We start from the raw sequence: 144,179 nt of genomic DNA, 5'->3' as shown, positions 1-144,179 counted from the left end.
ATTGATGTGTGTATATACACACACACACACACCCCCCCCATACTATATATACCCCCATAACCATATATTGTTTTTTTAAGTGAATTTATAGTTTAATTTTACAACCTCTACAACAAATATTTTGCTTGTATAATTAGGTAGCTGGTATTTTATTTGAAGGAAAATTATATTCTAATGATGTATCAGGAAACCAATTATACTGCAAACAATTGAATTCTCATCCGCGTAGTTTTACGATATCATTGTAAATTTTAATTACAGCAGACAATTGCTTGTTAAGTCATAAAAAATTGCAAATTATATAAAAACGAGTCTAAAATTAAAAAAAAATTCAATTTCTCATCAAATTTTGATGTAGAAGATGGCGAAAATATTTTATTTTTGTTGTTTTTCATTTGGAGCCAATTTCTGAAACTAAAAGTTTTAAGGATTAAAAACGTATTATTATTTTTTTTTTTTTTAAAGCGATTTTTTTTTACTGAAGTCAGTTTTATTAATTTTTATAAATTTATTTTATTCTGCATTTCTTCGCTTTATTTAAACTAGCAGTAAAGCTAGCTCCATGAATAAATATGACAGGTTTTAAAAATTCAATTATTTCATTAAAATTGCAAAATGCGGAAATATTAACAGAATATTCTCTTCCAGGGAAAAGGACGTGATTTCTTTTCTTCTAGTTTTTTATATCTTTTAATGGATTTTTCAGATTTTTGTAGTTATGGTTTTAAAGTGTTTTGTTGGTTTTTATTATTTCTTAGCATACATTATTTATACTAAATAGTTTTTGAAATATATAAGTTGAATCATTCCTTTATAAACAATGTTTTTTTTTTTATATATATATAAAAATTCTATCTGAATTAGGAAGTAATTTTCCTCCTTTGGGTTCATGAACAAATTGAACATTTAACATCTATGACCAGTAATGCAAAATAAAGGAAAAGATTAAAGTGTTTAATAATTTTTTAATAAAATTTTCCGTTTCAAATAGTTGCAGCTGATTTTCTTAAAACAACTATGGATTGTTTCTTAGATTTAGTTATGTTTTTCATTGTTAAGAAGGATCGGCCATCAACAGCTATGTTTATTAGCCCGATGGAAATTATTAGCCTATAATAAGATGCCGTGCCTGACGGGGATTCAAACTCGGGACCTCTGCACGAAATGACGAGAAGCTACCACCTGCTCAGTAGATTTAGTTATGTAGAAATGTGACGGAGAGGAAGTCTCAACTACTAAGACTGGGAGATTCTAGAAACTGCTTTCTGATTGGTATAAAAAACTATGATAAATATAAGTGCCAAGCCTACTTCAATTTATTCAATAAAAGTGCTGATTAAAAATGCCCGTAAATAATATTTTAAGTACGAAAAAATATATAAAAATTTCACGCTTTAGTAAAAAAATAAATTAAAAATTTCAAGAAGATTAATTATAATAAGTAATAATTATTAAATAGTGAAAAAACTTTTAATTTTTTTATTAATAAGAAAAAATGTTACATCGTAGTTTAAACTTAATATTTTCAAGGCGTAGGAATATGATTAGAAGAAGGTCAGAATTTATTTACACAGACCGAAGTTATTCAATGCCTGCACGATAAGAATATTAATAAAGCATGTATATGTATAAAATCAAATAAAATCACAAATATTAACATATGGTAAGTGCGTATCCTAATTGAAAATCATGGTCAGCGAAAAAGCTTTAAATTGTTGAGAGACCGACCAACTAACAAAGGATGGTAGCAGTACTACAGTGAATAATCAGTAAAATATCTGATTACTTGCCTAGATTACTGCAATTAAATCGATACAAGTTTAAAGTGAATATAATAATTATTTTTATAACACAAAGCCGATGTCCGGGGCGGATTGGTAGCGTCTCGGCCTTTCATGAGGGGTACCGGGTCCGAATCCGGTCAGGCATAGCTTTTCGCAAACGCTACAAAATCCTATTCTAGTATTCCCATCTACAAGCTTTAAAAGCTTCTGGGGTAAATTAATGAATTATAAAATAAAGCAAAAGCAAAATCTCAAAAAAATCATCTTTTTTTTACACCACTGTTTTAAATGAAACTATTAAATTCTTAAAATTTTAGTATAGGTATATTTTACTTTCTTACAGGTTACATGAATTACCTTATATTTACCTTCAATAAAAAAAAGAAAGATAAAATAAGATTTCATTTTAAATTTAGAACTCATAAAAAATAAAAAAAAGTAGCTATTCTAAACGATTGCTGGAATAAAATAAGAGGCAGAAGGTTCAATTAACTGTCCACAAAACTATAATTTTAGATGTAAATTTGTATTTCAACTGCTATATATCAGTAATTACACAAAAATTATTAAAAAATAAACATAAGGAATAAATAATGCTAAAGGACTTAATTTTCACAGAAAAATTTTGTTGGATTTTAGGTGTCACTGTTTGTTTTATTTTATAAATATAGAAATAATTTTCTCTTTATTATTTTGTAAATTTTGATTTTTTTTTGTTTTAATTATTTATTCATGCAGCCAAGGGATCACTGGTATAACTGAATCACCCTTATACCAAGTGCCAACAGCCGCCGAGGAGTATGTTGTGTCCTGACACTCTACTGTCCTGGGAGTGAGAAATTGCTATTGAAGACAGAGGAACTGTATGGTCAACAGCATTAGAATGCCCAAAACAACAGGAAACTACTGCATTAAAATTACATGGGGAATCCTTAGTAGTTAATGGTACTGTATGGACCTTAATGTAAAAGTATCCAGAGATAAAGCCCCTCAATCGGATCTCCGGGAGTTTCATAAATACACATTGCAATAGAGTTTCATGCATATGAAGAAGTTCTAAGGAACTAAGGAGAGAAAAGGAAAATTTTTTGGAGGGAAGATAAAAAACCATTATGAATCGGAACATGGAATGTCTTAACACTACTACAGTATGGAAAACTTGAGAATGCAAGGAATGAGATGGTCAAAAATAAATTAGATATACTCAGTATGAATGAAGTGAGATGGAAAGGAAATGAAGAGTTATCAAGCGGGGATTTCCATTTTTACTTTTTAGGGGCAGAAAGGTGTGCTAGTAATGGAATAGGTATAATGATAAATAAGAAACTGCTAGGAAATGTATTAAAGGTTGAGTATGATGATGAAAGGGTGATGATGATGATAAGGATAAAGGGAGAAGATAAAGAAGATATTGTAATAATTCAAGTGTACGTGCCAACCACTCAGCACACAGATGAGGAAGTAGAGCAGTGTTACTAAAAGATAGAAGAGTTAATTGTGAAAGAAAAGAAGGGGGAATGTATAGTTATGCTAGAGATGATTGGAATGCTGTGGTTGGAGAGGGAATGGAAAACAAGGCAGTAAGAAAATAAGTCTAGGATTAAAAATGAAAGAGGAAAAAGACAGGTTAGATTTTGCATGGTGAAAAAATTAGTACAGGGAAATACCAGGTTTAAAAAACATAAATAAAGAATAAATACTGGAGTATCACGAATCAACAGAGAAAAATATCAAATTGATTATATTATGATACTACAAAAATTTAGAAATTGTTTAAAAAAAGGGTTTAAAAAAGGTACAAAATACGAAGAGTGGGTTACAAGTGAAACATTAGACAAGATGAATGAAAGGAGAAAGTTGATGTGCAAAGGCAGAAGAAGGTGAAAGGAAATATATAATTGAATAATGAAATAAGAAGAAAAATTGAAAAAGCTAAGGAAAAGTGGCTTGAGGAAAAACATACACAGGTAGAAAGTGTGGAAAAAGAAGGGAGATATTAGTTAATGTTTAAAGAAGCTTCAGAAATAATTTTTAAACAGAGACTAGGGAAGAAAATGTATCAGACAGAGGAAAAGGATGAGGAAACACTTAATGAGAAGGAGGAAATAAAAAGGAGATGGGAAAAATACATTGCGGATTTATATGCGTTTGAAGACAAGCCAAGAGAAATAGATATAGGAATCGAAGAAGAGTACAAAGTTCATGAAGATTGAAAAGGGTACATTATATTAAAAAGTGAAATAAATGAGGCAATTAAAATGATGAGAAAAGGAAAAGTCAAGGGGTGTCATGAAGTAGCAAATGAACTGTTCAAAACCCTAGGAGAGACAGGAGAATTATTATTACTAAATCTATGCAATGGAATACTTGAAGAAAAAAGTGGTTGGATGACTTCCAGGCTACAATAATGATATCAATAGAAAATAAAAGAAATATAAAGAAGTGGGAAGAACATATTATGATTAGCCTAATATCACATGCAGCTGAGATACTATTAAGGGTTCTAAATAATAAATTGGATGGCAGTATTGAGCAAGACAGTGTGGGTTTAGAAGAGGTGTTGGAACAAGGGACGCTATAGAGCTACTCAGAGTAATAAGTGAGAGATACATAGAAAGGAGGGTGAGAGTATATGTTGCATTTGTCGATTTAGAAAATGTGTTTGACAGAGTTAGATGGAATAAATAACTGTTGATTTTCAAAAAGAAGGGAGTAACTGGAAATGGAGGTGCTAATAAAAGAGTTATATTATAGCCAGAGAATAAAAGTGAAGGAAGGAGACAAAACGACTGGAAGAATGGGAATTGGAAGGGGAGTGAGGCAGGGATGTTGCTTGTCAACAATATTGTTTAATATATATCAGGAAGAAATATTATATACTGTCTGAACGGGAAAAGAGAAATAGCTCTTTTTTGTAATCAGTTTTCTCCAGATGGTTTAACACTGTTTGGTGATGGATGTTTAGGTGATTGGCGATACCCACCGGGTTGATCTAGTGGTGAACTCGGCATTGCCAATCAGCTAATTTCGAAGTCGAGAGTTCCAACGTTCAAATCCTAGTAAAGGCAATTACTTATACATGGATTTGAATACTAGATCGTGGATACCGGTGTTCTTTGGTGGTTGGGTTTCAATTAACCGCACATCTCGGAAATGGTCGATCTGAGATTGTAGAAGACCACACTTCACTTACACTCATAAGTATCATCCTCATTCATTCTCTGAAGCAATACCTGACGGTAATTCCCGGAGGCTAAACAGGAAAAAGGAAGGAAGCCTCGTCCGGGAGGACTCCCTTGCAGCACCTTTGGAGGAAAGAAAAGACCGTAGTCCCGGTGGGGGATCCCTTTGGGGGTTCCTCATTAGAACCATGGCATGACACTAAACGACCGCGTCCCTTCTGCCTGGTTAGGGCTTTGTTCCCGTCGAGGTAGTTTGAGGCGATGACACCCCTCGGAGCTGAGTTTATGTTTGATTGCCTGTCCGGCTCCAGGTGGCGGAAAAATAAAGATGCGACATAAAACAGAAAAAAAAGTAATTTTTACAAAGTTAATTTAAAAAAATTATTTTTTATGTTTATTAACATTGTTAAATAAAAAAATAATACTTCTGATAATCGTTAGCATAATTTTGATAAAAATATATGTTTACTTTTATGTAAAATACTAAATTATTGCAATTATTTATAGCAATTGCAAACAATTTACAGCAAATTATAGTTGTGTATAAAATTTATATATATATATATATATATAGTTATATAACGTACAATTATATATATATATACTAGCATCCCCTTCTTGGCTTGACATATTCATACGCTATAAAATTCATGTATCATAAAATACTTATAATTGGGGCTAAACCTGTCTTGCCGACCTCCGTGGAGCGAGTGGTGGTGTCTCGGCCTTTCATCCGGAGGTCCCGGATTCGAATACTTGTCAACTATGGCATCTCACACGCTACAAAATTGTCATTCACCTCATCCTCTGAAACAATAACTAACGATGATCTCGTTAAAAAACCTGTCTTATTACCAAAAGAATAAATAAATAACTGAAACGACTATAAAAATTATTTTTGTCTCTGTTCATGTTATGATTTTATTCATTTTATTTTTATGACTAAAATTTACAATTATTAATAGTAATAAAGTATTTTAAATTTCTTTATTTAGTTATATGAATCTTTTTAAAAATATTTAACTAATTATAAAACTTTTAAAACTTAAAACAAAAAATTGAATAAGAAAAAGGAATTATAATATTTATAACAAAACAAATGTTTATAAATAGATTGGAGAGAGGAAAAATTTAAAGAATTTTACAAAGAAGAAATTTTAGCCCTCGATGTAATTTTGAAGTAAAGGATATTTATAGCGCTTAAATCTTCGAAAAAATGAATAGATTGTAGATGTTTGTTGAACACCCTAGAGGAAAAAATTTTATAAAACAAATTAAAACAAAAACAAACTATAACATAAAAAAAGGCTATTTAAAAAAACTATTTATTTGGAAAACAAAAATCTGTTTTAATATAAAAGGAAATAACTTTGTACGGTTTTTTGAATACCCTCCTATAAATGACAAGTAAGGTTTATTTAATCTTATTGAAAGATTAGGTAAATAATTTTTATTTCTCGTTGGAGTGACTTTCTATCACGAAACAAGACGACGCAATAGCATCATGAATTCAAAAAATTCAACTCCCTATAAGTCAGTTTGTAATTAAAATAAAAAATAATTATTATAATTTAAAAAAAAAACTGTCGTAATGAGGGTTGTTTGAAATTACAAAAATAGTAATACGCTTACCTATTAAAACGATACAATAAAAATACATTTTTTAATTTTCGGAACAGTTTTTATTTTTAAAACATTTTCAGCACACACTTAGTGTAGCTCTAACAAAGAGCTTTCCAACGCCGTGTCAAAACCTTCCTACATCAACTATAAGCCGAAATAATATATTTACTCCAATCTTTTGCCAAAACTTATGTATTTCGATAATAAAAAATTAAATAATTAATAAAATTTTTTTCTGACGTTAAACAAAAATATAATGAAACATTTTTTCGGTTAAAAATTGTTAAATATAATTTTATGATTGTATCAGCTTATACTGTCTACGAGTTGTACAACGAAAGAAAAAATCATGGATGTAAATGAAAGGTATATGGCATTAAAATTATCGTTTTTAATGACTGTAATTATACTAGTGTGTGTACGTAAATCGCACTTTTAATTCAGTTCATACGTAGTAAATACTAGAATATATATGCAATTAGAAGGACAATTATTACAAAATAATGATGAACCTTTCTTCAAAAACGGAAAAGGTCAACTAAGACGTTTAATGTGTAATTTCGTCGGCAATATAAGTAAACCTAGTTTAATACATAATATATAAGGAAAAAAATTTGTTAACTTGAGATAAAAAAAAAATTCCTTTTCTGTGCGATTCAATTACTTTTAAAAGTATATTTTACTTTAAATCCCATATTTAAAAAATGTGGTGAAATTCTCGATAATTAAGTCATATGCGCAAGAATAAAATATAATGTAAGGAAAATTAACAAATATAGATAGATCTACACGGTCTTTACCTTATTTGGTAAAACAACAGCGTTACATACTAATAAGCCTAACTTGCCGACAAATAATTTTTGTAGTCGGCCATGCTTGACCATGTTTCCCAAGAAATTACACCTCAATAAGTGCTTTCAGTTTTCCTATTTATCCTCGTGGTAGTAGGGTATACTTAATAGAGAATTCCATATGCTTAATATAACACAGAAAGTACAAAAAAAATATCGGGGATTTAAAGCATGTCAGTGAGGAGGCGTACTGTCTTGTTGCAAAAGAAAACGTGTTTTTTAAGGATCCTTGAATTAGATATATAATTTTAGAATTTAATTTCATCTCTTTTAAAATTTCAAATATGTAATTTCTGTCTACTGAGGAGTAAGATTTTCTGAAATTTACAAAAATCAAGATATATTTCCAGTTATTTAGCATATTCATCGTATAGCTTAGTTTAAACCAAAGATTTGTTCTGATCAAAGATTTTTTCCTGAAATCACATTGGTATTCACTAAGTTGTTTCTCCATAAAATCTTTATTTCTGTTTTGAATAATTCTCGAAAGAATTTTGTAAGTTACAGGATGTAGTGAAATTACATTTTAATTATTTACTTCAGTTTTGTAACCTTTTTTTATGAAATGGATGGATTATTTAAATTTAATAAAACTTTTTCTAGATTTGAGTATAATTTTTTCTGACAAATTTAAAAAATTTAGCTGTTATGTTGTCCTCTCCGAATGCTTTATTATTTTTCAAAAGTAAATTATTTTTATGAGACTAAGTGTTCTACCGATAAATAAACGGAGATAAAAATAATACGAATGAATAGATTTCGAAATTAAAAAGTTTCAAATCGAACTGGAGGAAAAAAAAATATTTGAGTAATTCTTATCAAAAGAAAGAGATCAATTTAGATCAAATGTTAAAGGTTAATTTAATAATAGAAGGAAATGTAGAATGTTTGAATTGCAAAGGAAAGAAAGATTAGAATACTAAAAGCAAACAATCAAAGACGTAGGAATAAAAGATTAGCGCAGAGTAGAAAGTAATGGGGAAATTATCAAACCAGTCAAGTTGATTACTGACCAAAATAAATCTTTAATACTATAAAGTTGCAATATAACGAGAAAGGTGAGAAAATTAAAAAAATTCTAGATTTAAAATAAATCCCTGATTTTGACCACTGGCTTATACTTATAGACATGAATTTTACATTTTAAAAAAACTTTCCGCATTCCGCATAATAATAATTAAAAGTAAAAAAAATGTACTAATTTTAATAATAATAAAAAATAAATATAAATCATGTATTAGGTAAACATTTAAAAATAATAGTTTTTTAAAAATATAACTACTTCATTTTTTTAAATTTTGTTACAAAGCAATATTATCTTTTCAAATTTTAATTACACGTATTTGTTAAGAATATTAATAAGATTTCATAAAAAAAGAAATCAAGTCAAGACAGTATGTATAAGCATATTCAGTTGCCCAGCATAACTCTTATGGCAAATCACATGTAAATGTAAAACTAGAATAATTTTTCATAATGTTCAATAATTAGTGACTATACACGCTAATATACCGGTAATACGAGTGATTGATATTCTCGTAACGGTTTATCTTTTCATTTGTAATTCATAATCTTATAATGTAATTAAAATACGTGTACGCACTCTCATACACAAACGTGCATAAGTTTTCGTACAAAGCCATTATCATCTTTTCTTATTAGCCGATTGTTATTGGGTCGAGTTGCAGATCATGAATCTCTATTTAATTCTCTATCACCCTCACTATTTCTCCTTTCGACAAGAATTCCTCTTTGAAAACTTTCTCCACCTCTGATCTCTTTTACACGTCTTTCTTCACATTTTTCTTTTGTTTTCCTCTAGGTTTTCTTACTATTTTACATTTAAATTAATTTTTAATTTATGCAAATCCATTATTTGACATTCTCTGTGCGTACCTAAACCGAAAAGTAATGGGTGTAGGTACAAAGTACAAAAACGCGGGAGTGGCCGATATCACATTTGATTTATGGAAAATTTGGAAGCAATTTAATAATAGATAAAGGGGAAAAGTAGAGATTTAAAAAAAATGGAAACTGAAACGAAAAGAAAGGGTGAAAACAATAAAAATTTACGTAGATTGTTGATTTCATAAATAGGCAAAATATGGTGGTATCACCTTTAATAAGTTATTTACCTTATTACAAGACTGCCCAAAAAATAATGTGATGTGGACACGACATGACTTTCTCCTACGCCTATTAAATTACATATAGACATTTTTTTAAAATGAAAAGTACATCAAATTTTGTTTAATTAACAACTTCTGATATTTTGTCATATTTTTTTTATTGTTATTATTGAATTATTATTTATCGTAAACATCTTTTTATAATAAGGGGTTAATAATTAATAATAAATCAATATACTTAAATTTTAAAAAAAGTTAAAAAAAGAAGGACATGCAGTCTAATACGAACCGATTTGCCTTCCCCTTGTAAGATCCAAATATTTCATTAATTAAAATTTATTTGGCTATAATTCTGAAAACAAACCAACATACTTGGCGTTTATAGACCTAGAAAAGGCTTTCGATAACGTAGACTGGAATAAAATGTTCAGCATTTAAAAAAAATTAGGGTTCAAATACAGAGATAGAAGAACAATTGCTAACATGTACAGGAACCAAACAGCAACAATAACAATTGAAGAACATAAGAAAGAAGCCCTAATAAGAAAGGGAGTCCGACAAGGATGTTCCCTATCTCCGTTACTTTTTAATCTTTACATGGAACTAGCAGTTAATGATGTTAAAGAACAATTTAGATTCGGAGTAACAGTACAAGGTGAAAAGTTAAAGATGCTACGATTTGCTGATGATATAGTAATTCTAGCCGAGAGTAAAAAGGATTTAGAAGAAACAATGAACGGCGTAGATGAAGTCCTACGCAAGAACTATCGCATGAAAATAAACAAGAACAAAACAAAAGTAATGAAATGTAGTAGAAATAACAAAGATGGACCGCTGAATGTGAAAATAGGAGTAGAAAAGATTATGGAGGTAGAAGAATTTTGTTATTTGGGAAGTAAAATTACTAAAGATGGACGAAGCAGGAGCGATATAAAATACCGAATAGCACAAGCTAAACGAGCCTTCAGTAAGAAATATAATTTGTTTACATCAAAAATTAATTTAAATGTCAGGAAAAGATTTTTGAAAGTGTATGTTTGGAGTGTCGCTTTATATGGAAGTGAAACTTGGACAATCGGAGTATCTGAGAAGAAAAGATTAGAAGCTTTTGAAATGTAGTGCTATAGGAGAATGTTAAAAATCAGATGGGTGGATAAAGTGACAAATGAAGAGGTATTGCGGCAAATAGATGAAGAAAGAAGCATTTGGAAAAATATAGTTAAAAGAAGAGACAGACTTATAGGCCACATACTAAGGCATCCTGGAATAGTCGCTTTAATTTTGGAAGGACAGGTAGAAGGGAAAAATTGTGTAGGCAGGCCACGTTTGGAGTATATAAAACAAATTGTTGGGGATGTAGGATGTAGAGGGTATACTGAAATGAAACGACTAGCACTAGATAGGGAATCTTGGAGAGCTGCATCAAACCAGTCAAATGACTGAAGACAAAAAAAAAATAATTCTGGACCCGATGAAAATAAGTGCCACTTATGATAAATCGTTGAAAAGCTCTCAGTGAGGGCCATTACTGCAGTTAAGAAAATTTCCAAAATCTAAATTTGTTTTGATTTTGGGCTTTTTGGACACTTTTGGTGCAGTCGATTGCAATCAAAAGGGGAGGTGCACAACTAGATGTTAAAACAGTCCTAAATCCAAAATTTCAACATTCTACGGCTAATCGTTTTTGAGTTATTCGAGATACATGCGCACATACGTACGTACCTACAGACATCACCCCGAAACTAGTCAAAATGGATATTTACGCTGAAACTTGAAAACCGAAATTTTTTGCGATCACAATACTTCCTTTACTTCGTACAAGGAAGTAAAAATGTAATGTATTTACGACCAGAATATTGAGACTAACAAACTAATAATTTCTTATAAAACAAACATATTTATTACTCTAAAAGTATGGAAAATAAAATAAATAATAATGATAATAGTAATAACAACAACAACAATATAATAATATAAATAATAATAACAATAACTAATAATAATAGTGAATAAATGACATACAAAACAAGATTTGTTAAAAGACAGTTAAATTATAAAAATCAGAACACAGTTCAACTGATTGAAAACATTATAATGACTGCTAATATTAAACTTACATAGATATGTGTAAGTGTTAATTATACATATTAATACTTACACGTATCTTGTTTAAGTATTAATACGTATTAAAAGTATGTATTAATGGAGATTTGCAGGTTGAAGAACATATTTTTGTCGTATTCACAAGATAACATTAAATTAAGTTCATACAAATCAATTCTCTCCAAATATTATTACTTTTTCTATACAACGGAACAACCCTACACTTTATGAATGAATTTAATACCGTCATATTAGAATGCTGTCCACATTAGAATGCTTGTGTCGTATTCTTACTCGTTGTTACTAAACTCTTAGTGACAACGCCGTCACACAATCGAGTCGAACACGGCCTCGTAGATCGACTCAGAACTACTCACTGTTATCGCGACTGCGCCGAACATGGCCTCGCAGAAACTACTCGCCTAACTACTCTATTGCCGCTGTCCCTGGCAGCATTTATATCCTCTGGCTTGCAGAATCAGTACCCGCCTCATTCCTTAACTGTTGATGCGTAATATTCATCAACCGCGCACTTACAATTTCCTGTAGATTCTTTTACGGTCCGGTAACCCTTTTCAACGAACAACAGCTGTTGGAGACGCCGCTGTCTATATTACAAACGATAAATTGTTAAACGGATCTGTTAACCTGAGAAAAATATCCTTTTTTATTCCTTTCTGGATTCTTTCCATCATCATTTTCTCAAACTTTCTTCATAATTGGAAGGAATCCGTTATACTCGTCATGTTACAGTACGTATGTATGCATGTATTATTGTTTGTTCTACCGTAGCAGATAAACGGCTGAATCGATTTAGATGTATGACCTCGCGTTGTATCCATACGTTACCAGGAGTATTATAGGCGATATACATAAATTAAAAAAATATATATATATTTATAGATACAAATATATATGCAGTAGTGGAGATTTGCAGGTTGAAGACCAACTTTAATAAATTTAATTAATGAACTGTGAATTATGAGCCTCTATCACTGTGTGAGCTGGGTTTGAACTGAATGATTCGAATCAATCGAATGAACAATATTACAAAAATAATAGAATTAAGTTTACTTAAAAATAAAATATTAAATAAATCTTTAAAAAATTATCTTTAATGATAACGGGCTTTCCGTGGGGAAGCTCATTATTATTAATGACCCATTATTATTATTATTAATGCCAGGCTATACTAATCATCACGATCAAACGTTTGGTCACCCCGTTTGGTAACAAACGGGGTGCCCCTGGGGCATTGTTTTGGGAGGTGAGATAGGGTGTCTTATTATAATTCTACTAGCAATCGTCCGTTTTCAAAATTCAAACCGAGTATTTGTTAGTAGGTTGAAGGCTAACTTTTGCATGAATCAGGTACACTCTCGATCTAACAGATCAGGTTATTCGAAAATGTTATATCTTCGCAACAAACCTTCCGACTTTCAAAATTCAAACGAAGTATTTGCTAATATAATACAGAATCACGATAGAACTAATCCATAACAAAAATTAACTGATATTCTCAGAAATGGACCTCATTTACACGAGTGACTAAAAAGTGTAATGTATTTAGGGTATATGCATCTATATTCCTTCCACTGCAGCAGCCCAACGGCTGAACCGATTTAGATCGATGACTTTATATAAGTCAGGCTGGATAGATAGTATAGCAATAAATAATGTTACATATATTTTCTTTTTTTTGTTTTGCATCTTTCTTTTTACTGTTTGGCCTCCGGCAACTACCGTTTAGATAATTCTTCAGAGGATGAATGAGGATGATATGTATGAGTGTAGATGAACTGTAGTCTTGTACATTCTCAGTTCGACCATTCCTGAGATGTGTTTGTTTGGTTGTTTTGCATCTACAACCACCGTAAGGTATTACTTCAGAGGATGAATGAGGATGATATTTATTAATGCGAATGAAGTGTGGTATTGTACAGTCTCAGGTAGACCACCTCTGAGAAGTGTGGTTAATTGACCAACCACCAAAGAACACCGGTATCCACGATCTAGTATTCAAATCCGAATAAAAGTAACTAACTAACTTTATTAGGATTTGAACCTAAGAACTCTCGAATGCAACATATCTAGTTGGAAGTAATGAACTGCGTACACTTGTATTCACTCAATTAAAGTCGTTACTGCACCCGGTGTAAATTGAATTTTTTAAACAATTTTAAAAGCATTGAGTATCAAGAATCAAGGCTTTCAATAGACAAGACTGTCAAAACTCGAGGCTAAAGATTTTCAAGACTCAAGAAAATCAAACGAAAGAAAACTCAACTTGATAATAATGTTAAGTCTTAATAGTCATGAAACTTGAGAGTCTTTTATTCCCGAGTCTTGATAGTAGCTGGTATTTAAGAGTCTTGAATTTAGATAATATTGAGTCATTAATTGTCTTGAGACCTTAGAATGTGAAGTGTTGATAGTTTTGAGTCTTGATTGTGTTGAAGTTTGTTAACCTTGAGTCTTGATAAACTTGAGTTTTGATACCCTTGAATCTTGATATTCTTGAATCTTGGAAAACTTTACTCCCGAGTCTTGATAATTTTAAGTCTTAATAGTCTTGATAGAGTTGAGTCTTCATATTCCTGAGTGTTGATAGTCACGAATTTTTATAGCCTTGTCTATTGAAACTCTTGATCTTCATAGTCTTATTTTTGACAGTCTCGAATCTTGAAAGCCGTGAGTCTTGGTAGTCTTTATTCAAGATAGTTTTGAGGGTCTTGGGTTTTGAGTGTTGGGAGTCTTGATTATTTTGAGACTTTGAATCTTTATTTCTTGAGTTTTAAAAATCTTTGCTGTCTCGAGTTTTGATAGTCTTGTGTATGAAAGCCTTAATTCTTGTTACTCAATGCTTTTAAAAAATCTTTTTAAATAGTTTAAAAAATTGAAGTTACACCGGGTACAATAACGCCTTCAAGTGTGTACAATTCATTATTTCCAACTGGATATGTTACATTAATTTATTGTTAAACTGTCTATCCAGCCTGACTCATATAATATACCGGTACATACGATACTGATTTGAGTTGATTTCTTTGAGGGTAATGATATTCATTATTCAGCCGATCGATAAATTGAACATACTGATAGTTTACGTGTCTAGTGATGAAGATCGACTAACAACCGAATGACCGTCTAGTTTTAAATTTTAATAAAACATTTGCAATATATAATATCTTTATATTTCTATATATAATCGTATGAAATCGTGGTTTTGTTTTCATTCATGCTTAATCAATCCTACATAATCAGAAAAACACACAGAAACCAAGTCAATACATGTAACGGAACATGATAATTGAGTTTTTCATGATAATAGGAAACAAATTAATTAATGATATTTAACATCAGTTTTGAATGAAAAGCAACGATAACACAAAAATAAACGCATGTTAGCAATATATAACGCATGGACTTTAACGACATATGTTTTTTAGCTTAAACTCAAGATATTATTATATAAAAATTTACTATAATATAAGATAAGGTTTAAATTTAAGCGTTTTAAAGGAGCCTTACTGTTCCCATACATAATTCCAGAGTTATTGAGATAAATTTACTGATAAAATCTTTATCAAAGTTCAATATTCACAGAATTTAAAGAATTTTTCAAATCGGCCCATCGAATCCTAAGTTTTAAGATAATATCATCATAAAAAGATATGGGTATTCTAATTTATATTTAAAAATTACCTGGAAAAATTACTTGGTTACGCAGTTATGTAGGAAGATAAATTAGTAGCAAATAATAATAATTAAGTGTCACCACTTTTGTTTTATTATTTATTAAATAATTATTCAAAAGGGGAATACCTAATGACAACTACTGGGAATAAATTGTACGAACCTTTGTATTTTTTCTTATTAAAATAAAAATAATAGTTTTATTCTTTTGTCCTTAAACTAAAACAAACATATTTTTTTTCATTAGATTAATTATTGTATTTTTCCATTACCTTGTAATCTGGAACTTTTTTAATATTATTTGAAAAAATATATTTTGTTTTTTTTTATAATACAATTTTTGTAAAGTAATTTTTTTAATTATTTAGATTTATCTTTAAAATATATGAAAATAACTAGAATATCATTCAAACATTTATTCATAACTTGTAATTTATGACCTCGAAAATCCTAACAAAAGTGATACAATTATATTTTTATATGAATTAAGTGATAAACGTTAGGTAAAGCTTGCTTGACGAGATGAATAATATTCCTAATTACTTTTAGATCTATTTGCATTTATTAGTGAAATTATTTTATTTCAACAACCTTTTTATTGAATAATTTTATCAAATATATTCAAAATTAAATTCTTATCATAATGAAAAATGAAATAATTTTGATAATATGCTTCCTTAATAATTCTTATAACTAAATTATTATTTATATGTTAATATAAAATGATTAACGATAAATATAATGATAATATTATATAAAATGTGTTTAATTAACCTTTTTTACTTTCTTGTAAGAAGTAAAGGAAGTATTGTGATCGCGAAAAATTTTGGTTTTCAGATTTCAACGGAAATATCCATTTTGACCATTCCTAAATCCATCTGGACTAGTTTTGGCATGACGTCTGTACGTACGTATGTGTATGTATATCGCATAACTCAAAAACAATTACCCGTAGGATGTTGAAATTTTTGAATTAAGACTGTTGTAACATCTAGTTATGCACCTCCCCTTTTGATTGCAATCGACTCGACCAAAAGTGTCCAAAAAAGCCCAAAATCCAAAAAAATATGGATTTTGGTATTTTTCTTAACTGCAATAATAAGCCCTCATTGAGAGTTTTTCAACAATATATCATAAGTGGTATTAATTTTTATTGGTTCCAGAGTTATAGTCAAATAAAATTTTAATTAATGAAATATTTGGATCTTACAAGAGATCGGTTCAAAACCGGCACATCGGTTCAAAACCGACTTCATGTCGTTTTTTTTTTTAATTTAAATATATTGATTTATTAATAATTATTAACATCTGATTGTAAAAAAAAAAATTACAATAAATAATAATTCAATAATAATAAAAAAAAGAAAAAATATCAGAAGTAATTAATGAAATAAAATTTTATACTTTTCATTTAAAAAAAAAGAAGTGAATATGTAATCTAATAGGTGTACAAGGAAGTCATGTAGCGTCCACATCAGATTTTTTCTTCTTCTTGTAAGAAATATGACATTTCTATGCATCCTGTTTTTAAGACTGTAACACTAGAAATATTTTAAAATTATAACTAAAATACTATCGTTTAAAATATGTAAAATAGAATAAGCTTTAAAAAAATATTATTTAATTGGATTTTAGAATTCGATACCAAATTAAAAACAAATACCAATATTTTCATAACCCTTAAGTTGGTGTGAGTTCAAGAGCAGAAATCGGGATAAAAGTTTTTGCATTTTATAACCTTTATATGAACTTCTTTTAAATTTATTTTCTTTCGTAGAATAATCCTGAAATTATTTTCTTTTCTTCGTAAAACAACCTTTATCGCTCAAGTTGTTTTCATAATACGATAAACCAAAATGTACGAGTGCACTAATAACCACAACACGATTACTAATACTAGAAGAATCAGCTGACTTCTAACTGCTATGACTATTTGTAGAATTATAACATCACTTCAAGAAAGAAAAAACAAAATGTAAGATTTCGATCAGTATAAAAATCAATATAATCAAATACAAATTAGTAATCAAAATATTGATTTCTTTTAAGCGACTCTACTGTTGAAAACAGTCGTTTTTCCTACATCATATAAGAAACCAAACTAAATGTCCAAAATTCAATAACGCTGCGTTTACGGTTAAAAAATTCACAGTTTTCCTTACGAAGCTATATTTTCTAATGAAAAAAAAGACTCCACTTAAATGGAAAGAGATTAGTACTTGAAGAAACAATGATAAGATAAACGGAAATGACGTAGTAATATCACACCATAAGACACACTGTAAGGAGAAACCTAGGTGTGTTCTGTGTGGCCGGTCACGAAATGGGTATCCAGGAATGTAAGCACAATAAATGAGGTGCTTATATATGAATGCAAATAGGTGCTCGGCTGCTCATCATTTGATTTGGGTGGCAGTAATGGAGTCTGGAATAGACTTTCTCCTGATGTCAGAACCGAATAGTAGAATGGTTGCTCACGGTGATTGGTACGTAGATATGCATATCGATGTGGTCGTCAGATCAGTATCAACCAGGTTTGCTGTCGAGAATATCACCAGGGGATATGACTATGTGGGGATGGACTTGTCCGAGTACTTATTAGCAAGTGGATGTGTCTCCCCAAACTCGGGAATGGACAGATTTTATGATTACGTGAATGATCTTGAGAAATCTTTTTCCAAGAAACCTGTGATCCTGGTAGGCGACATGAATGCGGAATGCATGGAGCTCGGAGGCTTTAGCTCTACGAATAGAGGCTACGCGTTAACCACTTTGCTTGGGGCGACAGGTTTGGTGGTACTGAATACCCCGTTCGTACCGACCTATATAGGAGGAGACGGGGTTTAATGGTGGTCGGAGAAAATAGCCACTTTAAGATCTGAGGCTACACGAGCTAGACACATAGGCAATGTGAGAAGAGGAGGGCGACAGGACTCATTGAGGAACTCGAATCTGGGCAGATTGTGCGCGGAGATTAAAACTTTGAAGAGGAAGGCCTGGAAAAATATAGTAAATGACATGTATGTGGGCCCGTGAGGGAAGGCTTACAGAATTCTGATGAAAAGGTTTGGTAAACCACCCACTCCATTATATAGAGCTCAGACCTTCAGAGCGATACTAAAGCTATTCCACATTACAGAACCTGGATTTATCGAGATACCCATCTCACAAGAGAGGAGATTTACAATAGAAGAGTAAAGATGGGTTTTAATGCGTATCAATTTGAAGAAAAACCAAGGACCGGATTCCTAAGCAGACTGGTGGGGGTCAGAAGTCCTCATACAGACCGATCTGCCTCCTGAACTCCATGGGAAAAGTCTACGAGAGGATGTTAGCGAAAAATTAAATGATGAGATTCAAGAAACCGGGGGCCTGTCTCAACAACAATATGGATTTGTTAGAGGAAATTCGTCGATAGATACGAGCAACAGAATGATGGGCAGGGCAAGAAGCAGATCTGAGGGTAGTAGGAGAACCAGGAAGATTCCGCTTGTCGTCTTGCTAGACGTTCAAAGTGCTTTTGGAAGCGTCCCCTGGGCGCTCATGAAAGAAAATATTAGACGTAGGGGCTTAAGCGATTACCTTCAGGGATCAACAACTATCTTCATGATAGGGAACTAACTGTGCCTTCGGAGGAGGGGGAGGTTCAGTTTCAGATGAAGGTGGGGTTCCGCAGGGCCCTGTGCTGGGCCCCATTCTATGGAACGTGGCTTTTGACAACCTTTTGAGACAAGAAATTCATGGAGACAGCATCTTAACAGCTTATGCTGACGACCTAGCCCTTCTTACAGCGGGGTATACAGAAGAAGAGGTAAAAACAGACGCAAATGACTCTCATTCCAAAAATGGGCAATTGGCTCAAAGAGAGAGGCATGAGGCTAGCATCCCTAAAAACAGCTATCCTAACGATTGTGGGCAGACGGAAGTCAGCAGAGATAAGCATCATGGATGACGGACTTAGGGTATGTACTTCAAGGCAAATGAAATATTTGGGTGTCTGGATAGATAGGTCAGGCCTGTTCACAACTCACATCAGGGAGGCTTCAAACGAACAGAAATAATCATTGGCGCATTAGGCAGACTATGAGTAACAGAAAGGAGACAGGTTCTCGCAAAAGGAAGCTTACTCTTGCAGTGGCTAATTCAGTCCTCCTACATGCGATACCGGTTTGGTCATCAGCGCTTGGCAAGAAAAGAAACTTACAGAAATTGGCCTCGCTGCAGAGGAGGGGGGCCATTAGTATCGATGTTACCGTAAGCATGCTCACGTGTTTTATTACTGATCTTTCATATTCTTCTTCATCTCTTCCAGTTTATACATATATGTAATTGTAATGTACATATTTCCTATTTTCTGGTCATGTTACAAATTTTAAGAAACGCAGACTAGTAAAATAGATTTAATCTATTATACCATTAATCTCTAAGCAATTAAACGTCTAGAACAGAACTAATATTTCATAAGAAAATAGTACTGATTCTTAGTAAATAAAAAAGTAACTAAATAGCTACATAACAATGACAACAATCTGCCGATCTCAGTGGCGGAGTGGTAGCTTCTCGGGCTTTCGTCTGGGGATCCCGAGTTTGAATCCCGATCAGGCATGGGCATTTTTCACATGCTACGAAATTATATTTCCATATTCCCACCTATAAACTTCTCTGTAAGGTTCTGTGGAGAATTCTTTAATTACGAAAAAAAAACCGGAGCATTAATTGATATAATGGAAATACAGATATATAAAGAAGTTAAATATTACAGATACTGACTTTTCGACTGACAATAATAATTGAACCAGTGTTTAATATTTATTTATGACTAAAGAAACATTAGGAAACAAAACGGTATTACCCGGTTACACTTCACTGACAGCAAGTTGCTTAGTAGTAAATAATTTACATCGAGTATAGAATTCTGCTGAAAACAAAGAAAAACTTCTTCAAGGTTAAATATTACCTTCAAGTTCACCTTTATGACGTCAATTATTACGATCAGCATTGAAAGACTGCACCATTTTTTTTTTTAAGTGTTATATTATTAAATTACTTTTTAATAAAAAAAAAAAAGAAGAAATAAATGTATAATTTAAAATAAATAAATGTTTCAATTTTATTTGCGCGTCACGGGAAAAATCATACCAAAGTTGTTTATTTTTTAGCAGCGCCTTGTTTTTACTGCAGATACTAAGTAATGAATTAGTTACAACATAATATGAACAGGATAAACTAAATTAAAATACACGTGTTTATTGAGTTCTATAGATAATTATTTTTATTATTTTTATTAATATTTCAATTCTAATATACTCGTGCATCTGAAACGCATTTTGTTAACCGGACATCGTTTGAACAGTTTATATTTTATTTAATTTGACTTACATTCATTAAAAAACAATTATTGCGCATAATAATTTATCCGAAATAGATTTTTTACTTCTTTGTACGAAGAAAAAGAAGTGTTATGATCGTGAAAAATTTCGGTTTTCAAATTTCAACGGAAATAGCCATTTTGACATCCCTGAATCGATTTTAACTAGTTTCAGCGTGACGACTATATGTATGCATCTCGCATAACTCAATAACGATTAGCCGTAGGATTTGAAATTTTGGATTTAGGACTGTTGTAATATCTAGTTGTACACCTCCTCTTTTGATTACAATCGACCAAAAAATTTGTATTTTGGATTTTTTCTTAACTACAGTAATAATCTCTCATTGAAAGCTTTTCAACGATAAATGGTAGTTATATTCACTGGTTCCAAAATTATAGCCAATAATTAATGATATATTTGGACCTTACAAGGGGAAGGCACATCGGTTCGAATTCGACCGCATTTCCTTTTTTTAAATATATTGATTTATTAATAATTATTAACCTGTGATTGTAAAACAAAAATATTACAATAAATAATAATTTAATAATAACAAAACAATAAAAAAAATATCAGAAGTAATTAGTGAAATAACATTTTCTGTACTTTTAAAAATGTGTAATATTTAATTTAATAAGCGTACAAGGAAGTCATGCAGTGTCCACATCAGATTTTTTTATATAAAATTTTACATATTTATAAATTATTATAACCTGCTCAACTGCAACAATGTGAGACTAATTTCATGTGACTTTTTTGTAATATTAGTTTTCTGTAATCAGTTAAAATAAGAAATTGAATAAAAACATTAAAAATCGGAAAGATACTTTAAACCAGAGAGGTTCCTAAACTTATTTTTCTCATAGACCACTTTCAAAACTTTGCTGGTTCCGGTGGACCCCTGCAGCTACATTTCTACCATATTTCCAGTCGACGGAAAATGTGAAGATTAGATCTAACTATGAAAATTTGCGTTACGGGTAGCAGGTAAGTACTTACTACTTTTTCCGACACTGGCAAACGCTAACATCTTTCACTTTACTTTTCTTTTCGAAATTCCGGAAACAAGTGAGTAACGTTTATCGTTGGAAATCGTATTTATATTAGTGAAGAATCAAACAAGTTCATGCAAGATTGCTAGCACACACCACAAGTCGTATTTCGTCCCTTTGCACGTCTGAACAAGCGTTGCGGACGGCGGCGGTTCTTTGCAAGTCTCGACACGTTTGTTGTACTGAATATGGAATATGCAAGTTTTTACAAGTAACAGTCGCTGAGCTTCTCAAAACATTATCTGCCTAGATTGATACGCAAAGTCAAGCCAACATTTTAGTTCTTCACTATCGAAACCAGATGAATTTTCGTGGACCTCCGCTTACGAATTGTGAACCCCCATTTTTTTGTCACGCCAACGTGTCAAAATCCCCGTCGAGTCTCCCGTGGACTCCCGGGGGTCCACCTGGACCACTTTGGGAATCAATGCAATAAACCATAACTATAGTAAATTTAATATCAGAAAGCGGGTCAGAAGAAGCTATGGCATCCCCTCCTACACTGCTCTTTACATCACTCAGCGACTTCTTACACCAGCAGCCAAAGTATAGTATAGCGGGTGGGTTATTACTGTGCACATAGGTTGACGGCTGGCTTACCCCACTATTAACTACCCTGACAATGTACCTTTCCTTTCTATTTCCTGTTTAGCCTCCGGGAATTACCGTTCAGATATTACTTCAGAGGATGATATGTATAAGTGTAGTCTTGCATAGTCTCAGTTCCACCATTCCTGAGATGTGTGGTTAATTGAAACCCAATCACCATAGAACACCGGTATCCGTGATCTAGTAATCAAATCCGTATAAAAATAACTGACTTTACTAGGACTTGTACGCTGAAACTCTCGACTTCCAAATCAGCTGATTTGGGAAGACGCGTTCACCACTAGACCAACCCGGTGGATTCTGACAACGTAGTGCATACTATGTAAATACACGCAGCTATACGAGTTGTTTTCATAAAGGAATAATTATCTAACTATTCCACCCGTCCTATCAGACTATCTCTCTCGCACGTAATATGAACAGCTATACGCCTCCCGCTATATAGTATATTCCAACAGTCACATCAATTAATTTGCAATGACTTGCACCGTATCTAATTATGACGTCTTATTATAGAAACGAAATATATTCTAGTAATTTGTTATTATAAAAAAAATTATTTATGTCTAATAATTTGTTTAAGATGTATGTGAAGTAATTTATTTATTTGTTTCTTGAAAGGATATGTTTTTACAAAGTATGTTAAAGTAAGGTTTTGCTATAAATAAACAGTAACAATGACGTAATACAAATAATATGAAATGAGTCGTTTAAGTATTATACCTATAATGTTATGATTTTATTTGGCGTGGCGTAGTTATTAACGAAAATTATTTTTCAATAGCACGTACGCATTACTTTTGTTGCGACCAGTAGCACGTGTTACGCATGCGAGGAGTGCTTTAGAGGTGGCAAGTAGAGGCAGCATGGAGGGAGGACCCGCCATAGATTTTACATGTACTACACATAAGATATATATATATATATATAAAATGTATAATAGCTAAAATTTTACAATAATAAATAAAACATTCAGACTTGAAATAAAGAAATATTTCTTGAATCGTAATAAATTATGACTTTATTCTGTTTGGACATGGAAAAAAAAAATAATAATGATAATCAAAAAATTAATCGTTCAAATAAATTATTTGGCTCAACCTGTATATCATCAATGGCAATCGTTGGGCTGTTAAATATTTTGTTATTTAACTTCAGCTCTAGTGCAGGTTTTTCAAGTTATGAATATCGAGTCCCCATCTAATAACAACGGTCATAATAAGCGTACATGCAAAGATCATTCATTCGTATTCAATATATACATTGCGAATTGTTTTGGTACTATAAGACGTTTAGCAACAATGTACATCATTTAGTACTTTTCTGACATAAAAATATAATCATTCAAAATCTGCAGAATAAGATTAGTGAACTATCCCTAAATTATATAGAAACCTTAATAATGAGCGGTTTAAATAAGGTATAAGAGTGAACAAAGCCGGTGATAGTCTAAAATAGAACCAGAATTGTACAATATCTACATCAGATCTTAAATGGTAGAAAATACTAAAGGAAATTTGAGCAATATTAAAAAAAATAATAAAAACAAGCTACGCCATATGAAAAGATTCGAGGTTTAAGTAAATAAAGCTTCTAACCAGAATGTAATAGTAGTGCTCAGCCCCAAAATATAATACATATTATAAATGGATAAGAAAAAGAATCCTACAAAATAAATTTGAGTGACATTTGTTGCTAATAAACAAAGAGATAGAACGAATATATATATATATTATATATATATATATAGCTGCAATAATATTATTCAAAGAAAAAAGCTTAATAATTTAAGAACTTTTCTATATTTTATTCTTTTTTTAAATTTTGGTACTTAACATAAAAAAAATAATAAATACAAGGTATAATTTCTATCATTTCGTACTTTTAATGTTTAACATTCTTTATTCTGTTAGGTTTCTTACTGAATGTAATATTTCCTTGAATAATAAAAGAAAAATACATTACTAAGGAATTATTTTAACTAATAAATGTAAGAGTAAGAGTTCTTAATTCCTTTTTGAATTCAAGTAGGGTTTCACAAAATATAGAGAAACATGAAATTTGTTGCTTTACCTTATTTGTTCCAATTTTTAAGACAGCGAGGTTACAAATACACCTAGAGAACAGTCGCCGCCAAGTAACGGCGAGCTTGGAACAGCGACGATTACTAACCAACGTATCATGGATCACGTTTATGCTCTAAGAGATTACAAATCATGGTGTGCCAATGTTTCAGAGAACAATAGTATAGCAGTGACGTGACTCTCCGTTTTTAAGGGCAACGGGAGCACCAAAGGTTCTCCTACCATGTAAATTTAAACCAATATTTGTTTCGGTTCCACCTGGCAACTGTGCGTACGGGGAGGTCTAGTCGAACGAACCCATGATGTTCGACTGCCCATATCTTGGGTGGGGGGGGGGGCGGAACTTAGGCCACCCTGAAACTCAAGGAGGAAATTGACCACTGACAAACGGCGATTCAATGTGGCAAGAGCCGTATTGTCGGACTGTGTGGGAGTTCCTTGACGCGGTTGCTTTGTTCAACCGACATCAGTAGTTTACCTAAGGGAAAAGATTCCTACCACGCTGCTGTAGGAAGCTAACCTAGAGGTATGGCTGGCTACTAGCCAGATTAAGGCTCTAAGCACTTTAATGGTGGACATTCGGCGCGGACTTTACTTGCTGGCATTCAGCGGCCTAGGCGTGGCAGCGAATTGCTGTTTTTGACAAGATAAATTAATTGATAGTCACATATGTTTTAGTAGTTGACCGGGTGCGCCTACCCATTTTAGTGATATATGACAAGTGGGCGGTGGGACACGCTAACGAGTGGTGTATGGTACCACGCTTATTCCGCTCACGTTTTAACGTTAGCTGCAGGAGCTAGTTAGGACACTTGTCGCTAAACTGTTTCGTAGCTCAGTAGCCGTTTGTGGCACAGACATTCGGTCTGTGCTTTAGGGCGACCGAATGGAGTGGTGGCGGGAGAAATGCCAAGCAAACCAAATGATACGTAACATAATTTCTGAAGTATTAAATTAGGTAATATTATTTATCTCGTTTCATGGCCCACTCTTGGTTTAGATAGTCACTTTATTACCCCCATCCGATTCAATATTTTTGATCCTTTTCTTCCCAGTAGTTTTTTCTTAAACGCTCACTGGGCCTATGTTAAGGAAATATAGACTACTTTGTTTTTCTGTGGTAAATCCTTGGTAAGCCATTAACCATGAAGACGAGTAATTTTTAGTAATATAATACAATTGATTAACAATACATACTACACAACCACGAATTGGACGAATATTTTTTATTATAGAAACACTGTGCTAGTGTTCGGGTGGTTTTAAAATCTCTTTAAAACAGTTTTTGTTGCACCATATTCTTAAAGGATCAACTTTTAAATAAATATATGCTGCTTCTATCCAAATAAAAAGACCAGTATCTTTTAAAATATTATGGATGGGATGTGTCTTTTGCCAGGAGGAAACCTTAAAGTTTTCTTCGGATGGTATTTTTTGTTAATACCGCGGTTCGTCTGTTGTAAGATCGTTCTTTCTCATAACTCATCTCTTTTCCAAATACGTGTTTCTCCACATTTGTGTGAATGTGGATTTTGGATCTTTCTAGATGCATCATGAAGATCTCAGAACTTTAACAGTAAGAAGTAAGAACAGTTAATGGAAAGGAATTAACCGGCGGATCAACTCGAATGGATATAATTGTTTGGGTTGTTATTTGGGTTCTCTATCCTGTGTCCACACAGTAAGCCTAATGGCTGAAATGCTTACCCGACAAAGCCAGAACTTATCTTCCATTAATAAAAGTCATACAAAACATTATTTTACGCATTTAACTCTTTATTAAAGCACACTATCCACACAGTTCAATGAATTTCGCTTCATCTACTGATATAGAACAAACGCTATGAATATTTTATTAAACTGGAACAATTAATTATAAATAATAAACATGGCATGTGATTTGATTAAATATTACATTTCTAGGAAAAAAAACAGCTTTTGGTGCAGCATATATTTATGCTGGTAAACCCAAAATTATTGATGGGTAATTGCTGATTCTATTAAGGAGCAGCTAAACTTAGTTATTAAGAAATTAATTTTTAACTTCCTCTATCAATATAACTACATATATATATATATATATATATATATATACAGTGGTAAGCTAAATAAAGTATACGAGTAAACACACAACACGTTTGTAAACATGTTTGTTTATATTTTTAAATACTTATAAAAAAGCGCAATAATTTTATCAATATACAGTACTAATATTATTAAATAATTACTATTATTAAATTAAAAAACAAACAAGTGAAAGTATAATACCTTAGTTAATATTTATTTTATCGGAACAGTTAAAGTACTTATTAGATTATAAATATATATATACATATTTTTCTTTAAGCACACAGAACCTACATCAGACCGAATTAAATCAAACATAATTTATTACAAATTAATAGTTTATTTTTATATATTTTCAAAAAACAAAACAACAATTAACTAATTAATTACTATTATCAATATCAAATAAACGAAAAAGTGTATATTTTACATAACCCATTTTATTGATTAGAGAAAGTATTATTATCGCTACATTAACAAATGAATGTTGAATACGCTTATAATCATATATGTACAATTTACTATGTAATAATTCATAAAATAATTTCACATTATGTTAAAATAATAATAATTCTCTTCCGTTTAACATCTAAAATGAATAAAACTTCTAAGAAGCAGTTATTTAAAGGTAATATTAAACGGAAAATCCGCAAACAATTTCAAATTTCATACATAATATATCAAAATAAGTAAACACAAATCTCATTTAACATTTATGTAGGCGGATTAAACAATTGGCTTATAGAATAACAAATCTACTCGATTGAGTAATAATAACAAGATTATAGACGATAATATGAATAGGATTATAAGCATAATGATTACATTACCAAGTGATTTCGTAATTTTAATAATACAGATGGAACAGATTAGGTTCTTAGAAAAATAAAATAAATAATGATTAAAAAAACCGCATGTACTAATTCTGTTCAACGTATTAAATTGTTCTAAAATTATTAAATACATTAATGTGTATCTATAATGTCGTAATGTTTCTCATCGAGATATGATCTATATCATAAGTAACTTGATAATCTAAATATAATACCACAATAAACTTCAGGCACAATTTTTTTCAAAAAACAATCTAATACGACTAGTACAAACTTCATTATTTGAAAATATGGATTATAATGTGGTTTGTCTCAGGGACAAATCATTTAAATAATTACTTTAATTACTAAAGTTCATTCCTGGTTGCGTAATAAATATAATAATGTACACACATATAATGAAACAATACGTCCCAAGAATGGTCGGTCTTTCTTTTTCATGTTTAGCCTCCGAGAATTACCGTTCAGGTATTACTTCAGAGGATGATATGTATGAGTGTAAATGAAGTGTAGTCTTGTACAATCTCAGTTCGAACATTCCTGAGATGTGTGGTTAATTGAAACTCAACCACCAAAGAACACCGGTATCCACTATCTAGTATTCAAATCCGTATAAAAGTAACTGCCTTTAACAGGACTTGTACGCTGGAACTCTCGACTTCCAAATCAGCTGATTTGGGAAGACGCGTTCACCACTAGACCAACCCGGTGGGTACGATTTACAGAACTGAATCGAACAAGGTGGATCAATTAATCGGCCTTGTAGGTCATGGATTACTAATTGTAGAATTAAATAAAATCGTTAGAATACGAATGAAAATTAACTGTAAAAGAGGAATTAATGACAAGAACTTTTAATGTAGTTGAAATTATGTGAAATTATCCTGACACAAAGAATTTATACCAAAGGCATTTTAATCGAGCAGAATCTTGTGTAAATTGTGTAGGAAAATATTTGAAGAATTATTGTAATCGCGAGTTTGTAATACGGTTTTATCTATTTACTTTTATGAATTGATTTTATTTAAAAACAGTTGGAAATTGAAGAAGTTACATATACAAATGACTGAAGGGAAGCACAGTTTTTAATAAATTCGTTCTACCTTAATTTTATATTCAAGTAGTATTATAAAAAAGAATGCATAATAAATACTACAGAAAATAAGTATAAATTAGTTATGAATAAATTAAAATAAAGTAAAACTAATTTTTTTTGTTATGAAATACTAAAATAATCTTATAAAAAATGATTTATTTTCCTATTAAAATACACATTTTTGTTTAATTTTAACGTAATTAACCAATTATAGTAAATCTCTTCATAGTTGTTAAAAAATGATAAATAAATTAGAAAATAGACACAGCTATTAAAAATACGAAAATAGTTCTGAAAATTGTTTGGTAAAATACTGTATATTTTCATGATGACTTAATAATAAATAAGCTCTATTGTACATAAATAAATTGTAATAGATAAGTTATTATGACTAAAAAGGCTGATTTTAGTGATGACGATGTGTATTAGTAAACAATTTATTAAAAATTACCAAAATTAAACACAAACATGGTTTTTTTTTTAAGATAATTAATACAGTTCACTGATACGAGGAAGGTTGACTTCTAAAGAAGCCGATACGAATGTGGGTCGAACCGCTATTTTTGATGAAGAAATAACTTATATGTATTTGACGTTGATCTCTATAACATGAATTGATTACAATATATGTTATTTAAATAACCGTAAAAAAAGTATTGAAGTCAATAAAATTTACAATATAAACAACCTTGGTTTCAATTACAATTCTTCTAATCTATAATATATGATAAATTTATTCAATTACATTAATGATTAAAACTATTTGATGTATTTAGTTATAAAGCAATTAAAGTTTAGGAAAAAACTTCCTAAAAAATGAAATGAAAAATAGCTTCCTAAATTCTCTCTTTCTCTTAAACTCTCTCTGTCTCTTTATATATATATATATATATATATATATAAATATATAGTAAAATCTCCTTATTCGCAGGGGCTAGAAACTGTAAAAATGCAGCGAATATAGAAAACCACGAATATAGAAGGAAACTAATCTCATTTAAGGAAGAATGGTTAGGTTCTGTGGAAAATGAAAACAAATCATGGGACTTACTTAGGGCGATGTTATTGATGAAATACAGACGGCAACATTAATTGTAAGCACTGATTTGGTACAGTAAATAGGTTTATTACACAAAAAATGTATAACAAAATACAGTATATTTCCTAATTTACTCGGAAGCACTTATCGAACTGTTTGATTTAAAAACTCATTACAGTACGTACAGTAAGAACGAACTTCAAATAATTACTTCTAATAACTTGTATTACTTGTTCAAGTCATACTCAGTAATCGCTTTAAAAAGTCAAGAAAACAATACTACAGTAATTAAAATTACTGTAAAGGAAATTTACAAAATTAACCTACAGTATTTTGGATTGCATTCACAAAAATTTGTAATTTTTCCTTGTTTTAAATCAGTATGAAGATCTGTGTATTCTTGCAAGGCATCTTCAATTTTGCCCTTAAAGATTAAGCTTCTATTCAAAGATGGATCAGCATCTATAAAAAGCTGGATAAGTTCACGGGATAGTTTAATGCCTTCGGTAAGCGTTTTGCATTTAACTGTTTTCCAGTGATCGTTTCTTCCAACTCTTCTAGTTCATACTCTACCTGCGTCTTTAAATCTTTTAATATTTCTATTTTTTAATATCACTTCATAATGTAATATACGCGAATACGGAAACGTTTACCCGCGAATATAGAAAAGACGTCGCAAAATATTGCACCACGAATACGGGAAGTGCAAATAAGGAAATTTTACAGTATATATATACTGTAAAATCTCCTCATATATATATAAATAATATAATAATAATTTTATATTTTTATTTTTATTTAATTTAATATAATAATAATTTTATTGCATTTTACATTTATAATTCATATTAAAAAAATTAAACGGCTACATCTTATATTGTATTCTAAATAAAAATCAACTTTGAATGTTAATATCAGCTGATATTCGTTACTTATCGTAAATGAGTTCCAATCAATTGGAAATACTTATTTAAAAAATGTATTATAAATTTATTTGAGTAAATCAGCTGTTAATTTATAATAATGTACTTCGTATAACGTTGAAACCTTGCAATTAATTAACTCCTCATTTCACCTTTTTACTTCAAAAAATACCTGAAACTGTAAAATTTGATAGTGCTAGTAAAAATTAAGTTGTAGGTCTAGCGGTTCAAATTTCTTTATTGTTCAAAGTTTTATTATTATTCTTCTCGTTCATTTATTTAGTTTTATTAAATATTTAATCTTCAAATAACAATGCCTTCTTTAAGTGAAACCGAAGGAATAACTCGGTTGATGATGTTCGGATACGGTGACAGAGTTCGGTCTTTACAATAGGTATGTGATTTGTTTAATAATCTATTTCCCAACATAGAATCAGTAATTAAATCGACTGTGATCAAGACAGTACAGCGATTTGAAGAAATCGATACCGTAAAGAATCGTTCTCGCATCGGTAGACTAAGACAACTGTCACAATTAATGCAAAGTTATTAGATAGATGTATTGTAAATCTTTGCTGAAGACCCTCATTCATCGATTCGGAAAGTTGTTGTCCAACATGACATCATTTATTTTTCAGTTCAAAAGATTCTTAATACAAATAAATCTCACCCTCATAAGCTACACCTGGTGCGAGAACTTACGGAAGATGATTTTGACCGCCGAGTTGAGTATTGTGATATTATAATGCAAAAATTAGACGTGGACAAACATATTTCTAATTCAATAATATTTACTGATGAAGCGACTTTGATGTTAAATGGCCATATGAATAACTAAAACTGACGATATTGCAGCGATAATAATGCCAGATGGATGTTGGAAGCTCAGACATAGCCACCTCAGAAACAGAACTTTGGGGAGGGGGGAATGGTTGGTCATTGTACTGTAGGGCCTTTTATTTTTAGATGTCAATCTTAAGGGAGATGCTTACTGCAACTTTTTAGCCGATAGGATTTTACCAAATATCCGGGAAAATTATGGACAAGAATTAAATAATAACGTATGGTTTCAGCAAGATAGGGCACCACCACATTATTATACAAGAGCACGACAAATTTTAAATGAATAATTTCCAAATCGCTGCATAGGTCGTAGAGCAGCTATAGAATGGCCTGCCAGGTTCCAAGACCTGTTACCTCTGGATTACATTTAAGTAATGATCGAAAATATTTATTTAAATTTTTTAAATAAACGCTGTCGTATTTAAAGTAAATTATACCAGTTGACATCGCCATTTAATGTGTTGTTGTTAATTATTAGTTATTGTTTATTATTATCCATATTATAGCATTGTTTAAAGATCGTTATTATACGCATTATGAATGTAAAATGCAATAAAATTGATCATTTTTTATGAAAAAAGTACCAAAAAACTGGTATTATTATCATTTAATTTCATCTATATGAATAGATCTGGAGATACAATTTTTCCGAAGTTCATTAAAACTATGAGACGTAATGTGATAAGTATTTTGGAATAGAAATTATCAAATATGTTTTTAATCAGCGAGAAGATTTTATAGTACAAATCAAAAATTTTCAAATTAATTCAGTGAGATAAATTACAAAAAGTGGATAAATTTAAAGTAGATATCCAAATCTAACACAAACAAATAAGCGTTTTCCTACAGGAAAATGCTTTTTATATACAGCAACAAGCATATTAGGAAAAAAAAATAATTCTAGATAGAAGTATGTTGTACTTCATACATATGACTTTACGACAACTATTTTAATGCTATAACATGGGCCAGTAGCTAAATAAGAAAATTAAAAAATGTAATTTAATGAATTAATCCATTTCATAATATGAATAATTATAAACAAAATTAGATTAATATAAATTATATAGATTAGAAAATGAAAAACAATGGAAAACATTTTCCTACAGGAAAATTTTGATTAGACTAGAATCGTAAACTAAAAATTTAAATAATAAAAAACAGAAAATATACATACTAATGTCACATATAAAAAATAATAATTTAGAGGATATTAATTAGAAAATGTTTTTTTATATATTATGTATCGTGTGACAAAGACGCTTAGCTCACATTCTTACCCTTGCAGAAGGTGAACAGTTTGGAGGCCAATTCGAACCGAATGTATTATAAACCTCGTCAATATTGTTTTTCCGGCACCAATTTTGATGTTGGATTCTAATTAGCAACGTACTGCGGCTTATGTCGATCCACCAATCTAATAAGCATATGCATGTAAGTATTCTCACTACATAAGCAAGTGATGTAGCTGCTAACTGGATCCAATTCAGGAAAATCATAACACCTCGAAGTTTCCAAAATATCATAAGAATTAATCAATCGGCGAGTACGTATTTTGATATTCGTCCTGGTAAAATGAAAATGTCGAAAATTTAGAGTTGGAATGGTAGAAATAAAAAAGAACTGAGGCCACTTTAAATATTATTAATTTATTTAATTTTACCGCTCACTTGGAACGGTACAACATGGCAATCGACTACTTGTGTGGTAGGAGGAGGTCGGATGACCCCTACTGCACTTACTGCGACGATCCGGATACCCCATAACACGTGGTGTTCTGGTGCCCGCAGTGGGATGATTACCGCCTAGCTTGCTCGGCGATTACCACACCGCTCAGCGTGGAGAACATCATCGCCACCATGTGGAGCCCCAAGAGTTTTGATACCATTGTAGGGTTTCTTAGCGAGGGTTCTTCAGGAGGAGGATCGGGGTGTCTCGGGCTTGAGGAATAGCCTATTGCGGAGTTGCCATTCGCACGTGCTTGCACAAGTGGGCGCTAGCGATGAGACACGGGGACTCTCGCATCCCCAAGAGAAAAGACCAAGTCCTGGCGGGGATGCCTCACTCGGAGTGTTCCCGTTAGAGGCATTGGCATAGAGACCGAGTCCCGGGTCTCGGAGTGGGGCCCCAAGGACAGCATAGCCGAGCCTGATGGATCCTACTGTGGGGGTTTGAGGCGGCCGCAAAGTGAAATCGAACGGCGGGTCGAGGCGTGGAGGCCCGTTAGAGTAAAGGACACTCCTCTGGGCTGTGTAATACTTAACTGCTGGATCCGGCCCGGGGGAGAAGAAGAGGATAAAAAACGACTACAGCAGCTGTACGTCAGCGCTACGTCAGTGGAGCGCTCCATGAGGTAAGAGGGAGTAAAATGGCGCAGTATACCCATTATCTACTAGTTTATTTACAGCATTTTTGGGGGTGGGGGTGCGATTTTGCAAAACATTTTTTTGCAAATATTTTTATTTTTTAATTGTTAAAAAATGTGCCTAAGAAAAATAAGATCTTAATTAGGCGAAATCTCGAGATACTGAGGAGGACTTTGTTCTACAGGCTCACCCTCTTGACTTTTAAATTGAAAATTTAACGGCATCAATGCCCCATATATAGAAGTAATCTGAGCAAGTCTGGTCAAAATCGGTTGAACAATTAGAGATATAAGGTGATTTACCGAACATACGTACATACGAACATCCGGAAAATTTCCACCCGGTTTTTTGGGTTCCTTAGATGTCAAAATTTAAAGATCCGAGGAAAACCGTATACGCCAAAATTGGACCGTTTACAACTTTCCCTTCTAAAGCTATAGCGATAAATGAAATAAACTTTTAAAAATGTAAATAATCACTCGAAAAAGAAACAAACTTTAGAATATTAAAATATATCAAACCAATAAAAGTATTTATTATATTATTAATAATTTTTCAAGGCATTCTCTTTCCCCTTCACCAATAATCTGAATAGATAAATGGAAAACTTCTAAACATTTTTCAATAAACACAGTTTAATAACAAATATCCTGTAAATAAACATTACGAATAATAATATTTTACCTTAAATTAAACGTATGGGCTACCTACAATTCCTGAGAAAGGATTCCTACCATTTCTTTTTTTAAAGGAAATTATTCCCATTAATTTCAAAAATTTATTTGTAATCTAATCACAGAAATATTTTTAATACAAAATAAGTAGTATTAGTCTCAGCGACGTAAGAATTTACACGTAGAAAAATTATACTAGTACAAATTTTAAAAGTTTTTCTTTTCTTTACTATAACATATAAATGTACAGAAAAAAAAAATCAAGAAAATATTAAAAATATTTTTTTCAGAAATTAATAAATTTATGAAATGAACATTTCCAGGTCAGTTATAAAAAAGGTAACCGACAAAGTAGGATTCGATTCTCACAGGTTACATATCTATAAACACACATTAAGTCCATTGTCTATAAATATACCTAGATCAGTGGTTTCCTTGTGATGATATTAAACGACTTTAAAGCATTAATATCTGATAGATCACATATAACGATCTTCTAAAAGAAGAGAAATACAGAAGAATACCAAATACGGTTATACACGAACTGTTAACTTATATGAAAATACAAAACAGTAAACTGTTTAAACAATTGGAAAGAGCTAGGAAAACAATACTTAGCAAATATTACAAACTAACGTCAAGTTACAATAATAATAATAATAATAATAATACAATCTCTTTACTACATATGACTAATTTTTTTTTCATTGATAACTAACTATATTAGAACTAGATGTATTACGGTAGTATGACAGTATAATTTAAGTATCTACTTAAAATGGAAAGAAAATTTATTTAATAAAATAACAATTTGCAATAATCTTTGAAAAAAGACAGAAATAACTACTTAAAGTACAAGTAGTGAATGCAGCTAACATATAACTAGTGAGATATATTACAGACATATGTATCGTAAGGTTAATGTTTAAACATTTATCAAACGACAAGTCTAGCGATTCATTTAGAAAAAAATAAATACAGTGGTTATCTTCATGGCTTTCAACTTGTTTAAAATAAATATCAGTAAAGGTTAGTTGCTTTTATACGGATTTGAATGCTAGACGAAGGATACCGGTGTAATTTGGTGGTTGGGGTTCAATTAATCACACATCTAAGACATGATCGGCCTGAGTCTGTACACCTCATTTACATTTCACACGTATCACACTCATCTCATTTGGTCATTCTGGAGGGGTTGCTTATTCAATCTGTTGGCTACTTTCTGAACAGATTGCTACGTACACAGGAATAACATTAATAAGTTTTATAAATTTTCATAATTAAGAAAACTTATAAATTCAACAAAAAAGAAAAATTAAAACGTGCTATAAATCGATAATATAAAATTCAAAAGTAGTATCAAACTTAAAAAGACAATTCAATAAACATAACATTAAGAAAAAAATAATAAAATAAACAAATTTTGTACGCATAAGGGATTAAAGTTTATAAAATCAAAATTAGACGCAAATTTTGACAATTAAAAATTAAAGTTTTATGAAATTAGGGTATATATATTAATAACATTTAAAACGCTAGCAAAGTAAAGGTATTGGATGAATTTCAGGGCTTTGCCGGTCGTCCGTACAATATCACAGACAACTTTTTCATTGTAATCGAATTTTTCAATTCAATCATTAAGGGTCTGATTTTAATTTTTATAAGAAAATATATTCATATTTTTATAAAACAACTAGCCGGTCAGGGAACGCTTCGCTTACCCTTTCCGTCTAGCCCTGCTCCCTAGCCCACCGGGCTTATCTAGTGGTTAACTCGTCATCGCAAACCAGCTGATTTCGAAGCCGAGAATTCTAAGGTACAAATCCTAGTAAAGACAGTTACTTTCATGCGGATTTGAATGCTAGATGGTGGATTATTGGTGTTCTTTGGTGGTTGGGTTTCAATTAACTACACATATCAGATGTATATATATATATATATATATATACACTAGCGGACCCAACAGACGTTGTCCTGACGCGGCATTATTCTGTAATAAATGCACACATATAAATTTACATAAAAATTAAGTTAAAATTAGCAGGAATGTGTTCTAAATTTCATTAAAATGACTATTAGTATGATATTATCAGTTTGTTGTATTATTGTAATGTGTTTATTGATTAATTATGTGTAGTATGGTTAATATTTATTTTCACTAAATATTGAGATGTCCGATGAAAATTGAATTAAAAAATCGAAACGTCGTAAAATTAATAATTAGTGTAATTAATAAATTTTCATTCACTTTACTACTAATTTTCAATTAACATCATTCTAAAAAAGTACCTCCTACGTATTTTTTTATTTTTATTTAATAATTTTGATGTTTCATAACCATGTAACAGCTTAATTAATCAATTAATAAAAAAATTAAAGCACTGTAAAAAACCAACGTAGTTAAAATTTTAGTAGAAATTTTTATCATTTTTCTCATTCTTTATTTTAACATCTATTTTACAAAATTTTAGATAATTGTAAATTAAAAATAATTTTAGAAAACTTTTTATAAAATTAATCAGCTAAAACATTATAAATTCAATTTTTTAAATATACTTTAAACTATATTATAAGTAACTAATATTTTAATTTTATAAATGTTATAATTTATTTTACAAACTTAAATTTTTATTTTCAAAGAGCCGTTCAATACTTCATAAGTTGCATAGAATCAAATGAGAACTGACAATTTAAATTTGTACGTTAAGTTGATTGTTATTGAATGCACGTGTATACATCATTAAAATTCATGAAAAATCATGTAAAATACTCACTTCAATACTGCACCTTACAAATTTGCACAATGTACATTTTTCAATTAAACTTTAAAACGTTATTTCAATAAATAATATAATATAATATTCTCAATAAACGCGCAATTCTAGCAGACTCGGCAATGCTTCGCTATTGCTAGATCTGAGTATACACACAGATTAAATGACAACAATTGAAAGTTTCATAAAACCTTATAAAACTAAACATTAGCAATTTAACAAAATTTAACCTTTCACTTTATAAAAGTCAGAATGTAAATAAATCCAAATGGCAAAACAACAGCACTCACTACCTATCGGATTTAATTCACACCACTCTCTAATCACAGTGTTCGGTGGAAAATAATTTTTTAACGAAAAGTGTTGTGGCTGCAAAATCATTACAATTAATACTTAACATTAAGAAACTTACAAAACATTACGGAACCTTATAAAATTTCACATTTAACTTTATAAAATTCAGAATGTAAATAAATCCAATTGCCAAAACAGCACTACTTATCGGATTTAATTCAAACTATTCTCTAAATACGAATTTTAATATAAGAACAACACTAAGCTACGACGCAAGTAACTGATATGCGAAAAAGCAACAAAATAAAAAAAATTCCTAGAATCAGATCGTAGCACCAACTACCGGGTTTGACTGATAAACCAAAAATTAAAAAAAAAACTTCTAAAACGCGATCGCAGCTCTGCCTACCGGACCCACACGCTGCCTACCGGACCCAATTGTGAACCTTAACCATACCAAGATCAACAACACATAAATAAATTAAAAAAACATTTTCACTTCAATACTGTACCTTACAAATTTGAACAATGTATATTTTTTAATTACACTTTAAAACGTTATTTCAATAAATTATAATATAATATTTCTCAATACGCGCACAATTCTAAACGCGATCGCAGTGCTGCCTACTTGTTACTTAATCAGTTGTGATTTTGTTTACATTGGCAACGGCCATACGGGCTCTTTGTGATTGGTCGTTGTGTTTGACAGCGGCCATCTTGCATTGATCTGATTGGTTTTCCTTTGTTTACATTTCCATCTGATTTATTAGCCTCTTATTTATTAAAAAACTGTTTTCTCGCGATTTTAACACAATAACACAATATTTCTCGCGATAATAACACAAAATTATGAAATATTTTTCTCAATTTGATCGCAGCACCAACTGTCGGGACAAACTAAAATTAAAATAGAATATTATTGAATATTCGATACTGCGATGTAGTGCAGTCTGCCGGATCCAATGTAAAACATTCCAAAATCAACAACTACTTATAAATAAAAAATTAATTAAAAAAAACATTTTCCAGTGGACCAAATTGTGAATCTAAATCATTCTCGAATCCCCTTGAACACACACACACACACACACACACACACACACACACACACACACACACACACACACACATAGTTTCATCAGAATCAGTCCAGCCGTTTAGGAGGAGTTCACTTTCATACACACGCACACAAGAAATATATATATATATATATAGAGAGAGAGAGAGAGAGAGATAGAGAGAGAGAGAGAGACAGAGAGCTCTGCTTCTTGGACCCTCTGCGTTCATTAGACTCATGCTTGTGAGAATAATAATAATAAAAATTAGAGCCTGTTTAATTTTTAATGACTATCAGTGTATGTAGTCAATTTCTTCAAAGTAATGATTTGGTCAGTACAGGACCCGAAACTGAGTGATTTGAAGAATGAGGATTTCAAAATAGTCGCTCCCCATCTTAAAAATAGCAGTCAAAGCCGGCTACATGTCCTTCATACGGGGTTGTCCTTTGCACGGTTCTTAGCATTACCCGACTAACACTACTTTATCTTTGATATTACGATTACCATATTATGATTTACCTGATATCACGTGAAGTATAATAGAAAAGCCAAGCAATTATAACAGAATTATGCTATGGAGGAAAGATATTCTTGATAAGTTCAAAAATTATTTTATATAATTAAATAATTATTTTCCAAAAAATTACCTTTAAAAAAAAAAAGTCGTTTAAAATTATTGGTTTTATATTACTATATTATTATTATAATTTTATATTACTGGTTTTTATTGCTGTTCATTAAAAAGTTTTGAAAAGAGTTCTTAAAGATTTGTTGTTAAAAAGTCATTAAAATAAATACTATCTTACTTTACCGATCTCAATAAAACAGAATGCATCGTAGAATACAAAACAGAGATTAATTACGTTGAAAAGCATGACGAAACATGTCGGATTCGAATCCCCGGTCAGGCAGGCATCTTTTCAGAGCTACTACTTTCCACCGGGCAAATGTCTATAGCTGTTGATGCTCGCCTTTTTTTTCATAGAAAAAAATGACAACACACGGTAACATTTTAAAATTATTAAAAAAATAAAAACCTACCCTTTCAAATTAATAGAATTTGTTCATCGGAAGAAAATGTCGGGCCTAACTGGCAGAACCTTTTCAGCAGTCATCACTAATGCTGAGTGTCGGTGTTAGAGTGTAAAATGCGCAGAGTTTCATGGATACATATTGAAAAGGTTTCTTTACAAATAAGAATGAACTAATTTGATAATGATGAGTGTCGTTAATAGAAGTTCTATTAGTAATTAAGGTGCTGCTAATTAACAGTGAAAACTACTGCGGAAGAACAAGTTTTACTAATTCAAAGGCAAACAATTATTAATTTTCAAGTGAAAATATATACCACATGGTACAAAACGGAAACATTCATTTTTTAAATGTACAAAACTGTAAAGAATTATTTATACATGTTATTAATTAACATAAATCTTCATGCGAAAAAAAAACAGTTTTTTTTAATTGAGAGGGGTGGAGGGTGTATCCTTTTCTTTTTCATCTAGAAAACAATTATTTTTACTCGTCCAGTTTTTTACAACTTGATAGAAATTTATTTACGCAATCCGACATCTACGAAATAAATCTTTATCGACAGAAAAATGTTGTTTATGACTGTTATAATAATAAAAAAAGTAATCACGCATTCACCTAGTTGACAATTGCTGTTAAATATCCTCCATTAACATGTAGAGATGTCTTTTTCACGTAACTCAAAACCGTAATTTTTAATTGAGACTAGTCTAAAACTTTCATTCGCTGTTTTTTTAGTATTTACCCAGATACAAAGCCTTTTAAAATATTATACTTTCAAGTTTATTAGAGAACTTGAAAACTTTTCTTAAACTAAGTACGATATTAATCAGAAATATGATTTATTATTACTCAAAACAAACTGTTATTAAAATTTTCAAGCTAAATTAAAATTTTAACGAGAGTTTGAAAAGCCTTGCCTATAAAAAAAATATGAAAATAAAAAACAAATGCAGTATGACCCCGCTATAATGCGGTTCAAAACAACATCGATAGAATGATGTCTCCCAAAAAAAGAACTGTTATCAGATATAAAAAAAATGTCTATTTTTTAATAGGTTTATAGAAACTCATTTTAGCTTTTATACTTATTAATAAATTGAACAGAATAAATAAATGCGCTGATATATTTAGCTAAATTAAATTGCAAATAGTTGTTCTGTATAAACAGGAAGACAAACATAAAATAATGGCATCAAACATTTATGTTGGTTTAATCATTTCCCTAATCTTCAGATGTGTTGTGTAATGTAGTTTAATACTATAATATGTATAAGTGTAATAATATGTGTAATATTAGCGTAGTATTATTATAGTGTAATATGTTCTAATAATGTAGTACTGTATATTATTTTCCTACATTTTGAATTCAAATCGGTTAGTACAGTACTTTATTTTCAATTAGGCTACAAGGGAAAGTGCTTAAAAGACTGTATAATTACCATAGTTTATCGTTCCGAAAAAAAGCAATATAAAAAAAAATCCAGGTATAAAAATTAAAGTATAGTACAATACGTACTAAGTACTGTAGGTTTATTTTTCTACATTTTATTTTATCCCATAATATTCTCATCTTTACCTGTGTAACGTTCAATAATATTTTAATTGTTACAATATTACGTCAGTTGGCTTTTAGATTTCATAAGAAAGCTACCTATTGTCATGGGTATCATGATTCGACTTCAGGAAAATTTCAAAATATCTTCGCGTTTCACATCCCCCAGACTCCAAAACCACCGTCAGTTCAAAGATTTAACGTGTATATATATATATATATATACTCGTTAAATCTTTTTACATATATTTATTTCACTTTCTTGTGGACACGATAACGTCGTAATTTTGTGCCAATCAAATTTAAACATAAAATATAACGACGAAAAGTCTCGGTTGAGTTCGTTAATGGGCAAAATCGAACCATGGGTTTGGAAATGGCTTCTTCAAAAAAACAAAATATCGTTATAACTTTCTTATTAAGTAAAATATCGAATTCGTTTAAAGTTCCTACTATTCTTTGGATAAGGGCCTAAAACTTATCTAAGTAAAGTTTTCTGATATCATCAACCATTGTCGCAGGGGGTTAAAAAATGGGATTTCGAAGATAAAAAAATCATATTTCCCTTAACAGGCGCAGTTTGGAATCGATTTAAAGTGGTCGGTCGTTAGTCTTTTAAACATTACCTAAAACTTTTGCCTGAAACAATTTTTTATATGGCCAACCCATACAGAGGGATGACCAAAATGTTGCTGGAATTGTAAGAAGATGAGGCTTGTATGCTAAACATGTCAAAACTTTTTTCATATGCAACCATTGTCGTATTGAGTAAATTTTGAAGTTTTTCTTAACTTTAAGGTGTAAATCTTTTTTATCCTCTACTTAGCACCGGTGAAATCTACCTCCGCCTTCCAGCGTGCCCAAAGGGATTTTGTATTTATTTATTTATTTATTTTTTTATCATTTTATCTTTGAAATAACGCGAGTATAGAAGCGTCTCCGGATACCTGCGTTATAGTGGCGTACTGTTTATACAAAAATAAAAGCTAGTGTATAAAAAAATTACGAAGCAATACAACGTAAAAAAAGAAAATAATATGGCTTTATATAATAATATCGAATAATAATAATACAAACATCTGAAACCAGTCGATGAACTCAAATGTAAAAATTAATGACAATTCTTAGAAGTTTTGTGTAGATAGAAATGTAATAAAGTAAGTGGAAATACCAAAGAGAGAGCAGATATTTGAATGACACACAGGGGCAGATCAAAAGATCAAAGGTACTACAGGCACAACCGGACTTACCACAGTGACGACTACAGCAACCCGTTCAGGGAAATAACTAATAACCATAAAGGGTTAAGCAGGAGTGAAAATATAGGAACTAAAATCTAGTTCAACGATGAATGTCTCCGAATGATTGATGATGGAAGAGTTAGAGAGATGATGGAGAGAATAAATCGATTAATTCCAAGAATTATTTAATTAAATTAATAAATAAGTAGATATTACAAGTTCAATAGAAATAAAATAAAACGATCGTTTATAAAATAAAGAAAAAATAAATGTTATAAATATATTAGGATGATATAGAAAGCTAGGCCACGATCGATTTGATAATTTCGTTATAATAGAGAAAGATTTTCACTATCTAAAATCCAGATAGCCACGAGTGATGGACAAAAGATATTACCTATTACTGTGAATAATATACATAAAGATCTTATAAAAATAACTATGAAAGCGTGAAAATAAGAGTTTACATAATAATGGTAACTGATCCGGATCGGTTTTGTCAAGACCACCTGCATTGAAAAAAATCAGCATTAAAATACAATTTGTCACCCGTTTTACGTTTTACTAAAATGGTAAAAGATACAATTTAAATTGCTATTTTATTCGAGTAAAAAAAAACTTATCGGTAAAAAGTTTATGCAACGTTCTGATTTACTTAATGTTTCTTTAAATGAACTGAATATTAATTAAAAATACAGGTTAGAAATGATAATTGTACACGATTCTGTATCAATAAAATTCATGATATGCCAGTTTTATTATTTATTTATTTTTTAAGATATAATGTTGTTCAATCGGTATCGTTTAATTATCATATCATCTCCAGCAATTTATCTTTTATATGAAGAAAACGATAGTAATGAACTCAATATAATAAAATGTTCAATATAAATAAATGTTTTGCATTTAAAAATACGGAAAAACTTTGAACATAATATGAAAAAACTGCACACTTAATTATTGTTTTTTTAATAATTCTAAATTGTTTTTTAATGAATAACATATTATCTTCTGCATTCTTTTAAATAAATACACTTTACAGGCTAAATATTTATATCGGTCATGTAGCCAAGATCCGAAGATCTTTTTTTTTTCTATCATCACTGATACATACTATAGGATTTTTTAATCCTAATAATATATTTAATGTGAAGTCAATCTGATGTTGCGAAATATCAAGACAATTAGCTGGAAACCTCAAGGTAATAACGTATATTATTAATTCCAAACAAACTTTGTTCACGCTCGGTAGTAATCTGTCGTTTATCAAGCAGTACATATTTTACGTTTCATTAGAACAGTTCTTTTTGAAATATATGATTTTATTTTATAAATCTACTTATATATTACTAGAAAAAAGGCGGACCTATTGCCCACCGCGAAACTGTTACATGGTTTATGTGTCATTTTACACATGATTTTGTAAAATTTTTTTGCCAACTAAATAACGTTCATGAATAAGAGAGCCGCTTGGCAGGCTGTTCTCAGGGTGCATAAGCTGAGGCTGCTTTCCGGCTCTCTGGAAGGTGGCTTTGGTGAGGGTGCTCTTAAAATCAGGAAAGGATCCTTGTGAGGTCAGTAGTTATCGAACCATCAGCCTCTTGCCGTTTATCAGTAAGTTGCTGGAAAGGCTGGTTGTGGAACGGCTCTGGGAAAACATCGATATGAAATGTTTTCTAAATCGAGGCCAGTACGGCCTCATGAAAGGAGTTGGCACCGAGGATTGCATCTTAAATGCTCTTGCCGAGGTGGAAAGCACCGACTGTAAACTTGTTTTGGCAATTTTTATTGACATAGATTTGGAATTTTGTTCTCTATGAGTTGGAATTCCGCAATGTTCCCGTAGCCTTACAGGCCGTAGTACATAACTACTTGTCTAACCGCTCGGCTCTGTTTAAAGATGCGCACCTAGTTGTGGAAAAATCCGTCAACAGGGGTAGCCCGCAAGGTTCCATTCTCGGTCCCTTGCTGTGGAAACTGGTCTTTGACGGATTTCTGGTATTGACATTCCCAGACGGGTCACGGCCCAGGCTTTCGCTGATGACTGTCTCCTATTTGTTTGTGGTAACTCACGACGGCAGCTAGAAGATCGAGCGCAGGAGGCTTTGTCAATCGCAGAGGGCTGGATGGACATGCAAAATTTAAGGATTTTTGTGCCTAAGACGAAGTACATGCTTCTCAAGGGTGCAGGCAAATTATCGTATAGTCATAACCCCCACATTAAGTATAAAGGCTGTGTAATCAGCCGAGTTAAAGTTCATAAGTACCTAGATGTTTTGATTGATGAGAAGTTGCTATTTAGCAACCACATTAAGCAAGTAGCGGCGGACGCCGTCTCAGTTATGCACAAACTTAGGAGGATTGCTCGGAAAGACTATGGGTTGTCGGGCCGTCAAATGTACATGGTGTACCGAGGTGTCTTTGAAAGCATGACTTCTTATGCGGTGCCCGTTTGGGCGCATAGGTTGGATATGAGTAGAGCATTTCTACAAAATTTAAGGAGTGCCCAGTGCAGAGCCTTAATTGTATGCACTGGTGTTTTTAAAACAACCTCTTACGAGGCTACCACCGTATCGGGAAAGGCTTTCCCAATCGATTTAGTAGTGAAAGTTCGGGCAGCCATGTGGAAATTGCGAAGAGGTCGGGAGGCCGTGGTATCTGGAATGCGGTTTCGAGTCGGGCCAGTACCGGAGCGGAACGGCGATCACAATGTACCAGATCTTCGTTCAGTTGCCCACCTCCCGCCTGCGGAAGAGGCTGCAAAGCCTCTCGCGATGAATGTATGGCAGCGGAATGGTACACCACGACTAAGGGAAGATCCTTGTATAAATTTATACAGGATCTGGGGGGATGGTATGCCTCAAGCTCGTTTTTAAGGGCCCAGGTGTTCATCAACCATGTTAATTTAAACCAATATCTGTTTCGGTTCCGCCTAGCAGCTGATGAGCTGTGAGTCTGTGGGGAGATCCAGTCAAATGAACACCTGATGTTTGACTTCCTTGCTCTTGTGGTTGGGGGGGGGGGGGGGCAGAGACCGGGCCAGCCTGGAACGTAGAGGTCAAGGGGAAAATTGGCCACTCACAAGCGGCGAGGCAGTGCGGCGAGAGCCGCATTGTCGGACCGTGTAGAAGTTCCTTGTTGCGGTTGCTTTGTTCAACCGACATCAGTAGTTTACCTAAGGGGAAAAGACTCGTACCGCTAACCTAGAGATATATATGGCTGACCACCAGCCAATTAAGGCTCCAAGGACTTTAATATGATGGACAGGTATTCGCTGGCATTCAGCGACCTAGGCGTGGCAGCGAATTGGTGTCTAGACAAAGTAAATTTTAATTTACGGATGTCATAGATATTTTTTGTAGTTGTCGAGGTGCACTTATCCCTTTTAGTAAATATGTGATAAGTGAGCGGTTGGGTCACGTATGTCGGTGGTGTATGGCACCGCGCTTAGTCCGCTCACGCTTTAGGTATGCACTAGGAGCTATTTAGGACACTGGACGCTAAACTGTTTCGAGGCTCAGCAGCCGTTTGTGGCACGGACATTCGGTCTTATGCTTTAGGGCGACCAAATGGTGGCGGGAGTAATGCCAAGCAAACCAAAAATTCATGAATATAGTGTACTAATAACAACAAAAATCTTTACAACGAAAAGCTTCAAATTCTGAACAATTTTAGCTGTTTCTTGTGATCTTTTAACACTGCTCTAACTCCAATATTTCCTTTTTTATTCCCAAAATACAAATGAAATTTTAGATAAATCTTTCGTATAAAGAAATATAAATCGTATAAACGAATGGATCGTTCGTGCGCTGCGAGTAGCTGCCCGGCGCACCATGTGTCCGCTCTGTGCCAATGGCATCTAAAATAAAAATGTAACCACATATATCAAACAAACAAAGAAAACCAGGCACCATTCTTTTTTATGGGAAAGAAAAAAAATTAAAGGTAAAGAATTTTATTTAAAAATAAATTACAAGAGATTTTATAAGGAATTAAAAAGTAAAAAATATTAATCCTATTTAATTCTTAAAGTGTTGAATTTCTGAAATCAGCGCCTAATTAAGGTCAGTAAATTTTTTTTATAGTTCAGTTTTATCTGATTCTAATTTCGACAGATTTAAATTTTACAAAAAAATTTATTATTATGATTGTTTTAAATTATTTTATTTATTAATTCAAATTGTCGTATATACACAAAAAAAAAAACTAACTGAAATTTATAACAGAATTAAAAATTATCTTTTATACTCGTATAGTCCATTATTGTTTTGTAAAAATTTGTTATAAGTAACTTACATTGGAAAAATCAGTTAAATTGTATCAGTATTTAATACAATGAAGTCTTTCGTCAATAAAAAAAATTATAAGTTTGAAATAAAAATTTTTTTTTCTAAAATCATGCTTTTCTATATCTAAACATAGTACTAAAAAGTAAAAAATAATATTTTCAAAAATAAAGGACTACCGAAAAATTAAGTTTACCGTACGAAATAATTCAATTCAATTCGAGGAAAAAAATAATCCATACAATGGATTGCCCAGTAAACAGAAGATAATTTTATTTTCAACAAAATAATATGTGTAAAGTTGTCTATTTTCCCAACACCACAATGAAAATCATGGAGCGCGACTTCACTTCTATTTTGCACCTTAATTTTACTTCATCCAAAGAGATTTACTAGATAATGTATATTGAAGCTATCATTTCCAATTAACATCAAAACCTTTGTTATATCAGATATTGGATAAGAAAACGCGTCCCATGCTTTTCATTGTGGTCTTCCGAAAATAGATAACTTTAAACATATTATTTTGTTGAAAATAAAATTATCTTCTATTTACGTTTACTGACTAATCCATTGTTTGAATCACTTTTTCCTCGAATTGAACTGAACTATTTCGTATGCTAAACTTAATTTTTCAGTAGTCCTTTACAAGCTCACCAGAGAACAGCTCATTTTCAATTTTTCATAGTTAAAAAAATAAAATCACCAAAAATTACTAAATAAGCTTATTTTTCAGTGTATTCTTATCATAAAAATGAATGTTCGAAAAGTTTAACATACATTAAATATGTATGATTTACCACTCCTAAATTTTCACCATGTTGAATCATATTTTCGAGTATGAATTCAAAATTTCTATTTTTAATCTAAATTATACATAAATAAGAAACATTATTTTCATTTTTCATTTTTAACTGTCTCCAAATATTAGCCCATTCTTTCGTTTATTTATTTCATTTTTGGGAAGAGGAAATACTTTCCAAAGACACCAGGCGTGGTGATATCGCCTGGTCGTGTGGGTTTCTTACCCGTTAAAATCTCCATTTCAACGACGTTTTTCTCGAGCCAGGACTCCATTCGTATTATTTCAGAGTCCAATCCACTTACCTAGCCATTTAGGAGTCCGCTGAGTACCCTCTTCCTTCTTACGTCTCAGGAAGTAAGAAGCCGATATTCAGTTCTCTGACCGTTCGAAATAAGCCGATACCGAGTTCCAAACCTCCTATACTGTCAACATTATTGCCATTATACAGTCAACATTATAAGGTTGTCAGGAGAGACTTCCTGAAAGCCTAAGAAAGTACTCATCGTTCTGAGGCAAAATATATGCAACCACAAAAGGTGTGACACGAGTCATCGCTTTCTCTCTCACAGTGTTGGTGATGGAGGTGCTAACACTCTCCACATGGTGGAGGTACTTGCGGAAGTAACCACGTCCTGCGAGTATTACTTCATATATACGTAGTTGTGTATAAATAAATCTTTTCTTTTTATTATTTGTTTACGTAGCAATATACTGGTCAACAATTTTTTTTTTTTTTTAATTTTCTGTTAAGTTGTGTTGCAAGTCATTTATTTATTTGAGATTATATACCTGAAAAAAATGTGACGAACTAATTAAAAGTATACCAATGTTTGATTAGTACAGATCTATACGATAATTAGTTAGTTTTACATTTTAACTAAATATTTCGTAAACGGTTTTTGAACATTATATTTTTTTCAGATTTATCATTATAATTTATTTAATATTTTATGTTTTTATCATACTTTGCATAATTTTCTATAAATCTAACAAAATAACAACAAAAAAAATTTTTTTTTCTATCTTAACAGAGAGATAAACCAGTAAGTTAAATAAACTAAAAAAAATAATATTAAAAAAAAACAGAATTAATAAATTAACTATATATAACACATTTTCATAAAAAAATAAATCAGAACGTTTCTCAATGTACTTAAACTGGTGGTATTGTTGGAGTACGGGCTGCAAAACCAGACACCAAGTCTACGGTCACACGGCGAAAATATTACGTAAAGGCCTCCCGTAGTGCTTTGCCCCCCACAGTATACTAAAGCTAAACGAACACACTACGAACTTGTATGTGGTGGTTTGTACATACATACATATACACACACACACACACACACACACACACACACACACACACACACACACACACACACACACACACACACACACACACTATCTCTCTCTCTCTCTCTCTCTCTATCTATCTATCTATATATATACAGCTGAAATATACATTCCATACCGGTATGTTATTAATTTATTCATTAGGTACACAGTACAGCCGTCGATTATTCATTCGTTCTTTTTGACCTTGTAATATATTCTGAAAAAGTACTCAATCTTGATATCTCGATCGTGTTACTCAACAATTGTTCTCTAAAATTCATCGGCGCGGCGTTAGAAAAAAATAATAAAATTAATATATTTTGTTTTTAGTAAAAAATAATATCAGAGTAAAATCTAATTGTTAAAAACCGGTTTTGGTTTGTTTGTTTAGTGTGTGTGTTTGAATTTCTCTCACAGATTAAAATCCGAAACATTGAAAGTCATGAATTCTGCTTACGTTACAACATTATAAAATATTTATTTTGGACATGAGTTTAAATACATTATACATCTAATAGGGGTGTATATTTATACACTATAAAAGCTGTCAAGTGGGATATAAAATATATCAATATTAAATTATAAAAATATGTTTACAATTTACGTAACAAGATGTAATAACATTAAAAATTAACGCAACAATCCTCTTTTGATCTATAACAGTTATGAAATTTTTAGCTTCCAAGAATAAAAATTATATTTTTGTAAAGCGATAGCCCTACGCAAAAGAGGATATTAACAGCAACATAAATCATACATTACAAGCTCGGAGGAGAAATTTTATATCCAAGAATAGAGAAACGGTCGTGTTCCAAGCCCACTATTATTTTGATTGTGATTTACAAGCGATGAAGAAAGAACGGTAATCTGAAATATTACTACAATAATTATGAAAAATGCAGGTACAGTTTTTAATAACGTCACAAAATAGTGATTTTACGTTCAACAAAATAATTAACCCAAAATTTCCATTTTAACCTTGAAAATAACGAAATTTCAGTTCTAAAGGCGTCTTTTCTTTGTTGAATTTTTCCAACTTTTAGTAAATATATATAAATACATTTAAATAACTAATCTAGAAAAAAATACATGAACTGTGTTATTACAAAAAAAAAGATGAATCAGTAATACACATCACACGCAATAACCGCAGTTAAAAAACACCACCAGTAGCAAACAAAATAATGTGTTTAAACATCTGACATTCACATCCACAACGCAATGTCAGGCGGATTCCTGATAAATCGAAAGGCTTTCAATGGACGGAGTGAAGGGTAATCACGTAAGGAAAAGGATGCAAATACCTTTCTAATCTCCCAAGGAATAACGTGTAAAATAATCTACAAATACGATCGGAACCCGATCCGATCCCATACTCCATCCATCTTAAAATTAAAATAAATATATAACGCTACTAAAAATTAAATACCCCCAAGTAAATAGAAAAATCTACCAGTAAAGGACCGATCTACAGATTCTGCGATCAATAGGGAGATAAAATATCCCCGAGATCCTTGATCCGTTTCATGGATAATGCAAAGAAATTAACAGTCGCACGATAGGAAAACAAACTGTATAGAAATGTTTAATCCAAAGAGTGAGTATTAGAATGACTAACTTTAAGATCTTTTCATTTTTTTTAAAGTAATAATCTTGAACTAGATATGCAGTTCAATTGTTAAGCAATCATCAATGAATATATATTATTGTCAAACAGCAGTTTTATTATTCCCTTATGTCAGCAGATACTAGACAATGATGTTAACAACTATAGATATACTTTCTCAGGTAAAACAAAATTACGGAATAAAATCTTTTATATGAATTTTAAGTAAATTAACAACGGGTTCAGCGATTTTCGATCGACATTTTAAAACCTGTTACGGTTAAATTAAAGAAAAAAAAAATTTAAATTTGTTTTCTTGATGCCAATATAACAAAAAATATATAAAGAAATATTAAATTTCAGAGAAAACTGAATGTTTTAAATTTAAAAACATAAATTTTTATAAAATAATTAATTTTTTTTGTTTGTTTTTGCTTCACTAAATAAATTTGATAGAGGTCAGTATTTTCATTGAGTGCAGAAGGTCGGTCATTACACGAGTCCTAATTCAACGCTCGAATTCCTCACCGGATATTTCAAATGATAATCGTTACCAACGACATTCATCCACTGATTGTTCAGCAAGTTAAAAATTTACGCTATCATCGTCAATTAAATATAAAAAGTATCAATAAAGACCAATTAACTATATTTTGTTACTACAGATTATACCGATGAAATGTTTATTAAAACTTAAGTTTATAAAAAAAGTTAAAAACAGTTAATCTGAAAAGGAGGATGCCCACCTTAAGGTACATTTCCAACTACAAATAAAGTATATAAAATTTAAAAAACATACAATTTTAAAATCACAAGCTTATAAAAAAAAAGTAAGGCGTCATTTTATCAGAAGTTTACGTTCTACCTTCGAAATTCATAAAAACATTAATAAATTTAAAAGAAAAAACAACCAACTTAACAAATTTAGACTATATATCGCTGTAATTATTTTGTGTAAAAGAATTTCATAGAATAAAATAAATTTCAGATTCTATAATAAATGTTTATATTGATAATCCAGTCAAGAATTTCTACGACATTTGACATTAATTTATTCAACGGCGATCTCTGTGGCGGAGTGGTAGCGTCTCGGTCTCTTCATCCGGAGGACCCGGGTTCAAATCCCGGTCAGGCATGGTATTTTTCATAGCTACAAAAAACCCGTTTCCACATCTCACGCACAAGCTTCAAGCTTATGTAATGAGACATCATCAAACAAAAAAAAAAAAAAATTTAAATGACCCGTTAACCACTTAGTCGTAAACCTCCTAGACAACGGTGAGGATGCAGAAGACTTAAGCGGCAACACGTTCTGGTCCTTAATAACTTATGTAAATACACCCGTTGAGGGTTGGGCATTAATCAATCCTTAATTCTCTTCCTTTCTGTTTCTGTTTTCATTTAAACATTTTTTTTTTGTTTATTTTTTCTTTTCTATCATCAATCTGCTGTTTTTATGATTTAGAATAATTTTATTTAGCGTAGCCAGTTGGTATATATAATATAAAAATATATAAATTATAATTCCGCTTACCAACCAATGTAATTAATTATTGTCTTTTGTTTTAGTGAAGTAACCGTACGCAGGTGCAGCCGGTCGCATTTCACATACAGTAACGTTGGCAGTGGCTTATTGGTTGAACCGCCGCGCCGTACACTATCACACCTTTTAAAAAATTAAAATTGAAAAAATTCCTAAAATGGTTTTAAGATATTTATCTGAAGAGCACTTTCAAGCTCAAATCAAATAAATATCTCGTTTAGTATAGTCGGAAAATTTGTAATCATTCTTTAAAATTTTTTTAACTTTCTCCACTTCTTTCAAGGTCAAATTTCGAAAAATCTATAAATTGGGTTTTAGATATTCATATGAAGATATAAATACACAAAAAATTAGGTTTCAACCCGGAATTTCAAAAAAAAAAGTTAAAATATTTTAATGTTATCCCATTTTAGCTTTTTAAACGCGAAATTTCAGAAACTCCTTTCTTAGTGTGCAGTTACACCGTAAGAAGAACTTGTATACTAATATTCATCAATTTATCTTCATTAGTTTTTGCTGGGCGTTTATTATCAGTCAGTCAGGACATCTGTTTTATTATTAAGATAAGAGTAATTGAGCACGGATGAAATAAATGTTTACCGTACTAGACCAGTGTTCGGCAACCTACGGCACGCGTTCCGCACTTGGCTCGCAAAGCTATTTCTAATGGCACGCAGAAGCTAAGTTTTACATATCAATAATTTGGTTAAGATTAATACAAAAGTCAGAACTATAAAACAGCCGCATCACGAGTAGGTTCTCAAAATTTAAAAAAGTGTCATTTCTTTGATACTTTCTACTTCGTATCAATCGAGATACGTTGATATTGAGTGAAAAACTTATTCGGGAGTGCGGTGACTCATAACTTTACCCAAATCCCATAACACATATTTAATTAAAGAACGCTCATCACTCTAGGCGAAAATAGGTTTCACAAAAAGTTTACATTTTTATAGGTTATTTTTATTTTTTACAACTGAAATTAATTGGTGAATTTTAAAATAAATATATTTGAATTGTAAAAACAAGACAAATTTAATTCTTTTTTTATTATTTTAATTCAGTTAAATTTTATATATAAATATAAGCATTGATGTTTGTCGATTTATTTATATTTTCAGAATACCGTCTGTGTTAATAATGGCAGAAAAGAAAAGGAAACTTGATCATCGTCCATTTCAAGAAAATTGGACAAAAAAATATGGATTTGTAGAACAAAAAGATCGTGCTGTTTATGTTTTCTGTAGCGTAAGTATTGTGTGTTGCACATCTACTGTAGAGACACTTTCAAACTAAAAACCAGTCTAAGTTTAAAATCTCAGAAGAGAAAAGTGAAGCCATCAGAAAGCTGTTTTCAAAAAACAAATTGGTATTTTGAGCCAAGCAGTTGGATCGAAGAATAAAGCTACTGAATATAGTTACAAAATAGCTCAACTTCAACCTTTTATAGATTGAGAGTACATGAAAGAAACTTTCTTGAGGAGTGCTCAAATTTTATTTGGTGATTTAAAAATAAGGAGGATTATACTCTCTCGAATTATAGAAACATCCAGTTTCTGCAAGATCAATTGAGAATGATAACTGACTTGGCTGAAAATGTAATAACTAAACAAACAATCCTAAGTATTTAGTGTCGCTCTTGATGAAAGCACTGATTTAAATGATTTTTCACGCCTAGCTATACTTGAAAGATATTACGAGAATAATCACATTTATGAAGAGTTGTGTTGCTTATTATCCCTTCATGATACAACCAAAGCAGAATACATTTTGATTGCATTTATCAGTTATTTTGCTAAACATGACATCGACTTGAACATATTATTCTGTGTGACAATTGATGGTGGTGCTGTAACGGTTGGCAAGAAGAAAGGATTTGTGAAACTTCTTGAAAATCATATTAACCGTAAACTGGTACATTTTCATTGTACTATTCTATGCACCAGGACAGCTTATCTCTGAATTTGGTCTCTGATGACAACTGTTGCTAAGATAGGCAACTTTCTTGTTTCTAATTCTTCACTGGTTCGCAGGCAATTCAAATTTCTTCTACAAGAAATTGAGTATGAATATCTTCTGTTACACACCAATGTTCGATGGCTTAATCGAGGTAAAGTTTTAACTAGATTTGTCTGTTGTATTGAAGCTACTAAGGTGTTTCTTGACGAGAAACAGTAACATTTTCCTGAATTGAAAGATGAAAACTGGTTCTTAAAGTTGATGTTTCTGACTGACAAACACATATTTAAATGAGCTGAATTTGAAATTACAAGGACAGGATTAAACAGTACTTGTTATTTCCTGCTATTGGAAAGCATTTCTAATGAAACTCGACATTTTTTCACGCGACATCAACAACAAATCATTCAAGTACTTCCCAAATATGAAGAATCATTCAAATCAATTTGAAGTGAGCAATCTAAAGTGAGCTTCAGGAGTACACCTAAGCACTCAAAGCAGAATTTGATAAACGAAGTCAAGACTTCTACATTCATGGACCTTTATTTTCATACCTCATTAAGCCTGACATACTTGATTTGACAACTACCCAATTGGAACTTTTTAGTTGAATAGATATTGATGATTTTGAAATGCAACAGGTTGAATTTAGGTCTTCAGAACTATGGACATCAAAATCTGTTGAACTAAAATGTTGTGGAAGACGAAAATTTAGAAAAGTCTGCTGCTATTCTCAACAGTTTGACATCGATCCAAAGATCTTTCATCTGTTTGAAGAAAATTGTTTTTGCTCTTTTTTCGGCTTTTGATTCAACTTATTCCTGTGAGCAAATTTTTTCTCACATGAAAGCAGTGTTAAGTTCACAACGAAGTTGCCTATCACCTGAACATTTAAAAAATTGTGTAAAACTCAAAGTAACAAAGTATGTTGCCGATATTGAGCAACCGGCTCAGACCCTGCAAGGACAAGGTTCCCATTAATTATAAAACTTAACAAACTTTGATAAACAGTTTATTTTTTAAATGTGGTTTAAATATTATTGTTTTATATTACTGTATAAAATAAATTGTAGAACAGGTATATTGACCTTGAATTATATAAAAATACGAATATTATTGGCAAACCGAATGATTTTAAACCCTTATTCGGTACACTGTTAGCAAAAGGTTGCCGACCTCTTACTAGACAGCTTTCAAAATTAATGACATACTTTTAATTAATGACATACATACCATGTTCATCTCTTACCATGAACTGCCGGTAGGAAGACTTACTCAAACTATGCAGTAAAACTGCTTTAAATATAGTTTGGATGAACGTGTGAATGATCAACAATAATCAGTATTATAAGCGATGTCTAAATCAGATAGCATCGCCTAATTTCACTGAAACTTTAAAAGAAAGTTTTCTTTGGTGAGTCTAAGGAAAAAGGAAGATTGTTTGGGATAAATTGAATAAATGTTCCAAATTGACATTTTTATATTGGGAGAGTTAAAGACATGTTAACTTCTATTAGTTAAAATTAATTTGCTTACGTTTGATTTTTATTTACTTCTTTACTTCTAAAATAAAGAGAAATTAATTGAACAGTTCATTTAATTTTTCTGCTATTGTATCAGAAAATTGTTTACATTTTATAATAAATTCACAATTCCTTGTAAGTTTTATCAATTTTCTGATGAGCATTGTAGTAGCACTTTGAACAAAATAAGTTTTGTTAAAAACATTACATTTTTCTGCATATAATTAATGCTCCTCACTAACAGTATGTTTTAATATTCCTTTTAATAAACTCAGAATGAATTAGGAGTTATGCGATTATAAGATGGTTCTTTTCGTTTTGCTAAATGATGTATATAAATCGACTGTACGATGTAATGTTGAAGTGCGCCTATTTGTATAGTTGTGAAAAATCGGTTTTCTCCCCGGATGTACAGCTATCTTATATTTTTACTCTCCAAAGATGTACAAATATTTAATAAATTTAAATATTTGATTAAAAATCCCTTATACTTTAAATGGATTTCGTGTTTTAACTTTTCATCACGTTCTTTTCTTTACAAAGGTTGTTTTGGTTATAAATAATAACGTCAATGTACAAGTTTTTCCAAACTGTGTCACTAATGGGAAAGTTCAAACGTGTAGCACATAGGTAGCTGGTCACTGCGAAGGTAGTGTGGGCTGGCGCGTTGTCATGGTGATGTTTCTTCAGATGTCTGGTCTGACGCGCCGGATCCTCTGTCTCTTGAAGCTAAGTAAAGTTTAGAGTTAACGGTTGTCCCGGGAGGTACAAACTCACTGTGGACGATCCCCCTGATGTCAAAAAACATAATGAGCATGATCTTGATGTTTTGTTTGCTTATTCGAGCCTTCTTGTAGGCGAGGGGTCACCGAAGAGTGTCACTCGGCACTTTGCCTCTTCGTTTCGGGGTCGTACTGGAATATCCAGGTTTCATCACCCGTGATAACATTGTTCAAAAAGTGAGGATCATTTTCACACATTCCAAAACGTCTTGACAAATTTCCACTCGGCGAGATTTTTTCGTCGGTCAAAATTCTTGAGACAAGCTTCGCGCACACTTTTCTCATGTGCAAATCCTTGATCACAATCTCGTGAACGATAGTTTTTAGAATATTTAACATGTCGACCATTAAACGAACACTCATTAGACTGTCTGTTTGCAAACGTTCTTTCACACGAGTCACATTTTTGTCGTTTTTGAGGAGGTTGACGGATGTCCAGCGCGAGCTTCGTCATCAACCTATTCACGGCCTTCCGAAAACGAGACTTGCCTTTGTGATATACTCATCTCCGAAGGCCTATTGAACCATTAGAAAAGTTTCCGCTGCAGACCTGCCGAGTTTCACATAAGACTTGATCTCGTATCTTTGTTCCTGTTAGCGCTGCATCGCGACTTGTACAAGAGACAAAACAGAGGTTTACGAAACCGTCTGTCCTTCACCTCCGAGAGCTCGGAGACAACTGAGCAAGCACTCGGTTGGCAGTTGACATACACCACCATCAATCTCGGCGGATGATAGAGTGCGCTGCAATGTACAGTCGCTTCACAATAAAATATGTCCATACTTTCCAGACAGACCGGAACAGACATTACTTTCCGGACAGTGTAAGTATGAATACCTTTTGTCTCGAATTTTGATTTTGGATTCAAAGTAAGCAACGTTAGAGAATTGTACAAAAATACACGAATGGCCGCGATCGGCTGTCGGGTTCACTTCAATGCAATAACGATGTAAACTATCAAAATGGTGGTAAAACCTTGATGCACATTTTTATATCGACTAGGAAAGAAAATAAAGTGGTTTTAATAATTAAATAACAGCTCTTAAACGATGGACGATACAGAAATTTATAAGATGATAAAACTGATAGAATAGGCAACCATGTTAATAATGTTTAAGAATAATCAATAAAATAATAAGCCTTTAAGAACACATGGTTCGTAATAAAAATATGTTTGAAGTGAAGCTAAACAAAATACCAGGTTTCGGAATTGGGAGCAGATATCTGAAACGAGATATTTTTTTTGTCAATATTTCAAATGATACATACATCTGCATGAAAAATCTTTTCACGAATATCAAAGCACTCGATGATAATATTAGGTTTGAACGTTAATTAACCTTAAATTATATAAATTTATATGTTACAAACAATGTTTTGTAACGTGAATGTGAAGAAACTACGTCTCTTATGGATAGACAACTCCAAATCAGTGCGGTGTCATCCTATTAACCATCTGAGTGAATGAAGAGTTCCACAACGATCAATACAGAAATTAGAGAGCTAACATAAAATGTAACCGACTAAACGAATAAACGAGAATAAAATAGGTGATGTACAATAAAATAACGATAAACCTGCCGAACGGCGATAGCAATTGAAAGATTGAAACCTTCTCCTAAATTTTTTTTTTATTCCATTAATAAAATATGTATCAAGTTAAATATTTTACATTTAATCTGATGTGTTAAAGAAATAAAACGGTTTTTTTAAATTTTCCGACAATTGTATACTGTTGTACCATAAAGCACTTGACACTACCAACAGTATTTCCGTAAAAAATTACATTAAACCAAAATTATTGTAAAATTTAACTAAAAGATTAAATTTCTCATAATTCATGTACATAGACTCCATGAATGTTTTGACATAGTAATCAGGCCCTATTAAAACAATATTTTTTCTACAGAAATCGATAACAGCAGGTCATCATGAAAACTATTTCAATATGTTTTAAGTGATAAAAACGAAGAAAATGCTTTAAAAATTACAAATTTCGCGAACTACATGAGCAAGAGACCAAAACATCGTAAGCCTGTTGAATAATAATTTTGTACCCTAATTTTTATAGAAAATACGAAAAGAAAATGTACTAAGTGACAAAGCCTTTGGAATATACTGTTCATAATATACTAGTAGATGATGCTAAATACAAACTGGAAATTGTACTCCAATTGCTGTTCCGAAAATGTGACTGTTATTCCCGAAATATTTATTCCTAATCTTGTTCTATATCTATAACATGAATGTATACTAGCAAATAGGTGCTTTGATATTTTTAATTGCTATTAATGGATTAAGATTGAGGTATTGAGGTTATTAACTTAATAGGATTCATTCTCTACCTGAACTATTATATGTAAGTACCGTACAAAGCAGATATATTGGTAGTATCAACTGCTGATTTTGTGGAATCATTTTTTCATATCTTAGTGAAATTACGGATAAAATTTCTTATATAACTTACAAGTTGATTAGTTTTATTATTCCACATACTTCTCCATCGGTTCAATCATATACCTCCAGCAACACGAAAGTAAATTAAAAAAAATATATATAGGCCCCTCACTTCCTACATCCAAGAATAAATGTTTATCAAATTATATAAAACATATATAATTTTATGAAAATTATTACTCTTTAATTGAATTTCGTGAGTTTCTAAGTAAAAATAATGATTTAATATGAATGTTTTAGCATTTTAAATAACAAGTTATGAAATTATTGGAATGTGAGAGACCAAGGTTAAACTTTGACTGACGATTGGCTGGAATTACTTATATCAATGTAAAAAAAATAGATAACAATTTCCTAAAATCTCAAAGGTTATGTTTTACTGTATCAGTTTCATTCTATTGATTACATCACTAACTATGTGCTGATAACGACACCGGAATCCATGCGCAAAACGTTGTGTACATCTTTTGAATTTTACAGACGGATTAAAAAAATTTTCAATTTTTTTGTGAATTCTTAAAAGCTTTTAGTTTAATTTTTAAACTACTATTCAAATTTTTTTACTCGTTGTTGTAAAACAATTCAAACGAAACATAGTAAAAAAGTTGATTACGTTTTGTTTCCATAATCTACCAATTTGTTAGTAAAAAATTATATATTTTAATTTTAATTTTAATTTTTTTTATTAATTACGGAGTTAAATAAAAATCTAAAAGAACTTGTTTAATGTTTAAAGAAAATTTAATTCAATTATGTTCATAAACAACTGATAAATGGTAAACATTTTCAAGGTTCAAGTATAACATGGACGCTAGATGTACAGAATGATTTACGAAGAATGTAACAAACATTTCAGGAAATGTCTACTTAGAAAATAAAGAACAAAGTTCATATAAACTTAGGTTCGAGAACGCTTCGTTAGCGAGTGTCGTCTGACGAAATATTTTGTCCTGATTCCTGCGCCTTCGATAAAATTAAGCCGGACGGCAATTCTTCTGAACCAAATTAAGGGGTAACTTTAGACCCTTTACATGATCATATGTATGTAAGATGCTGTAACCAAGCGGTTGTAGGAAACCCTTACATAAAACACTAATCACCCCTGACATAGGCACACCCATTCCCAAGAACATCTCATGACAGTCTTAACTAGAGAAAACGATGAATAAATATGATTTATCGTTGCCTTCCTCACTTTACTTAATATAATGTCGAACATGATTATATGCCAAGTCCAACGCAATGCAAGTGAGCTGTGAAATATAGATTTTTATTCTCTTTGTTCACCACAGGAAGTGATTATATAATTACCATTAATTACTCTCAGAGAAAGTACACCTGATAAATTTTCGCTTATAATTCAGATGCATCACATCCATACGAAATACTGGGAGTGGTGGTGTAAAAAAAATAAATTAATGTACCTCTTTCTTTGAGCAAAAAGACACTAATGAAAAATCTGCTTATCACTGGTCTGGGCCTGATGAAGTATTACATGGAAGAGGCAGGCACAACAAGTTCTCATCAAACATAGTTTACAGTTTACATTGCGTTTAAGCGTGTTGCAGTATAAAATCACTATCTTATTCTCACATCCTAGGTATACAGGTTTTATAGTATAAGAAAACAGTAAACACAAAATCGCTATTAAAATGACGATAAGTGTGAAAATGACACGAAAGTCAAAAAATAAAAATTTAACCACAAAGGTAATATAAGGAATAATACTACACACATATAATATCAGCGAATTAACTAGGAAAAAACAAACAATTATGAAATGAAACATACTATGAAAAAGAAATAAACATCAACTTCATACATATATATATGTGTGTGTGTGTTTTCACCCCCTGTTGCCGTCGGGTGCTGAAACCTAGCGGTGGCTAGGGTGCCCACGGCAAACTGTGGTCGCCAGACCATCACGCCACTCTACATCACAAGCTGCTCCCTCGAGCACTCTACGTAGCGTCTTCTCCACTCTGCAGTCATATCTGACCCAAGGCAATCGCGTCCGGATGGACTTTCTCAATTCTTGTTCGGATAAACATTACTTTAAGTTTTATTTAGTTTATGTTTGCTATCTTTAACGTTAAGTTATAAGTTACAAGTGTTATGTTACAAAATTATTTTAAACCGTCAAGACGGCGTACAATTAAATAATCCTTCAATAATCAACAAGGTGTTGTCTTCATTCATCAACTAGGAATACACAGTCCATCTCGCTCTAAAATCTACCGCAACGCTGTTAACCAAGGGCGTCCCGTCGACCTCGCAACAGATTCATTTTAATAACGATTTTTGAGTCATCATCTGATAAAGGAATAACTTGCTCCTTAGCAGATTTGTCGTTATTCAAGTTAATTAACAAGCATTTAACATATTATCGATCATATAGTCCGTTTAATATTAGGAAGGTAATGATTTACGGCTACAGTACTTTACTTTTTTAGGAAAAAGTTGTAAACTTTCAAATTTACTGGCCGTTTGTCATATTCATCATATTTTCTAATGACAATTCGATCTCGTTTCCTGGTTTTACCGGCGTAACAAATTTCCCGTTCTAATTATTTCAATTCGGATATTGTGGACACTTTCCCTGATATTTATACGCAGTAAGTTTTTATTAACAGCAACAGCAACAACAACAAGTTTCAAGGCAATAATTTTTGCCTTGAAACTTTGTTAAAATATACAAAGATTATTTTCTTGAAACTGGCAGCGTCGAGGTATTGAAAAACTTACTACGGATAAATATCAGGGAAAGTGTCCATAATATCCGAATAGTTTTTCCTGCTTTATGTTTAACGACAAATTAACGTGGTAGAGGCTACGATTAAAATTATTTTATTATTATTATCATAAAAATCTACAACACGCACTAAGCAATAACTCAGATTTTAGGCTAAGCTAGAACAGACAAATGTAAACTGAAGCAAGAAGGAGAGCAAACAAATGAATCGAATCGACTGTAGTAGTGAGATTGACAGCGTATGCTTCTCTGAGAAATCATGACCTTGACGAGGAGACGTACATTAGCCTTACGCATCGGTTTGTACATATCGGGAGAAAGAAGTATATATGCGGCTGGTCTCCAGGTCAGCCCGAATAAATCTTCAATCTGGTCTAAAGATTGGTGAAAATAGAAATTATTAAAAAGTTTAGAAACAATTATGATAATTTAGATTTTGAAATATACAGAAAAGAAACTTATACAGATAACATCATAGCTTTTACGATTCGAATTACCCAATGGAGCATAAATTAGCGGCTTTTAGATACATAATAGATAGACTACATAAATTATCATTAAAAAATCCAGCATATAAAGAGTTAAATACTACTTTTAACATAGCAGAAAATAACGGGTATAAAAAAGATATGATCAGAAAAATTAATAAAAATAGAAATAAAAGAAATGAAGTTAAAACAACATACGATAAAGAAACCTTTAAATGGAGTAAATTAACATACACGGGCACAGACATTTACCCAATTAAACAATTTTTTAATAAATACGATATAAATATGGCTATAAATACAAATATTACATTATAAAAGATTTTTAATAGTAATATAGGAGAAAAATATTTTTTTGGCAATAATGATATATATAAAATAAAATTTAAATGTAATGCTATTTACATTGGACAAACGGGAAGAAAATTAAGATAAGATATAGCGAACACTTGAGAGCTTTTAAAAATCAAAAAACAAGATTCTAATTTTGCAGCGCATTTAATAAAATAAGGATATACCCCCCAATGAAAATGGAAGAATCAATGAAATTAATTCACTATTGTATTAAAGAAGAATGAACATTTTAGAAAATTTAGAAATCTTCAAGTTAAAAAGTAATAATAAAACAATCACAAATGAACAGATCAATAATCAATCGGACGTTCTTTTCAAGAACCTCAATTTACTGAAAACAGGAAATAGATAAATAAAATTAAAAGATAAGTATAACCGTTAATAACAAATAATCAAGAAGAAGGCCAGATAAGTCATGACGTCTAATAAAAGGAGGGGCGTTGACTAAACATTATATAGATTAACAGAAATTTAAAAGTACAAGTGCAATAACTTTTAACAAAGGAGTTATTCCGAAATGCGGCAACATATAATAATAGAATGAAGCTAAGAAAGGTAACAGTACTCAACATAGAAATCATAGTGTTCTTAGCAAAAAATATAATAATTATCTTAATAGCAATACATAACACATTATTTTAACACTTTGTCAAAAAATGGTTCACAAATGACAATATTTTAAACTATTAAAAATAAACTGTTCCTTTTGTTTATTTATTTAGCCATTTGACCCCTTGACGATACCATAGGGGAATATTCTCCAAGATGTGGAGAACATTTTGATGATTGGAATTTTCCTGGCAGGTTTTACGGGTAGTTATCCATTGCCTTCCCAACCCTCCTCCTTTATTATAAGGATAAATGTACTCGCCGGCTTCCGCGGCGTCTCGGCCTTTCATCCGGGGGTCCCGGGTTCGAATCCCGGTCAGGCATGCCATTTTCACACAGGCTGCAACAAATCATTCATCTCATTCTCTGAAGCAATACCTAACGGCGGTCCAGGAAGTAAAAAAAAAAACTGAATATAAAAAATTATAATGATCTTAAAAGAAAGTGTATATATTTTAATAGTAATTAGTTTTAGTATATTTGAGATACTTATTAATTAGCTAATTTCAAATTTAAAAATTACGGAAAGCTTTTATTTTCAAACAATCTCTGGTAAAGAAATATCAAATAAATAGGTCTGACATTTAAAAAATCAGCTGTGATCTTTTTGTAAATATTAGGTTTTCAAAAATTTAATTCCGTCCTACAACTTCTACAATCTCTTACAGATTAAACTATTCAAATAATTTTCCACAGAAAGAAACACAGCACTTAACAATTGACACCAACATACATAAAAGGACAAAAAAATCGCAAAAAAACCCCTCAAAAACGCATAAAAACTGAGGAGCGAAATTCAACTTGTCTGATCGCAGCGATTTATTTAAAAAAAATATGTGATAAGCACATATTATGGAAAATGGAGGATGCAAAATGAAATGAAAATAATCACATTTTATATCTTAATTCAAAACATACCTCAGTATCCTATTTTATATCCTATTTGACAAAATGATCAAAGTATATGATTTTACAAATTTTTTTATAAAATGTAAAAATGCTACTCTGAGAAATAAGCCACGATATCAAATAATTAATTAAAAAAAAAAGATAAGTAAATTGATATCTTAAAATAACTCTATTTTTCAGATCTTTGACGTATTACGGTTTTACAGGTTGTAAAATATAATGATTAATATATTCATAACATATAGACAGATCCTTCATTTGATACCACACCCAACCGAAAAAAAATTTTTTAATTAAATTTTTTTTGAAAACTTCATGATTTTTATATCACAATATTTTCTTTTAAAGTACGCTAAACAGGTGTAGTTGAAGGTCAAATTTGAATATTTTGGGTTATACTCTGTTAACCTACAACTCTCTTGAACAGAAACACATTCAGCATATATATTTTTTTTATATTTTATATTTTTTATATTATATTTTATATTTTTTTTTTTATAAAAATATAATGTATATTTATTTTTTTTGTTTAGATGATTAATTTACATTAATCATATGGGAAGCTGACATGAAATATTGTAATGTGATAAAAATATCAAGTCGATCGGACTTCCGATTGAAAGATAAAGACATTCCACCTAGAAATCGGCGGAGTGGTAAAATCTGCTAAGTGGTAATTTGGCGGAGTGTCCATTATATTATTCATTGTTACAAAATATTTTTATTTAATTTTTACTTACTTGTACGAGTAAAGGAAGAAATGTAATTGCGAAAAATTTCGGTTTTCAGATTTCAATGAAAATATCCATTTTGCCAATCCCTGAATCCATTTTGACTAGTTTTGGCGTGACGTCTGTACGTACGTACGTATGTATCTCGCATAACTCAACTCAAAAACGATTAAACGTAGATTGTTGAAATTTTGGATTTAGGATTTAGAACTGTTGTAACATCTAATTGTGCACCTCCCCTTTTGATTGCAATCGACTAGACCAGAAATGTCCAAAAAAAGCCCAAATTCAAAAAAATAGTGGATTTTGAAGTTTTTCTTAACTACAGTAATAAGCCCTCATTGAGAGCTTTTCAACAATATATAATAAGTGGTACTTATTTTCATCGGTTCCAGAGTTATATCCAGATAAAATTTTAATTAATGAATTATTAGGATCTTACAAGGGCACATCGATTCGAATCAGACTTCATCTCATTTTTTTAAAATTTAAATATATTAATATAAATCAGAAGTTATTAGTGAAATAAAATTTTATGTACTTTTAAAAATGTACATATGTAATTTAATAGGCGTAAAAGGAAATGGTGTGGTGTTCACATTAGATTTGGTGAAACATTTGATTATTTAATATTAATTGAAAATTATTAGAATCGTATAATTTTTATTTATGTATTTGTTTCAGTCTACTTGATAATAAATATCGCTATAAAATTTAGTAAAATTCTCTTGTTTCGATTTTGTTGATAGTTACATCATAATAATTAAAAAAAAAACATAATATTAGATAGATATGACTTTAAAGAGTAATAAAAGTACTTTAACATAATATTTCAGGTAAGATTGTTGAATTAATAATTGTATAAATATTTTATGTTAATAAAAACTAATATTTTAGCAATCGTGTAACTGTCCGGTTTTATTAAAAACTTGGAAGATCGTATTTCACTTTCTAATGAAAGAAGTTTAAATGAAGTGCAGTAAAAATGTATGTATGTAATTAAATAGGCGTAAAAGGAAGTTATGTGGTGTCTACATCAGATTTTTTAGTTTATTATTTACAACATGATTGTTGCTACAGTGCATAGAAGAATTATTCCAATCGGAATTTTGTTTTTTCTAATATTATCAATCCAGATATTGAACTTTTGATTTAAAAATGTACATTTTTTAATGTGTTATACAAAATCATGAAATTAAATGTAGCAGCTTTTACGTTAAAAAGAGTTGTTTTTAAATTGTTTTAACAAGTTTCTAATCCTTATCGCTAAACCCTTTTAAAACATAATTTTTTTGTCAAAAGTATTATCAAAATATTGTCATTTTAGGATGTTTTAAACTGCGTTTTATGATACCTTCTGTCTGAGTACCTTGGTAGGACTGAAGGTGTGGTATTATTACATTTGAGTGTTACTTATTAATAAATAGAAATCTTTTATAATATTTTTTTCTTTTGATAATAAAATAAATAACCAATAAGAAAAACAAGGTTGTAAATACAGTAATCTTTCAAATTTATCACTGTTGGAAGAGTTACATTTTAAGCTCCGTAAAAGAACCGAGAAAGTTCAGCAATGTTATTGCTTGCTATATTTTTTCAAAGGTTTATAAGTATATTTATTTGCAGATATAAATAATTTAATACCTATACACAGCTAATATTTACGATACCAGATAAATATTATTTAGAGCACGTAAAGTTATATTACGCAGAAAAAAACAAGATCCACAATACACCTATATGCCATATGCTCACATAAGTCTCAATCGTTCTTAACAAACCAGTTCTCGGATGACAAGATTTAACAGGAAGATATACTTACAATGTAACTCAAAAATAAATCTATCATTTATAAATTAACTTTTAGTATTATAATTTCATAAAGACACACCTAACTTTTAAATAATTAATTAATATAACAAACAGTTTAAGAAAACATTTAAGTATAAACATCAAATTACCGTTGAAGATAATTACTATTTAAATTAAAATACCTAGTTACGTATTCCCATTTGTGATTGAAATACTTATATGAAAAGTGTATATTTTCAAGGAAGTAAAATCCAGGAATGGGTCATGTATAACTTGAAGCCTTAAAACATTTGAAATAAAAAGAAAATCATAAAAGCTGTACATAAAAAATCATATTGGTTAGACTAATTTTAAGATTAACTGCACAAGGAAATGGCACGACATCACTAGTTTACCTCTCCTAATATAATCATTAATTTACACAAATCCAAAGCTTGATCCACAGGGGAAAATAGAAGCACGTATACACCAGTGGCGGCTCGCTTATAGAACTGGGTAACTGCAGCACACTCTACTTCACTATTCCACTTGATATTATCGATAACATTTAATATAATGAGTCCTTTTTTCTTTAATTCTTTCTTTATACTTGTACAATATATAATCCTTAAGTTTAATGTCAGTTTATGAAAATTATACAAAAAATTTGTATGGAACTGTGCGCTTCACAGTTCCTGAGGCGTGGTGTTTGGCTGTTGTGCGCATGCGCACATAGGAAGCTGCACGTGAGGCTGCGAGGGAGAGAGAAAACTATCTCGCTCCCGCAGTACCGACCCTGGCGTGCTGGTGGAAGGTATTTTTACTCCGCGTGTTGTGCTTAAAAACCATGTACCATATTCTTAAATGAGTTAAAGTGAAGAATTAAATTATTATCTTGCTTCCAGCTATTCTACTTAATTCATTTTATTTAGGTTCTTTCATTTTACAGAAAACTTTTAACTATGGCCTTGAAAAGGCCCAGAAAAAACTTTTCTGGAGCAGCACCCCCACTAATTTCACCTACGAGCCGACACTGGTATATGCACACAGTTTTTCTGAAATATAACAGACACTTTGCTAGTAGATCTCTCAGATCGAAATAAGAAAACCTTTTTAATGGATATGTCAGGAAAAGTTTAAATTTTCCGTCTGTTTTTTAAATATAAATTCATACCTCAAGTAAGGATTGAGAATGTCTATGTCTAAAAATTATGTATAAATGTTTAAAACGACAGTAACAAGAAAACGTTTTGTTAGCAACTGTAATATCACTGTATCTGAGTCTGTGTGTGTATGTGTGTGTTTTACACTTTTGAAATCTCTTAAGTATTTTACTATGAACAAACCGACACTGCATTCAGTTCGATTAAACATATTCGAGATATGGAGGAATTGTTGGAATGGGACAATTTGAATGAGACATTTTTCTTCTCTATCAAGAAACAAATATTAACACTAAAAAGAATAAATTTGCAAATGTCGAATTTCAGAGAAGAAAAAAAAAGTTTTATTATTTAAAATATTAGATTATAAACAGTAGATTTAATTAAGTGTTCAGTGATCCTAGCAGTTGAAAAGACCCTCGTCTAGCCTCGAAGAACTTCAATCGACGTTAGACCTGATCGGCGAGTGGCTAGAAAAGTGGAGATAAATAAAAGTGGAGACAATAAATCGAGTCACGTTAAGGAGGGGTGATTGTCCGAGTCAACTTTGACGGCGTTTTCATCCCGCATTATGACCATGTACGGTACCTCGGGCTCTACCTTGATCATCGCTTGACATGGAAGAACCATTAAAAAAGGGAAGAGAAAACAGGTAAATATCAGGTTTAAGGAGTTTTGTTGGTAAACCAGGCAGGAATTCACATTTATCGGTGTCCAACAATCTTTTAATGCACAAGGCCATTCTGAAACCCATTAGGACGTACGGTATACAATTATGAGGAAGACCAAGATTGAGGTTACGGCGAGAATCATAACAGAGGCGCCGTGGTTTGCACGGAACAAAAAATTTATTAACTACTTGGAACTGTCTTATGTCCGCGAGGAAATCAAGCTATTCGGTTTACATCACGAACGGCTAGGAAATCATGTAAACTATCTAGCGCAAATCTCCTAGACAACACTGAGGATGTCCGGCGACTCAAACGGCTTCACTTGCTATACCTGGGGGAGTCTGAGTAACTCTTGGGCTGAGACGACATGAGCATCTTATCTATGCTTGATTCCTAAGGCCTAAATTTCTTTCATAAGCAAATTATGTTACTGTTTTTTTTTCCTTTTCTGTTATCTTTAATATAATTTGATTTTTTGTTTGGGTTCTTCGGACTTTTGTACTTTTTAAGAATTAAATCTGTTCAAGTGAATTTACACAAATGAACTATTGTCATGCGTATTTATACATTATATTTATATCTCATTTGAACTTTTTTGAGGGAATTCATTGGAAACCCCTCATCAAACGCTTATTGTAATTCTACTTACTAATGTGAATGTAATTCTGTTTACTTATGTATTAACTCGGTTCTTCTTGGAACAAATTGTAAATAAACGAATTGAGATATACGAAAAAGAAAAACAAAAAAACAGCGACGTCAACTTTTTCTATCCATCTTTCACCATGTTGCTCGATAGCCGCTGGCGTAAAACCGTACTTAAGCTCCATTGTACCTTAATAACTTATAAACAATTATTTATTAATGCAATTATACTTAATTACTATACATATAAATTATAATTTATAATCTAATAATTGTTATTCTAACAAAATAAAAATTTGTTATATTTTTTTTCCATTCTCGTAAACGGTTTAAAAATATGAATACAGAATTAGAAGGGAAACTAGGCATTTTCGGACAAATGTTATAAATTTTTTAACTTATCTTGATGTAAGAATTCATTCATGTTTTTTAGTGTGTTCTATATAACCTCTTCAAAATTCTCAATAAAGTGCGAGTTTTTAACGATAGATCTGGTAGATACCCCAGTTTCTTTAACTGAATAACATTCAATGTTTCACTATTTCTTAAGAAAGTTGTTTTATTTTTTTATTCTCTGGTGATATAAATATAGTAATTTTCAGAAAGTTTAATAGAAATAAACATCAGATTAAGTTATAAGTACGACAGCTGCTTTATAGAGAAGACATAGTAGAATTTGTAATAAATGTAATAAGCAGTTGAGATTAAAGTATGCTGTTTTAAAATCAACTCTAAACAGGTAGCTCCTGTTTACAATTACAGATGCAGTTGTAAGATAAAATTTTAATCAGTTACATGCATTTTATGCAAGTATTTAGGCTAGTGGATAGAAATTAATTTATATTATTAAATACTTGTAAAATAAAAATTAGAATTAAAAAAGAATCTTACCTTAAAATAAAGAGGTATTTAATTTTAATATGGCATAACGTAGACTACATATCTATTACTTGAACAATCTATAAAAGAAAATTAATATATTTAACAAATCAATTAATTGTTAACCATTTCACTGAACTGAGACAAGTGGTGCAATACGGGGCCGATGGCATAGTTATTATATATAACAATATTTTTAAATTAGATTTTTATGCTAATAAAAAATTTGATAAAAAATAATAAACAAAATATATAGAAAAATTAACAGGGAGTAACTGTATAGACAGGTTTCATTCATCTTATTCAAAAATCACTGCTAATGCGAAATATTAATTTTCATTTAAAATAGGATTTTTAAGATTTAAAGATACTCGGCTTTGGTCGGATTCACACTTGGCACCTTACGATTCAGCGGCTCCGTACACGGTATATAAGCAAGCACCTCACTTCATTCAGATCAGCTAAATCAAAACTAAATTTAATACTAACACCCGCGCCATGAATCGCTGGTGCCGTGAATCCCAAAGACATTCCCTCGCTTCCCTTCTATTCTTAAGAAGAAAGAAGCGATACGAAAGAAGAAGAAAGATCTCAGTCTGTCACTCTGCCATTTTAGTTCAGTCCGGAACTAGCGGGTCTTTTATAAGATTATCAAGAAATTATGAGAGACAGACACGAAAAACATACCAAATTCCTTACCAACCATCCAATCCCACTTTCCCACTGACCGGGCTAGCTTTGGGACGCAACGTCCCAGAACTCCCCAACCAAAACACATTTTCTTTAAAATTTAATTAAATGCAACGAAGTATAGGTCCTAAAATCGCCTCCGGCGTCCTCTCCTTACGAGAGGATCCCTTAAACAAAGGATTTCAGCCCAATCTGGGCGGAAAGTGACCGCGCCACGGAATATAAGATAATTAGTGCATCATTTCACCGGGTCCCTACCGTTAAACCCCTCCATTGGATCGGAACGCAATCCATATCTCACAAAATGAATCAACGCCATATTTTATTTATAACCCGCCAGTAGAGTAGAATCACCCAGCAGCAAAGAACGCAAGTCCGTATACTGCGATAAGTAGGAGAACATCCTTGCGTTCCGTTCCATTCAGACCAGTCTTCGACGAGACTAGTACAAGTCTCTAAGGACTCATCAAATTTTATTTCACTCATTACATTTATTAATACAATAAACTTACATAAAGATTTACATGTTATTAATGTTATACATATAAACGATATATATATAATTACAATCATAAAATATAATTATAATATTTATAATTATAATCACAAAAACTCAAAGACTTAATTTATTAAAAGAATCAGCACCACTTTTCGACAGTAACATCCTGATAACTGAAATATAACGAGTGAAACTATAATATTAATAATTTAAAATATTTCAACCTGAAAGTCAGTTTGAAATATTAAGCCACGTTCAATAAACCTGTTCTCATATAAATCACCGAAATTGAACAAAATTGTGTAAAGCTTTATCGTGTATTATTAACATTTATTATTGGTTAATGTTTTTAACAGTAATTCAAAATCAATAATAATAAAAAATAAGCCTCTAATTACACTTCTAATTTGTATATATTTTATTATTAAAATATAACATAGAAATAGATAAAAATTTAGACTACCTTTCTTTCACTAGACAATACTAGGTATGTGATAGAAAGCTCGGCGTTATCTGATAATAACCTCACACCCAGATAAAGCCTTTTACAATTACCAAATAGATCTATCAACAAAGCAGTCGCAAATTATCCATATGAATACTAATGACATATTAATGATTTGTAATACCTCCTTAGCATGCATCTGATGAACAGTACTCAAAACTCGTATAAAATCATTGGGGAGAAAGGGATCAAGGATAGGAACTACGTCGAGAGAGGGACCACTAACAATCTAACAATCTTAGACTCTAACAATCTTATACTTCTTAAAATCCCCACCCGAGCAATATATATTAACCCCACCTAGAATCTCTTAAGAAATTACTTTGATGAAGGGGTATTACCCTTTAATTTCTTGGGGTACTGTAATACAGAATGAATCGGCACATTATTTATGAAAGATTTTTCGTTGATAAACTAACTAAACAAATATAATGTAAGGAACTGAAATTTTCTACAGATAGTAGTAGAATCATCCGTATAATTGTGTGACGAAATGAAACTATCCAACTGAAATGAAAACCTTTTATTCACAGCACTATTAGAAGAATATTTAATACTACACAGTGATATCAGCTTTACATTTTCGTTTAGTTTCAAATAAAATACTCTATAATTAACAAGGTCACTTAATAATATTTAACTATCTATTCATTTATTACTTCGTGAATAATATAAATTGATGGGATTAATTTATTAGATGTGAGTTCAGGTGATTTATTGTAATTTACTTACCTGAAAGTAATAGGATAACTAATACTAAAATGTATTCGTAAATCTACGCTACGATTATTAATGTACCTTCAACTTTCTGCAAAAAAATTTCACGTACAGTAATTTATAAAAAAAAAGAAATGATTAGTGTAAAATGAAAATGTAGTAAAATTTAGGTCATTTAGTTACTTTTTCAAGTAACGATTAAAATTACACGTGTGATAAAAAATGAATAGATTATTTTCAGTGTTTTGTTTACATATATGTTTTCCAAGATGTCTCGATTAAAAATCATTAATTTTTTTCAATTTTAGTTTTAATAAAACAAAATAAATTTAACTTTATACCAGTTTTAGTAACACAGTATTTCTATAATTGTGAAGAAAACAATGTAAAGAAATGTTTTTGATGATTTTCCTTTTTTTAAATTATTTAAAAAAAAACATTAAACTTATAAGAAGCCTATGATACTTTTTATTAGAATTCTAAATAATTGTACAAACATCTAGTCTTTTTTGAAATACGTTTCCTGCCTAAATTTGCCATCATAATATAGTTTTCTGTTAATATTAGTAACTGTTTTACTTCTATATATTTAACTGAAATTCCTAATTAATACCTATAAAAGGAAAATGGGAATTAGTTTCTTATTTTTCGACACTTTATTTATTTAATAGGATGGGCTTACTTAACAACTAATTAGAAAACCCTATTCTAACACCAAAGCAATTCTATTCATTTAGTTAAAGCTAAGGTTTTTCTGTTGTTCATTTTGGCTTGCAACACATTTTATTCGATTAATTTGCGAAATTTAATACAAATAAACGGTTTTTTTTATTTTTACAAAGAAAACGTAAACTGCACTCATCGAGAGATGGCAGTGGCAAAATAATTTTCATAGAAGATTCTTTGTCTTACCAGGAAATAAAAACTAAAATTATCGGACTAGTAAAAAATGGACAACTTTATTTTACAGGGAGGGGGGGATAATTTACTGTTTCAAAGATAAGAGAAAATTATATTTTAATATTTTTTTTTTTTGCAAAAAGATTTAGCAGCTTTTTCTCTTCTTTTAAGTTGAGTATTACAAATCTGAGTCAACACAATAGACATTAATCCCTTCTCCGTCATAGCTGATCTGGCAAACAAGACCTAGAAGCAGATTAATACACGCCTTCATAAGTGAAGTTTTGAAATATGCTACTAGGTAATATGTCATATTTTCTAAAATATCAAAATTTACTGTAATAAAATTCACAAAAGAAACAACTTAACACTTACATTAACACATTTTAAACATAAGTTGTCGGTATTTCTATCGCTTGCATAGGTTAACGTTGAAGAATTTCATGCAAATAGCTAGAAGGCTTGACTGTTTGCGAAATGGTTATTCGGTACCCTTTGTATCGGCCTCCATTCTTGACAGCTTAATATCTTAATCAACTTTGCTTAAGGCCATGTACTATGTAAAAATAATGTTAGAAAATAATTTCATTATAAAATTAATAATGATAATTATACGTCTCGTAATTAATTATTCTTCAGTCAGCAGTTAGTTAAGAATATTAATTATTTGCAACATTTTCTTTTGAAAGTGTAATTTATTAGTTGTTAATATACAATAATATATCAATCACAATAAAATAAGTAAAATTTGGTTTTTTAATGCAAATTTACTAAGAGGAATAAATTATTCCTGTCAAAAGTCAAAAAAGATTTCTGTCAACCCACGGAATTTTCTAAATTCTTCAGATTTCAACAATGGTAAATATATTCATCATTACGTTAGAGGCACTTACTTGGGCAAATCAAATACATTTGAGCAGATATTTAAATAGACGTCAAAATAAAATTCTTGATAAAAAATTAAAAGCTTTATTCTCTAATTTTGGTTAAGCTTGGGGGATTTTATTTTTACAAATTCAAAACCATATAAATATTTAAAGCAAAGCAAATTTGATGAAAACTACTTAAAATATACCATAATTTGATCCCAACCAAACAAATTTAAAAAAATTAGCAGAAAATAATTTTGATAAGCAGTCCCATTAACTGTAGGAATAATATATTATTAAAGGTATTCGTTTTAAAATTTCATGCTAAAATACTTTTTTTTAAATGTTATAATGGTTATTTCGATAGATCATCGCTAGATTTATCACAATATTCTATTATTTCATAGGATTATCATAATTGTTTTGAGTGTTGTTTCCTGCCCTTCCTGGTATTGTTCCTCTAACATTTGTAGTTGACGCGTTTCGGAGTACCTCTATTCTATTTTAACACTAATTCTTCCTTAGTTGAGATCGTCGAATAAATAGTTATGTTAAGCACCTCCCACTTCCCATCGCTAATGTAATGGCCATTTCTGCTTTGTACGTCCCACTGTAACGTTATATACTTTCTTGAAAATAATCCTTCTGATTCTCTAACAATTTTCAACAATTTTAGACTTTTTGTCTAATTTTAGACTTTTAGGCTTGTTATTTTTTTGCCAGTTTTAGCTTTCAAGCTAAAATTAAAAGAACACGACATAATTAATGAACAAATTAACATTCAATCCGATATAATATTTAAAAATCTAAAAATGTTAAAATAGCGTTTCTGAGCCAATGTTTTTATGAACATTCTTCTTTATATTCACCAGTAGAACATGTCCTGAAATTTCGTTACATTCTTTGTTAATAAATCTATATATTATTATGTAAGACTTCCCGTGGAATCTTACCTAATAAAAATACTTTTAAAAAAACATAATTCTGCTACTTATTAATTTCACCAATTGAACTCTGACACTCACGGCTATCCTCCATATTTTACTCTTTTATATAAAAAATGTAATTTATTAGCCTTTGAAAAATGTCATGTAAAATCGAAATTCCAACCCAAAACTTTCTGGATGTACGACAGACATGATACACTTTACCGTAAAGCAAAACGGTAAATCAGTATTTACATTCTATAAAGAAAAATATAAGTAACCGGTTTATTTTTCTTTTCAATATAATAAAACGTAAATAAATACACATGACAAAAACAATTCAATACAGCAGAGTAATCAAAACAATTCGTTTTGGTTAACTTTTTTACTTCGGTTTGCTTTATTAAAGTAGCAATGTATGCGGTTAAAATTCTTTTGTTTCTTTATTAAATTATAATTTATTTTTTACCATCGTAAAAATATCTACCCAACAGAATTGCTTTAAAATTCAAGACTAGTTTACACACGTTACGATACGAACGTATTTATTCAAGTAAACTGAGGTAATTCCTAATTATGGATAATAGAATTATACTGAAGCATAACAATAAAATAACAATAAGTATTAAAAAAATTCCTAAACGTTAGTTTAATTATGCTATTAGAAATATAAAATTCTAAGAATACGACTACGAATAGAATAATTTAAATATTACGTCAGTTTCCATTAAATTTTAGATAATAACTACGCAGTTACGTTGTTATTATTATTATTAAAGAATCTACTTACAGAAAAATGTATGTTATCGAATGTTCCAGGCCTACTAACCAATTACACGTACACTTCTATTAGTTACATACTGATAATATAGGCAGCTTTTAACCTTGATATCACCGATTCAGAGAGATCTATAAACTTCATTTGGGATAAATTTCAACTAATCATTATTTATTAACAAAAGACATAATTTTAAACAGTATACATAAATTCAGGTTTTTTTTATAGTTAACACTCTTTGCTATTTACAACTTTATTTTATTACAATTCTAAAGAAATAAACTAATCTACTTGATGCAGATTAAATATTTCTTTTACGTGTATAACAATCGTGTATTTTTGAACAGAGACAAAATTAGAGAAATTTGTATGCAGCGTTTTAATCTACATTACTTAAAGTAATGAAATTGTTATTTACTATAACAAATTTGTGGTTTGTATTGAAACGCAAATAGAAATTATAAATTAAATACGATCTCTGCAGTCCGCCTTTTTAAATAGACCGGGTTACAATGTAATAACTACCACCGAACCGGGAAACGATCTTTAACTTTTGCACAATATTCATTTTTTTTATGTCCTGGAGAATGGTACCTCTGAGCTTTTCATTATTTCAAACAGTTTTCATCATTAAATGATGAAAAACCGTTCCGAACATGACTACGTTAACTTTCCGAAAAATGAGGAAACCGTGATCAATTTATATTGAACCACGATAATAAATGCCCCTCCCCATCTTTTATGAGGTATTGAAGTAGACCTCTATAACGATAATATTGAAGTGGCAACTTCTAATATTTTACCGTAAAGTTCATCGGAAGAAAGTAGAAAGGTGTGGAAGAATGTTGGTCCTGACTTCAGAAGAAGACGCAAAGGCATTTAACAATTTATTAATAACGATTTCCTTGTAAATCTTGTAGAAATTATCACAACTTATTGCGGTACGTGTACGGCAGAAATGTGTTGTGTACTGTAATGGAGCTCTGTTAGCATGCGAGTTATAAAAAATTGGGTATAAAATTCAACGTAAAAGATTTTTTACATATTAAAGTTTTTTTTATGAATTTTATAGCAAATCTCAACTGTTGGTACAAACTTTTAGGTAACCTTCACGATATTGTTACTTCAAGGTACTGTTATTCATAAGATATCCAATAATGGAACCGATTCAAGAATCTCTTATATACGATAATTCTTTTCATACTTTCTGTAAATCACTTATGTATGTTTTAAGTTATTTTACACGATACTGTTTGTTGGTTGCACTACTGTCATCTTTACACAGACTCTGCAAGTAAATTCAATGGATCGAATTTGGTCAGATAAATCACGAACAGCTTTTAGTTGCTTGAATTTTACTGAGAAAATGTATTACATATTATTGACTTAATTCAAGTTAAGTTGCATTTCCATGTTATAGTTATAATAAATATTTATACTTTAACTTTCCTGGCGAATATACAGAGCGCTCGGAAAGTTGCTGTGCACTAGAATTATGGAAGTGTAACGACAAAATTTTCTTAATTATTACTTTGTATTTTTATTTCATTATTTCATAGAAACGGATATTAGAATAACTGGTAAGTCACCGATCTGTTGCTAGCTGTGTGCGCTATGGCGCCATCATATTGGAACCAGCTGTGATTGATTTCCACTTCTGTTAACCGACTAATAGTTTGTTAAAACAGCACAATATCACTGTAATTCCGAAAAAAAAAGATTGAACCCACAATGCGCGTTTCACTTACACCAAACTAGACTACAATTTTCACTTAGTATAAAGATTGTTCGTGTAATTCATAGGTTAGTTGAGGACCACAGTCGTATATTTTGTGAATTAATAAACCCTACTAGATGAAACTATGCTTCATCTGTAAAAAACGTAATGTCAAGGATACCTATAAAAGTTTGGTCAATAAAACGTTTTAAACTATTGACAATAATTAAATCTTTTGGCATGATGTGTGGATTTCTGTTCTTGAAAACAAATTACTTTGTAAGGAAAAACCTTCAGTTCTTTTCTTACCGATTTATGTGCGGTAGCAAGTCTTGCTACTATGCTAACTTATGCATCGACTTTGATGGACCTTCGGTCATAGCATCCGAAATATCAAGAAGCTTCTTTCCGTTTAGTTCACGTGGTCTTCCACTTCGATCAGCGTCTTCAACAGAGCCTGTTGCCCGAAACTTCTCGATAATCGTTCGAACTGCATTGCTGTGAACAACAGGAGTATTTGGAAACTTTTCAAAAAACTTATGCTTCACTAAATCAGTATACTTGTCACCTACATGAAAACCGTGTTCAACGAGAAAAATGCATTTTTCTACCGAAAGAACCATTACGTTTCTCGCAACTATTGTTTCTGATCTTCTGCTTTTGGTATTCAATCCTACGATTGGTTCCGATAAACGAAACGAAACGAAACGAAGCGCTTCAATCACAACTCAAACAACTAACCTCTTGGTTTATTATTGAGAAATGCCCGATAAACTCACAAGGCAACCAACTTAACGCCCAAAGAACAGAATGCACCACATAATTCTAAAACATACTGCTCTTTCCGAACGCTCTAGATAGAATAACTATAAAAAGGAAAGTACGGTGTTACTTTCAAAAATTATATTAAATGTCAAAAATGGTTAATCGGCTTTTTTCAAATCTTTATGTTTTAGGATCCAAATAGTTCAACATCTAGATCAAAAACAAGTGTATGTACATACGTGTGTCGTCCTGCTCTTGACTTTATATCTCAGAATTTTCGGTACCAAGTTTCTTCAAATTTGGTTCCTTTATTTTAAATATGGGGTATTGATCATGCTTTTTTTCAAAATTCGTAAAGGGATGAGGGATATCGCGAAAAAACCGATTTCGATTTTCTTCATAGGCATTTTTGAGAAACTTAATCTGTACGTATAACATCTTTATACTTATGAGCATAATACTCATAAATAACAATTAAATCCTGTTCGATTCAAAAAATTTATCAGTGTATGGTAATTTCTTCAGAGCAAGAGTTTGGTCAACTCCAAACTTTGAAGTATGCGGGTTTTAAAATAGTCAGCCCCTATCTTAATAGTAATAATCACCCGGAGGTAGGTGTAGCCGGTGGCGGCGCGTCGTATCAAACATACGATAGTAGCAATGGCTGTGACGATTGAGCCTCCGGTCGCGGCTGCTCAATAGACACAGCTTCTTAGTTTTTAGGGGGCCCAATGTGTTGATATTACATTTTATACGAAAATGTATGCAGGCATAATAAATATTTAGTAATGATGACAAATATAGTAATTTTTTAAGGCGCTTCAGAGAAAAATAATACGGCTTGATTTTATTATGAACAAAATAAATTTTATTTTATTATAAATAAATTACAACAAATAACCATAAATTAAGTAACAATTATTTTACTTTAAGTTACATTATAATTAATAATAATGCAGGATTAAAGAATATGAAGAAAAAATCAAACCTAAAAACCTCTAGTAAAAGCTATGCGATAGAATTATTGCATAAATATCTTATTAAAAATGTAAATTATGAGCTTAAAATTATTTCATATCTACCATATATACTTTTAACACCTAATTAACATATGAAAGGATAAATTTAATGGAGTTTCTTTCACGTTAATTCAAATAACTTACACTATATATTTTTAACGTACATTGTAAATTATGATAATCATACATTGGATATCGTATCGCATACTAAAACATAAAGAAAATGAAAATATGCATTTAACGATAAATGTTAAAATAAAACAATTTACCTTAGTGTATCTATGTCGGTGAATAAGATTTCATTTGATAGAACTACAATAAAATTGAATCGGCTTGAACGAGCGGTGACCTTTGTATTTCATTTTGTACATGCAAGTGAGTGTTGTATATTATGGGCCCTCCCAGAACAGGTTTGTATTTCAAAGCGTGTTCTTGTGTGTGTCAGGGACCCCTGAACAGATACTTGTGTGTATGAATGTTATTTATTAAATATTTTTATATCGATAATATTTTGTTTTCAGTTATTTTCATGATTCAATGAACGTTTTGTTACGATATTTCATTATCTTTTTTATTATTGTAAAATCACACGATGCTGATGAAAGATAGGCTACATTTATTACCTAATTAACTAACTTTCTTTTAACTTTCAAACAATAATAATAAGAATTATAATAATTTGATAAATATGTAAATAAATTGAATATTATTTAAATGTACTAAGTGGCATAATCGGGAACTGTAATCGAATGAGTCACAAGTCACTTCCGAAATTAAGTTATTTTTAAGAATAATAAGCATTATACACACTAAACTTACATAGGAAAGTGAAGAGGTAAAGTAGTTTTTCATCGTTTTATTCACTGAGCATAATCAACATCCTAAGAACAGTATACAAATAAAATTCAGGCTTACAAGTGACATTTGCACCCTATTTCATGCACGGATTGAATACATTATGCACATCATTTCTCTCGAAGAGGTAACTCTGATTTTGTGTCACTTATATTTAAAATGTTTCTTTTTTTAATAAATTAATTTACCACACCTTTAATTAATACCACACCTTTAATAAATTAATTTACCAACCTCGAAATTTGCGAATGGAAATACAGAATAGAAATTATGCATGGTATGAAAAATCCCGTTCCTGAACGGGATTCGAATCTGAGACCTTCCAAATAATTAAGCTGAGATATACCACTCTGTCACGGTTTGGAACAAATACAGAGTGATTCTGGGAAACGAGAAATTTTGTAATTTGTGTTGGTGACCCTGAGCGAGTGCCAGCAGTGAATAACTGTAGAAGCCAGCTAACGCCATTTTCCCGTTTAGTTATAATGGATACTTGGTGTAATGTTAGCCACACTAGTGCCCGCTAAGTATTTGGTGTGGTGTGTCATCGTGTGGTATATTAGGCCCTTATTTGTTTTTTTTTGTAAACCAGAATGGCCTTACGACTACAGTCACATCAAGTCGATACGTCGCCGTGCTGAAAAACTTGTTTGCACAAAAATTACAGATATTTCCATAAATTATTGACAACGCTTGGATTCAACACAGCACGAATATCGACATCTATTAAACGCCAATTGTTTGCCAACTGTATAATTTGAATAAATAGTTACATTCCACAGCCTCCTAGATCTCCTGATTTATCGGTGAGAAATTTCTTCTAGTGGGGTAACCTTAAAAGCAAAAGGTGATTCTTTTGTTTTTAGTAATCGATCTGCTACCACAGAACTAAAATCCAAGATCCGAACAGCAGTTACTGAAATTCCTGCTGAAATTTTACACCGAACCACACAGTTTCATTACGAAACTGCAGGAATGTCTACTCAGAGGCGGAGTTCACCTCCAAGTTGTGATTTTCAAGAAATAGATTTTGTGTGTGTATTCATAAATGGCATCTATATTTGTTACAAATAAATTTATTTAATAATTTGTTTCCAGAATGTTTCCCGTTTCCCTGAATCATCCCGTATTATAAAGCAAGTTAATCTACTCCTTTATTCTTGTGAAACGATGCGTTGCAGCATATGTACTGTTCAGTTCAGTAAGGAAGAATTGAAAGTAAAAATTTTGTTTTTCTGCCGTTGGAGTAGAAGCAATTATTCTAAATTATAACAGATATTGTTCGATGATAATAATATGTTTAATGATCTGATTTATCTGCAGAATTTAATTAGATTTTAATTTTTGCTTCTCTTTTTTAGGATTTTTTCTGTAAAAAAAAATATGATGTGGATACCACATGACTTCTTTCTACGCCTATTAAATTATATATACACATTTTTGTACTGCAAATTATATATACACATTACATCACTTGTTTTTGTGGTGTCCGTATCAGCATTTTATATTAGTTTATATATTAATTTTGTTCCACGTCGCTCAAGTAGTTAAGTGGTTAAGTGAGAACGTGACAGATCCGTAACTACGGTCACATCGGTTCGAATCCGACTTCACACACAAATATTTTTAAAAAAAATTGTTTAATTTAACTATACTGATTTATTAATATTTACTAACCTCTGAAATTTTTTTTCACTAATAACGTATTGAATTATTATTTATTGTAAAAATGTTTTTACAATCAGAGGTTAATAATTATTAATAAATCAATATATTTAAATTTAAAAAAAAAAAGTTAAAAAATATATGTATATGAAGTCGAATTCGAACCGATATTAATAAATCAAAATTTGTAAATTAAAAAAAAATGAAGAAGATGAAGTAGGATTTGAACCGATGTGCCTTCCCCTTGTAAGATTCAAATATTTTATTAATTACAATTTTGTTATTAATTAATTTATTAACTACAATTTTATTTGACTCTAACTCTGGAAGCAATGAAAATTAGTACCACTATCGTTGAAAAGCACTCAATGAGGGCTTATTATTGCAGTTAATAAAATTCCAAAATCCAAAAATGTTGATTTTGGGCTTTTTTCGACACTTTTGGTCAAGTCGATTGCAATCAAAAGGGGAGGTGCACAACTAGATGTTACAACAGTCCTAAATCAAAAAATGTTAACATTCTACGGCTAATCGTTTTTGAGTTATACGAGATACATACGTACAGATATCACGCCTAAACTAGTCAAAATGGATTCAGGGATGGTCAAAATGGATATTTCCGTTCATATGTAAATTTTTTGCGATCACAATACTTCCTTTACTTCGTACAAGGAAGTAAAATTAGTTCAAGTGATTGGCAGTAAAGTAAAATATCGGATTTCAAATAAAAATTTTCACTAGTAACAGAAAAAATATATAAATAATATTAATGATTACATATTTTCTTAAAATTCTATTATTAGAAGACAGTGACAAGAAAAAGTACTAATAAATATAACAAACAAAAAAAAAAAATAAATAAATACTTATTAATTCTTATTTTTGTCGACTTCAAGTACTCAAAATTCAACGGGTTTTATCGTTTATTGTGTTAAAAATTTAAAAATATAACAAATAATAAAATAATTAATTACATATATAAATTATTTAATAAGTTTTATTTTTTTATAACTATGAAAAAAAAAATGCTACCAGTATGTAAACAACTGCACAATAAATGTTAAAGGCGGGAAACATACGTCCTTATAAATATAATTAAGAATATAACGAAATTAATCAAAAATTAATTGGTCTCAAAAGTTTTCTAAGGTTCTACGGACTTCTGGATTACATATTACTTTTAATTTGATTTATAAGATTCATTCATATAAAATATAAAGTCTAGATTTTTAGCGGTTTTTTAATCTCCTAATATAAAGTGATTCACGAAGAATGTAACAAATTTTCTCAACAAATTCTACTGTAAAAGTAAAGAACAAAATCCATATCAACATAGGTTTGAAAACGCTTCGTCAACGAGTGTAGACTGGCGAAAGATTTCGCCCTTATTTCTGCGCTTCCGTAAAATTAAGCTAGACTGTTAATTCTTGGAACCCATTTTAACGGGGTAAATTTATTATTTTTTATATAAAATCTGACCTGAAAAATTTAAAAAAAAATACTAGTTCCCATAACTGTATTTTTAGTAGTTCCCGAAAAATCTAGGGTAAAAATACAAAGACTGCAATCGATAAACCATTATTTTATATTTAGGATAAAAGAGATTTGTTAATTAGGCAATAAAATCATAAAAGTTAAAAGCAAAATCTGTAGAAAATTTGATTCTGAGTAAAACTGTACAAATGAAGTCCACAGAAACAAAACTCGAATTATTTTAAAGTTTATTAAAATAAAACATAAAAATGTCAAATGTCACATATCAAATTAGAAGATTTTAACAAGATAATAAACGAAACAAAATTTCTATATTACAAAACAAAAGAATAAAATATTTCAGAAAAATAAGAAATATTATCACAAACAATAACTACAAATAATTACAGTGCTAAACTGCTAAATCCACTACAGTGGATCCAGAACTCTGCCCGACGAACAATGTTTTTGGTGTCTTTTCTTGTTACAAGAGATTTGTTGAAATAAGGAATACGTTCGGAAGCGTTTTGAACCTCTATGTTTAAATGAAATTTCTTTTTTATTTTCAGCATTAGAAGATGCATTGAAAGTTTGTTACATTTTTCGTTAATCGTTCGGTAAATACGGCACGTTACGTTTTCAATTTTAGAACTTTTTTACAAAATTTCTAAACTTTTTTCGTGAAAATAGGAATAATGTCGTACTTTAAACGCATACTTACCCTTTCAAACTCAATTCGGAGCAATGAAAATGAAAAAAAAATATCTTCATATCTGTCTATGTAGATCCATGTGTTGTTTATTTGTTAACAAATCTTACACTGACTTTATCTGGAATAAACTTATTACATGATCACTCAAAGTTCATCCTTTATAAAATTAAAAAAATGATTGAAATCGGTGCAATTGGCAAAAATAACAGGTTCAATATGAATAAAAAAATATGGATTTTTTACTTCTTACTTTTTTTTTTTAAAGTTGTTTAACAACGAAAAATACTGAAAAACGAATTTTTTCAGATGGGATTTTCAGATAGAAATTTCCATTAATAATATTACAGTGTAAAAAATTAAATATGAAAATGAAAAAGACAAAACAGTTTTGGAAAATTTGTTGTAAAATTAAATCAAAATTTCGATTACAGATTAATAAAAATTAAAAAAGCACAGATGAAAGAGTACGTAACAGGCTATAAATTATATTGATAATAAAACAATAAAAATAAGAAATTTTTAAAATTACGAATTTAATTAATAATAAATTAAAATGTTAATCAATAAATTTAATTGTAGATTTGCAGGAGAAAAAAAGATAAATAATAAATTTTTTTGTAGAAATCTGTTTAATAAATTTAATTTAAGGAAGGTGTTATTATTATTAATTATTATTACTTCACTTCTTGAAAATTTAGCAATATCATCTCAAGCAGATAGATACATGATTACTCATTATTTACGCTATCTAATAACAGATTCCCTGACAGTAAAATACATTTTGATTATTAATGAATAACATCATTAGATAAATGTTAACAAGTGCAAAACTCTCAATCTGAACAAGATAGCGTAACATAATATAATATTTCGATTAATTTACTTAAATGTGTTTACGTTTCCAAATGGATTAATTAAATTGAAATAGGTTTTAGTCACGAAAGATGTTCGTATATTTATTTACTTTCATAACGTTTTGAAATTTGATCTGATCGAAATGAAGGCTAAACAGATAATATTGTATGTATGTGTTATTCTAAACGTAGACACGAGATTTAATCATTCCTTTACATTTTTCACGACTTACAAGTTGATTTATGTTTTTCTTTTACCTTAAATAAATTAGAAACAGTATTTACAATAGCGTTAAACACATTGGTAAAAATATCATCAACGATTAAACTTGTGTATTTAGAACATAGAATGTGTTATGTGTGGTACGTTAATAATAATTCAAATGTTCACCTGCGCGCGCGCGCACACATACACACACTTCGCTTTTCTCGCGCGTGAACAAACAAAACAAACGTTCATTTAAAACTTAAAAATAGACGTACATAATAAAAAATGTTAATTGTTTTAACGTTCCACATAAATACATCTACTAATAATCTCTGATAAGGATAATAAACAAGAGCTGAGAGAATGTAAATAATTTTTAATTACCCTAAACGTAGATAAATCGTGTCTGAGTTCAGTTTCTTTACTATCTCATTCATTTGTATTTGCACAATAATTACAATTCATAATTCAGTTTGTTATAAAAATAATTCTTTTTCTTCGATTCTTTTTTCTGGTAATTATAATTTACTATTTTTACTTCCTTGTACGAAGTAAAGGAAGTACTGCGATCGCGAAAAATTTCGGTTTTCAGATTTCAACGGAAATATCCATTTTGACCATCCCTGATTCCAAATTGACTAGTTTGGAGTGACGTCGACGTCTGTACGTCTGTCCAAGTCTGTACGAATGTATCTCGTACAACTCAAGAAAGATTAGCCGTAGGATGTTGAAATTTTGGATTTAGGACTGTTGTAACATCTAGTTTTGCACCTACCTCTTTTGATTGCAATCGACTGGACCAAAAGTGTCCAAAAAAAAGCCCAAATTAAAACAAATTGGATTTTTGAGTTTTTCTTAACTGCAGTTATAAGCCCTCATTGAGGGCTTCTCAACGAAATATCATGTGGTACTTATTTTCATTGGTTCCAGAGTTATAACCAAATAAAATTTTAATTAATGAAATTTTGGATCTTAAAGGGGAAGACACATCGGTTCCAATCAGACTTCATTTCATTTTTTTTTAATTTAAATATATTGATTTATCAATAATTATTAACCACTGATTGTAAAAATCTTTTACAATAAATAAAAATTCCATAATAACAATACAAAAAAATATGAAAAAATATCAGAAGTTAATAATAAAGTAAAATTTTATGTACTTTTCATTTAAACAAAATGTGTACATGTAATTTAATAGGCGTACAAGGAAGTCATGTGGTGTCAACATCAAATTTTTTTAATATATCCTAGAACAATTGATTTTAATCCGGTAACTACGGATCGTAGCGTCATCGCTCGAAGCCGACTTATCCTCTCTAAGATTCCCAAAGGAATAGAAATTTGTTACGAATTTTAAACAAAAATTTTAAGTTTATGAAAAAAATTTACATCCGCATTTAGCTGTAAAAATTCAACCTTATTAAAAATAATAATTATAATTAATAATTGCAATTTTAAAAAAGTAATTCACAATTATCGATTACCGTTAATTACTCATGTTACTAATGAATTTTTTTATAGGTTATTTCCATTAAAAATATGTAAAATAAAAGTGCTTGCTTTAGTTTGTTTATCTTTTAATAAAATTTTTAAAACCTTTCATTAGCTACTTTAAGTTTATGTTTGATTTACTGTAGAATTTTACATAATTAGTTTATCTTTATTAAGAAACACTTAACACAAATATTCGCATAACTTTATTTTCACCGAAAGGTCGCGGATAATTTTACTTGTTTCTTGCATGTAATACGAGGATCATCCAGAAAGTAAAACCCGTTTTTGTTTTATAACAAATTTATTGTATTGTAAATACAATACAATAAGTATTAAAATTAATAAATTCAAGTAATAAATTTAAGTTATTCAAAAGTAATAAATTCAAGTTAAAATAAATATTTTAACTTTAATATATGGATCATAATCTACATTTTCTTAAACTGTTTTTCACATAATTATCTCCTAAGTTCAAGCATTTGTCAAATCGTGGCACATGTTTTTTTATGCCGTCGTCAAAGAAGTCTCGATAATCTCTTAAGCCACTCGCAAACAACTGTCTTGACGTCGTTCATAGCGGTTCCCGCCAAGAAAATCCTTCATTTATTAAACAGGTGGAAATCGCTTGGAGGACTGTACACAGTGGATGATCAAAAACATCCCATCCGAAACCTTTGTAAAGTTAAAGACATTTTTTGCGGTACGTGAACATGCGTTGTCATGAAGCAAACACACTCCACAAATCAAAAGACCAAACCGAAGATTTTGAATTGAGCGACGAAGTTTCATCAAAATTTTCAAATAAGAGTCACCGTTAATTGCCTCCCGCAAAACGTTAACTCACACAAAAAGACTCCGTGGTGACCCAAAAAAATTGGATCATCACTTTACATTTTGAAAGTGTTTGAATTGTTTCGGCTTTGATAGCGATCGAGAATGATACCACTGAAGTTATTGAAGTTTACTTCTGGTGTACAACACGAAACCCACGTTTCATCAGTATGAGATCCAGCATTTCATCTCCATTTCTATAGTATCGCTCCAGTAATGACAGAGTAGCAGACATGAGTTTTTTTGTGATTGTTAAAATTATTGGGACTTATCGGGAACAAACAGAAAATTAAGTTCGTCTAACGTGAAACGCCGGTTCTCATTAACATGTTTGTCAAACTGCTCTTTCAGCTATTCAGTAATGAGAGTTGGGGGTCCTGAACGATCCTCGAGATGAACAAATATTCTTTCTACCGTAAATAAACGACACGATTTCCTTAATTTTCCTTCATTCATTACACTGTTACCATATACGTGAGTAATTTGACGATGAATTTCCACAGGACGAACACCTTGCGCTTTCAAAAGACGTCGTCAATGAAACTGTATGACAGATCGAACATCACAGTCAGTGGGATTTTAATTTTTTTTTTTTTTTTCATTGTTAACACATGGGAAATCACTGCGTCTCGTAGTACAGCTAAAAAAATTTCGTATAGCACTATCAGAAAAACAACTGAGACCAGCTGGCGTTGACCCATTGTTGTGAAAGAAGTTGTGCGCATCTACCACGCATACGATTCTTACTTTTTGGACGATCATAGTATTATTTACAGATTTGAAATCTAAGAATACCTTTGATAAATTCTATTTAAATCGTTTTATTTTGTGTGTAATAAGCAGTGGCCGGCGAATCAAGTAAAACAGCAGAATTCAATTCGTTGTATATGTAAAATACTCCATAAACCATTACCGGTAATTTTTACAAATAAAAAGCATTTTAAAACTATTTCAGTATTTATCAACCAATAAAATCTGTTGAAATTATTATTTTTACTCGAGGTAAAATGAGGATATGTGTATTAAGTGCAATAGTTCTAACAATTGAAGACGACCACCTGACAGGAACACAACCACTTTTGGCAATGCCATTCTTAAGAATGACAAGCATCTCGTGTAAAGTACACTAGAGAAAGTATTATCGCGTGTTCGCGATTTGAAAACGATATTGAGATACCAACAAAGATAAAAATTTCTTACAAATACAATTTATTAGCCCAAAGACATATCAACAAAAGAAATAATAATAATGACAACAGGTATGTATAAAGTAAAAAATATAATTCAAATAAAAAGACAACATTTGTTTAATATTTAAAACCAGTATTTAAAAACCAGAATACAGTTAAATTTACTAAAAACGTTATGATAACTGCTAGAACCTAATACTGTTTTAACAAGATAACACTAGAAAAGATGTAATGTTTATACAATTCAATTTTTGCAAGTGTTATTACTTTTATTGTATATTAAAGAAGGCCGTCCAAAACATCGCGTTGCGGACGATCTTTGGAGCTCCGTGGTTCGTCAGGAACGCCACTCTCCGATCTGATGCGAGATTTCAATCCGTGTCCGAGGTGGGGGTGGCGCAGGCGCGCAGACTGTTCGGGAGAGCGGCTGTGTCCGAACACAGTCATCTTCGGGACATCTGCCGAGAGGACCCAACTCCGACAGTTGTAAGGAAGCGGCCTCACGCCGTACTGGACGAACCACCGTGATGGTGCGGTGCGATAGCCAGAAATCGACAGCCAGAAAATCGACAAACCAGGCTTAGGGGCCTCCATATCGCATGAGCCATAAACGGAATAGTGCGTCAGACGCGTTTCCGGGGTCGCGAGTGAAAAGTTTTCGCGAGTTATATAGTTTGAAGACGTCAAACACGGTAAGTCGCGCATAAAACAAAAACGCGGTCTAAATTTAAAAAAAAAACTTACAGTAAGACAAAATATCCCAGCAATTGCGACTCCTCCGGAAAAGGGGACGCATTGCTCCCTCCTTATAACTAGTGCCCCGTTGTGGCGTATTCCTGCTAGCCTATTAAAGAGTTAGCACCGAAAGGACTTCAGTGGACGGTCTGAAGGGGAATTACGTCGGGAGGACAGGCTTTATAAGCCTAGCCTTCCGCGGTCGGCCCATGAAATGGGTTCGATAACGCTGGTTTAACAACGGATTGGAATGCAATTAAATCCGTCTTAAATTCACTAAAATAATAATAGACAAAACTTGAAAAATTAGATCCGAGATTAAAAAAAATAACCCTTTTAAAAACAAGCCCGATTAGAATGATCCAGCAGCAAGGGACTCTGTCCAGGTTCTGCGATAAAGTAGGGAGTAATAGACTCCTGCCAACTTTGCATTCCATTCCATATTAAAGAACTATCCTACACTTTATGAATGAATATAATACTGTAACTTTCACTGCTGTTTACCAATAACTCGCCGAACAGCTTTCTGCACTCACCCACTGTCCACACCGATAAACTTGTGACATACTCTTCACTCGATGTTACCAAACGCTTACTGATATCGCTGTTATCACGATTGCGCCGAATACGGTCTTGCCGAACTACTGACTCCATCCTCTGGTCCTTGGCAGTATTTATTTCACCTTGCCTGGCGATACAGGAACGAGTCGGGATTCGTCCTTTACTTGTTGAAGCGTAATAATTCTCATTGTTAGCGCCTTTATGTTTTCCTATAAGTTTTTATTCAGGTTCGGTAATCCTACTGGTCGAACAAGATTTTTTTGGAGGTACCATTTGTTTGTATCACAAAGAACAAATTGTTTAGTAGACCTCTGAGAAAAAAATCCCTTCCTTCCTTCTAAATTCTTCTTTTTCATTATTATTTTCTCTTTCTTTCTTCTTAATTGGAAGAAATTCGATTCCTTGGTCCGTTATACTGGTCCTGTTACAGTATGGAGCGAAGTTATTTCCCATTATTTTTTTTAATATTGAGCTAAATAAACTGTTGCGTAATATTATTCCAAGCTCAATGTAATGTTGGCAATATTCATCCCAAGAAAATGATACTTTCATAGATCAACGCAAGTACTGGAGCTGTACAACGAACATCATTACTCTGAATAAAACCAGATTTATAACGTACTGATTTTTTCAGATGACTTATAGGAAACCATAAGAAATACTGGAACAGATAATATAAATAACGAATTCATACAGATTTTCACCATCCAGTAGGAAAACTAACGAGGATTTATTCTCTTCATTCTTTTTTTTTATAATGATAGAACGATATATAATCGGATTGAGAACCAAGAGAATTAAGGAGTAATGAACTGGGAAACAGAAAATTAATTCTGAATTTAATTGAAATAAAACTTATACGATGAGTAATGATAGCAAACGTCGATATTGTTCCGATTTTTGATATTTTGAAAAAATTATAACAGATCCTTTCCATTTTAAAATTTAGATGAAACACGTTATTTTATTTATTTATTTTTTTGTGAATAAAAATTAGGGATTTATCAGATTTGTTAACTTACTATAAGAAATAAATTCAGTGAACGACTTTGAAATTCTTTTAATGGGGCAATACTGATGTGTAGAGTTGTACGTGGCCCGGTTACCGGGCATTTGAACACAGAGGAATAAGCACTAAGCCTACATTTTATCTCGTTTATCAAGGAGTAATATTCAATAGCTATACTTGTCGGCCGAGACAAAACGTCTTATTAGATGTGTGCGTATCTATTATACTTCTTAGTCGTCTCGTTAAATTGGTTACTAGCAGATCGGTAATGCGGGTCCTGTTTACGTCTTTTAAAGACGTAAATGCGGGTCCAAAGACGTTTCTAAATTTTTTGTTTAATTTAAATAGTGAAAATGTTATATTTATTTTAGTAATTCTCCAACAGCTACAGGCCTGTACCTAAATTACAGTTGTCCTATTATTTTGTTTAATGATAACAGATTCATTTTTGTACCGTGCCAAAATATACCGAGAATACAACCCACGACCTTCCGGATAAAAATAGAATTCCTACCGCTCCGCAACGACATTTAACATTCAAATTGACATATAATTCGTGAATTTAAGATTAACATCTAATAATAATGGAAGTAATATATTATTTAACTTAACAAAACTTTGCATGCCCCCTCGTTATTAGAATATTACATAGAATATAACCTACGTAATAGAATAAAAACACTCAGCAATTTTTCCAGACATTATAATTCCATTTTCCCTTCGGGGAAAACCAGAAACATAATTCTGTTTTTTTCTCACCTTTGTGTCACAGAATCACGGAAAGAAGTATTTTACTACATTCAATATTATTACACGTAATTAGACTGACTAGGTTTGAAAGTTCGATAAAACCAGTTTTTTTGTACTACATCACAATCGAATCTCTTTTATTACGAACTTGCATTTCTTAACAAATACAAAATAAAATCATTATGTTATATTAAACATCAGATTTCCCCATGGTTTTTTTTTTAACGAAATCATTACGTACCTGAAATGTTTATTTTTTTTTATTCGTCCGGAAATGATTTCATCGTTAATAGAAACTAAGAGTATTAAAATATTATTCTCGTTATATATCATAAAAATAATTTATATGATATGATTAAATACGTAACAGTGTATACAATTTTTGAAAAAAAAAATCTTTTATCGTTGCAAATACGTAATCATAAAACTACCGGTAATCTATTTATTATTTGCAGTTTTTATTTATTTGCTGGAAGGTAAACTACCAAAAAGGATTAAGCGTTCACATTTGAATTTTTCTGTACTAATAAGAAAGTTTTAAAAAGTAGATTTCAATTTCAAAACAGTGCTCTTAATTATTTTAAAGATATATATTATACTAAATATTACAACATCAATTAGATACTACTGATATTCTGATATTTTTTTTAAAATAAGGTGTTTATATATTTATATATATTTTAAATTATAAATTTTATACATATATATACTATTTAATGGATAATATAGTTCTTAAATTATTATTATTTCTTTTATTATAATGACGTTTCCTTTCACTTTTTATTTTGTAGTACAGAATATTACAGAATGTATAATTTATATGAAATTTGATTAATATAAAAAAAATTATAACAGAAAGTGTACATTTTTATACTAAAAATATATTTTACTAATAATAACAATAATATTATAATAAAAATTCATGTAATGTGAGTAGAAGATACTGGAAACATAAAATATTAGAGAAAAAGTTCGGGATGAAAATGTTTGTTCATCATAATTCGCTGATGATCAGATAGAAGAGATATAAATGCAAACAAAAAGATACTTGAATATGAGATAAAGTTTAGAAATTAGTGAAAAAATAAAAATAAACCTTTAATTGTCGTTAAAATATCATATTTATGTTTAAATAATTAATATAAAAAATCAATATGAAGAAATTCTACTAAATAATGATTCTGTGTACTTTAATAAAAGCGAAAAGAAAGTTAAGAAATTAAAAAAAAAACTGTAGATGTCAACTTGCATGAATTTAAAATATGCATTAGAAGTACAAAGATAGACGAAATAAAATATATTTACAATCATAATAGTCTGCTGCGTGTAATTCCTTGATGGCCGCTTATATTAGTTTAATTTCTCCACAGGTGGAAGATTTTCTCTAAATAACTATCTCACTGTATTTAAAGATACGCCTTCATATATATTTGTGTTTCTACACATACACATATAAGTAGAAATGAATTTCTACACTGAAACTTTAAAAATCTATGTGAAGAATTTCATAGAATAAGTTTTGAAATCGTTATAAATGCTTACTTACTTAGCTGAATTGATTTAAAAATTATTTTATTGGATAAAAGTCTTACATTTCGGTGGATGAGTTGCAGTACATGTAATTGTAATTTTAAACTGATTTCTTAATGTAAAATTTCCTTTTCGATTCTACGATTAGTAGAATTTAATTACGATAAGTAGAAGTATTTAAGAGTAGAGCGCTGATTGTAATCATAATATTCAGAAAATAACGAATTTGTTGATTTAATTCTACGGTTATAGGTACCGATTGGAAATCCTACTGACAACCGTACTGAATGAAATCTGTTCTGTTGCCTTAGGGCAATGAAATTTAGGTGTGTATCTGGTTACGGGGCCGACGGATCTACCTACAACCGGTCCACCTAACGTTACATTGCAAAGAAAAAAGATGTTGCAAGGACGAAAGATAATATCGTTATAAGCCAATGGTTTAGATACGGTAGGGTGAGGCTGGAGTTATGAGTTATAATAGATGTCTCCTCTTACAGAATGTAGATAGATTAGAATATGTATAATAAAAAAATAATTAAAAACATGATATAGGTCACTGCAAATAAATTAGTAGTAAACCGTTTTCTCAGAATAGAAAAGATTGAAGTTAATAAAATCAATCGTGTGATAAGGTAAAAATTTACTCTGCATGGTAGAGAGATATTGAGCCAATTTTGTTACGTACCATTTTTCTCGAGAAAATAGTTTAATATCGATATTTAACAGAGGGAAAATTTGATTATATACGCTTAATTCTATATCTACACCGATTCTATAAAAACTTTATGTAACAATAATTGTTAAAAAGGATTCAACTACCCTTCATCCTGATGACTTAAGTAAGGTTTAACACAAATAATAAAAATATTACGAAAAAATCAATATTAGTGGCCATTTAAACCTAAATAATTAATTTATTATCCATATTAGTCAATTATTTATAGCTATTAATATTCTATAAAGAATTATCTACTTACGCATTAATTATATCAGCTGTAAGCTGGTTTGACCTCACTAGAGGTAATATCTACTTTACACTCATTGAAAGCTTAATATTTGAGACGATGTATGGAATTAATATATAGATATATGTCCTTATAATATTTGGCAGTAACACATATTAATTTTTATAATTTATTATAACGCAGCACATACATACTAACTGGATTTAAAATGTTAACATTTATTTATTTTCTTTATTATAAAATATGAAAATAGCTTGTTTTGCATACTAATTTATTTAAATTGTGTGTTTTTATATTACAAAAAAAAATCTGTATTAAAAAAACGTTCTAGAAATAATATTAATTAATATTTAAAAGATTCAATATATCTTTATTTGGTAGACGAGTAAGTTAATAAAAACTTACAATTGGGGGAAAGGTATTTCGCTTAAGAATAAATAGAAGAAGAAAACTTCGAATAGGTAAAGTTAAAGTTTGTAAGCTAAGTTTCTCTATAAAATAAAATAAATAAAAATTATCATTCGAAATTTCCAGAATCTATTGTTTAAATAAAAAGTGGAACGGTTAAAACCTTGTATTAATTTAATTTATTGAAATAGAAAATTAAATTCGAGTTAATGTAAAAGCATACATAGCTGTTTATAAAATAACTTTTTCAACGCGTATACATACGTATACATATATATATATATATATATATAAATATATATATATATACATACATACACGAGATCTGTTCAGAAAATAACCGAACATTTTTAATTACGCGCCAACGGAGACATTTAGTGACGTGCGGTTGGTAGTACTATGTTCCAAATAACCTTCTCTGCAACCACATATTCTTGGATTGTTGACATCTCGTTTAGTTTTCGTGTTATTGTTATTTGAGTGCAAAGTGTTCAACTGTTGGTAGCGATTTATTAATGTGCTGTTTTCTGGAGCAACGATACAACATAAAATTTTGCGAGAGACTGGGGAAACGTTTCAACTCTTGAAACAAGCTTACGGAGATGATGCTCTGGGTCGTATGCAATGTTAAGAATGGTTTTTACGATTTAAAAGTGGTCATCAGTCAATTGAAGATGACTCTCAACCATGAAAGGTTTCGACTTCAACTGACGACACTCAAGTCATAAAATCAAAATCTGGTGGATGCAAACCGCCGACTGACTATCAGAGAACTTGCAGAAGAGGTTAGCATCTCAACCGGATCATGCCGTGATATTTTGACTGAAAAATAACAGCAAAGTTTGTTCCTCATTTGATAACCGAACAGCAGAAAGAACATCAAGTGTACGATTGTCGGCAACTTCTTGAACAAGCTAAATGATGATGAAACATTCATGCAGAGGATAACGGGAAACGAAAGCTGGCTTTATGGCTACGACATTGAGAAAAAATTTCAATCATCACTTTAGACTGGCAAAGGATCTCCAAATCCATCGTCAAAGTAATGCTCTCTGTTTATTCAATTTTAATGGAATTGTGCATTTTGAATTCTCAAAGTGAAACGGTGAATCGTGCGTACTATCAAGACGTTTTACAACCGTTACGTGAAAAAATCCACCAAAAAAGACCAGAGTTGTGCCGAGACAACTTATGGTTTCTTCAACACGACAATGCGCCCGGACACTCAGCTTTGTCAATTTGATTTTTTTTTTTTGGCCAAAAAATTAGATGACTGTTTCCCTCAGCCTCCTACTTGCTAGATCTGGTACCTTGCGATTTTTTCTTATTTCAAAAATTAAATGAGTGAGTAATGAAAGGACGCTGTTTTGAGACTATTGATGATATTAAAGCAAGTTCGTCACGAACTTAAAGGCCATTTCAAATGAAGCTATCCCAGGACTTCTTCGCCAAGCGGAAACACCGCTGGGAAAAGTGTATGAATAGGGAAAGGAAGTACTTTGAAGGGGGCAAGGACCAATAATCTGTAAAATTAATAGTAAAGATTAAAAAAATTAAAGTTCGGTTATTTTCTGAACAGATCTCATACAGAAAGAGTAATATGATTTTCTGTCTATTTTTCGTCCGTTTTGTTTCAATAAAATACCGATTTTTAAAAGTATACAGTTACTTTTTACTGGCTGTATTTACATAAATTCTCTACAAATTTTGTTATTAAATCTTTCTCATTTATTAGTCATTTAAGAAAGCTATTTGTGTTACAAATAAAAAAACATTGTTTTTCGACACCGAATTTTGTATTTTACGTCGGATATCTCAAAAAAATCTACTAGAGTTACACTTCCGGGACTTGTTTTAACATATTTCCCAGCTCAAATTACATAAGAAACCACCAACTTTACTTCTTTGAGTCCCAAAAATTATAGTAGTGCTTCTTTTTATTGGAAGAGTTGAAATCCGAGCGAAATCATTCGCTAGCCCTAACTCGAAAACTAACCCTTTCCAGATCTTTGTTTATATGAACGTTTTTCATTATCTTTACCAGTAGAACATGTCCTAAAAGTTTCTTCATTTTTGTGTGTACAGTATATATTTGATGAATTATAGAAGCCTTACAAACTATAAGGCATCTCAAATAATCATATTCTGAGAATTAATAAATTCATCAAAACTTATACGCTAATAAATAAGGTAATATTGAAAACGTTTTTGAAGTGATATAACAAAAAATATAAAATTAATTCGGAATTCTACCATACTATAGCGATCTCCTACTCGTTTTCTATACTCTCTTTTCCTGTTTAGTCTCCGGGAATTACCGTTCAGGTATTACTTCAGACGATGAATGAGGATGATATGTATGAGTATAAATAAAGTGTAGTCTTGTACAGTCTACACGTTCCAGACCACCAAACCACCAATAACACAACGGTATCCACTATCTAGTATTTAAATCCGTATAAAAGTAACTGCCTTTACTAGGACTTGAACGCTGGAACTCTCGACTTCCAAATCAGCTGATTTGGGAAGACGCGTTCACCACTAGACCAACCCGGTGTGTTCGTTTTCTATACTACTATCGTCATATATATAACGCACATATTTCCTGAAAACCTCTACTGTTGAGGATTTATTTCATTTGAATTGAATACTTACACCTTGTTTGTTTTTAATTTTATATTTATTTGTTCAATAGATGAAATTTAAAATAAATCTGTGAAAAACTTTTAAGTAAGACTAAACACCGCATTGTTATTTTTTATTAATAAATTATTATTAAATGAGTAATTACTTAAATTATATATATCAGAATTCAAAAGAATTACATAATCTATTTTATACAGATTTAATTATGTTAATCAATAAGTTGATGGTATAAAATAAAAAAATAATTGACGTGTAATTCGTGATGTTTTATAGATATGATTATGAAATAAAAATTATAACTAATGTAAAAAAGTATATGAAAAAAAATCGAGTTGTAAATTATATAAATTACAGCAAATAACGCTAACAGTTATCATGGAATCATGTAAAGTGTTATTTAATACCATTTTGTGTGTATATATATATATATTTACTCAGTGATACAATCTTTTTGTATAATAGTCGAGAACCTTCAATTTAAATACCGGTTTAATAGTCACATCTTAAATTAAAAAAAAGAAAAAAATGTATTTTGTTTTATGTTTAAATATCAGGGATTACGTTAACGTTTTCAACAAAAAATGTTATCATATATCTGGTAAATAATTTAGTACAGTATCCTGGTTCGTTCTCGCTCTCTCATAACACTGGTCAACATGATTGTTGTCTCACGAGTACCAATAGGTGTGCTTAATTCAATCTTTATATGTATTCGGAATTTCTCCATCACCCACAATTTTTTTGTTATTTTAATATTTTTAAATATTTTAAAACCTTCTTTTGACCATAAAAGCTCCTAGAGCAGTGAAAATATGATGGAACCAAATGAGCTTACTCAAAGGGTAGCGATGCTACTGTTGTGCAGGTTCAAACGTGTATAAACATGTACAAACGTGATTAACTGTAGCACACATTCATTAGAACGATGCCAGTTGTGAGATAGTAGTGAACCAGTAAACACTTCTCCATGAGTGCTCTGTGTCTGAATTACATATTTACAACTTTATTTCTTTTAATTAGACGTTAGTTACAAAATTCCTTAAATCATCCTAACGATTTTTGTTATGTATGTGGTGAAGTGATGCTCAAGTCCCAAAGGCGAAACCTTACTCCGTTAGTAAAAAAAGTGTTATGAACTTTATTTTGGGTGTAAAGTCGGGAAACAAACAAGGGGCTGGGCCCCACATATCTGTTGTTTATCATGTTCTAGGCTTCACACTGCATAGAAAAATGGCACACGCCACATGCCATTTGCTATCCCTATGATTTGGAGGGAACTCAAAGATCACTTCTGATTGTTATTTCGGCTTAACAAACATTGAACGGATTACTTCAAAATCAAAACATACAGTAGTGTAACATGCAATCTGCAATGAGACCAGTTCCACACTGAGAAGAATTGCCCACACCAAAGCCTCCAGAACATGTGACATTAGATGAAGAGACCCCAGAGTCTGATGGAAGTAAGGCAGAAAAAGAAACAGAGTCTGGTGATACAACTTTTGAACAAAGCAGTTCATCTGAGCCTCATTTACTGACTCAAGTCAGTAAATGAGTCAAATTGTATATTGAAATTGAAATATACAATTATATTTCTGACTCAAATATATTTACTGACAGTAAATATATTTACTGTCACTCAAATCTTATCGATCTCACACGAGATTTAAAATGATCTAAAAACAGTCTGAAATGCTTGGTTCCCGGCTAAAAGGATGGAATCTTCTTCAAAAGAATACAAAGATATGTACTTATCGTAATGGTCATTCTGAATTTAAAGACTATTTTTCTGAAGAAATGGCTTACTGTTTTGTAATGCCATTTGTTCTCTAGTGGAGACAGTTTGTAGTGAACGAAACCGAACAGAATGGCGCCTGTTCATTGATTCCTTTAAAATTAGTTTAAAAGTTGTGCTTGTGCATAATGGCAATAAATTCCCGTCAGTACCTGTAGCTCACGCTGCCAGTATGAAAGAAACATATGAAAACTTTAAATTTATATTGGGAAAGCTTCAATATACGAGATATGAATGGAATATTTCTGGTGATTACATTTATTCTTGGCCTACAGCTTGTTATAAAAAGTATTTTTTGTGTGAATGCGATAGTAGGGACAGAAAAAAACCATTTCATTAAAAAAGAATGGCCTAAATGCGAATCACTCATTCCTGAACAGAAAAATGTGAAGAATAACCCATTTTGTAATCCTAAAAATGTGTATCTATCTCCATTACATATCACACTAGGATTAATGAAGAATTTTGTTAAGGTCATGGATAATACTCCTGGTTTCATGTACTTAAAACAGAAGTTTCCTAAAATTAGTGATGCAAAAATTAAAGAAGGAATATTTGTGGGCCCATACATACGATCATTAATGCAGGAAGAAAGGTTTGAGGAACTATGGAATTCACTGGAGAAAGCAGCTTGGCAAGCATTCAGATATGTTACTCAGAGTTTTTTGGGAAACAGAAAGGCGGAAAATTACCGTGATATTGTCACGATCTTATAACATCTTATAAAAATTTGGGTTGTAATGTGTCCTTAAAAGTACAGTTCCTGGACTCGCACCAAGATTTCTTCCCGGGAAATCTTAGTTTTTGAAAAACTAAATTATAATTATTATAAAGAAAAGTGGAACATATACAGCAGAAAAAAAGGTTCCACTTTTCTTTATAATAATTATAATTTAGTTTTTCAAAATATCTCTTAAAAACGTTTCGTTTAAACGAGTATAAAGATATGGTCAAAATTTGAAGAAGTAACTAACGTTATAACAGAACAAGTTTTCAAGATAATCTCCTGCACTACTATGTAATAAATAGAGATTGGAATCTGTAAAACTGGAAGTTCTTGTCTAAGTATTATTAATGTTACATTATTAAATTAATATTTTTTTTCAAATAATAACATTCAAGAAAGGTAAAGATAATAAATAACCAAAACCTTTCAAAATATTCTGATTACAAATTTTTTCTCTGTCTCGCGACAATTAAGCTCTAATCTTTCCAAGGATATTTTTAATAATCAACCTTTAAAAGCTAAAATAGATAATCGCAAAAATGAAGTTAAACCACGTTAAATATATTTCCGTACGTTACAAGGTACCCTTTTTCGTCTCGTCATTGTTCATAATAAATTTTTTGTTAAAATTGTTGGTGTTAAGATAATAATTACTACTATCTTTTCTAGTAAGATCACTATATAGTTTCTGTTTTTTTTTTTTTTTTACTGCTTACATTTCTTAGCTTTATTCTTTTATCACTTGTTGACGCGTTTCGGAACCACTTCACTGTCAAAACTTATGGTATTGGTACTTTTAAATTTCTGTTTATCTTTATATAGCGTTTGGTCAACGCCCCTCCCTATGTTGGACGTCATGCCTTATCTGGCCTTCTTCTTGTTTGTTTATTATTAATGGTTATCCTTATCTTTTAATTTTATTTATCTATTTCTTGTTTTCAATAAATCTAGGTTCTTGCAAAGGACCTCTTTGCTTGTTTGCTCTGTTCATTTACGATCGTTTTATTGTTACTTTTTAATTTAAAGATTTCTAGATTTTCTAAAATGTTCATTCTATTTACTTTTCCTTTAACACATTTCTGAATTAATTTCACTGATTCTTCCATTTTCAATGGGGCATAATTAGAATCATTTTTTTATTTTTGAAAGATCTGACGTGTTCGTTATATCTTTAGCTATGATATTATCTTAAGTTATAAGATAAGTATAATCATTAATAACAAATAAACAAGATGAAGACCAGATAAGGCATGACGTCAAATATCGGAAGGAGCGTTGACTAAACGCTATATAAAGATAAACAGAAATTTAAAAGTACAAGTACAATAAGTTCTGGCAATGGAATGGTTCTGAAACGCGTTAACAAACGTAAAAGAATGAAGCTAAGAGAGGTACTAAAAATAAAACGTTTTATTAATTTATATAAACGACTTGCCTGTTATCATAAAGTTCAGAGGCGATTTTTTTTTTTTTTTTTTTTATACGTCTAAGGCGCCTGTCTAGAGAGATTTAATGGCCTTATATTATCGATACAAGATGACATTAGCAGGTGGTTTGACATGAGTATATTGCATCTGATGAACTGCTGAGATATATTTTGCTTTTGGAGCTGTTCAAGAGCACGGTAGTAAATCTGACGATTTTGTATTGTCATACGAATATTAAATTGAAAACCTTACCATTAAAAACTTCTAGCATTTAAAGTTACTTACTTACCGGTTGCTTTCTTTGAATCGATAGTTTCTTTTTTTTAAATAATTACAAATCTTCTTTTAGAAAAATATCTTAGCATTCTCACTACGCTCGATGTAAAATCGTTGTAGTGTGTCAAATTCTTTGGTTATCCATGTATGAAAACTACCATTTTTTGTGGGACTACTATCATATTACTCTTTAAATATTAAATCTCTAAAGGATATTAATAAAATTTACATAAAATTACGGAAAAATCCCGTGGCGATATATCCGTACACCAATACATAACTTTTAAAATTACTTTTATGGGTAAGGAAAGTGTAAAATATTGTGGTAAATTTTCATTTTTTATTATAAGTTTAAATCTGCCACGTCAGGATAAATTTTCATTTTCATTTTCATTTTAACCTTTGTGACGTGTTGACCGTTGAATGAACTTTAAATCTAATTACTAAAAAATAATTTTGTATTGCATTATAAATTTTAATGTACAGTTATGTTTTTATTACACACGTTTATATATATATATATATATGTTCAAGTGATTTTTTCGAAAAGAATTATTTAAAACTTTTGATTTTTCTTAATATGTTTTACAAATTTGTTTATTTTAACAGCCTTATTAAGATTTTGAAATACATTTCCAGTTGCATAACAAAACTGTGTTTGACATTAAGAACCGTTCAAGTGTTAAGTAAGCTTCATTGGGATAGGGTTGCGCGCTTGGCTTATAACTACTCAATTGCTTATGTAAGATAAAACAGGAAAAGAAAATTTCTAAAAATGTATCAATAATAATACTAATAACATAATAGATTTGGTATATTAAGATAATGTCAAATATAAATCTCATGCGCGTATTCGACGAAATTTAACTGCATCTAACTTTTTAAGAACTGCATTTGTTAATACTACGTCTGAATAGAAACATGAAATACTTCAGAGAACTGCATATGTATTCATGTCTTATACACTAAACATAAATATAAGTCGGTTCGTACAAAGATGAGTTCAAGGAATATTGATAAAGTTCACAACATAAAAAGCAAAGAAACAATAAAAAAATAGTCTTATTAATCACACAAAGAATAGGTAATCAAACAATGAAACAGTAAAACCAATCAAAAAACCAACAAAAGTAAGTTGCGAAACTAAATGAAAAATTTTGACGGTGCATAACACTCTTGGATAACAGATTCACCTCAACTCTCAGAGAACTTAAAGATCTAATACAGAGGTTCCCAAACTTATTTTTCTCATAGACCACTTTCAAAATTTTGCTGGTTCCGGTGGACCCCCGGCAGCTACATCTCTACCATATTTCCAGTCGACGGAAAATGTGAAGATTAGATCTAAATATGAAAATTTGCGTTACGGCTGAGTTCCACAAAACTAACAGCTTCCGAAAAAAAAGTGAGAATTGATTGGTTAATTTTTGATCGACTGTGCTGTGAGTGGATGTCAAAAAAGTAAAGTTGGCCAATCAAAAAAAAAATGCTTCCATCCAACTTTACATTTTTGACATCTACTTACAGCACAAGAAAGCAATCAATTCTCACTTATTTTATTTAGAAAACTTCCCATTCAGAGTGGTAAAAAGCAAAAGAAAAATAGTATATTTTTTTGTGTTGCATTTATTCAAATATGTAATCATTACACTATTAATTATTATTATCATATTGAAATGTAATATAATAAAATTGTAGTAACATAATTAAAATTAAACATTAATAACATAACGTAACTTCTACAATGACAATAACAAAATAGCTACAATTTTAATGGGAGGGATGTACTTGATGGATTGACAGCAAATTATCAATATTTGGCTTCAGTTTTGTTTGAATAAGCGCAAATCTCGCCGTTCTGTGATTTTGAATTGCTCCTTTTTTTGATAAAAGGTTTGTAACGACACTAAAACTTTTTTCGACAAGATATGACGAGGGAAACGCTATCAAAAGCTTTCTCGCAATTCCCCACAGTCCAGGATATTTTTCTGGTATTTCTGCCTGCAGCCAAAATGTTTGATACCCTCTTTTAAATTTCACCTTCAGCTCCTCATTACTGCTAAGCTCGAGTAGCTCCTCTTGTAATATCACATTCTCCACTTCCGTTTCATCTAATAGATTTATGATCCATGGTGGTATTTCCATCGTCAGAATATCTTCAAATCTGATTTTGAAGTCATCATGCAGGGCAATTAAATGTTGAACGTATGTCTGAATATCCTCATCAAGGCATTCTACCTGTGACAAGTTTGAAACTGGGAAAATACGCGCCGACTAATATTTTGCTTCATAAATTTCAATATTCCAAGAAAAGCTGAAATTAGCCTTTGTTTTTATTAAATTGAGACTGTCCCCTTGCAATTGTAAGTTACAGTCGCTGAGCTTCTCAAAACATTATCTGCCTAGATTGATACGCAAAGTCAAGCCAATATTTTAGTTCTTCACTATCAAAACCAGATGAATTGTGAACCCCCATTTTTTTGTCACGCCAATGCAGACCCCCGTCGAGTCTCCCGTGGACCCCTGGGGGTCCACCTGGACCACTTTGGGAATCAATGATCTAATATATGGAGTCGCTTTAGACGCGTAACGTCCTCGCTGTTATCCAGGAGATTAATAACTGCGAGCCAGTTCGCATGTTTGTTCAGTCATATTTTGCATTTTGTACTTAATCGCCGTATCACCTCTCGAAAAACGGTTGGCAATCCCAGAAAATCGCGTATTTCAGTGCTTTTCGCAAACCACACGCGCCTCTGTTATATTTCTCAATGGTTTGTTCTGGAATCGCTGCACGACTTCAATGCTACTCCCACTTGTCGTGCCCCACAGTTGGGTTCCGTAAATCCATATCGGTTTCAGGACCTCTGATTAACAACAATTGCTTATTAGGTAATGATAGATCCGAACCCACCGGGTTGGTCTACTGATGAACGCGTCTTTCCAAATCAGCTGATTTCGAAGTCGAGATTTTCAGCGGTCAAGTCCTAGTAAAGGCAGTTACTTTTATTACGGATTTGAATAATACATCTTGGATACCGGTATTCTTTGGTGGCTGAGTTTCAATAAACCACACATCTCAGGAATGGTCGAACTGGGACTGTACAAGAATACACTCCATTTAGACTCGTATAATCCTCATTCATTCTCTGAAGTAATACCTGAATGGTAATTCCCGGAAGCTAAACAGGAAAAAGAAAGGTTGCGATCCCCAGCCTACCAACAGTACATCTCTCTGAAATTAATGTTAAGCTGCATCCTTTTCTCTCCCTGACATGAATCTTCTACGTGAATCGCCAATTCAGATGTAATTCTAGGTATCGCACGCTGTTAGCAAGCGGGATGATAACGCTATTAAGTTGAACTCGCGGGCTGTCACTCCTTCCTTTCTTTTTCCTGTTTAGCCTCCGGTAACTACCGTTTAGATAATTCTTCAGAATTATCTAAAATTTGTAGTAAAATAATAATAATAAAACTAGAGATCATATAAGACAGAGGAGGTAAGCTATTTGCCTATATTTGCTTACACGAGAAGGGAGCTAAAAATAACTATAAAAAAATTACTTACGTAATATATAAAAGGTTCCTGATTAAAAATAAATAAGTAACTTTTTTTTCAGACGAATAGAGAAACACATATCATTGAAAGAACTATCACTTATATTAAATCAATACGTTGTTGACAGAATTAGTTAATAAAAAAAACTACTTTTATATAGTAGCAAACTAATAAATGAAAAAATTAGCAATGCTAAATAAAAATTTAATAGATTGGACAATTTAAATCAATAATATTTGTAAAAGATCTCTCGCACTCAATTTTGGGTCCCCTCCTTTTTTTTTAATTTTAAATTCCTTTAATTTTAAAATTACAGGATGTTTTTTTCTTAAAGAAGACAGTCGGTTGTTGAATGTAAATTTAAATTAAATCAATTAAAAGCATATGGATTGTTTCTCAGTAATAATGACACAACCTATTTACAATGAATCAACTCGTTTCCACTTCACTGAAATTTTCGTTTTTTACATAGCTTTTAACAGGTCTGATTTTTAAAATTGATCAGGCTTTAATCTGGAAAACCTTAAGTACCACTAATAAAAATAGCCCAATTTTATTATTATTTGGGATAAATGTTATCGGTATTAAAAAAGTTATTATCACAAAAAATAAATTCCTAAGAGTTATTGATGGTTTGAAAATTTATATACCTGTAAAAACATTTTTTAAAAGAACGAATATGTTAAAATTCCCTGGTATTCATATACTTCAAACGATACTTTATGTAAATAAAAAAAACAATAATAAATTTAAAAAAATGCTAATTCATTCGTTAAATATATGAGGAAATCAAACAGTATCTTACTCTGAAACTAAGACTTTTGTACGTACACCTAACTATTTGGATATGCTGGTTTTTTAAATTTTTAAATAAAAATATCTAATGTATCCCAGTTGGAATTTCTTGCAGAGAAATACTTTTATTCCACGGAAGAATTTTTATTATCGAAGTACTTCAAATAAAATTACCGTATTTTTTAAAAATATTTTACATGCATTATTTACAGGTTGTTTTTACGCAGGCCAGTTAAGTTTCAGTTATTCCATTAACATTTGCTTATAACGCGATCTCCTGCAGTGTGTTCAGCATCGTTGCATGTATAAGTACTGTAAGTTTTTACAGAATGTAAGTTTATGTGAAACGTATAAGTATTTAAAGCAAATCCAAGGTATAATTTTTTATTATTTATTTTTCTTTCTTATTATTATTTATATTTCTGAGCTGTTTTTATTATTTACTTTAAAAAAATTTCTATTAATATTTATAAATTATACGACAAGTCACCTATCATTAGTGACTTTTAAAGGTCAAATAACTTTCCATATAATAGTGCTATAGAATAAATAAAAATTAATGTAAAAATTGATCAGGTGTACATTAATAAAATATGATTGACTGATACAATGTCGATGTTAAATTTAAAAATTGATTACAAATTAAACATAATAAACTTAAAAAAAAGAGAAATTTAATGAAAAAATTAATTTATACGTAGTAAAGGTAGTTTCGTGTTAAAACAACAACAATAATAATAATAATAATAATAATAATAATAATAATAATAATAATAATAATAATAATAATAATAATAATAATAATAATAATAATAATAATAAATGATCGTTTATTAAACAACCAAAAGAAGACAACACATACAAGTAGAATGATAATGCCGCTTTCAGACAACCCAACAATTTTATATAATTTTTTTAAAATTTACCTTAAAAACTAACGTAACTAAAAATTCTTCTAAAAACAAACTGATGAAAAATAAAGAACACAAAGTATTTATAAAGAAATAAATCTACAATTAAAAATTAATATGATTTAAAATAATATGAGTTTTAAATTAACAAAAAAAATTGATCGATACATTCGAAATTTCCAATTAAAAAATTCCATAAATCGATGTTCACTTCGCACATCCATATATACGGTTCAGAGATAAGGAACAGGATTTCGAACATGGAGAAAGCATTTATTTGGTTTGATTTGGCGCCAAATGTTTGGTAATAAATCTCCACAAACAAATCTGAATTATTTCAGTATACATATCGTAATTGCGTATAAGAAGTGCGTTGAGGTCGAATAAGATATTAACTTTTTTAGAGTATAAATGGTCATCGTAAAGGTTTTCCTTTGAAGGAGAAATTGAGTCTGAGTCTGCTACGTCTGGCGGTAAAGTTTTTAAGTCTTAGGACAATTTTATATTTTGCTAGAAGATATTGTATCAAATTTTGAATCTTTGTATCGAATATCTAATCTATTGCATAAAAATTGGATGTTTTTTAAAGTAATCTTTAAAATGAATAACACTTAACGAAGATTTTGTAGTTAATTTTTTTTTTTTGGAAGAAGAAAAATAGTTGAGTAGAATACTAGCATTACGTTTGGCAGTTCTTTTGAGTACTGGTACGTGTAAAAGGAACCACAATTCTGATCCAGGACGTTCTCTATTTGGGAACAGATGTGTATGAAAAACTGAAAATGCTTAAATTTATACGCCAACTGCGTAATGTAAATTTAAAGAAATTTAAATCTGTGTGTAGAATAAATTATGACGAATTAATGGATTTTTTTAACTTTAAGTACATTATAATATATGGTTAATAATTATAATTCTTATAAATTAGGTAAGTTAGATGAGATGCGAAAAAATGTTTTTATGTGCATCTTTAGGCAATTAAACTGGTTGCAACTAGACGTTTCTAACTTTGAATTTCGCGAAGATGCAACAAAGATAAAAGTATTATGCAAAAAGAATATTCTCTTTCTTATTTTATCTTTCAAATGCGAAAGTTATTCACCGTTTCCGAAAACTTATACGGAAGCAGTACCGTTATAATATTTTATTCCTTTTGTTTGCAACTGTAAAAAACGGATAGATTGCGGCCAATAATAAATATCTATCGGATATTAATTTTGGTTTTGGTAAGAGAATATTAAAAATGCTTCTTTTCTTTAAAAAAATCTATATTAGATGTAAAAGCAATTAATTTGTTTTTCAAAAATCCTTTTATATAATAAACTTTTTCTATTTCGTTCACCGGTTTTATCAAACCACCAGCTTGAGGCCATTGTATAGATTTGTTTGATCTGATCAAACATAACAGCGTTGCAAAAAAGACACAAATAAAGTCAACAGTCACTTTTTTTCTTCAAAGTCAACTAAGTGTTCAATTTCATGGTGGCGATTTTTCTAAACTGTATTCCTTTTCTTTAAATTTATTCGTAAAATTATAATTATATTAGCTCTGTGTCGCAGCTTTGCCCATGATATATGGTTACTTGCGTTTCCCGTCGCGGTCAATCATTTTATTTTATGTTTTTTAGTCCAGTAACCGGGGGACAGGTGCAGTTAGTCACACATACAGTAACGGTGGCAGTGGTTGTGTGGGTTGAATCACAGCGCCTTCACACCTCTTAAAAAAAACGAAATTAAAAAAAGACCCGAAAATGGTTTTTAAACATTTATCTGAAGAGTATTTAAAAGCCCAAAACTACTTAATAAATATCTCGTTTAATATAGTCGGGATTGGGAAAATTTACAATCATTTTTCATATTTTATTACCTTTCTTCACCTTCTTTCAAGGTCAAATTTCAAATATTTAAAGATTGGTTTATTCACATGAAAATTACACTCACCAAAAATCAGGTTGATTCCTTCAAACGTCGCCAAGAAATTAAAAAAAAAGTAAATTTCATTGTTACTCCATTTTACTTCTTTAAACTCGAAATTTCAAAAATCCTTTCTTTAAAATGTAGTTACACCGTAAGAACATGTATAAAAATTATCATCAATTTATCTTCAGTAGTTTTTGCTTTGCGCTGATTATGAATCACTCACGATGTGTTGTCTTCCATTTCAGTAAGACCTCTATTGAAAATATCTCTACTGAAAGATATCTTGGAAGCGGCTCGCTGTAAGAAAGGTGCATGAGAATTTAGCGAGCGGCTCGCCACCTAGCGGCCGAATGAGAGGTGCAGCACCGTAACGGATTATTTATTACTTACACGGTTTAATAAATAATTTTTCTTTTTAAGATAACATTTCCGAATAACCATGATCTATTAGATCGAGAGTGTACCGTTTGCATGCAAAAGTTACCCTACAACCTATTAACAAATACTCCGTTTAAATTTTCAAAATTGGACGACTGTTTGCAGAGATATTATAAGAACACTCCATTGCACCTCCCAAAACAGCGCCCCAGGGGCAATCCGATTGTTACCAGTTGATGGTGATAATTGGTCTAGCCTCCCACGAGGTGCTCGCGTACCTCACAATTGTAGCCTCACACGCAGTCCTCACAGGAAGCCCATTATTCTTAAACAGATAGTTTTTAAAATTATTTAATATTATTTCATTTAACATAAATCTAATTCTATTATTTTTGTAATATTATTCACTAGAATGATTCGAATTATTCTGTTCAAACCCAGCTCACACAGTAATACTCACAGTTCACAGTTCATAGTTCATCAATTCAATTCATTATACAGTGCTTCAATTGGTAAATCTCCACAACTACATATATATATATATATATTCACGATTTTTCGAGATGAAATATATCTAAATTCCTTTTCAGTTATACCAAGAAACATGGATAAAAATTTGGTTGCTAATGGTCAAATAGTTTTTTTGTTTATCCCGAGCAAACAAAAACTCTCTTCCTCTTTTATAATAGTACAGATAGATCGCTTCTAATCCAGTTACATCACAATTTTTTGCTTCTAAAGGTTTCTTAGCGAAGGTTTCTTTAAAACGTATGTCAGGACTAATTACAAAATTTATAAAGTATCACCGTCAGATATTACTTCAAAGGATGAAAGGATGTAAATGAAGTGTAGTACTGTTTCAGAGCGACCATTTCTGAGATGTGTGGTTAATTGAAACCCAACCACCAAAGAACACCAGTATCCACGATCTAGTATTCAAATCAGTATTAAAGTAATTGCCTTTACTAGGATTTGAACGTTGTAACTCTCGACTTCGAAATCAGCTGGTTTGCGAAGACACGTTCACCAATAGACCAACCCAGTCGGTCTTGAATAAGGTTTGAATTTTTTTGAGTTATCTCATGTTACGGTTGATTTTGGATGAATTTTTAGTTATTTTAATTGTTAAGGTTATTTTTTTTTTTTTTTTAATTTTAATCATATAAACTTCAAAAGGTTATTTAGACAAAAAGTTTAAAGTTATTTATTTAAAATGTTTTAAGTTAATACAAGAGAATTGAAAAAGGCAAAGGGTTTCAAGTACCTATGGTACGTAGCGGAAAACCTTTTTGACGCAGAAGTGGTGGTACTGCTGTAATAGTACTTCGGTCAATGATATCAATAAATTTATATAGTGCATGGTTAAGATTTTTATTATTATTTACTTTTTTCTTTATTCTGTAAAAGTGTTTAGTGTTTGTTCTTAAATAGTGTTTACTTAAGGTTTTTATTATTATTTTCTTTTTTCTTTAATGTAAGATAAAACGTTTTTTTAATTCATCAAAATATAAGGAGCATGCGTAAAAATTTTGATTTATTCTTAAGTGAAATTGTTTTAAATTTATTCTTAAGTGAAATTGTTTTAAAATGATTTCCTAAAATAATACTATTAACTGAGATGTGGGTGTGTGATGAACTAAATAATAATGGAATAGTTATTAATGGATATAATCTTTATGCCAAATGTAACGAAACTTATAGAGCCGAGGTATAATAGTGTACGTGCAAAACGACATACCAGTCAAGGTCGATGAGGCCACTTTCTTATCAGCTGACGGCATTTGTTTAGCTTTGTCTGTTGATAATTATGTTCCTAATATTTTTTTTTCTTTTTATAGATATTATTAGATAACGGAGGTATTTATTAATGAGTTACCTTTTTTCTTTTTCCTGTTTAGCCTCCGGTAATTACCTTTGAGATAATACTTCAGAGGATATGTATGAGTGTAAATGAAGTGTAATCTTGTACAGTCTCAGTTCGACTATTCCTGAGATGTGTGGTTAATTGAAACCTAACCACCAAAGAACACCGGTATTCACGATCTAGTATTCAAACCGTGTAAAAATAACTGAGTTTACTAGGACTTGAACGTTGGAACTTTCGATTTCGAAATCAGCTGATTTGGGAAGACGCGTTCACCACTAGACCAACCCGGTAGGTTATTAATGAGTATCTAATTTCTTAGATATCCACAATCCTATGCGAATCGTAAGCCTAAAACGATGCTTGTAGGAGATGTAAATTTGAATATTTTAGAAAATAACGAAATTGTTAATAAATGTAAATTTTTACTTTATTCAAACGGTACGGAGTCTCTGCTCAACATCCCTACGAGGTTGGATACAAACACTTGCATAGATCATTTTTTTCATTAAATGTAAACAATTCAAATGTCTACATATATTATTTTGCTGATGTCACACATGATGGCATTACATACCATTCCCTTATACTTGTGTAGTATGATATTAAAAAGCTTATATATAAAGTAAACTCAGAATGTAACACTCAATATCTCTCTCTCTCTCTCTCTCTCTCTCTCTCTATATATATATATATATATATATATCACTATATATATCAATATAGTGTTATTAATTTAGTTAGTTTTAAACATCATGAAACCCACCGGATTGGTCTAATGATTAAACTCGTCATCGCAAATCAGTTAATTTCAGTCGAGAGTTCTAAGGTTCATATCCTAGTAAAGACAGTTACTTTATACGGATTTGAATACTAGATCGTGGATACCGGTCTTCTTTGGTGGCTGGGTTTCAATTAACCATACATCTCAGGAATGATCGAAATTGAGACTGTACAAGACTACATTTAAATTCATACATATCATCCCCAGTCATCCTCTGATGTTATACCTTGTGGTGTTTCCGGAGGCTAAACAGAAAAAGAGAGAGAGGTTTAAACATGACATCATAAATACTGATTGGAATAAAGTACTAATGAAAAAGACATAGACAGAGCTTTTGAGCTATTTTATAAATTTTTAAGAATATTCTCTGAAAAAAGCAAAAAGTTTAAAACAAAAACTAAAAAAATGTAATTCAAATTAAACCCTGAATATCGGATAATTTATTAAATACAATTAAAAGAAAAGAATTTTGTTTAAAAAAGTTAAAAATCAACCGTATAATTAAGATTTAAAAAGATATTACAGTAGGTACAGGAATAGACTTATCTATGACAAAAGGAAGACTAAAGAATTATATTTTAGAAACTTCTTTATTAATAACATTGGAAATACTAGGGAACAGTGGAAAGTAATTGGTCAGTTATTAGGTAAAACGGATAAAAAATATCAAATAGACGGAATTAAAGCCGAGATAAATAGCCAGATAGTTAGTGAGGCTCAAAAGGTTTCGAATATTTTTATAGTTATTTTTTAGGAATCGCTAAGAAACTAAAAACACCTCTTGAGAATATTACAGTTCAGAATCAATATTTATATAACAATATTTTTACCTCAACCGACGTAGGAGCCCTTTTATTTGCCTAAAGCCCACACATTATCTCGAGATTGAGAAAATTATAAATTCTACGAAAACCAAAATGTCATCTGGTTTAGATGAAATTTCTTCGTATACCCTAAAATTTGTGTGTGAACATATTTCTCATGTTATGGCGTATTTATGTAATTTAAGTCTGCAGTCTAGTAAATTTCCAGATAAACTTAAAGAAGCAGTAGTACTTCCTATTTATAAAAAAGGAGATAGTAATTATGTCGGGAACTTTAGGCCCATAGCCCTGCTTTCACAATTTTCAAAGATTACGGAAACTGTAGTAAAGTCAAGATTAGTTAACTTTCTTAAAAAAAAAATAATAATTTTTTTATGTTAACAATTTCGCTTTTAGAAAAATTTAGGCCAATGAAAATGCCTTACTTAAACTTGTTTCACAGTTGGTAAACGGCATCAATGAAAATTCTAAAGTTGGCGGCTTCTTTCTGGATATCCAGAAAGCCTTTGATGTCGTTGATCTTGACCTTTAACTGGTTTGAATCCTATTTAAAATGAAAAACTCAAAAGGTTAAAATTAAAAATACGCTCAGTAACGAGGGAGTATTAGAATTCGGTGTGCCTGAAGGTTCAGTTTTGGGCCCAATTCTGTTCATAATCTATATTAACGATTTCTGTTCTAGCAAATTTCAAGGTTATTTGACCTCATATGCAGATGATAATGCCCTTTTTTATAGCTTTGACCGAGTTTTGAAATCTGTTGAAGAGGACTTAATTAAAATTAAGTTGAGATTAACCAAAAACAGGATTACGTTAAATGTATATAAATCCAGATACATAATCTTCCAGTTAAAGGATTAGAAAACTAGCAACTAGCATGTTAGACATCATAATCTCACTTGCTCTAGAGTAGTCGAGAGTAGTTGCGATAGTATTGATCAAGTCGATAGTATGAAATATCTAGGGTTAATTATTGATTGCAATCTTTCATGGGTAAAACGTATTTTCTTAGTCTAAAGAATGAAATGTTATGTTACGTGAGAAAATTTATTATCTTCGGGATTTCTGTTCGATTGGTATTCTATTCTAAAAATACTTTACTTGGCTTTGGTTGAATCTCGTTTAAGATATGGAAATGTGTGTTGGGGTGGTGCGTATTGTAATAAAATCCGACCTAGAGTGATAGGCCAGAAACATCTTTTACGTTTAAATGTAAAATACCTGCTAGGACACATTCATTCCCGTTTTTTTGTATCTCTTGAACTTGCTCCCAATGAGGCATTTATACTTGTTTAAGGTACTGAACTTTTCTTTCTTAGGAGTGGAGATCTAATCTTTTAGTGAAGATTTCTTAGGAGAGGCTCTTAAATACAGACTAATCGACCGGGATATGCAAAGATAATTCTGTACTTCCTAAGCCCCAGAAGGAGTGTTTTCGTGGATTTTTCACTTACATGGGTCCGAAGGTTTATAATTTTTTGCCAAATTATATGAAAGATAGTCTAGGTTTAGATTCGTTCAGAATTTCTCTTGAGCGCTGGCTTATTCAGTATGAAAACGCTGAGTTCTTTTTTTATTCAATTGTGACTAAAATTGACATGATATCCTAGGGAAGCATAAAGATAAGGCTTTCCTGAATCACCTTTTGACTTTTAATGACAAACTGAATGATTTTCCCCTCTTTAATATTTCTATAATTTATAGTAATTGTTAAATTTCTACTCGGCCACTTCTGTCCTCATTTATGTAGCTTTATATTCTTCAATGTTTTAATCATAAATTAAAGATAACTAACTCCTAAAACAGAACTCTTGTCCTCAAGAAGTACCTTATTCCAAATTATGATTAAATCACAAAAATTATGATTTCATCATAAATTATTGCATCAGAGTTTTAAATTAGAAAACTAATAGTTACTCTTGTGAGCCTGTTGTAGTTCAATTAGAAGCTACGGATACAAACTGTTGTAGGTCAACAGAACTATTTACAAGTATATACTCGTAATTCATAAGCTACGTAATTTGTAATTCTGTTGTATATTGTAAACGGTATTGTATTGTTTGTCTTAAAAAAAGTATTCTTTGTTTGGAAAATAAATTATTAATAATACAAAAGTAAAAGTTGATTTTGTAAGTATTATTAGTTATATTTGTTGTTAATATTGGTTTTTAAAAATTTATATAAAATTGTCGGATTGGTCTAAAAGCTGCATTATCATCACACACACACTCATACACACAGAAAATCTCAGTTAACCGGTTTGTCACGTGTTGAAATATTTAAACTGAGACAAGTCGGCAAATACGAAAGAGACTGGTAGGTAACGAGAAATAAGAAGTAAATTAATCATGATTCGTGATCAAGGCGCCTTATAATTGATTTACAACAGTGCAAATCATTAATTTATGAGTTTGTTAGAACAAGTACTTTTCTATTTCTTATTTATTTTTATAGATTTAATTATTACGTTGAAAAATCAAGAAAAATTAGGTCATTATTATGAAGGTATTATATAATAAATATTACATAATTTTTTTTTATTACTTTGTTATCACTAAACACTTAATTTTTTTAAAAATTGTTATTTTTCCATAAGATTGCGTAATAAAATTTATGCTTTAGATAATTCGGTGTAATAAAATAACGGAAAATAACGTACTTTTAATCATTAAAAATATTACTTAAAATGTTTATTCTTTACAGTTTGTGTTGAGGGTAAATAATGTCAATAAGATGTACGCGTAAGATAAGATCTTACATTAATGTAAAAGTTTATTAGTCACTTTTATAATTTCTTTATTATAAAAAAATACTTCGACCTTCCTCAAGTCATCTTCAGGGTTAAATTACAATCAAGAGACTTGCATAAAACATAAATTTACTATATGAAACGACGTAATTTTAAGTAAAAATAAATATACTTAATAAATGTTTACTTAAATAATAAAATATAAAATCATGAAGGGCGTATTTACCAAAAAGATTTTGAGAAAGGAAACTTAAAAAACTAAATCCGTAACATTAAAAATTTCAATATGATATTGTAATAAGTCACGTTTAAAAATAATATAATTAGTCTATTAAATAATTAATAAAATGAATAATTTTAATACTTTACCTTAAATAGCCTTTCTTTTAACTAAGTGTAATTTTCAATGGAGTAAATATATATTTCAATACGAGATTGAATAAACTGTCATTGATATTTTAAAATAAAAAGAAAAGAAGAATAATCATAAGTTACATAAAAGCTACGAATTAATAGCTATTATAATTACAAATCTCCATCTTTTTTTTCTTTTTTTTTAATATCCTGGTAGCCGACATTCATACTCTCTTTTACGATGAACTGTTATACTTCTTCATATTAATCTATCGGTACATTTTTTTTGAAATAATAAAAAGAGGCGTCCCGCAAACCAACACCATTTTGGAGCGAGATCATGCATATAACGCCCACCCTCTGTCCTGCCACAAGGAATTGACATGTTCAATTTCCCGAACTTTATTTGAAGTCAACATAACGCTGCTGCTTCTCAGACGCATCAAATCTATTGGTTTCACGCCTGCAATCACCAAGACTGCCTCCTGTGAAATAGTACGGTAAGCACCCGTTACCGTTAACAATATTAGGCGTTGAGTCCTTAATAATATATCCCGATAACGTTTAGCCTACCTACCCGATATTTTAAAGTGCCAAATAGGCACTGAATATAGCATAACAGCCTCGCACACGCCTTTATACAGGATGATCATGGTCTTAAAATTAAGACCCCAATCAGAATTGACCACACACCGAATACCGAAGAAGGTATCATTGCAGGCCTTCTTTGCGACCTATTGAAAGTGCTTCTTAAATTACAGTTTCTCATCAAGAAACACCCCGAGGTACTTTTAAACCTGAATATACTTTAAACGTTGGCCTGCCATCGAATCACGGACTAGCCGACTCACTGCCAAACGGCCTTTGAGGAATATCTCAAACGGTATTTTCCGGGCTAAAAGTCATTCTGTATTGATGACCCCACATTTCAAGCATCCTGCAAGCTTGAGTGGCTCGGAGTTCAACCTCCCTCCGCGAGCATCCTTCAACCAGCAGGAACCCATCATCAGCATAAGCCACGATGGAACACTCGCTGGGCAACCTCAGCCTCAGGAGAGAATCAAATTCCACCATCCACAATAAAGGAGCCAACACGCTCTCCTGGGGACATATCTTGGACAGCATGTTGCCAACCTTATGGCTGCCCTCGCGGAGCAGCACATCCCAATGACTGAAGTACCTTTGCATAACTTGCAATTCACTTAAAGTATATTCTTATTTTGGAGTTGGTAAATAGTAGAAGGCCACCATAAATTATTAAAAACTTCAGAAATGTCTAGGAAAATTCCCAAGTCATATTCCATCTCAATAGTTGTTACCACACTCATCACACGAAGTATGGCGTCCTGAGTACCCTTTCCGAGACGAAACCCGTACTAATTCTCCATCAACAATGTTTGCGATGTTAAGCTCTCACTTATACGCACATATATAACCTTTTCAAAGACCTTCAAATAACCCAAAGTAACGTCAAGGGCCTATACGAAGAAGTAACAGCAGGATCCTAGTCGCCACCTTTAACCAACAATGTTATAATCCCCTTCTTCCAACACATAAGGAAGTATTCACCAAACAACAATTTATTAAAAATTCGTGTGACAAATCTCACCCTCACCCCAACCGAGCGAAGAAGAAGCTTCGCCGTTATTCCAACAAAGTCTGGGGCCTTGCCTCTACCTAAACTACAGGTAACGTGACGCACCTCAACCTTGGTAATATCTAAGGACACTACACCCCCACGGAACTGAGCGACCTTTCGCCACACCCGCAGATGGTATGCGGTCTCTCCAGTTTCACTACCATCAGGCAGTAAATCGTTTTGTAATTTGTTAGATTTCATATTTATCCGAAATTACACCAAACCTGGTCGAGAGAGCAGACAGAAGAACGTTCTTTCGTCGTTTGTGTCCAAGACCCTATATACTATTCTCCAGGGATCCCTGTGCCCCTGCTCATGAAAAAAGGAAATGCCAGGAGTTCCTTTTCGCAATCCGGACTTTATGAAAGTAATGAGATCTCAGATTTCTGTATTCAGCAACAAGGACTGCCACGATTCAGCAATCGTTCTGGTCAACCTCACGTTGAGAAGATCTGCGCAAACGACAAACAGCCCTCTTCATGCCTGACAGTTCCCTATTCCACCATGATGAAAAAGTTAAGAAAAAAAGAGCTTATGAGATTATCTCCAAGAAGACCACACCAAACATAAAACGAAAAAGTACGTTGGAAATGACTCGAAGCAGTCTCATGGGGGTGGTCTTCTGTCCAGCGCGAGTGTTCTAATAATTTACAATGCCATTTCATGTAAAACAGGATTCATCAGTAATTAGAATATTATTTAGGAAATCGTGATAATGTTCATATTTTCTAATTAATCATTGACAAAATTTCAGCCGTTTATCAAAATCAGTTGGTAATAACTCTTGTAATATTTGTATGGAATGGATCTGGGACCACTTTTATTCAATTTCTTAGACCAAAAACCATAAAGAAGCACCAAATTTACACCTCGATTTGTACCCGAAAAATTTTAGTACGGTTTAATTTCACAGAGGGTGCAGAAAACAAGGCTAAATCTTTCGAGGGCCGAACTCGGTACCGAACCGTTTTCTGACCTTTACATAAACCTTTTTTCTTATTTTTAACTATAGAATCATGTCTTAAGAGATTGCCGTGCAATCTGGAATCGCTCTGTATTATGCTAGAGATTATCTTATGTGTCAAAATCGCTCTATTGCATGTATACGATTATATTGTATTTTAATCGTATACAACATAGACAACGACGTTAAAGTTATTAAAAGAAATTCTAGGGTATTTATTTACGATTTATATATGAGTAGTAGTAAGATTGGTGAGGTTTAATTAGTGGTAAATATTCCAAGGATCGTAAGAAAGCTACAGTTAAAATTTCATAATCACTGATTCAATTTTTGTATTTTTCGAGACCAAACGAAAGACATTGATCCTTTTTTTTTTTAAGAAGTGGAGGAACCCCATTTACGGGCGCCTAAGCAGTGTCGGACTCGCTAACAGGTTCCGCCAGTTGTAACCAAGGGCGTATGTATACCTGCGCCCTACCAACTAAACCTCCACCCTTGGCTTCCCCCTTCCTAGGACTGCTTATAAAAACATTTCATCAGAAGAAGAGCGAATTGCCCACACACACACACAGTCATAACAATCCAACAATGTCGCACACCACACAAACAACATTACTGGAAGCAACACATACAGCACGTCAAATATATACGCCGACAACAACACACAAGAACCTGCAGAAAACAGAACACGCTACTAACATCCACAACACCCACGCGTTACACATCCACACATCCGTCAAGACACAAATCTTAAATAGTCACACCACTTACCAGTAGCCATCATCAGAGGCATGAGCAGAGTGTCTCCGGCCTCATCGCACCCAGGCAACCCCCACACGGCCCCCTAGGCACTCAGCCGAGGACCTGTCCGCCCCTGCGCCCTCCGACGCCATTCTCTTCTGCGGGACTCCTCATATAATTGAAGCTTCCTCATGACCGTTCTCACCAATCTTTCCACAGTCTTCCACTGTGCCTCACCTTGTAATAGGACTAGTAGGGTATCTTCAGGGCGAAACATGTGCTCACATCTCAGGTTGCCGAGCATCTCTCTACGCTCTATGAAGAATCGCGGACACAAAAAGAAAACATTTTGGGGGGGGGGTCCTTTTAAAATATGATCCTTTTTATCCTATGGTAGTGAGATACTATATTTTTATAATTATTTTTTTTAGTCAAATTGATAATTTATAAATGGTAAATTGCCATAATTATATAATAATAACAACATAGAGGAAAAATTAATATTTCAATGTTAAAATAAACGGTTAATTTTGAGCATGTTTCAGAATAAAGAAGGAATCGAGTTATATTCAATGGAATAAATATTGTATCAAAAAATAACAATTAGGATTGTGTAATAAATTATTACATTAAAAATTATGTAATTTGAATGAAAGACATTAAGAACAAAAAGATTTTAGTAGCGTATCTTTCACGAGAAGATTCTTACAAAGAAGTTTGGTTCACCAAACCACCGGTTTGCTAATTAGTAAATAAATAAATACATACATATCCTGTTAGTGATTATGTTCACCGTATATAAATACTCCGTTGAAAGAAATTTAACGTAAATAGTTTGGTTAATCAATAATTAATTTACATCATGCATCCGCCAATAAAAAGTTTATATTAGTTAAAGATGATTTACAACGGTGTCTTTTTTCTTGTTAACAAACCACATCTCTGCTTAATGGATTATATAAACTAAAACATAAAACTTAAAAATACCTATAGAAATTTTTTTTGTTATATAATAGTTTAACAAATTGATGACTTTAACCTTTAATCGAAAATTTAATATGAGAGACAGTAGTAGCGTCATTTGATTGTAATTATTTACCTTATAACCTATTGAAAACCTCATTAAATATTCAAACATTAATCAAAATATATTACTGATTTAAACAGTAATTATTTTCATAACTAATAAGATCAAAAATAAAATTAAAATAAAAGAAAAACACCAACAAATAGAATACTCTCAGTTATTTTTCTGAAAAAAAAGAAAACAGGTTTTTTAAAAATGATTTTGTAAAATCACATTATGTTTAGAACAGGTGTGTAGTAAGGTTTAAGATGATTTATACACGTGCATCAAAAGATTTCAGACAAAGATAATACTACTGCCCAAGATATATATTTTGTATACTTACGTAAAAGTGTTTTTATACATCTACATATTTTAAAATATTAAATTATCTATTACACATATAAAGAGTAAATGGATATTTTATGTAAATGTATATTGTATCTTGAAGATAATAACTTAATACAATAATATTACCGATACCGAATAATATTTATAATATTTTTTTAAAAATATACGCTGTCATATATTAATATGGGATGATACATTAACGTTAATTTTTTAGATAAATAAAAGTAAATTTAGAATAAAAAAAATTACAAAAATATCACGAAGTAAAACTTCCAAATAACGGATACATAAATCAATTGCATTGTCCATAATTTACTGGTTGTATTGAAATTAATATCACTAGATTACAATTTTAGTCTAATAATCTTTAATTTAATTTTTTTAAATATAAAAACAATAAATAAATTGTTACACTATAGTTTTCTTTAAAAGTGAAATAAGGAGTTTAATTTTTTTCTTCATATGGCTATGTAAATTCAACCAATTTATCTTTTAATCTTAATGAATTTTAAAACAAAACTTTATTAAGGAACCGGATTGGTGTAGCGGTAAATTCGTCGTCGTAAATCAGCTGATTTCTAAGTCCATGTTCTCAGGTTCAATCCTAATAAAGATAGGCTTTATTCGGATTTTAATTCTCAGGAATAGTCGGTCTGAGTTTGTTCAAGAGTACACATTTTCCGGTACAATTACATTACAGTGGTAAGTCGCTAATGACTTAAATTGTTGATGCGACCATAAATAAAAATATTTAAAAAAAAACTTTATACGAATTTAACGTAGGTCAGTTAAATTGGTTGGGTAATTTCTTTGAAAATAAAAATTTATATTAATTTTTAAATAGGATTTAAAGGTTACTTAACTGAGAAATGATAAATATAAGGAGACTAGGTTACTCTACTGTAATAAATTAATTTCTAGAATTAGAAAAAAAATTCAAATTAAAAAAATTATTAACGATTCAGTATTAAACTGCAATGAACCTTCATTTTATTTTTTTCCAAAGGACATTTCAGAGCTAATTAATAGTAGCATATTCTGTTGAATTACATCTAGGTAAAGGTGTAAGTTTTAAAAAATGTTAGTAAAGCGGTATGGAAGTAATAAAAAAAATCAGATCTATAATGTTATTTCCTTAAATTTTATATTCTTTTTTTGTATAACTTAATTAACGCTAATGTATATTGAGTAACAATTATAAAAAAAAAAATGCTACAATTTACAAGAAAGAATTTTATGTCGCTTTCAAAAAACAAAACATTCTAGATCATAGAGCAAACTCACACTTACAAACAATCTTGTGAGAATATAAAAAATTAACTGAAGAGCTTGTCATTTGTCAGTTTACCTAGAAGGAAGACCAAACAGGTAATTAAGAGGAAAATTTAGTAAGAGAAGAAATCGATTTAAATTTTTTTATATTATGCTCCGAAGAGTGGAAATAAAAATTAAATGAATTTTTGGGGAAGAGAAGAATAGGTAAAGGTGGATAGAACAAATTAATAATTATAGTCAGATAGTATTTACAGTAAATTTTATTTTATTTTAAGTAATATAGCACTATGCGACAAATTTATGCGGGATTTTATTGGTTCAATATTTAAACCCAGAAGTACTACGTTTCATTTTATTAAGTATGGATAGGAAAGAAGTTCCAAGACGGTGCTTTTTGTACGACTTCTTAGATAAGAATATATTTTGGGCGAAACAAGAAAGGGATCTCTTGGAAGTAGGAACTTGGTGAAATTAAAAAATTATAAATACATTAAATAGAAAAAATGCGTAACTATCAACAACCGCTAGTCAACAAGTTTACCAATTAGAGTTCTTTTAATAATTTTGTTAAATAAGGAAATTCTCTATTTGCTTAGGGAACCAACCTGGCAGACAAACTTGAAGGTCATGCTGCAGCGTGATTGGCTAGAAAAAAGGTTCTCTTTTAATTTGTTTAATCGTCTAAAAAAGTTTAATCTGATAATTTAAATTTATCACTATTTAAAATTATTACTAATTTTTGATTATGTTATATTTCAAATATCTATCCGTTTGCATGCAATTCAGTATTTTTACATTTATTATAATCGCATTAAATATTATATCGGACAGATTAGTCACATATCTATCCAGATACAGAGAAATAGTATCTGTAAGGAGTATATACGTTTTTTACAGCCTTTTTGAAAAACACTTCACTCTTCACTTTCCTAACAATATAAATAAAGAATATTTCCTATATTTATTAACCACCTGATTACAATTTATCGAGTTGTAACAAACACCGTATCCACTGAATTTTCACTGTTAAACTAAGAAGATATACCCTATTACCCGCTTCAGTTTTTCTTGTGGAGGGATGACGCATGTTATGCATCTAAGATAGACTGGCAGTACCGCCTACGGGAGTACCAATGGAGTTGCTATGCTTTTTTTTTAACCTCTGGGACCACCGTTAAAGAATTGCTTCGGTGGATGAGATGATTTCTAGCGTGTAAAAATGCCATGCCTGACCGGGATTCGAATCCGGGAGTTGCTATGCTTGAGATTAATTATGTTTATCCTCCTGTATACCCTCCATTCCTGTATACCCACAGGTAAACACAGAGGTGTACTTCCAGGGATGAAACACAACTGGATTTTGGTAGGATTGGCATTCTGATACGTAGCAAAATATTTGGTTGAGTGTAGAAGGCAAATGAGAAAACACTTTCCTGCCTATTTTCCTTATTAAGTCTTGTATAGGATCTTATTTTTGAGGACGAACTTAACAAAAATTATACAGAGAGTATAATAAAGAATGTGGGGATTTTAAAGCTATTTAATATCTCTTAACATTGACTTACAGTATGCATCACAAACTACTGAAGAATAACTGTTATATTTTTCCTTACTAGTTTTCAATATGAGCATCTATCATCACTCGGCATACATCAAACCGATAGGAGGGTTCGTGCCATACTTTAACCAGCAGGTCTGAAGTAATGGAATGATAGGTACTTCAATCCTATGCGTCAAATTAGGCACAGGATTGAATCACAGCATTCAGCAGATACGGTGTATGAACGCCGCTGGTTCATACAGCGTATGAACATATCCGATGTGAACGCCAAGTAAGCGTTTCCTTAAAAGACTTTACAATGTCATCACTGGTATTGCTAATTTGCGGCTAGCCTTCATAACAAATTTTTTAGCATCAAGTAGAAAAATCTCCCGGATATGTACAACATTTTCTTCAGACACCGTTAATCGACCAGTACTCTTTCCTTTACGTAATTATACGGTCGTTTCAAATCGATTATCCCGTTAACGAATGTTATTGTCACTTGAAGGATTACGATTAAACTTTCTACGCAAATCAAATTGAATTGCAACTACTGAATTATATTAAGCAAGCAAAAAAAAAAAGCTTTCTGTTCAGGAGTTGCCATCTTAACTAGTGTTACTCTCAAGCAGAAAGGTAGGGAATCAATTTACGGCCATCTGTACAACTAAAACTGTTCTTTCAGCTCTTTGATTCTAGCCAAAATCAAGACTGTACACCTCATTCAAGAGATATTATAATAAATTAAGATTCCGATATATCTTTTTCTGCAATCGGTATATTAGCGTTACGATAAAAGTTAATCATTTGTTTTAAAATGTCTAGTGAAGAAAAAAATAATAAATTGTCAGCATAAAAGTATGAATTAACTAAACTCCAAAAAGGAACGCCTAAAAGTGATATTATGAGTGGCAGGAAGGTAAATAGTCTATTTCTTTCTGTTCCCTTTCTCACACTTTATCAGTCATTACATCTCGTTATTTATAGTTATACCTCGTCATTTTATCTCGTTATAATAGACTGTACTTATTTTAAAGACACTGGCTCATTACAATATTTGAAATACGAACTCTTGTTTAATATTGTCAAATATTAAACCGCAGATTATTATTAAACCGCTCGTCGGATATGCACACCACATCAGTACACACCAACTTGGCCTATAATATCAATAACAGTCCATGTAGTATTTCCTGACACGAAACACAAAACAATGACTCAAGCTCTGGAGGTCTACGAATCCCGGTCAAGCATGACTTTCCATTCACTACAAAATTTCCATTTCATATTCCCACGGCACAAGCTTTGAACTTATGTAGTGCATCATTCATAAAAAAAAAAATAGTAAGTATATATATATATATACATGGATGCTCTAAAGACAGAATTTTGCAAAGTCGAGTTAGTTCTTAACGTTGACAGGACATATGAGAGGATATAATTTTAATACTGAAAGTATTGAAAACGTAATAAATGATTCTCTTTATTTTCAGGCTATGACTTTTTAAAAAGTCAATATTATAACTAAAGTTATAATTTAGTAGTGTATAATATATATGTATATATTATACACTACTAAATTATATGTGCTTATTAATATATATCTATTGAAATACTGTAAGTAAAACGTTTATTAAAAAAAAGTTCCAAAAGTCTAATTGTAATTATAATATGAAAGGTATTTCACGATGGGCTTCCGATAACTGAAATATAAGCTACAGTAACTAGTAAATATGTTTGTATAATAAGTGCAATGATTTTAATAAAAAAGAGAAAAACTTACTTTATTACACATTATTGTGTTATGTACGTAAGAATATGTATTTCACAACGAGAATCTATTTATACCTCGTTCATACATACATTTTCAATGTGTAATGGATTTATTTGTACATTATTATGTCACAAATTATTAACAGGAATACTTCCAGCTATAAGAAAATAAGATTAGCTCTAAACAATATAAAAATTCTAAAACAGAGAAAAATATGTTTATTGAAACGGAAAATCAACGTTCTTATTATTTATTTTAAAACTATTATTATATAAATAAAATAATGTTAACTTTTTCGTATAAATAAACAGAAATAAAATGTAATTTAATTAAGTTGGGCGTATTTTAATATAATTTCTTTAAATAATTACAATAAAAATAGTTATTTTAAAATTGCCAGCTTTTAAAGGTAAAAATTTCATTCTAATGAAACTTTAGCGACTAAAAAAGATCATTAAATATTTTATTACATAAATACTTATTCTACTGCTGATTTGAAGCAGTAAATTTTTATCAGTAAATTTTATGATTAACAAAATAAATGTACAATAATGAAATATAGCAATCAACATCAATAAAATCAGGAGCTGTAATAAAAACGTACAGTAAATTTATTTGTTTCAATAAATAAAAAAATAAGTACTTAGGTTATGATTTTTTTATAACACGTTAAGTCAGACATCATTTATATTACAAATATTAAGCTGAAATTTATCCTAATCAGTATATTAAACCATGTGTACAGTATTATTAAATATAATACATAAAATACTATGGATTAGTAGTACAATCGATAGTATCTTTTTTAGAAAAAAAAAGATAATATTAATTCAATAAAATAAGATCATAAAAATCTTTAAAAAATATGGGACCTTAAAAGCCAATCCTATTTGAAGATTAAAAAGACAACAATAACGATGAATTTACTAAATTAAATAAAAATAAATAAAATTAAAGATAACAATATTAATTTAATAAAATAAGATTTAAAAAAATGTAAGACGTTAAAAACCAATTCTATCTGAATAATGATTGGAAAGACAACAATAACGGTAAATTTACTAAATTAAGTAAAAATACTCTACGTCACTTTTTTATGACAAAAGAATTAAGTATGGGTGAACTCTTCCGTGAAATAAAATCATTTAAACAATACTGATGAAGCAGGAATCGAAAATAGAGGAGGATTAGTTGTAGATAAATGGCTAAAATTTGAAGAAATCAAAGACTGTTAAGAGAATTTCAATTTTAGCAATTTAAAAAAATTTTCAACTAAAACGGTTTTTGAAAAAATTACAAAAAATGTTTAATGCATTAAAAAAGGGTTTAAAACTTGTGTAATAATATAAGAGTAGCATTTCCGGCTAATAAATAAACTAGAACTTAAAAAAATTTAAATGATTTTAAATAATAATAATAAAATGCCTCATATAACAATAAAAAATATAACAAACAGTTTTTATCATGGAACTCAAAATTTCAACCCCATAAAATCGTAATAAAGCCGGAAGCAATATGCGGCTGAAACCCTAATACTGAGCAAAAAAGGTCTACTAGAAAGTTTAAAAAAAAAAGAAAAATTACAAGAAAGATTTTAGGTTAAAATTTCAAAATAATCAGTTCCAAATAACAAACTTTATACTAAATTGAAAAGTTTTTAGACACTATAAGGAAAAGACGAATTGTATTTTACTCCCATTTATTTAGAATGAATAACAGTGGATTGAATAAACAAATTTTTTATTTCTTCCAAAGTAATAAAAAAAGTCCAAGAAAACCTAAAAAAGTGAAAAAATTATAAGAGAAAGAGAAATATTAAAAGATGAAAATAAAAGGTACAAGTAGCGTCATAACGCAAGAACAACTGAGCTGAAACTTTCTGAAGAACGAAGGAAAGAGATATAAGAAAGAATGAAGAGGTACTGGGCAGTTAGATGAACAGAAAAAAAAAACAACCGCAAATAAATAAATGAGCTAACGTGTTCCAAGATGAACTATTCGGAGAAAAAAAGCCTCATATACCACAATGGTATATGAGGCTTATTCTTGGTAATAACTACTAAGGATAGTTATTTGGACCCTTCACCTGTAGTGTATAAAATGTTATCCAAATCTTTAAAAAACAGAGTTGAACACATTCTACATGATAAAAACTTAGAAGAAAACGAAGATAATTTTAGAAAAGAAATATCACGTTCTGAACAATTTTTTTACTTAAAAACCATAATTAGACTTAGAAATGAATCTTCCAATAACTAAGCTGTATTATAGATCTGTAAAAGATATGGCTCTATAGATAGGATAACCCTGTTCATTATGTTATAGGAATTCAAAATAGATCAGAAGATAAGTAGCATAATTATAGAAACTCACAAAAAAACAGTTTAAAATAAAATTAATGGAAGAAATCATACAACCGGTCCTGAAAAGTACGGGAGATGGCCTATAAAGAAAAAATTAAAAACTTAAACATTAACAAAATCCGCTTAGCAGCAAAGAAACAAAATAAAATGCCAAACTTCTGCAACCGTGCCTTCCTAGAGAAGATCTAGAATTAACGCAAGCCAATTAGAAATCTAATATAAAATCAATATCAGAACAGGTGTACAAAATTCTAACAAAAAAAAAGCTAACTAAATATATATATATAAATAACAAGTACATCACAACTTTTAAAACAGAAATAGGGAAAGTAAAAAAGCAGATCAATTCAAGTACCTTGATGAAATAATAGAACAAAATAGACTAGAAAAGAAAGCTCTAGAAAAAATAAGAATAAAACTAAATAAAACCTAGGCATTAAATTAATACTTTTATAACAAAACATCTTACTCCTTCGTATTAAAACCAGAAGTTTTATATGCCTCTGAATGCTTATCTCTCCAGAATAAAAATTTAGAAGAATCAAAAAATACAAAAAAAGAATCTTGCGGAAAACATCCACTACAAAAACCGAACAAGGCTGGAAAATAAACCTAATGAAAAACTATATGAACAAACTGAAAAATTCTCTAATACAATTAAAAAGAAAAGAAATTTTACGGTCAACTTATATAACGAATAATAGTAGATTACAAGGAAATATTCGCAAATAAAAAAGTGGAAATAAAGAAATTTGCAGAAACTTCTAAAAAATTATAAAAATAAATAAATAACAGCAAAAGATATAATAGAAAAACATGAAAGGATTCCGGAATAAAATCCTCACCTAAAAAAATGGAGGAGGAAAATGGACACAAAAAAGAAGAGAAAACCCCCCCCCCCATAAAGTATGAAAAAAAAATGAGGGAAAACATTAAAAGAAAAAAAACCAAATCTAAACGAAAGTTGGTATGTAGTCCTTTTGCTGACCAAAATTGAAAATTTCCTTAATTCTATACAAATTTTAGGGGGCATCAATAGTTCTGTTTTCATATCTAAGCTTCTTTCGAAGCGGTGAATTCCTAAAAGGGGTGTATATATATATATATATAGATAAAATTATGAGAATAATAATTGTAAAAACTATTAATAATGTAATTACACAATGTGAGACCTTGAATTTTAAGCTCAATGCTAATCGTTAACATAAAAAAATTCATTTAATTAATAAACCCATTAACGTTTTAAAAAGAAGCGCAGTTTCTAAATTAAATCCTCGTTTTTTTTACACCTTACAGATTAAAATGCTGATTAATGACTTAAAAAATACTAATTATACAATACAGCATCTTATTTTTCACCTAGATATTATCTTTTTTTCAATAGCACTATTCTTAAAAATAAGAGTTAAAAGGTAAATTCTATATATTGTAACTAACAACTAAAAACTTGTAAAAACAGAAAGATAAATTTGTTATATAATTCAGTCAATCTATAAACCAAGCATTTAGTTATGACATATGTCCTTGAAAACTTCAACAGATAACACTAAAAATATTTATTTATATTGACTAATATATGCGCAACGTAGTAAACGAATAAAATTCAAGATTTTATTTATTTACATAATATAAATTCAGATGCTTATAGTGTACAAAGGAATTACTCTTCTGTTTTATTTATTTATGTTACCGCCAGGAATCTTGAAAAAGATTCCAAAGATCTTGAAAAGTCCCGTAGGGAGTCCCAAAGCAGAAAATAATAAAGTAAAACAAAACTTGCCGGCCTCCATGGCGCAGGTCTAGGCGTTTATAGCGTCTAGGCCTTTCATCCGGAGGTCCCGGATGCGAATCCCGATCAGGCATTGTATTTTCACATGCCACAAAAATGTTCATTCATCTCATCCTCTGATGTCATACAAAACGGTGGTTCCGGATGTAAAAAAAAATGATCCAGTATAAAAATAATAAAAATAAATAAACAAAAAAATACGAATTGCACAGCTAAAATTAATAAATATTAATAATAATTCCATATATATTATATATAATAATTTTAATAACCTTAATTATTATTATTAACAATAATTTTACATATATACAAAATATAAATTTGAAAAAGGAGTCCACAGATTTTAACTTGATCAAACTTCACAGGTAGATTACTTCATCCAACTATCAGCAAATGAGTCGTCCTCAGCAAGTACTGTATATTACAGCACGTTCAGACGGGCCTATAAAATATACTTTTACTATCTGTTCATATCCCTCATTCTATAAGAAAACAATTTAAAAGTCATTAAAACAAAGCGAAACCACCTTTTTAAAAAGTTACTACATTTTTTACCTTTCTACAGTTTAAACCGCTTAAAATAAATATTTATAAAGAAATCCCTTTAAAACGAATTGCCTTTAAACGAATCCCTTTAAAGAAATCCCAAAAGAATTGCTTTACAGATTAATTCAAGGTTATCTGAAGTTTATTATTAAGTTATTTATATACTATAAGTAATAATCGAAAAACGAAATAATCTAAAATCCAACAAAATAAATCGAAGAGGCTGCTAAAAAATTCTCTGTTCTTTTTTTGGTCGATACATACCAGCAAACATCTGGTTATAAACAAAAGCTACCGACAATATCATCGATTCTTCATCCAAATGTCCAAGTAAAAAACACATTTACCGTACGAAAGATCAACAGAATCCACGATTCACTATACCTTCGGGACCACTTGAACATCAAGACTGAAAAGAGCCGACTAAAACGAACAATCATAGCCTTCGGCTTATCGGCAATAAGCGCAAATCCATGATTTTTAGCTAAGGAATGAGCGAGATTAGATCAAAATTAATTTTTTTAATTGTTTTTCCTAAAAATTACAAGAAGAAAAATTATAATAAATTTACAGGTAATCATCAAAAAGAAAAGAAAAAATCTAAAAGACGTAACCATGTTACTAATAAGACCAAACGCTGGGAACGACGTGAAATCACAGAAAGCAGTTATCGAGCTCTTTTTCGGCATGGACCATTACATCAAGTTGGATGAAAACCATCTGATTGATGACTGAGAACATCAGAGTTCATTAAGTGGGGTGTAATGAGGGTCTCTAACAAATACCTTAGAGAAATCAAAAGATTAAATGTCATTAGACATCTTCAACGAGACGAAATCCAAATTTTAATTTCATAAAAAAAGGTAAATTTAGTCAAATACAGTATGACCTCGCGCCCATCCGGAGACACCTGTTATACCCGTCTTATAGACTAACCGCGTAATTTCGAAGGTAAAGTGATAAGCAAAAAAATAAAACAATGTCAATTGAGTTAATATTCTAATACAATTAAATATTACCGAATGTTACAATTAAAAACGAGATTATTACGTGTACTTTTTGGCAGTAAAAATCGGGACCCTCTTATTTTTATGTAACCCCCCATCGCACCCATTATGTTTGTCTTAAAATCTAATTAAGGAAAATTAACATTATAGGAAAGTAGCACTAACAGTACAAAAATTTGTCACTGTACAAGTTTAATTTATTTGAAGAAGTTTAAGAGATGTAAACTGAAAAGATCAAAGTTATAAAATAAGGGTATCGGGTAGAAATAACTGAACACATTGTGCTTACGTACAAAGTCCATGTTTGTACTTACTAAAAAAAAATTTAAGGTGTCAACTAAAGCTAATAAAATTCATTTTAATTAAAGGTTTTTGAGTAGGCCTACCACACGACAAATTTGTTGTAAAAGAAAGAAAATATATAAACATTTGATGAAGTTTTAGTTTTCTGTATTTTCAGAAGATGACGCTTTGTTTTGCTTGCAACCATAATTGTTGTGTGAGGCCAGAAATCTCTAAAGTTCCTTGTTCTTGATCTCATTTCTATACATTTCTATACAACTTTAAGAGGAGTACATTTGTATGTACGTATGTATGAATCCTGGAGCTACAGCCCGGCGTAGAATTCCACATGCGCCGAATTCGCCAGATTTGGCTCCCGGAAATTACCTCTTCCCAAACCTGAAGAAACCTACCGGGTTGGTCTAGTGGTGAACGCGTCTTCCCAAATCAGCTGATTTGGAAGCCAAGAGTTCCAGCGTTCAAGTCCTAGTAAAGCCAGTTATTTTTACATGGATTTGAATGCTAGATCGTGGATACCGGTGTTCTTTGGTGGTTGGGTTTCAATTAACCACACATCCCAGGATTGGTCAAACTGAGAATGTACAAGACTACACTTCATTTACACTCATACATATCATCCTCATTCATCCTCTGAAGTATTATCTAAACGGTAGTTACCGGAGGCTAAACAGGAAAAAGAAAGAAACCTGAAGAAATGGTTCTCTAGACGAAATTTATTTTATAAATTATGTGGTCAAAGCTGTAATATACACTTATTTTGTAGAGTTGGACAAATTGCAATAGACTGAAAAGTTAGAAAGTCGTTGCTCTAAATGTGTCGAATTGCAAGGTGAAAAATAAAAATAAAAAATTCTGATAAATTTTGTGTTTTCTTTCTCAGGCAGAGAACTTTTCAAACGACTCTCCTATGATGCTTATAAACCTGTGTGAGTAAGTTGTTTTCTGTCCTACAGCTATACAAAAAAACTAGCCGGGCTGAGGAGTTATCGGGGAAATCCGTTTTTCTAATAAAACAATGTCTTAGTTTAGAACATAGACCTAGATAAGAAATGTTTTATTTTATATAATTTGGCTAAAATATATGTACATATGTTTTTGTATTTACCATGTACTACATAAGTTATAGTAATTTATTGTTAACCGAATATAACTTTAAATAAGAAAACAAATTATACACACAAATCTTTGATGAAATTATGTCACAAACATTTAGTGGTCATTAAAAAACATAAAAAAAATTTCATTTTTTTTTTATTATAAGGTTGTAACATTTTTTAAATACTATAATTGAAATTATAATTTGATTATAAGCAAAATTTATAAGTAATTTTGCGTAATATTTTATTATTATAAAGGAATAAATTTATTTTATTTTATTCTAATTCTATTTTTAATTTGTTTAATTCCTAATTTAGTTTTATAATGGAAAGTGAAGAATAATAAAAATTATATAATTAAAAATTAATAAAAGAAATAAAATAATTAGATATAAAAAATTATTGTTGAAAAAAATAACTTTTAGAGATAAAAGGGCTTTATACATTATCGGCTTCCATTTTATAAACATATATATACTACAATACACTGTCACGGATTTAGTACATTTATTTAACATAGTATTTAAAGAAACGATCCGTTCTACAAACTGTGAAAAAAAAACAAATACATACTTTAATACAATAGATGAATTTAATCTTTTTTAATAATAATTATTATGAATAACTTCTTTTATCTATTATTTTCTTAGTAAAATAAATAAAATTATTAAAAAGAAATTTTATGATTTAAAAACAAGTAAAAAGTTATAAAAAAGCGCAACAATTCAAGTCGACACCAACTTTATCTTCTCAGGTATCATAAAAAAAAAAACGGTTTATTAAAAATTCAAATGCATCGATTGATTGATTGATAGTTTTATAATTGATAATAGAAAATTATAGAAACAAGAAATATTCTTGATTTTATAATATTGTTATTAAAAGGATATATTACAGCTAACAAATAACTCCAACCGTTAGTTGAAAAAAAAAACACTCATACTCATAGAAAAGGTCATCCGCTACGAAATTAAAAATAAATATAATTATAAGTGAATTTACGTATGAAAAAAAAGATTAATTCTAAACGTATAACAACGTAAATGTTGTATAATATTACTAGTATAAAAGTAATAAGAAAGTAGCATTACCATATGTTAAACACATACGTTACATTATAATTATGCAGGTAATTATATAATAATAATTATTTTAATATTCTTCAAATAATAATAATGATTTTCTTTGACTTACTGACACGTATAACACTTCGTGATAAATTTATTCGGATATATTCTACGTACATAAATACCGCATATCTAATAGTACAGTAATGTACAGGACATACGAGTATGAACTTGCATGTAAATAATAGATGATTTCATATTATGATAAAAGACCTTACTGACCACGATAATAAATATAACCTTGTATTTGTCTTCATCAGGAAGAACAAGAAGAATAATGCACGTCCAAATCCCAGGTCACGTATTTTATTACACACACACACACACACACACACACACACTCGTCCGCGCGCGCGAAGTATATCCACACGTAAATAAATTACTAATACATCAAGAAGTTCTGGCTAATAGTAAAGTTATCTATTTTTTCATATAAATCAACATGAAATAAATATAAGTAACTTCAACAAAAGATATCCCAATACATTACAGATCATGAACTAATGATTAACCTGTAGTCGGATAAAACATTGCGTAATTTCATTAATCACGTAACATTTTTAACAAAAAAAAAAGAAAGAAATGAAAATTCTGAAATTATAAAATATACTATTTTTTTAGACTTGAATGATATTTACATAAAATTACATTAAATTGTTGATAAAAAAAGCATTATAACCTTGAATATTTTCCCAAGACATTTTTGCATTGCATCGATTTTAATTCTGTTACAAACAGGAAGTGTTTCGCAAATGAAATAAATAGACGGTCATGCATTACTAAGTTGTATAATAGATGCCGTAAAAAAACGGTACACAATGCAGTCATAAAACAATAATTAACTGAAAATGGCATAGCCATTCTAAATAATGACAAAGGTCTCGTATTATGATTACAAAGGAACTGAGGAATAGAGTGGTTTCAAGAGTATCCAAAATATGCTGTTGGATAATAGTAAACCCGTTACAATGATAGTGATATACGACTGTATAAGCTTCTGTTTTTTCATCATAACTCGTAGAGAAATAAACTGTTACTGATGCTTCTCAGTTCTCAGATGTTTTACACATGAATCACACTCATAACAAAGATTGAAACAGATAAAGTAAAAATTTATAGTATTCGCGTTACGTCTTTACCGTAGAATTTGAGCTTAATAAATCGCTTCTTAACGGTAAAAAACGAGGGTGTTGTTACTTAATCTTCTAATCCTTTTCTGCTAATTTATGAAATATCTAAATAATTATAAGCCTAGATGAAATAAGCAAAAATAAATGTTCAAAATACGTTAATTACCTAACCAATAAATAATGCTTCTTCATGATTCTCGTCCAGTTTTGGCGTTCTGTAAAAGTGAATAAGAAATTGTTTTCAGGAAAGAGTTGACCGGTATTAATTCTTTTTTAGTTTTAAAAAACATCTTTCAATATAGTTCATGTTGATACATTAACGGAGAGGAGCGTACGCGTACTTAAAATATCACGGAAGCGCATAGATGACGTAAGTGTTATTGTGGACTGTTGCTCATAACACAAGGCGTTAAGTAACATTTTTTTGCGAAAGTTGTTATATATCGCTCTTAATAACGCAGAATATTTAATTACAGTTTAATAAATTTTTTAAATCAATGAAGAAATGGCCAAGTAAAAATACTTATAAATTCAATTAATTTCTCTAATGCACTTTCACTAATGCTAAAATTCAACAAAATTAATCTAATGGTACAAAATTAATTATGAAATAGAAAATAAGTCTCCGAGGAATAATTTTTTCAAGAGAATCTAAAGTTATTAGTGTACATAATTTTAAACGAAAAATCGTAATACTGCTGTAGTTGTTTTACATCTCTATCTATAATTTAATAGCCATAATTCTATAACTTAATAGAATTAAAATAAGGTATGATAAAAATTTTAGATACTCGAGATATTTTTAAGTATTCTTAAAATTATGAAACAGGTATAGTGATTTCTGTACATGGGACATGATGCTATTAAATTTTTACGAAAATCGGATAACGGAATGAAACAATTCCTTTTTAATTATGAATTAAAACTGTTTTTAGGGTGGAGTGATCTGGTATTAATTTTTTTTTTATAGGAGTTTAAAAAAACATCTCTCAGTGTATTGTATGTTGATATATTAACGGAGAGGACGTACTTAAAATATCACGGAGTAACCAAAACACAGCTTTCTCAAGATAGCTGTGTTTGAGGAAAACTTCATTAGGAAAGCTATTGAAGCTATTATTAATAGTTTAAAACTCTTTTAAAAAACAAAAGAAATTAATCAACATTTGAAAAAGGTATAAAATGACCTCATTGGGATCCATAACCTTGGCGCAATTTGATAAAAGGTTTACTGGGACATTTAAAGACAGTAGTAGTAGATGTATAAACAAATTTCTAATATTTCCAAAATCTCTCTCCACCAAATAAAATCATAATTCCTTCTTATCACTTTTAAGTCCCAGTCCTTCCAAATCATAAATATTCAATGATAAAAAATGTTCCATATTTGTACCTCTTAAAAAATGGTGGACAAACCGGAGAAGGCATAGCCTCTTTTTTGTATCAGTGTGTGGGAAAGGACTAATTTTTTAAAACTATTTCCTTAGTTAATAAATCACTGGAATGTTTTTATTCATTACTAAAGGAAATCATAAAAAAGCTCAAAAAAGTTAACAACAATCCTTTTTTTTTTAACTGGAAAAATTATTTAATTTTAAACTCTTAATCAAATGTCGAAAAGGTTTAGTAACGTCGTTGCTAGATTCTCCAATTGTTTAGATAATTATCAAGACTATTTTGTCTACTTGATTAATACTGAAAATCTTTTCAAGGTGAGTTAAACATAACTATGTTCACAATGATACTTATGCAAACTATAAGAAGAAACATTAACTATACAATACTCACAACTGAGCATTTGCCCAACTAAAGAATCCTTAATAATCATTGATACTACTATTAATGTACCGTTAAAGAGATGTAAGTGCAATATGCAATTACGACCAAGTACAAATAAGTCATGCTTAAAATTGCATGACAATACTTTTAAAATATCGTGACTATTAAAAACAAAATTAAATCGTCTAGGATATTTAGGAACATTCTAATTTAACAAGTAACTGTTTTAATAATAATAGTTAAAATCTTAATATATTATTGTAAAGAATATTATTAAATACAAGAACATGATTAATTTAAAAATTCAAAGATAAACGATTAACTGTTCGTTAATGAAAAAAAAAAAAAAAATACTGTACGACGTTGAACTTCCATTTCTAGGTCATTATCAAATCCTAAAGGTCAAATAATTCAACTAGGACATATATTCTATATTTTAATTTAAGTACTGGAACGTACTTGAATCCTATTGGCAGAAATCAACCCAACAATAGAATACAAAACCAATGTAGTAGTAGAATATTAATTCAACAAATTTAATTAAGCAAATAAATAATTATTAAAGTAACTGCTATATCTTTTTATAAAATAATGATTAATAAAAGTTTATAGTACGATAAAGATCAACAAATTAAGAATATTGGTCTACAAGAAATTCGAACGATTTTTGGGAAATACGAAAACAAACGAATTAAAAAAAAACATGATACGGAATAAAATAAAATGTAAAAAATTTGATCTGGACACTACATGACCTTCTTGTACGGCTATTAAATTATATATACACATTTTTAAAAGTTCATAAAATTTTATTTCACTAATAACTTCTGATTTTTTCATATTTTTTTTTTATTGTTATTATTGAATTATTATTTATTGTAAAATATTTTTACAGTCACAGGTTAATAATTATTAATAAATAAATATATTTAAATTAAAAAAATTAAAAGGAAATGAAGTCGATTCGAACTGAATTTGTGCCTTCCCCTTGTAAGATCAAAATATTTAATTAATTAAACCTTTATTTGGCTATAACTCTGGAACCAATAAAAATAAGTACCGCTTGTGAAATATAATTGAAAAGCTCTCAATGAGAGCTTATTATTGCAGTTAAGAAAAAATCTAAAATCCAAATGTTTTGGATTTTGGGCTTTTTTGAACACTTTTGGTTCGGTCGATTGCAATGAAAAGGGGAGGTGCGGAAGTTACAACAGTCCTAATCCAAAATTTCAACATCCTACGGCTAATAGTATTTCAGTTATACGAGATATATACGTACGTATAGACGTCACGCCGAAACTTGTCAAAATGGATTCAGGGTTATTCAAAATTAATATTTCCGTTTAAATCTCAAAACCGAAATTTTTCATGATCTTGATGATACTTCCTTTACTTCGTATAAGAAGTAAAAAGGAAAAATCACCATATAAATGCTTCCACAATACTTCCTTTACTTCGTACAAGAAGTGAAAAGGAAAAATCACCATATAAATGGATACAGATGTGTGTGTGTGTGGGGGGGGGGTGTTTGCGCGCGCGCGCTGTTATATAACGGTAACCTTTTTGATCTGGTTTTATACAACGAAAATGGAAAAATTAAAGATGAAAGATAAAGAAAGAAAATTAAAGATGAAGCTAAAGGTTGATATGTGAAAAACGAGTTATGCAAGATCTACTTTTTTTTTTACCAATTAAGCCGAAGCAACCGTATTAACCGAAGCATTGGTTACCATATTATCAGTGAACAGCAGAATGTGGGAAAAAGATATACAATTCCTGACTCATACAATTTCTAACATAATTTTGAATGGAATTCAAAACGAAGAGGGAATTAAATTCTAACAAATGTAAAGTGTAGGTAAATGAAAGGTAGCTAGGATAAACGGTGAAACAGGTTGGTAAATGAAAAACGTGATTTTATGACAAAAATTTTTTGTAGATAAAAGAATATTTAATGTAAATAAAATAGTTAAATAAGATAAGTGGAAAAAAAGGGAAAGAGCGGAATGTACTAAATTACTGCCTAGTCAAATGGTCTAAAAGAGGAAACCGTGAAAGCTCCAACTGGTGCTACACTCTAACCATAATCGAAAGTTGAAACACAAAAATAAATTCTATTTAAGATTCTTTTCCGCATTAAAATTAAGAGAAACTGTTGAATACGTTTTTGACGGGTATTTGCAATCTAAAAAGATACAAGTAGATGATTTGTAAACAATAGAAATTGTAAATAGCACGTAAACGATATTTATTTACATGGAAAGCTTTCTTTATTTTAAAAATAAACAAATACATATATAACATTAACACGATCTTCATTACTAAAAAAAAAGGTTAAAAAATTAAAAATTTAACAGCGTTTTAAATGTTGGTTAATGGATGCCTAAAGATGAAGTAAAAACACTGCTAACCTCCGAAACCGGTAGAAAAAAAAAATAATAAAAACAGCAAAAAACAAAATATATAATTTTTAAAGGTGGGGAATAAATATTGAGAAATTTTTTTCTAAAAATATTCATATTTAATACGTAGGTTAAACTTAATAAATTTGCGTAGTAAAATTTTCTCCAAATCTAATACGCCCTTCAGTAAATGCTAAAATAATAAAAAGACGATTTTCAAAAAACCTTTCTGCATTTTAGGTCTAGGTCTATAGCCGGCCTCCGTAGGGTGAGTGTTAGCGTCTCGGCCTTTTATCAGTAGGTTCCGGGTTCGAATTACAGTCAGGCATCGCATCTTTCACACGCTACAAAAATTGTCATCTATCTCATCCTCTGAAGCAATACCTGAACGGTGGTCCCGGAGATTAAAAAAAAGGGTCCAGGTCTATAATTTAAAAAAACAAATTGTAGATTGATAGCTCTGATGTGAAGTATACATTTTCAATAAATTCTTCAAAGATATTAAACTGATGATTTAAAATTAAGATTTAAGATTAAAAATTATATATAAAAAAACATATACATTTCAATTTTAAGAGGTGAGGATTGACTTTTTTGAAAAAATGTTTTTTGATTGTTTATACAAAATTACCACGGAGTTCTCCCGGGACTTTCAAAAACTCTTCTACTCGTGAAAATAATGGAAAGTTTTATATAAACATATGTCCTAAAATGCTTTGTTTGTGAGTTTCGGCTAATGAAAGATTTCTCTCGGATTTCAGTTACCCCGATGAAATGAGGTGTTTCTGAAATTTTTAGGACATTAATGAAGAGCAGAATTAGTAATTTCTTATGATTTTTGACCTGAAAATCTAATAAAATAGGTCCCAAAACCGTATCTGTAGTAGTTTTTGAGAAATTTTGGTACAGTATTAATAGCATATTCAATATAACAATACAATAATTAAAACAAAGCTTTCAATTGAAAAATTACACTTACATTAATGTGAAGGATGAATCTGATGCGCTTTAATGAGTTTAATATCAGGCTCGAATTTACTTAAAAACAGCCGTAAGTCATCGCGTTCGGTAACATGCAGCCTGAGCATGAGATCTCTCTTTTTGGTGAGCAACGTTGCTACAGCACTAAAATCCATCTTCAGACAAATACGACGATGGTAATGCTATCAGAAATCGTTGAAAAATCGACCATAATCCAAGGTACAATTGCAGGATTGGCTTTTGCAGCCGAAATTCTTGGTAAAACTTCTTCAATTTTATTTTTTAATTAATTTCCATATTTATTTGTATTAATACATTGCTTAGATCGGCAGATTTGCAGTATTAAAGACAAAAGTGGCCTTTTCTTCTTAAAGTGGAATATTTCAGTTCAGAAAACACGTAGAGAGACATACAAAGAAAAAAGAAATTAAAGCTAAAGTCTTAAGCTTTTAAACGATTTTAATGCAGTTTATTGAAAAAATTTCGTTTCTCTTGTGCGCTCGATCAAACACGATGAAAAACTTTAAAATTTTTAAAACTTTTTTCTCACCTTGTTTTTTAATTTGATGATTTTTGAAATCTAAAGTATACTATCAAAAAGTGTAGTATTCAAGATTTCATCTTTTTTTTATTCATCTCTCTAAGCCCCTTGGTTGCAAAGTTAAAGTAGTTTGAATGCAATCATTTTTTATCATAAAATGTAGGTGTCCCTTTAATTTTTTGTACTAGTGTAGTAGGTATTTAATTTTAACCCAGCGGGTTGGTCTAGGGGTGAACGCGTCTTCCCAGATCAGCTGATTTGAAAGCCGAGAGTACCAGCGTTCAAGTTCTAGTAAAGCCAGTTACTTTTACACGGATTTGAATACTAGATCATGGATACCGGTGTTCTTTGGTGTTTGGGTTTCAATTAACCACACATTTCAGGTATGGTCGAACTGAGAATGTACAAGAGTACACTTCATTCACACTCATACATATCATCCTCATTCATCCTCTGAAATATTATCTAAACGGTAGTTACCGGAGGCTAAACAGGAAAAAGAGAGAGGTATTTAATTTTAGTTTAAAATATCAAGAAAACATAATTTTTGCCTTTTTTTTTTTTTCTTAATCAGCCTTCGCCTTCCTAGACCGTCTGAACGCCCCCAATTTTCTGTGGGCCTTCTACCACCCCCTGAAAGTCTCCAGCGCCCACAAAGGGGCGTTATCGCCCTTTTTGTGAACAAATGAATTAAAGTGAAATGGAAAAATGAAAATAGTTTTCCGATGGATTCCCCACCAACCTGAACGTATTTTAGTGTACAAAGTCAACCAAATGCAAGTAGTATTTCAGTCCTAAAATTGGTGACACCTTTACTCTGTCCAGTAATGACAGCATAGTGAACACCATTACATTGAGAGAAAACACTTGTACCTCTCCAGTCTTTTAGATCCGTCAAAACCGTAGAAAGGACTGGGACAGATCGTAGCGTAAAGCAACATATTAATGTACTCCTCTATATTTCAAAACACTACTTTCATTCGTAGAAAAGATTTTTACGTACAAAATATTACAATGTATTTTTATTGTTTAATCAGGTGTAATGTTAAATTAAACTTCTGTTTCGTATAGATTTTGAAGAACCGTATTTTAATAATATTTTTATATTTGGTAAATTTTAGTGAAATATTTCCGTCAGGTCCAAGATTGTCCAAGACAATCTTAAAGTTTATTAATCTGAATTTTACGTAACATTTTTCGAGTCCGCTGAAATAATTTTCGACTGAAATACTTTCCTAAAAGTCTCAATATATTATAGAATTTATGTTTTTAACAGTACTTTGTACGACCAGACTTTGATCGAACAAAAAAATATATTGGAATATCTAATTAAAAACAAGCACATTAAAAAATACTTTTTTATGAAAAATATAATAAAAAAGATTTTTTTTACCGTACTATTTAATTAATATTTAGTTTTACTTTTGTGACTTTTTTTTATAATAAGGTAAGAGTTATCACCTGTTACAGTAATGCTGTAACAATCTGGCTTATAGTCCGGGCTACTTACCTTTACGAAGAAGATACAAAAAATTTTTAATTTAAAATTGGCTGTATAAACTGACAATATCCCATGATTATACAGGTTATATCTATGACAACTGATCTTCTAATTCCAAATTTAATTAAGCAAAAAAAAAAAAAATCGTATGAAATTTATTTAAACCAATTACTTTAACGATTGACAGGACTAAACGCATACTATGAAAAATAAAATTAATGTTAATAAAAAATTTATACAGTAATAAATTATAAAAATAAATAACTTACAGAATAAAGGACTAGCAGCTAACTGTTAACCTTCACCCATCTGAAATTTAAAAAAAATAAACATTAATAATATAAATTTTCGTTAAGTATTTATAATTAAAACACCAGTTTATGAAAATCCCAACAGTTACGATAATGTTCGTTATAATTGTTCATAGAAATATTTTCGTTTCATCATTGAAAACATATCTTCCTCTCTTGAAGCTAAACTAAAAAAAGCTAACCTAAAGTCAATCTGAAAAACATTATTTTTTCTGTAAATATCCCGCCAAATTTCTTTCCTAACTTCAAAATATATGGTAAAAAATTTGCACAAAGAAAAAATTCACAAAGCTATTACTAATTTTCAATTTTTTTTTAAAAAGTAAAAGCTATGAATCAACAGCTTTTGAATTTTGTAACGTATTAGGCTATTTTACCTTCAGTGATCTACGGTAACCGATTTATTGAATATGAAACCGTTGAAATTTTACTTATTTCATGTCCTTTAATTAAAGGGAGCTAAATATTCCCTAAGATGTTTCAAATACTGCTGAAATATTCCATTTTTTACCGTCTCCCCAGAACCCAAGGTCTAATTAATAAACTTTTTCAGCTATTTTCGTTAACATGCAGATTTGAAAAAAATGTCTACTGATGATAATCCGTCAAAATTGAATTATTATATAAGAATTTTATGTAGGATAAATTAATTTTAAAATATCAATTAAAGTGTTGCATATCGAATTTTCTTCTTTAATTTTATTGAAATCATTATTAATATATTTAGCAACAGCATTAGATATTCCGCATTTAATTTAAGATAAAAATAGAATTTTGTAAGTTTATACAAATAGATAATATAATATAATCTGTTAATAGAATATTAACTATTATTAAATATATAAAACAGGTCATAATAAAATAAACGTAACTACAATACCTTCTTCAAACAGTAAATAAATTATATAACGAAAAAGTTACGTAAGATACATATCGTTTTATAAGTTGTCAATAAGAAATATTATCAGTACAACATTACTCATTATTTCATTTTACTTCTCCACGTCAATGTTCATGTTTTACAGTATGCTGTCTACCATTTCAACGAGTAGTCGTTAAAAAATAAATGATATTATATCAACATTTGTCAGTGCTATGAACTTTGAAAAATATGTACTATCATACTAATTTATACATATACTCGTACAAAAGCATTAACTAATTATACAACGCATGTGGATATCTTTCGCTAATTGGCGCAGGTTATCATCGTCGAACTAATTTTATAATGATTAAATTGGTGTTCTTATTTTATCCCTACTCCCATCAGTTTTCTGTTAACCGATTCGTTTAATTGCATTAATGAATTACTGGAAATTTCCTTAAAAATCCTAACGAAAACTAAAAGTGTACGCTATGTAAACTATTTTCAATCTAATTCGATTATACGTCTACGTACAAAGAACGAAGATATGAGCGATAAGGAAGAAGAGTTTTAAAAAGAAATCTTTCATGGGGTATCCAGTCCTTTTTTATAAATATGGTTAGAAGACTTGTAAGAGAAATAATATTGGAAAAATGTTGTGCTAAAACGTTTTCTTAAACACAGAAAACTGCTAGAAATAATAAAGAATAAAATGAGACTTCAATGAAAATTCCTTGAATACGTGGTAAAGCAGATGATAGAAGGAATGATAAAAAAAAAAAAATATTTAAAACAGAATAAACAATGACTGATTTTACCACTAATTTTCATGGAGGAATTATAAAATTACGGGTACTAGGAAGAATATCTTTTTTCATCTGCTTACCCAAATATTTAACCCAGATAACGGCACGACAATTACTACAGGTATCTTTAAACAACTTTAAGAATTAATAAGTACAGAAAATAATAAAAATAAGAGTGTTTTAAATTTCATACAAATATCTATGTAAATAATATCCTTTAATGAAGATTTTAATAAATATAATTTTTTTAACTCATTTTAGATTAAGTTTTTAAATTAAAGAAGTTCCACTACTTACATATTTATGGCTGTATACTATAACTTCCTTAGGTATATTAGAAGATGGGGATGCATCTCTTTGTGATTTATTTGTACATTAGTTTCAAACGAAGGAATTGCTTAGTGAAAGACACTTCTGTCGGTTTCCGTATTTTTTACCTAGCGTAACCACAACTGCAACAATCTGACATGACAGCATGATCTTCCTTATGGTAATTCAATTTGTCTTTAATCTCTGTCTGTATATTTAAAAAGAGGAAGTAATTACGCATACAGTCTAATAAATTTTCAATAAACAACAAAACTTTCAAAAATATTATCTATAGAAAAACTATAATACGGTATATGTTTTTTTAAATAGATAATACGTTTTTTAAGAAAAAAATTATAGAGATTATTTTGCAGAATAATATTTAAATTTAATCATTTATCGTAATCGATCTGTTGGAGAGAGTTCTATGGTTTTTCAGTACAAACGCGGAAGATGAAATAAAAAATACAACTTTATTCAAGAAAAGATAGAAATAGTAAATTAAAGAATTGAAAGAAAATGTTAAATTGTATGTAACAACAGAAAAAATCTACTACAAACTTAAAAAAAAAAATAGATGTTAAAATCAGTGCAACTATAAACAATATAATGAAAATCAGCTGAAGGTGAAATCAAAAGAGGATATCGAGCGTTAAATAAGGTACAGAATCTTACTACCAATGATTAAGAAAAGCAAACGAAGAATATAGGCGGAAGAAAAACATCATTTATGCTGTGATTTCACCAATGAAAATAAATAT

The sequence above is a fragment of the Lycorma delicatula genome, chromosome 7 (assembly GCF_047948215.1).
Source record: "Lycorma delicatula isolate Av1 chromosome 7, ASM4794821v1, whole genome shotgun sequence".
NCBI lineage: Eukaryota > Metazoa > Arthropoda > Insecta > Hemiptera > Fulgoridae > Lycorma > Lycorma delicatula.
Note: the sequence above shows the minus strand (reverse complement) of the source record.